The sequence below is a fragment of the Leptodactylus fuscus genome, chromosome 9 (assembly GCF_031893055.1).
Source record: "Leptodactylus fuscus isolate aLepFus1 chromosome 9, aLepFus1.hap2, whole genome shotgun sequence".
In the NCBI taxonomy this organism is placed as follows: Eukaryota; Metazoa; Chordata; class Amphibia; order Anura; family Leptodactylidae; genus Leptodactylus; species Leptodactylus fuscus.
In genome coordinates this window covers 52,013,128-52,157,306 of record NC_134273.1, presented here as the reverse complement: position 1 = coordinate 52,157,306, position 144,179 = coordinate 52,013,128, and the positions used below count along the sequence as shown (strand labels likewise).

General features: G+C 41.6%; 2 protein-coding genes across 2 annotated transcripts; both read left to right on the top strand.

Moving 5' to 3' along the window:
• Positions 1 to 64,522: 64,522 nt before the first annotated feature.
• On the top strand, positions 64,523 to 74,581 carry DUSP12 (dual specificity phosphatase 12). Its single transcript, XM_075287641.1, has 7 exons — positions 64,523 to 64,593; positions 66,539 to 66,821; positions 68,648 to 68,761; positions 69,279 to 69,397; positions 70,681 to 70,771; positions 71,481 to 71,658; positions 74,306 to 74,581. The coding sequence occupies exons 2-7, from the start codon at positions 66,568 to 66,570 to the stop codon at positions 74,450 to 74,452; spliced, it is 903 nt and encodes a 300-aa protein (XP_075143742.1). The 5' UTR covers positions 64,523 to 64,593; positions 66,539 to 66,567; the 3' UTR covers positions 74,453 to 74,581.
• A 6,725-nt stretch (positions 74,582 to 81,306) lies between these two features.
• ATF6 (activating transcription factor 6) lies at positions 81,307 to 143,209 on the top strand. Its single transcript, XM_075286700.1, has 16 exons — positions 81,307 to 81,480; positions 88,295 to 88,371; positions 90,139 to 90,226; positions 91,527 to 91,624; positions 94,288 to 94,414; positions 95,285 to 95,485; positions 98,391 to 98,605; positions 115,960 to 116,145; positions 117,180 to 117,271; positions 119,974 to 120,105; positions 122,446 to 122,562; positions 124,982 to 125,078; positions 126,375 to 126,436; positions 128,446 to 128,557; positions 137,324 to 137,408; positions 142,905 to 143,209. The coding sequence occupies exons 1-16, from the start codon at positions 81,390 to 81,392 to the stop codon at positions 143,111 to 143,113; spliced, it is 1,989 nt and encodes a 662-aa protein (XP_075142801.1). The 5' UTR covers positions 81,307 to 81,389; the 3' UTR covers positions 143,114 to 143,209.
• Positions 143,210 to 144,179: the final 970 nt, after the last annotated feature.

Below are 144,179 nucleotides of genomic sequence, written 5' to 3'. Positions count from 1 at the left end.
CACCATTCACCGCAATTTTAAAAAGAGAACACAGAACCTTCTTCCATCTTGTTTGTTATTGTTGGAAACAATCACAGTACTCATTGAATTTAACTGATCAACTGACAGGAGACCCACCCAAGACCCAAGCCCTGGGGGAGCAGCTTCATCATTCTTAATCATAATTCCTGGGCAAAAATTGAGGGAGGTATCATAAGCAAATGGCAGTGTGACGAGGCTTAAGCTGCTCCCCACCCATCGTGACTACTTAGGTTCATTTGCATATCATTTATTATGCTTTCAAACATTTAGAACTTCACTTTGCTACAACAAAAATATTATATAGGTGCACTAACGTAAAGGGAATCACTTCAAACTGCCCAAGATGGCATCAGTTTAACCCTTTCTCGACATCTGCCGTACTAGTATGGTGGATGTTGGGTATTTAAACATGGTGGCCACTCTGGAGCCAGGAGGCCATTATAGCTGTCAGGCGTCTGCTGTTTTATACAGCAGACACCCAACGCTAATGTCTGCGATCAGTGCCCACACCAATTGCAGGCATTAATCCTTCTAGCACCTCAGTCAAAGCTGACCAAGGAGGCATTTTACTGTTGATGCATGGACACTGCCATTTTGCCAGGGATCACCAACACTCGGAGCAAGCTCCGTGGCCAGCCTCCCATTGGCATGACAGCCGATAGCTTTGTGAAGGCTCCCTGGCCTGTCTGTACTCTTTATTAATGTACTTAATATAATTGCCAGTATTTTGCAATGAATTGCAATGCATTAGCATTGTAATACATTGCATTAATGATCAGACCCTCTGGGATTAAAAAATAATTAAAAAAAAAAAGGTTAAAAAAAATCTTAATAAATTAAGTTTAAATCACCCCCCTTTCCCCAAAACACATATAAAAGTACTTAATTACTGTGAAACACCTACACATTAGGAATCCCTGTGTCTGAAAAAACCCAGTCTACAAATCTATAAAAATATTTTTCCCGTACAGAAAATCAAAAGTGCTAAACCACTGTTTTTTCATTGTTTTGCCTCTGATAAAAATTTCAATAGAAAGTGATCAAAGCAATAGCAACTCCCCAAAATGGTATAACTAAAAAGTACACCTGGTCCCACAAAAAAAGATGCTATATGCATCCCCATACACGGAAGTATAAAAAAGTTACGGGTGTCAAAATATGGTGACTTTTAGAAAAAAAAATTGGCACAGTTTTGGATTTTTGTTACGGGGTTAAAATATAAATAAAACCATATAAATTTGGTATGCTTTGAATCGTACCGAAACAACAGAATACAGGTAACATGTCATTTTAGCTACACAGTGAATGCCGTAAAAACGAAGCCCATAAGAAAGTTGCACAAATGCACTTTTTCTTCAAATCCACCCCATTCTGAATTTTTTTCCAACTTCTCAGTACATTGTACAAAATAATTAATGGCAGCATATGAAGAAAAATTAGATCTGCAAACATTAAGTTTATTAACAAATTATTAAGTAATAATTTATGGTTCTAAGAGCAGAGAAATAAAAAAGTTGTGGAGTTTGGGGGTGGGGGAGAGTCAAAAACCAAAAATGAAAAATGCCTGAACGGGGAAGGGGGTTAAGGAGGAACAAATATTTGCCAGGTTCCCTTTAAAGGGGCTCTATCATTGGGAAAAGTCATTTTTAGATAAGCACATCCTTGTATAGCCTTTAGAAAGGCTATTCCACACGTACCTTTTGTATGTAAATTGCCTCAGTAGATTTTGAATAAGTCCGTTTATATTCACATGTTAATGAGCTTCCACTGTGCACCGGAAGTGTCTGTGATTACAGTCTGCTCTTTGTGTATGTACAGCAGTGATGAAACATCAGCACAGCAGCCTACACATAGAGCAGACAGTGCACAGAGACACTTCCGGTGCATGGTAGAAGCTAATTAGCATATGAATAAAAACGGACTTTTTCAAAATGTACTGAGTCAATTTACATACTAAAGATAGGTGTGAAATAGCCTTTCTAAAGGCTATGCAAGGATGTGCTTAACTAAAAATGACAGAGCCCCTTTAAGGCACTTTCTACTCAGAAGAGATTGTTGTCCTGTGGTCCGATTCTAAGACATTTTGATATTCATCTATAATTGATTATTGAGGTAGACATCTCTAATGTGGGAGCAGTGGCTAAACATATGCAAGAAAATCCTTAGGGTCAACCAAGTTACATTCATGCGACTTCTTTATCTGGATGTTTTCTACAATTGAAGTGAACTATGAGGTGGGTAATGGTGAGTTTTGGGCAATTAAATTGCCTTTAGAAGAGTGGAGGCATTGGCTGAAGTGGACAAAGTTACTAGTTATTTATAAGAGAGGAGAGGTTTATTGGGAAATGCACCATTGTGCCTGAAATAAAACACCTAGGGTCTTACCATTTGGTCAGTTAAATGGATTTGGTTGTCCAGGATCCTAAGTCATTGATATCAGACTGGTGTCGGTGCCATTTGTGAACTGATCATAGCAGGTCCCTTTAACCCCTTAAACAGAACTGTTGCTGTTCCCATAGCTGTGCCCTCATTGAAAGACTCTGAAACCATTAAGCTATTGCCTTCCTATGTCATGCTTGTTGATCTTGTAAAACTTTTCAGACCCCAGAGTATAATAGTAGGAGGTCTTGGGTAGTTGTAAACATTTTTTTAAAAAAAATCATACTTACTTTGCATTTTGGGTCTCCTTGTGGCATCCAGTGCTCTTGTCTCTGCCTCCTTGGTGATGGCTGGCATTCGCACGGGCCTCGGTGGTGACCGGTAGTGGTCCAATCACAGGCCTCAGCAGTGCTCCAAACAACATAGCCAAAAGAATTAATGGAAGGTGAGTATGAGTGGTTTTTGTTTTATTTTTGTAACCTTCCTTGGACGTCCATCTTTCATGAAGAGACACCGGAGTATAAAGTGGTAGCCATTTTATTTCCCCATAGATGGAAAAAAAAACGTTAAAAAAAAATAACAATTTGGAATATTCAGGTCGAACCCAGCTTGGTACGAGTCATTTCACCCATCTCTAGTCTTTAATAATGTTATCCAATATAATCTCTGAGGCATAGCTACTTCTGACTTGTTTTATTACACATTTATTTTACAAAGAATTACACATTATTTCCCTGCAATTTTCCCAGTTTGTGACCCTGTCGTCTTTCCCTGCAGAGTGTCAATGATGTGATTTTTTTATTGTTCTCTGGCACTCACTTGGCTCTCTGTGTGGCAGCTTGTAGTTATTGTATAGTATATTGTCTATATTTCCTTTCTGGCACAAAGGTTTACCTTTAACCTTCCTTAAACAGTTATATAATTTGTTATAATACTAATTTAATATAGTCTCAAACAGTGCAGTGAAAATATATACATTAATGTATCCTTGTGTACCATTGGAAGCTATGGGTGACTGAAGACCTATAGATGGCAACCATCAAAAGGGGTTTTTTGCAGCCATCCAGAAAAAAAATGCTAAAGCTATACTGTTTTTAAACTGGGAGCCTATATGCAATGGTGTTGAAGGAGCTGTCCCATTATGAACATTTATCCTCTTTCCACAGGATAGGGAATAAGTGAAATATTGTGTGTGTGTGTGTGTGTGTGTGTGTGTGTGTAGGGGCGGGGGGGGGGGGGGGGCTGACTGCTGGGTTCCCCATTGATCGGTTCCCCAATGAGAGAATGGGAGACTAAAAGTGTTAATGAAGCACCAGTGCACTTGTATGGCCAGTGCTCTTATCACTTTTATGTGGTTACTTGGGCAGTCCCGACAAACCTATAGCAGTGGAGTACAGCTCATGCAAGAGCACGGGCGTTTCATTCACATGGCTAATACAGATACAATTCTGAATAATGCCCCCTTCTCCTAGGTGCAAATCAGAGAAAAAAATATTCCAACTGCAATGGAATCAGTGGAGTGGCACCAATTAAAAGATGCTAAGAACTGGAGTTGGTGGGGAGGTAAAAGGTCCATTTGAAGGCATCTGTCAGACATATGCATCAGCCCAGTGGGAAGAAGACCAGAAGGTTCAGAGTAGTTGCTGTAGTCACAGTGGTGAGGAGTGACACCAGATCCTCCAACGTTCCTAATAGTGCTGGTGCTGTGATGAGGGGGCTTGCAGGTTGTATCATGGTGGTAGTAGTGTCTCTCAGAGTGCACATCCTAGTAGTAAAGCCTTCCTGAGCCTTATGGGGGTTGGAGAACCCATAATGATAGGTTCAGAAATGAGACTCAGGAGACAGGGGTTGCAAACATAGTAGCTTATGGCAATCAGTATGAAGAGTGGGGTGGCACTACTCAGTGCAAGCAAGCTGTTCTATAGAGGCTAAGGGGTAAACTCCATACAATTCACTGGTGGTGCTCACAGCAAGCGAAAAAAGTCCATATACAATCCAAAAATAGAGGACAACTGGGCACTCAACATTAGAAGAATATGATAAAAATTCCAATCTTTATTTCAAAAATCCATGTTAAAAGGCATGCCTGAAGAGCTCTTCCTCCTCAGGCATGACTCCTCCCGTATGTATTTTATTCGTATTGTATCATATTCTTCTAATGGTGAGTACCCAGTTGTCCTCTATTTTTGGATAGTAGCTTATGGTTTTACTGATCAAGAACAGGGCAGAACAAAACAGCTTTTTCCAGATACTGGAGGTACAGGTCTTAGGAATTTACACTGGGACTGGAGCTGGTGTTAAGAAGTTACTCTCTCAGTGGCAGTCTGTGTCTCTCTTGTTGGGTAAGTCTACCTCTTTAAGAGTGTGCTGAATCCACTAAAACCACAAGTAACTTCCTTGAGAGAACTATACCTTGAGAGAACTAGCAGGCAGGGTCATTGCTATGATGTCCATATAAAGTTACCCTCCTAGACTTCTCTTGCACACATTATCTTGCACAAAAAATTACCAAAGATCATTCCCATCTCGTGACTGTAGAACAACATTCCAACTGCTCCTGTGCTGCTTGATAACCTAAGTGGGGAGCTCTAGCGCAGTATCCTCACTTCTCTCCTACTTCCTTCTCCTAGCTGAGACTACACTATTTCTTCCATCTAACTCAAGGAAAAAAGAGACAAGCTATCTCTTTCACCCATCAGAGACTCTTAAGTCATGGGATGCACTCCTGTGGGGGTCTATTCAACCACCGATTGCTTCACAGTTTTAATTTTTTCCTGTTGTTTTTCTTTGCAACAGAGAAAGGAGATACTATGGATGAGAGGGATGAGATGTGTTGCAGGAGGGGAGAGAAATTGTACATGAGAGGGGTGAGATGTATTGCTGGGGAAGGGATATACTGTAGATGAGAGGGGTGAGATGTGCTGCAAGGGAGGAGAGATACTATGGAGGAGAGAGAGGAGATGTGCTTCAGAAGAGGAGAGATACTGTGGATGACAGGGATGAGATGTGCTGCAGAAGAGGAGGGATACTTTGGATGAGAGAGATGGGAAGTGCTGCAGGAGAGAAGCAAGATCTGTGAGACATAGCGTAAGGCAAAGATAAATGATAAGGTGCTGTAAGAGGAGAGATGAGTGGTGCTTTGGGGGTTAACAGGGTTGTAATGCTGTAGGCAGGGCCATTTTTTTTGTGTGTGTTTTTCAAATTTAGTTTTTATTAAGAGAAACAAAGCAATTTTTCACAACATACATACAAAAAAGGAAACAAGAGCCAATTCAATGAGAGCTGCAAATGACAATACATGTGCTACCCCTTTAGGGAGTATGCTCAAGTCTTATCAGACAAGAGCGCAAGGCAAGAAATTACATACGTAGTATCATATATCATAGCAACAAAAAGAAGGCCCCTATAATAGGGGAAAACAGGGGAAAAAATCAAGAACACAACTAACTAAACATAGCTCAGACTGGGTATATTCAGAGGGAAGGTGAAAAGGTCCTTCCACTCCTGTCTGGTCCAGCAGCACCCCAGGGCTTGTTCCAGCAGAAGTCCTAGTCACATATAACCACTGAGACCGATCAGTGACATCAGCAGCCTAAGGAAAGGAACCAGGATGTCACTCACATAAGTCACCTGTGAGGTCCCGATTCTTGACTTCTGCCAGAATAAGCCCCTGGGCGCTGCTGGACCAGACAGCTGTGGGAAACACCAGGGACAGGTGAGTATGTTTTTTTTTTCTTATTTTTCACTTTTCCCAACCTCCTTGCAGAAAACTGTAATTCCTGGACAACCGCTATAACATCTCAATATACTGAGGCCTGGTTCACGTCTGCGTTCGGGCCATTCCGTTCCCCTATCCGTATGAAATATGGGGAGAGAAAAGTCCAAGCAGCAAGCAAGTCATGGGGTCCGCAGGTTTCTTAGATAACCGTTTTTTTAATCTGGATAGGTTTCCATTCGCGGGCCCCAAGCGAAGTCCCCAAATTAAAACCTGTACGCAGATGTGAATCGGGCCTAAACATCACATTATAAAATACAATTCTAGTATATATATGCTGTATAAGCTTACACATATACCCATACCTCCCAACCGTCCCGATTTCTGCGGGAAATTCACGATTCCGGTGATGTGTCCCGCTGTCCCGGTTGGAGGAAGGTATGTCCCGATTTCAACTAAGATCTGCGACGCAGATCTGAGTTGAACACATACGCGGCTGAAGCAAGGAGCTGACACAGGTCAGCTCCTTGCTTCGCCGCTGCCGCCGGCTACTGGCTTGTGGACGCGATGTGATGACGTCACATCGCGTCTACAACTGTGCACCAGTGAGAGAGAGAGGCGCGCAGAGTGCAGCGGGGTAACGAGGAGAAGGTAAGTGTAATGTGGAGGTGGAACGTGAAACTGGGGGCAGATGAAGGAGAGGACGGCATGACACTGGGGGCAGAGATGTGGGGACATGAATCTGGGGGCAGAGATGGAGGGGACATGAATCTGGGGACAGAGATAGGGGGAGGATTATACTGTGTGGGGGCAGAGATGGAGGGGACATGAATCTGGGGACAGAGATGGAGGGGACATGAAACTGGGGGCAGAGATGGAGGGGGGACATGAAACTGGGGGCAGATGAAGGGTGTATATGAAACTGGGGGAGAGATAGAGGGGGACATATAATTTACGGGTGACTGTAGGAGGATTATACCGTGTGCGGGCACATGAAAAATTAATGAGAATGGGCGGAGTCAACACAAAAGTGGGTGGGGCTAAATTTGCCACGACGCGCTACGCGCCGCACATTTTGTCCCTCTTTCGGTTCTTCAAAAGTTGGGAGGTATGCATATACCCATCTATTCACACACATACATTCATATACAATATACACACACACATACCTGTCTGCAAACATACAGGACTCACACAGTATATAAGACACACACTGTAAACAAATATATACATCTATACATATTTTACCCAAAAATATACATTTACATGTTGCTGAATGGCTGGGTGCACAGGACATGGGAGGAAACATGTGCAGCTCTGTCTGGCAGTAGAGAAAGCTGTTACATTACACAGGACTTCTCCCCTCACACTCTGATGAGATGGATGAGTCACTACTGGGAGGGGGAGGGGTGACACAGGAAGCTGCTAAGTGTGGGAAGCTTTTACAAGAAGTGATTGTCAGCCCCTGCAACTACCAAAGTTGCTGCTAATGGTTAGTTCTAACAGTAGGGAAAGTATGGGACCCCTAAGGGTGTGGGGGCCCTGGGCACTCCCCCCGAGTATAAGCTATTTCCATATCTCCACTGCAGAACCAAATTCACCCCTCCCTTAATGCACCATTATATGTGCCCCTGCATTGGGGGAGGGGGAAATTTGGTTCTGCAGTGGACATATGGAGATAGCTTATGCTTGAGGGAGTGTTGGGGAAAAGTTAGGAAAAGTGAAAAACTGAAGAATGTAAGTGGACTGCAGATTTGGTAGCCAGAAATGCAGGATTTTTCTGTCTACTTGAAAAATCGAACATGGTTGTAAATAGACACTTAAGGACACACCCAGACACTAAAGGACATGACATAATATCCTATTTAAATTAATGGAAATTTTAAACGGACACACCAAGTGTCCGTTGCTAAAATCTTGCCCGGACATTAGCTACGGACACTAGCTGTCAGACACTAGCTGTCGGACACCTACAGTAGTGTGAACTCAGCCTAACCAGAAAAAAATACATCTATAAACCTTGGCAATTCAAGACTGAGATGTGTAGTGATTCCAGTAGGTATGTCACAGCAAAATCCACCCAATTCCGAGTGTTTTCTTGCTCCAAAGGAACACAATATGTGAGTTGTACTGCGAAGAGGTCTACTGAGGGTTTGGAACTCAAAGACCCACACAAACCTGCAGCCCAGCCCTGCTCAGGTGCTTTACTCCAGTGAACGCATAGATGCAAATGAAATACACAGAATGACATCAGTACTGCATATACTGCATATACAGTTAGGGCCAGAAATATTTGGACAGTGACACAATTTTCGCGAGTTGGGCTCTGCATGCCACCACATTGGTTTTGAAATGAAACCTCTACAACAGAATTCAAGTGCAGATTGTAACGTTTAATTTGAAGGGTTGAACAAAAATATCTGATAGAAAATGTAGGAATTGTACACATTTCTTTACAAACACTCCACATTTTAGGAGCTCAAAAGTAATTGGACAAATAAACATAACCCAAACAAAATATTTTTATTTTCAATATTTTGTTGCGAATCCTTTGGAGGCAGTCACTGCCTTAAGTCTGGAACCCATGGACATCACCAAACGCTGGGTTTCCTCCTTCTTAATGCTTTGCCAGGCCTTTACAGCCGCAGCCTTCAGGTCTTGCTTGTTTGTGGGTCTTTCCACCTTAAGTCTGGATTTGAGCAAGTGAAATGCATGCTCAATTGGGTTAAGATCTGGTGATTGACTTGGCCATTGCAGAATGTTCCACTTTTTTGCACTCATGAACTCCTGGGTAGCTTTGACTGTATGCTTGGGGTCATTGTCCATCTGTACTATGAAGCGCCGTCCGATCAACTTGGCAGCATTTGGCTGAATCTGGGCTGAAAGTATATCCCGGTACACTTCAGAATTCATCCGGCTACTCTTGTCTGCTGTTATGTCATCAATATACACAAGTGACCCAGTGCCATTGAAAGCCATGCATGCCCATGCCATCACGTTGCCTCCACCATGTTTTACAGAGGATGTGGTGTGCCTTGGATCATGTGCCGTTCCCTTTCTTCTCCAAACTTTTTTCTTCCCATCATTCTGGTACAGGTTGATCTTTGTCTCATCTGTCCATAGAATACTTTTCCAGAACTGAGCTGGCTTCTTGAGGTGTTTTTCAGCAAATTTAACTCTGGCCTGTCTATTTTTGGAATTGATAAATGGTTTGCATCTAGATGTGAACCCTTTGTATTTACTTTCATGGAGTCTTCTCTTTACTGTTGACTTAGAGACAGATACACCTACTTCACTGAGAGTGTTCTGGACTTCAGTTGATGTTGTGAACGGGTTCTTCTTGACCAAAGAAAGTATGCGGCGATCATCCACCACTGTTGTCATCCGTGGACGCCCAGGCCTTTTTGAGTTCCCAAGCTCACCAGTCAATTCCTTTTTTCTTAGAATGTACCCGACTGTTGATTTTGCTACTCCAAGCATGTCTGCTATCTCTCTGATGGATTTTTTCTTTTTTTTCAGCCTCAGGATGTTCTGCTTCACCTCAATTGAGAGTTCCTTTGACCGCATGTTGTCTGGTCACAGCAACAGCTTCCAAATGCAAAACCACACACCTGGAATCAACCCCAGACCTTTTAACTACTTCATTGATTACAGGTTTACGAGGGAGACGCCTTCAGAGTTAATTGCAGCCCTTAGAGTCCATTGTCCAATTACTTTTGGTCCCTTGAAAAAGAGGAGGCTATGCATTACAGAGCTATGATTCCTAAACCCTTTCTCCGATTTGGATGTGGAAACTCTCATATTGCAGCTGGGAGTGTGCATTTTCAGCCCATATTATATATATAATTGTATTTCTGAACATGTTTTAGTAAACAGCTAAAATAACAAAACTTGTGTCACTGTCCAAATATTTCTGGCCCTAACTGTATACATTCTTTAACCATTTCAGGGTATTATGCCATTCATCTATGTCAGGTTTAGGGCCCCTTCACACAGAGTTTACGCTCCGTTCATTCAGACACATATACACGAGGGCTTCAAAACACATCCCATTCACTTCAATGGGAGTGCGTGTTAAGCTGGCTTTACGCGCGCTCCCATTGAAGTGAAAGGGATGTGTTTTGAAGCGCTCGTGTATACGTGTCTGAATGAACGGAGCGTAAACTCTGTGTGAAGGGGCCCTTAGATACAATTTAAGGAGGGATACTATTTGAGACAACCCTATTTAATTTCCTTAAGATTGTTGATATGCCGTTGCATTTATATCATCCCCTGCAATTTTTTAAAGGTGTATACACTCTAAATTGAATTATTAGGAATAAGTCTTGTGTTTTTCTTTTTAACACAGGATCTTATCCCTTGTCAAGCTGTTAGAAGTAAAGTTGTTGGAAAATTGATGCCCTTACAGTTCCTATGCCTGACTGCAGTCAGTTTTGGTAAGATGTTTTTCTATAACAATCTTCAGACAGAACAATAATGTGAAAATCTTTTTGAGTAAATAAATAAATAATAATAATAATAAAAGAATAAATCATAGAATAAGTGTAATCTTTTTATTTTTTGTTTTAAAGTAATGACATAAATCAGTGGGGAACAAAAGGAGTGGGGGCTGGAGAAGTAGTAGGATCAGAGGATCAGGGGAGGGGAACAAAAGAAGACATTGTTGAAAAGTGCAGAACGAGCTCATCAAAATGTTCCCAGTGGCCATAGTAGGAGTCCATCTTCATTAAGCCATGGGCAAAAACTTTAGGTCTTGACATGCTTGGACAAGGGGACCAGGAAAAAACTTAAGGAGTAGGGAGGTAGTAACTCTGTACAGGAAAAGAGAGGAAAAGAAAAAAAAAAGGGGGGGTATCATTTACTAAATTGGTGTCCCTTTCGCAGTCCTGGGGCTAATGGAGAAGGTCCATAAAATGGACTGAAGTAGAAAAGATAGCCCAGGAGAACTCAGCAATGCATATACAGTGGGGTGGGAACGCAGCAAATGCCAGTGGATTCTGGCGATCCATGGGAGACCTGGGAATGAAGACTGGCAAAACCACTGCTCAATCATGACCCAATCGTTAGCTCAGCTGTTCTACAACAGTCAACTACCCTCAATAAGTGGTTTGTTCGGTAATATAGAGTAATATCAGGTAGTGTAGTCTTGGGGAGGAGAGCAGTCTATGCTGTAGGCGATTGGATTTTCTTTCCACCTAAAGAATAGGAAAAGTTTGTTCACCTTGTTGACAAATGTCAAAGGCACAAAGATCGAGAGGACTTGCATCGGATAAAGAAAACAAGGTAAAACCTTCATCTTTAAGGACTTAAGGGCTTAAGAGTTTACGCGAGCGTATTTTAACACAATACTCGTGTATAGAATACACGTGTAACAATAACACACCCATTGCCTTCAATGAAATATTTTACACATGTAAAAAACACGTCACGTTTTTTGACACATTGGGTGGGAGCTGGCACTTACACCTGTGTCCTCTACTCTCCCTTTACCTGTATATACTATTATGGGTAAGGCATTATATCTTATATATGGACTTTTATGATTTGTAGGACTTTATGTATACATGCATACTTACCCTTTGGCATGGTTATTGTGCAACTCTGCTAGTGCAATTTCTATGTATACGTATATTTCATGTTGTTTATGGGCTATAGTATGGTACCACATGTATACTACTTTACTAAGAGTTGAATCCCCATGCTATATACTTATGTGATTGTTATAGGGAGTTACCGTATTTTTCGGACTATAAGACACACTTTTTTCCCCCAAAATTTGGGGGGAAAAGAAGGGTGCGTGTTATTGTCCGAATGTGCCGGGCCCTGAGACATCGCTGCGCTCCTCTGCCCTGCAAGAAGCCAGCAGTGGCAGGGGCGATGCTATTCCGCTCCTCCGTCCCCCCGCCGCTGGCTTCATGCAGGGCAGAGGAGCGTAGCGATGTCTCAGGCCCTGGCACCTGTGCCGGCGTCTATCCCTCGCCGGCATCCACCTCTCTAGTACAGCGGATACCGGGTCCATACCAACCGGCCCCATACCTGTAAAGTTGCAGGCCGGCTCTTCGTGGCGATATCGCAGGAGCCGACCTGTTCGGGTGACAGCCGGGAGCCTAATGAAGGCTCCCAGGCCTGTCACGGCTATATTAGTATTGTGGCTGGGTCTATGACCAGCCGTAATACTTATACAGAATGTCCCATAGACAGCAATACAGTTGTATTGCCGTCTATGGGACTGGCAATCAAGTGACTGCAGGCTCAAGCCCCCGGGGGAGGGAATAAAATAGTAAAAAAAAAAAAAAAAACTTTAAAAATATATAATAAAACAATGAAATAAATAAAAGTTCTAAATCACCTCCTTTCCCTAGAATATATATAACAGTAGAAAATCATATGTCAAACACATACACATTAGGTATTCCTGTGTCCGAAAATGCCCGGTCTACTAATAGTTTTCCTGTACGGTGAACATCAAAATCACAAGTGCTAAACCGCCGGGTTTTTTTTTCAATACAAGGTGATCTAAGCAATAGATATTCCCCAAAATGGCCTTGCAGCTGTTGCAAAACTACAACTCCCATATATTAAATATTTTACAATTTTTTGCTTCAAATTTTTTTTCCCCTATTTTCCTCCTCTAAAACCTAGGTGCCCTTATAGTCCAGTGCGTCTTATAGTCCGAAAAATACGGTATGTGGACAGGGCTGTGCGACTCCATTATCGTGTATGAGTACTGCATCCTTCTTTCCCTTTTGTATGTGATTTTACTTACTGTTCATTAATAAATATTACTATTGTAAACTGAATTTGTGTCATAGTATCAGTGACATTTATGCTGAGTGTCTGTTGTACTATTGTTTGGTTGTTTTTGTCTCTATAGTGCATTGAGTACAGACACGTCCCCCTTTTTGAGTACCGAATATTGATGTGGGATTTCACTATGTAGTCACTTTCTATATCCCTCTGTTGCTATGTTGTTCGTATTGTTACATATAAAGCTGCTTTGTATGGAGTGAGAGGCAGCAGTCCTGTGTAAGTTATAGTTTCAGTCTGACATGGTAACTTCCATAGGACTGCTGCCTCCCCTCCATGTAAAGCAGTCCTGTGCAAAATATTTTACATGGAGGAGCTATGGGATTTCACTATGTAGTTATTATTTCTATATCCCTCTGTTGCTATGTTGTTTGTATTGTTATTCACGTGTATTGCAGTGTATAGCACTAAACCAGTGATCAGATCATTCTCATTACATCAGAAGTAACCCCCAGAGTGACCCCCCAATTATATGGGCTACTGGGGAACTACTAGGGGATCTGCTGCCCTATTTATTTTCCACACAATGTGTATAGCAGGAGGTTTAGGTACTGTATGCTTCAGATCCACTGCAGATCTAATACTCATGGTCTATGCTAACAAAAAGCCATATTACACAGTGGATAAATTCTATAACTTTGATTTTTTGGCCATGTCTACCAAAGTGTAATCTAGGCAGAATGAATTTGGTTCTGTGTAAAACTTTTAGGGAACTGGAATATCTTATTTAGAAGGAACAGCTATAAAAAAATTGCTATGTAACTTGTAGGTAAAGTTACATTTTACATGAATATCTAAAAATAATTTTATTTTTATTTTCTTATCATATTCCCATTTTTTTTATTGTCATTTGCCTAGGGATTTATCTTGCCAAAAGAGAGCAGTCTATTTGTAAATGACTTTTTCCACTATAATGTTTAATAGTGCAAAACAGGATGCCAGTAATGATGTGCAAAATGGAATCTTACCATAGTTGTCTTAATAGTTTTTTGTTGGGAAACATAACACAAGCCAAGTAAAACCCAGCCTGGGAACTAGTGAGGTGCCCATGGTCTGTGCCTGAGATGCCTCAACTCAATTTGATAAGATCTGGATTCAACTTGACCTTTTCAGGAGCTTTTGATTCAGTTGAGTCAGAAACATTAGTGATTTATTTCAGAGAAATCTCCTAAAATGTCTCCCACCACTTGATAAAACAGCTACTACATAACAGGGCAATCAGAATGTAACAAAACTTTCTGAAAACTTTGGGGTTTCTCGCCGTATTTGTTCCATTAATAAATCTCGTAATATATTTTACTAAGAAATTTTTGCTCCTTTCTGTGAAATCCTGCACCTCTTTATTTTTCCATTCTTCTATACGGAGAGCTTTTCCTGCGTCTAACTACATCTCAGTACAGGCTTGGACTTTGTTGCTGTGTACAATGTAGAGAAAACGGCGGTCACTTCAAACACTTATATCTCGAACATTGTAAAACTTGCTTTGGTGTCATATGAAAGAGGAGATTCTTCTTCTGAATAAAAGGCTGAAGGGTCTACACTTTAGGACAGATCCAGGGAGTGATAGGAGGCATCTGGGTCTGTCCTGTTACCCTGAGTCCGGTGAGACTGTATCGTGTTGGTTTCTTCGTGTGGCTGTTAGTAAGCAACACAAATAGTTTGTGTTTACTGTTTAGTTAGTTGCTCTGATGAGCAGGATTTTGTTTTGTTCTTCCTGAAGTTAAGGCTGTATTTTATTTTGCCAATTTTGTGCCTGAAGTCAAGGTTTATTAATTTTCCAGGATTTTTTCTACATAAACCTATTTCCTTCACATTTTGTGTCCCTGTCTTCGACTGGTTGGGTCCACACCCATGCTGCTACTGAGCTACCTTCCCCACAACCTGTATTTATGATGTTATTAACTGGTGGATCTCATTGATTGTATATTAGTTGCGATATTGTATCCATCTCTTTAAAACAGTTTCAATGTATTTAACATATTTATTCATTCATCAGATAAAATCATCCATCAAACCTATCTGTATACTTCCACCCCTTCCCTTTCCCTTAAAATACATCCTGTGTACCCCATTTTTAACTGTCCTTAGCATCCTTTGGGATCTCCCTATTGTGTGTAACCCAGTCCTCCTTTTTCTTTATAGGAATATCCTACACCATCGCTAGTGTACTACGTTAACTGCGTAGCGCATCTACGTTAAGTTCACAGTTTGTGCATGCGCAGATGATCACTAAACACACTGAATAGATGAGATATTTGTTTTAGTGTGATTACAGCAAATCACTGTCTGTGCATGCACAATAGTTAATACAGGTCACTGAACTAGTCAGCGTCCTGCATCCCTGGGCTTCGTTATCCAACAATGTAGGAGGTTAAATCATCTCATTTTGGAGGTAATAAAGACAGCATCTGAGTCCTAAGGTAGTTTAATAATAATAATAATGCTCATATGATTTTATTGTATGTTTGGTAATGATTGAAGCCTCTGCCCTTTGTGGATGTTTCTTTATGTCATGTCCCTATATAAAGCAACAATGTTTATTGTTTGCCTGCTATACACTTGATAAAGGGGTTGTACCCCAAAACATTGTAGACATTGTGTTTGTGTGCAATGCAATAAAGATAATTTTCATTGGACAAGTGCAGATTATTAATTTATTTTTTTTATTTTTTTTTGGGGGGGGAACCTTTCTTTCACACTTTATGATTCACTGCTTCTGATCATGGCCTCCTGAGTTCCCCCCTCCACCGTTCTTTCACCTTTGTTCTCTCCCTTGTCTTTTGACTCCACTGTTGGTTGATATTCTCTACTGGTTGAGCTGTATTGTTTTCCCTCATGTCTGGGAGTGTGATAATATTATCATATTGTTAATTTTCCTATGCAAAATTTCTTCAATAAAAATGACAGTGTATAAGATTATTATGTCTGATAAATATGATATATGACAGTGATCACTTAAGGACAATACAGTGAAGTTAATAAGAGTACTACCAAATAGCCCTGACCTCAATTTCATAGAAAATTTATAGGAAAAGCCTGTGCAAGCAAGGAGGCGTACAAATCCGACTTAGTTACATCAGTTATGTTAGAAACAATAGGTCTCCAACTTACTGTGATAAGCTTGGGAAAGGGTACCCAAAATGTGTGACACAGCCATGCTACCGAATATGAATCATGTGCATGTACAGTAGTTCTGAGCCACTGAGAATATGATGATAGCAATTAAAGCTAAAGTAAATCATTGTCTCTCGTATTATTCTGATATTTCACATACTTGAACTATAGTAGTGTTCCTAAATGACCTAAAAGAGGGAATGTGCTCTAGGATTAATTTAAGGAATTGGGGAAAAACACATTTTAACGAATGTGGCTAAGAAGGCGTGGAATCATTTACAGAAGGCATGTAGGAAATATTTTGGCTAATTTTATGGGACAAAAACATTACGTCAGTCAAACATTTTAGTTAGCCTTTACTAAAAAGCTGCATTCTTTAAAATTTTGGTCATTTGTTAAAATAGTCTTTGTCAAAAGGCATAAAACAATTCCCAAGATTTTGTACCTAGTTAGTGAGACAAAGAGGGAGAAGGTCTATAGACAACACCAGATGCTGGTAAGCAAGCAGATGCAAGTCTAAGGCCGGCTTCACACAGGTGCAATTGCTCTATGAGATAAGGGCCGAACTTTGGCTGTATTTCCCAGTCTGTACCCTGAAGCAGGACCTAGACTCTAAGTCACATAGTCATCTATGATTCTTGGAGTTTCTGCTTCCCTGTGGCTTTACTGTCTATGTACAAAAAAACATGATTACAGCATAAGGCTCACATGGCGGAAACTGAAGAGAAATTCCTCTTCATTTTCCACCACTATATTCGGCTGCAGGAATGCCATAACCTAATGCAGGTCATTGGCATTTCTTCGTGGCTTTTCTCTGATGATCAGGCCCAGATGAATGGGCTTAATAGGCGGGGACTCCAGACCAGTCTTGCTGCGATCTGAAAACAATGGGAGGCAGATTTGGGACAGAATCTGTTCTCAAATCAGTGACAGATTTCTCTGTGTCAACGTACCCTCATTCTGAGTGTCTGAGTCCAAAGCTGAAAAAAAAGCCTCCCATTGACTAGCAGAAAAAGGAACCCATTGAAGTCAATGGGAGGCTTCTTTTTTTTAGCGCTAAAATTCCACACCAAATTCCTTTGTGTAAATGGACCCTAAGGGTTCAGTGCAGGAAATAAAACTGACCTTGGATTCCCCTGTGTGAAGATTTAGTGCCATAAAGGTATACGCTGTCACTAAGGACTTATGCTGCTTTCAGACCATATGCGGTAAATTTAGCCAATTCGCCCAACAGAGGTCAAACACTCCTTTTTTGACACATGGAATATTGCAGAATACTGAACTGATTCACCCAACTACATCCAGCTAATAAAAAAGTAAGGAATACCTTTTTTCAATTTTTTTTTATAACATAAGAGCCTGTGCATGATGAACGAATGAATGAATGAATTTTTTAAATCAGTTGAACATATCCACTATTAGCTTTTCCAGCTCATGCATTAAAATTGATCATATAAGCTTGGTTTGAAAGCAGTCTGACATTGCAATCTGCCTATGACAGAAGGTCCAGGATAAATCAAAGAAGACAGCAGGAGGCATGCTGGTCCAAATTCAAGGGTAAAGTGTAGTCAACCCAAACCGCATTGTATGTTGAATTTAACTTGGACCATCACTCCTCCTGCCGTTTTCTTTGATCACCACCTGTGGTCTGGCGTAAGAGGTTTGGCTGCTGCTGTTGGAGTCCATCTACACCAGAGGGGATTCTGCCATTCACTGGAGAACCCCAACTATATGTCTTCATAGTGGTTGTGAGCTACATGTCACAACCACAAAAGGTGAGCCTTCCCTTGTTATGATCTAACATTATTTGCTAAATCCAACACAATATCACACTTAGTGCTTTGCGCTGAATTTTTTTCTCTTCTCTGTATTATGACAGAAGTTGTCAGCTGTCAATTTTGTAAGAAATCCATAAATCCATGTATTTGTTTACAAGAATTGTAACTTAAATTTTTTTATTTAAGTGTATGTAAAAGTTAATATGTAAATGATTTAGAAGTTGATAACACACAATCTTTAATTTTTTTTAAAAGGATTTTTTAAAGTTGCAGAAGTATCTGGATGGACTTATCATTACAGCAACAAAACCCTAACATGGAATGAATCGCACGATTGGTGTAGAAGAAATTTCACTGACATGGTTGCAATACAAAACAAAGAGGAAATCTCTTTTTTAACTCAATATCTGCCTAGAGATGGTCCTCACTATTGGATAGGGTTACGGAAAAAAAACAATATTTGGGTTTGGATTGGAACCAACATATCACTTACAAAGAATGAAACCAATTGGGCATTTGGAGAGCCAAATAACAAAATGAAAAACCAAGACTGTGTAGAGATTTATATAAAAAGAAAAAAAGAGGACGGGAAGTGGAACGATGAACAATGCAATAAGAAAAAAAGGCCACTGTGTTATTTAGGTAAATGTCAATGCAGTAATTCTCAAGTGACAATTATTACTGATGCTGTATTTTGGGGAAACCCTAACTGGAAAAAAAATAAGAAGTATGAAGTACATTTTTCAGATCTTCTAGAGCTTTATGAAGGTTTCTTCATTAATAATACTATTGTCACGTGGACGGTAAGTTATCAGCCCAGCCAGATATCACAGCTGTCGGCCAGTGCCTATAATTAATTATGACCAACAATGTTATTGCAACATGATGTGTGGCACAGAGGGCCCATTGAAAGCTCAAGAGGGGACCATAAGCAGGAGCGGGGATTCAATAAGTGACTACAGCCAGTTCTCCCAGGTTTTGCTGATCTAGTTGTTAAAAGAAACAGACTAGTAGAAGCAGGGAGAAGTGGCGCCCTGATCTGGTTCTCCTACTGGTAGAGCAGGAAGCCACAGGCCTCCTGCTCTACCACTCCCGACTTGTAGGCCATATGCCTGTGTCTATGAGTAAATATGGACAATCAGACATGTCCCCAATGTACTTGCAGGCTTATTTGTGTATCATATCATATCCATAAAAAGATTATCAATTTATGGCCACAAAGTATGTTCCTCTTAAAGCTCCTTCATGGCACTATTATTGGCTAGGGAGGCATTTTGAACCTTTAAGACTTCCTTTAAATAAGTATAATTTTACCATGGATCACATTAGATCTTCATGCTTGGTTTGAAGGAAAAGTGCTATGCTCTTAAAAACATTTTCATTGCAGAAAAAAACTGAGGTGTTTTTTAGTCAAACCTAGGCTTGGTTAGAGAACAAATGGAAAATATAAAAGGAAACTCTTATACTTCTCCCCTCTGTTCAGTCCCTATGTGCAATGTACTTTAATACAAAGATATTGCAGTACATTGAGCAGGGGAGCAAGAGATCCCAGGTTAAAGTCCCCATGTGAGACAGGATAAAAAAAAAAAGGTTAAAAATGTAAAAGAATGTACAACAAAATAAATAAATAGTAAAAAAAAAAAAAATACCCAGATATCTTGGAAGTCAGTGCAGTGTCACCTTTCTAGCAATATATAATACTGCCAATCTCCAAGGACATATAAGGTCCTCTTTAAATAACATTTCGGGTACCCATACTAACTGCACTTATTGCTCAGGAATGGTGGGAGCTAGGGAAAAAATTCTAGCTGCCTTTTAATGGATGATAAGAACTAGAATTGGTGGAGGTGGTGAAAGGTCCTCTTTAACCTGTTCCATCACTAAATAGGATTTCTATAACCTTAGACTCTACCACTGTAATCACACGTATGTACTGCAACTCTGATGTGACAGTTGACTGGAGGTGTAACCCTTACAAGCCTCATTTACAGTGGGGAAAATACGTATTTGATACACTGACAATTTTGCAAGTTTTCCCATCTACAAAGAATGGAGAGGTCTGTAAATTTTATCATAGGTACACTTCAACTGTGAGAGACAAAATCTAAAACCAAAATCCAAAAAGTCACATGGTATGATTTTTAAATAAATAAATTGCATTTTAATACATGAAATAAGGATTTGATCATCTACCAACCATCAAGAATACTGCTCTCACAGACCTGTTAGTTTTTCCTACTCTGCATTGATTACTTGTATTAATTGCACCTGTATAAAAGACACCTGTCTACACCCTCAATCAATCACACTACAACCACTCCACCATGGCCAAGACCACACAGCTGTCTATGGACACCAGGGACATCTATGCTTTCATGGATTAAAATACTGCAGGGCACGCAAGGTCCCCCTTTCACGCCAGCAAATGTCCAGGCCGTTTGAAATTTGCCAATAACCATCTGGATGAACCAGAGTAGGCATGGGAGAAGGTCATGTGATCAGTTGAGACCAATATAAAACTTTTTGGTATCAAATCCACTCACCGTGTTTGGAGGAAGAAGAAGGATGAATACAACCCCAAGAACTACCACCATCCCAACTGTGAAGCCTGGGGTTGAAACATCATACTTTGGGGGTGCTTTTCTGCAAAGAGGACAGGATGACTGCACCATATTGAAGGAAGGATGAATAGCGCCATGTATTGTGAGATTTTGGCCTACAAACTCCTTCCTGCAATAAGGGCATTGAAGATGGTTCATGGCTGGGTCTTTCAGCATGGCAACACAACCAGGGAAACTAAGGAGTGTCTCTGTAAGAAGCATTTCAAGGTCCTGGAGTGGCCTAGCCAGTCTTCAGACCTGAACCCAATTGAAAATCTCTGGGAAGAGCTGAAGCTCAAAGTAGCTCAGCGTTATCCCCAAAAACTGAAAGATTTAGAGAAGATCTAGAGAAGATCTTTAGAGAAGAGTGGGGCAAAATTCCTGCTACAGTGTGTGCAAACTTGGTCAAGAACTACAAGAAATGTCTGACCTCTGTAATTGCAAACAAAGGTTTCTGTACCAAATATTAAGTTGTTTTTCTATTGTATCAAATACTTATTTCATACAATAAAATTCACATTAATTATTGAAAAATCATACAATAGGATGTTCAGGGTTTTTGGGGTATTTTATATTCTGTCTCTCACAGTTGAAATGTCCCTAGAATAAAAATTACAGACCTCTCCATTCTTTGTAGGCGGCAAAATCACCAGTGTGTCAAATACTTATTCTCCACACTTTATGTTATTCTGTTTCATTCAAAAAGTCTCATGCATCCATGATACTCTTTTCCCATTAATCTCTTTTCTGTGATTTAGGCTGAAGCTCCATCCTGCATAAACGCAGCGCTTTTGTATCTCAATAAAATATAATACAGTTTCATTGTTTATTACTTTTCCTTACAGCCAGTTGCAATGTTTCTTCTTGCAATAAACATGGAAATTGTATAGAAACTATACAAAACTATACCTGCGAATGTTGGCCAGGCTTCTATGGAGAACACTGTGAAAATGGTAATAATCTAATGACTTTCCAACTTCATAGCTATAATAACTTCTGTCTAAATTGTAGCACCAATCATTTTGTTTTATTCATAGTATTATTGGACTGGATATTTGTAATGAATGTTTTTGAACAGCTGGGGTGCTGAAGGTTGCTGTTTCCTGGTCTGAATCTTTGACAGGGTTAATAAACCATAATGAATTCCTTTAAATATCAGCTGTTAAAGGATTTCACTGGACTAAAATACTGATAACCTGTTCTTAAGTATAAGTCATCAATATCAGATCAGGGGGTCTGACACTCAGGATCCCTCATAGATCAGGTGTAAAGTACTTAGGCTCCACTACTGATTTTTCATCAGTCATAGTGGGTTTTACTGATTTCTGTAGCAAAGGCTGAAAAGCCACATCCTTCAGGTTGTCCAGAACCTTTCAAGTACATCTAAAAATTAGTGAAAACCCTTTCACCACCTGCACCCATTCAAGCTCTTATCATCTGTTAATAGGCACCAATCCACTGATGCCAGAGCAGTTGGAATTCTCTAGCTGCCAACATTTTCGAGCAACAAACACGGTTAGTTTTGATGCCTCGTGTGCTATTTCATGGAGTTGTCTAGGATATATAGTTTTAAGCAAGGAGACCGGGGAAGGTGTTAAAAAAAAAAAAAAAAAACCACACTCACCTGTCCCCGATACTCCAGAGTCTCCTATCGCGGTCCGATCCTTCTGCTCCTGAAGCCAATCAGCAGCCTGTGCCGTGTAAGGAAAGGACAAGAGATGTCACTGGTGATGTATATGAATGATGTCCTGATTCCTTTCCTTAGGCCTCTGTGGTCTCGTGAGGTGAGGACTTCTGCCAGAAGAAGCACCAGGGCAGCGCTGGACCAGACAGCGGCAGGGGACACTGGAGCATCATGGTCAGTTGAGTACAGGTTTTGTTTTTAAAGGGGCTCTATCAGCAAAATCATGCTGCTAGAGCCCCACATATGCGTGCATAGCCTTTAAAAAGGCTGTTCAGGCACCGTAAAAGTTATATTAAACTACCGCCCCCCCTTTTAAAATAAAACCCTAAAAAAGAATGTTATCTACTTACGCATCGTGCACTGTGAGCGGGCATTCAGGGTGTGTCTTCTTTTTCATCCACGCCTCTTCTTCCTCCGATGTCCTCTGGTCCCGTCTTCCTCCGGCGCCGGTCCGCCTCCAGGTAGAGACAGTCAGTGTCAGAGCTCAGAATCACATTCCCTTGCCTGCCCCTGCCTGACACCACCAATCTGATAGTACAAAGCCTAAAAATACCATATCAGGCACCAAAGCTAAGAGCATTGATTGCTTGGGAATGGTGAGGCTAGAGAAAAAAAATTCCAACTGTGTCAGAATCAGTGGAACAGCACCTATTAATTGATGTACAAAGCTGGACTTGTTGAAGGTGGTGAAAGGTCATCTTTAAAATCTCTTGCCTGTTTAATAGGTTTTACTTTTTAGTAAATATTAGTGATTATGTATTGTTTTTGTCTGGAATAATATTTATCGCTCTTTTGTAGTTATATCTTGTAGGTCTCTACTTAGTCCATCACACGGGCACATGATTTGCTCTGATATATTTGGAATGTTCCAGTATAACTCGGTTTGCAACTTCACTTGTAGAGAAGGATTTGAACTGGCAGGAACAAGTTCCCTATCCTGTGAGAACTCAGGAAATTGGTCTGAGTCTGTCCCCACATGTAAAGGTGAATATGTTGTTATGATGTGACATATTAGGATGTTATACACACCTATGTTACCCGGTATGTCATAGGTATGTTGGGAAATGTAGTCCACAACCAGTTTGTTTTTGTTCGTTTTTTAAAGTTATAAAATGTAACCTAGTAGTGCAAATACCACACTTCATAGATTGGCAAAAGCCATATTAAAGAGGACCTTTCACCAATTTGGGTACAGGCAGTTCCATATACTGCTGGAAATCTGACAATGCGCTGAATTCAGCGCACTGCCGGCTTTCCCGATCTGTGCCCTGGGTAAAGAGCTACCGGTCCCGGTACCGTAGCTCTTTACAGTCAGAAGGGCGTTCCTGACAGTCAGTCAGGTACGTCCTTCTCCACAGCAGCGCCCATCGCGCTGTACAGTGTGAGTGTGGAGGAACGCCCCCTCCCTCTGCTCACAGTGCTCGTCCATAGACTAGTATTATCAGGAGGGGAGGGGGGAGTTCCTCCCCGCTCACACAGCACAGCATGATAGGCGCTGTTGTGAAGAAGGGCGTCCCTAACTTACTGTCAGAAACGCTCTTCTGACTGTAAAGAACTACAGTACCGGGAGCAATAGCTCTTTACCCAGGGCACAGATCGAGAAAGCCGACAGATCGGGAAAGCTGTAAGCTGAAAACTAATGGGGAATCCTGTACTGGATTCCCCATTAGTAAGCAATCAGGGTGAGGGTGAAGATGCCAACAGAGAGGGCTCTGAGTACACCCATGGGCATGCATGCAATAGGATACTGAATTAAACATTTATGGCTCTTTTGCAGCTGTATCCTGTAAGTCTCTACAAAGTCCATCACACGGGCACATAAATTGCTCTGACAAATTTGGAAAATTCCAGTATCACTCTGTTTGCAACTTCAGTTGCAAAGAAGGATTTGAACTCATCGGATCAAGTTCCTTATCCTGTGAGAAATCAGGAGACTGGTCCGCATCTATACCCAGATGTAAAGGTGAATATATGTTATTAAGATATTGTAACTTTCCAGATGGTCTCAATGGTAGCCATGAGGGGTAAAACAATCAGGCTCTTTTATCTGCTCTGTTTACAGCTAAGTGCTAAGAGTTGTAGTAATAACTGAAGCAAGGGAACACAGTGAGCATCTGATGTTGAGAAAATAAGGCTTCTTATAGTTTGTCCGTAATATATACACATTATATGACTGTATTGATAAAGGATATCAAGGTCTATTACATTTCTCAAATGCTAGCCTTTATATAAACCAAAGTACTTACCATTATGTCAAGGCAATAATAAAAGGAAGGCAACCCAGGCATTGGTGGGTCTGTTCATACCTCTAGCATTACCCCATCTCTAAGGCAATGTACATGTCTTATGCTTGATTATATATTGTAAGAAAATATTTTCTTTATTGAAGATGCAATTTGTGTCAAATATCTAAAAATTATTCCCATTACAATGTTGTTGTTTTTTTTTTAAATGTTCTGATATAAATTGCTAAGTACATATTATATTGTGCACAATCCAAGATATTATTGAATGGCAAAACTTCATTTTTTTTTATTTTTTTTTGGTCACACGTGTTGCTTGTATGACCTTTTAGGGTCCAGAATAAGGTGATGTAAATTGTTCTGTTGTATTTGTGGAATACATGTACAAATCCATTTACAATATCACTTGTAAAGAAGGATTTGAACTCAGAGGATCATTATCATGCAGCTGGTGTAAGATATAGATGGTTGCAAATGGATGCACAATTATACATTGATGCTAATGTTAACCCTCTTTTAGACCTTGATGACTAAACAATTTTTTGAATTTTTACCATGATTACATGCCATTCCCTACAGTTTTTTTTTTCCATCAATGTAACTGTAAGAGGGCATATTTTTTTGTGGGACAGGTGGTAGTTGTGGGGAAGTTAGCTTGGTAGAAGCAGTGGTTCGGACCCAAACATTCAAGACACACAAAAGCCTTAACTTCAGGCAAAAACAAAATAAAAACCTGCTCGTCTGAGCAACTAACTAAAACAAACTAGAAACCTAACTATACGAGTGGCTTACTTCCAACCACACGAACAAAACAGGCGCAGTATTGTCTCACCGGACCCAGGGTTACAGGACAGAACCTTACACCTCCTTTCACCTCATGGAACTGCACTGCAATGCAGTATCTGCAACCTTTTTCTGGCCCAGTAATGAGTGAAGGATCTACACCTGGGCTGAGGCCTACTCCAGATCTGCCCTGAACCACACATGTCAGAAACTTGGGGCTGATAGATCTGGACTCCAGCACTTTGCCCATCGCCTTCTCACATAGTGTATAATGGCACTATTTAGGAGAAGATGAACTTTTATTAACTCTTTCTGGGAGGGAATAGAAAAAAAACTGCATTTTTTCCATTGCCTTTTTATGCTATAAATTTTGTGCAGTTCACTGTGATTTAAATAACCTGGTAAATAAATAACCTTTATTCACTGAGTTGATGCCATTAAATTGATACCAAATTTGTATTTTTTAAATGTTTTTTTTTAATTGCTTTTTATAATGCTTTTCAGTGGCTGACAGATAAAAAAAAAAAAAAAAAAAAGCAATTCAGGCGTCATTTTTTTTACACCATTACCCAGCGCTGTGGATATAATAACATTGCAGTTGTATTGCTTAGTAGAGATGAGCGAACACCGTTCGATCAAAGGTATATATCAGGCCGTTTGGAGTATTCGTCCCCAATTGTATACCACGTGGCATAAGCAGTAAAAATTCGTATCCCCTCCCACCTTTCCTGGCATGTTTTTTGCACCAATAACGGTGCAGGGGAGGTGGGATAGGAACTACGACAACGGAGGCATTGAAAAAAATTGAAAAAAACCCATTGGCTGCCGAAAACATGTGACTTCCCATTTATAAGAACGGCCGCCGCCATATTCGCCAGATTTGCGGTCAGAGATATGGAGAGAAACATATCTGCTGAGGGCTAGATAGGCTTTAGCTTCTAGTAGGCAGGGAAAAACTGAAGAAAAACAACAGCTCTTTTCAGAGCTATACACTGCAGGGAGAGGTCGAGCTTTCCACGTGCTTTCCCCCCAAACACCTAATGGGGATACCGAGCAATTCAGCGCAGCTACATACGTTCAACACAGCTTTGCAGCCGCTGTCCCCCCAAAACAGGGAGACGGAACAATTCAGTTGCAGCTATATACGTTCTAAGCTTTCCAAGCCGTGTCCCCCCTAACACCTAACAGGGAGACAGAGCAATTCAGTCCAGCGATATATATAGCAAGAAGTAAGTGCAGTGGATTCCTATTTTTCTGGGGGCGACACCCCTGAGAAAAGCTGGTTTGCACGTATATAGCAACAAGTAACTGTTCTGTATCCCTGTTTTCCACCGTCTGTGGAAAGCTGGACTCCTGTCCCTGCAGTGTATAGCTCTGAGAAGAGCTGTTGTTGTTCTTCAGTTTTTCCCTGCCTATCTGAAGCTAATGCCTATCTAGCATATCTAGCCTCATTTGGAAGGCAAGCACTGGGCTCAGTGGCAGAGAGCAAATGCAGGACAATCGTCATCCGGCATTGCCGCCACTGCTTCTCCCACTGTTGCTAGTGCTGGAGTCCAGACCAGCAGCCAGGAAACCTCCCCTTTTCCTGCCTCAGCTCCTTCTCCTGCCTTAGTTCCTTCTCCTGTACCATCATGCACCTCTTCACAGCAACCCACTATCTCCCAGACTTTTGAGCGCAGGCAAAAAAATACAGCGCTACCCACCCGCATGCACAAGCCTTAAACGCGCACATCTCCAAACTCCTGGCCCAGGAGATGTTGCCGTTCTGGCTTGTGGAAACTCAGGCCTTTCGTGACCTGATGGCAAGTGCGGCACCTCGCTATGCCGTCCCTAGCCATCACTACTTCTCCCGCTGTGCTGTCCCTGCCTTGCACCATCATGTGTCACGCAACACCAGGCGGGCCCTAAGTTCCGCGATTTGCACAAAGGTCCACTTGACCACCAACACGTAGACAGGTGCATGCGGACAGGGTCGCTACATTTCACTGACGGCACACTGGGTGAATGTAGTTGAGGCTGGGACCGGGTCACAATCTGGGGCGGTCTACCTCATTTCCCCACCCAACATCCCTGGCAGGGGCTCTGAACCACCACCCTCCTCCTCCATCACATCGACCCCAGCTACCAGCTGGAAACGCTGCAGCACTGGCGTGGAGAGACGTCAGAAGGCCGTTCTGAAGCTCATAAACTTTGGAGACAGACAGCACACTGCCTCCGAGGTGAGGGATGCCCTCCTCGATGAGACGGCAACATGGTTTTCGCCGCTGTACCTGGGCCCAGGCATGGTCGTGTGTGATAACAGCCGGAACCTGGTAACGGCTCTGGAACTTGCCAACCTCCAACACGTTCCATGCCTGGCCAACGTGTTCAATTTAGTGGTGCAATGTTTTTTTAAAAAACGTACCCAAATTTACCCGAGCTACTGGTGAAAGTGCAGCGCTTGTGTGCCCACTTTCGCAAGTCTACAGTAGCCGCTGCTAGCCTCCGAAGCCTCCAGCAACGCCACCCTCTGCCAAAACACAGGCTGATGTGCGACGTCCCCACACGCTGGAACTCGACGTACCACATGTTGAGTAGAGTGTGTAAGCAGCAGAGACCCTTGATGGAGTACCATCTCCAAAACCCAAGGGTTAATCAGAGTCAGCTCCCGCAGTTTCTGCACCATGAGTGGCCATGGATGGCAGACTTATGTGAGATCTTGCGTGTCTTTGAGGAGTCAACCATGAGGTTCAGCTGTGACGACTCAATCGTTAGTGTCTCCCGCTCCTGTATGTGATGCAAGAATCCCTCATCGCCATCAGGGATAACGCATTGGACGCTGAGGAGTCGGGCATAGGAGAACAACCATCCCAGCAGGATAGTCAGGGCACACTCCTGTCCACTTCACAGCGTATATTGAGGGATGACGAAGTGGTAGATCTCATTGTCACACAGGAGGCTAGCAGGGAAGTTCAGTGTGTCCCATTGCTGCAGCGCGGATGGGGCGAAATGGAGGAGGAGGAAGAGGAGGAAATGGAGAGTGACCATTCCGCTGGGCGCAGCCAAGTCATGCCAAGTAACACTCTGGCACACATGGTTGAATACATGTTGGAGAGCTCTTCAACTAACAAATGCATTGTCAAAATCCTTGAGAGCAATGACTACTGGATTTTTGCAATCGTCGACCCCCAGTATAAAAATAATGTTTCTAATTTTATTCCGGTAGAGGGGAGGGCCAGTTGCATGAGTCATTGCCACAAGGAACTGGTGCAGAATATGATGGAGATGTTTCCATCAACTCTCGTTGGTGGCACACAGGAGAGTTCCTCAAACAGGCGAACAACTGGCATCCGGTCCACACCCAGCAGGGGCACACTCTGCAAGGTCTGGGACACGTTAATGGCACCCACTCGCCAAACTACTGCCACTGAGGGGCCTAGTGTCACCAGGAGGGACAAGTATAGGCGCATGTTGTGGAAGTACCTGGCCGACCCCAGCCCTGTCCTTTCCGATCCCTCTGCGCCCTATACTTATTGGGTCTCCAAGTTGGATTTGTGGCTGGAACTTGCGCTGTACGCGTTGGAGGTCCTTTCTTGCCCTGTCGCCAGCGTGCTTTCGGAAAGGATCTTTAGCGCAGCTGGTGGCATTATTACGGATAAGCGCAGCCGGCTGTCAGCTGACAGTGCTGACTGGCTGACGCTGATCAAATTGAACAGCCACTGAATAGACCCATCATTTTCATGTCCACCTGTGTCAAGCACCCCAACATGAAGTTTCATGTGTGTGCTCACCCTCTACAATTCCTCCTCAGCATTGCACAATTATGCTCTTACTAGGCTCAATCCACCCTGATTCCCCCCAACTCTGCTGGTTAGAGTCTCAATCCGCCCTGATTCCCCCCAACTCTGCTGGTTAGAGTTTCAATCCACCCTGATTCCCCTGTGATGTTGTTATAAGTATGTTCTGTATGTTCTGTTCTGCTTACTTATTCTGCTTTGTCTGCCTAGCAACAGTGAGGTAGTAAGGGAGGAGGAGCTGAGCTTAGGGGGAGGAGTTGTTAGACAGGGAGCCATGATGGAGCATGGAATAAAGTGTTCTGATCTACAAGAGTAACCATCTCATAGTGGACTTATTCCAGAAGACCTGCATCCTCACTACAACACTACAATTGGCGACGAGGATTAAGAATAATCAGCTAAAGGTATTTCACTGCTACAGGAAACTGTGTACAAGACTGCAATCCTAGCACCAGCCATGGCCTGCTTACCCTCCTTTGCTGTATTTGATGTGCACCAGCCCCAAGCAAACTTGGCAGCATGCTGGAATAAATGGCTGAAACGCTTTGAGATATTCCTGCAAGCAATAAACATTACTGACAATGCAAGAAAGAAAGCCATGTTGTTACACTATGCAGGGGAGCAAGTCTATGATATCTTCACAACTCTGCCCAATACAGGGGAGGACAGTGACTATGATCTATGCAAAGCAGCACTAACTAAGCATTTCTCTCCATACATAAATGCAGCTTTTGAAATTTTCAAGTTTAGACAGTCAAAACAGTCAGCAACAGAAACCATTGATGAATATCATGTCCGCTTAAGACAACTTGCAGCTTACTGTGAATTTTCTGATATAGACAAGGAAATTCTGATGCAAATCATACAAGGTTGTGTGTCCTCTAAGTTAAGGAGACAAGCACTCAGAGATCCCACCATGACTTTAGCAAAGCTACTGGACGTTGCACGTATTCATGATGCAGCAGAGAATCAAGCTAAACTTATAGAGAACACAGACTGTATACTAGAGCAGCCATCTTCTGTAGCAAAGCTCACTCAGAAGCCACATGTGCCTCACACACAGGCTGCAACCTGCTACAACTGTGGAGGTCCTTATCCTCATCAGAAACCATGCCCAGCAAAGGGAGTAACTTGTCATAACTGTGGGAAACAAAATCACTTTGCAAAAGTCTGCAGATCAAAATCACAATCTTCTCTCTCTGCTAAACAAGCCTTGCCACAGAAAGTTGAGGCAGTGCAGTCAGTGTCCCCTGCGGATGAGCCCAGCAGCACCTGCTTATTCTCAGTGACTGAGGGGTCTCGCAATGTGCATGCAATGTCTAATCCCAAACAAGTCATCTTAATACATGGCAATCCGGTGGAGACACTGGTAGACACAGGGGCGTCTGTCAATGTTATTAGTCATGCCACTTATAGCCAGCTAAAGAACAAACCTGCTTTGCAAGGCACTAACCTGAAGATATATCCTTATGGTTCAGCTACTGCATTACCCCTATGTGGCAAATTTCAGGCATTACTAACGGCTGAAGGGAAATCCATCACGGACACTTTCTATGTAGTGGAGTGTTCTGCAGACACTCTTCTCAGCTGCAATAGTGCGGTATCTCTGGGCCTAGTGAAACTGGCAAACAGCGTAACACACTCTTCTGTCCAAACTATTATGCAGAAATATCCTCAACTCTTTCAAGGCATAGGAAAGCTGAAAGACTTTCAAGTGAAATTACACATTGACCAGTCAGTCCAGCCATCAGTTCAACCTCACAGGCGCATCCCATTCCATGTCCGCAAGCTAGTGGAGAAAGAGCTACAAGACCTTGAGACAGATGATGTTATTGAACGTGTCGAGGGCCCAACTCCCTGGGTCTCACCAATTGTTGTTGCGCCTAAACCTAAGCAGCCTGGTAAAATCAGGTTATGTGTGGATATGCGACATGCCAATCGAGCCATTCAAAGAGAAAGGCACATTACACCTACCATTGATGATATTCTCACAGATCTAAATGGTGCAAAAGTATTCTCAAAAATTGATCTAAAATCTGGTTATCATCAGCTTGAATTGCATCCAGACTCCAGATATATCACAACTTTTAGCACTCATGTCGGTCTAAGAAGGTTCAAGAGGCTGAACTTTGGCATTTCATCGGCTGCAGAAATCTTTCAGAATGTTATCAGGCAGGTTCTTTCAGGAATACCTGGAGTCCTCAATGTTAGTGATGACATCCTTATCTTTGGCACAACCCAAGAGGAACATGACAATCACCTAGAACAAGTCTTTCAGAGACTGCAAACCTGCAATTTAACTGTTAATCCATCAAAATGCGAGTTCAACAAGACGTCATTGAATTTTTTTGGCTACATTTTTTCTGAAAATGGTGTTTCTGCAGACCCTGAGAAAGTAGCAGCCATAACCTCTGCTAGCCAGCCACAAAATGTCTCAGATGTTCGAAGTTTTCTTGGTCTGGTTACATACTGTGGACGATTCATACCTGATCTGGCTACTGTTTCTGAACCCCTACGACAACTCACTAAAAAGGATACTCCTTGGTCATGGACAGTTGAACATCAATCAGCTTTTGATACACTTAAGTCCAGTCTTTCTAGTGACGCGGTCATGGCCTATTTTGACCCACTAAAGTCTACTGAGCTCATTGTGGATGCCAGTCCTGTAGGCCTTGGTGCAATTTTAACTCAGGTGTCCAAAACTGGCAGTATCTCCACAGTCTCCTATGCGAGCAAGGCTTTAACAGAAACGGAACAGCGCTATTCTCAAACTGAGAGGGAAGCTCTCGCAGTTGTATGGGGATGCCTTCATTTTCATCTTTACCTCTTTGGTCGTCCATTCACAGTGGTCAGTGATCATAAACCACTCATTCCAATCTTCAATAAACATTCATCAAAGCCACCCCCACGACTTGAACGCTGGCTACTACGCCTGCAGAACTATCGCTTTCACTTGAGATATGAGGCAGGAGCTGGGAACCCTGCAGACTATTTTTCAAGACACCCTTCACCACAGTCTACCAAAGACGACTTGCCTGCCACTGTCTTAGCTGAGGAGCATGTAAATTTCATTGTTACTCACTCTGTGCCAAGAGCAATGACCCTCGAAGAAATTAAACATGCGGTGGATTCTGATCCCCAACTTCAGTTGGTAATTGACACTGTTCGGTCTAAGAACTGGAACTCTTTTCTAGCTGAGACTCGTATTCAACCGCAGGGCCAAACAGCATATTTGCAGGCCTTCTTTAATGCAAGACACTCTCTTTCTGTATCTGACTCAAACATACTACTACGTGACAACCGCCTGGTCATTCCTCAGAAACTTCAGAGTAGAGTGGTCGATCTGGCCCATGAGGCCCATCAAGGTATAGTTAAAACAAAGCAATTACTCAGGGAGAAAGTATGGTTTCCTGGACTAGATAAACAAGTGGAAGCACTTATTGCCACATGTATACCTTGCCAAGCAACTACGGTGGACCATAGCCGAGCACCAGTACAAATGACACCTCTGCCAGACAATCCATGGACTGCTGTGAGTGTTGATTTCTGCACTTTGCCAGATCATTCCTATTTACTGGTTGTCATAGATGATTTTTCTAGGTTTCCAGTCATTGAACCCGTTTCCACCACCTCTGCAAGAGCTGTCATACCAAAACTGGACAAAATCTTTTCTGCATATGGCATACCTGAAACAGTGAAGACTGACAATGGGCCACCTTTCAATAGTGCAGATTTTCAGTCTTTTGCAACTTATCTTGGTTTTAACCACAGGAAAATAACTCCTTACTGGCCTCAAGCCAATGGTGAAGTGGAGCGCTTCATGCAATCAATCAACAAAACTCTTCGGATTGCTACCATGGAACACAAGGATTTGCAGCAAGAATTGTACAGATTCCTTAGACAGTACAGAGCCACCCCGCACTCTACTACAAGAACTCCGCCAGCGACTGCGCTTTTCGGCAGGCCTTTGCGCATTAAGCTTCCAAACATCCCAGTAGTTCACGTCCAGACTCCATTGGTCCTCAATGATTCCCTTGCCAAAGGCAGGATGAAAAGATATGCAGATAAGAGAAGTTGTCGCTTCAAACAGCTGGATGTGGGAGACTGGGTCCTTGTTAAAAGGCTGAGACCCAGTGACAAGTTATCATCCCCTTATCATCCAGAACCCTTTCAAGTCACACACGTCAAAGGTACCATGGTTACTGCTCAACGCCAGGGTCATCAAGTGACACGAAATGTCTCCCATTTTAAAAAGCTTCGTGACTACAATCCAGGAGCAAGTGCAAAGGAGACAGATGATGAGGAAATTTCACCAGGTACAACTGGTTCAGCAACACCAACAAGAGATACCGAAAATTCACAGACTGTTTCTGATAACGAGATGTCTCAACGCTACCCGACAAGGATAAGTCGAAGGCCACCAACGCACCTCAGGGACTATGTTCTGCAGTAAAATTTTCTTTTCAGTTCGGACCTTTTATTTATTGTTCATTTATAATGTTTGCATTTTATTTTTTTTTTATAAGAAGGGGAGAGATGTGATGTTGTTATAAGTATGTTCTGTATGTTCTGTTCTGCTTACTTATTCTGCTTTGTCTGCCTAGCAACAGTGAGGTAGTAATGGAGGAGGAGCTGAGCTTAGGGGGAGGAGTTGTTAGACAGGGAGCCATGATGGAGCATGGAATAAAGTGTTCTGATCTACAAGAGTAACCATCTCATAGTGGACTTATTCCAGAAGACCTGCATCCTCACTACAACACTACATCCCCCAAACTCTGCTGGTTATAGGCTCTACTCACTCTAAGGGCCTAAAACTCTGCTGGTAAGAGGCTGAAGTCACCTAAAGGGCCTTAATTTCTGCTGGTAGCTCAGTTTAAGGGTCTCTAACTTAATTTTTTTTTTTTTTTTTAATGTAGATTGTGAGCCCCACATAGAGCTCACAATGTACATTTTTCCCTATCAGTAAGTCTTTGGAATATGGGATGGAAATTCATGCAAACACGGGGAGAACATACAAACCCCATGCAGATGGTTTTCTGCCCTTGGTGGGATTTGAACACCAGGTCTCCAGCGCTGCAAGGCTGCAGTGCTAACCACTGAGCCACTGTGTGGCCCCCTGTAACTTAATTTTGAAGGGCTCACGTTAAGGGCCATAAAAGTGAATTTTGGAAGGTCTTACCACATCACACACACATCCACAATGACAGTTCAGGGTGGGTACTGTTGGATTTCCCATTGCCTTTTCCATCTGTGGTTGTCATGGGCAACGTGATTTAAAGGGGTGCTTGTTAAGGTTTCATTAGAGTAAAATTTGGGCTTCTGTCCATACAATTGGGGAGTAAAGAAGGTTTCCAGGTATTTTCCCACTTTGATAGAGGTTTTTTGAGTGTGGAAAGTGTGTAGTTGATAGGCTGTGATAGTGGGGTAAAACTGTGACTTGGGCATGTTAGATGCCCCCAGACATGCTTCCCCTGCTGTCCCAGTTGCATTGCAGAGGTGTTGTCATCATTTGCTGAGGTGTCATAGTGGACTTGGTGACCCTCCTGAGTCGAATGGTGGGTTCCCCTGAAACGAAGCATTTTTCCCCATAGACTATAATGGGGTTCGATATTCAATCGAATAGTCGAATATTGAGCGGCTATTCGAAACGAATAATGAATATTTTACTGTTCGCTCATCTCTATGGCTTAGGTCCTTACAGCAATGCTATTGATAGTGACACCTAAGGGATTAAAAACTGGGCATTAGGAGTAGGTGCTCAACTGTGATTCATCGGAGATCTTTTTTTTTTTTTTTTTTTTTGGAAAACCAAAAAGTGTAGTAGGATGCGCTGCTCTATTCATTCAAAAAAATTGTCCAAATTAAGTAAAAAAAGAGCAGGTATTTCTTAAAGGGGATAAACGTAAATTCTACCTATAAACTAAACTCCCCCCCCCCACCTAACTTCTAATTTACATCAATAAAAAAAAAAAAATTATAATTACCTATATCCCTGGGGTAGTAATTTGACCGACCCAGGGACACTTTCTGATAATGCAGTGATGTTTCGTTTCACTGTTTTGAAACAGAACATCACCAATACTCCTCCCCATCCTCATAAATACTTACGTTTCTTCTTGTGTTTGGAACGGGTCTTACTCTCTTCTTCTCTTCCAGCGCCTGCGCAGTCTGGAGACGAGTTCAAGACATGCGCAGTAGAGATGGCAATCCATCTCTACTGCACATGCCTCACATTTCATTCCAGTCTATGCACAGCGTCTCCAGGCTGCACACACTGAAGAGGTGAAGAGGAGCCGTCTTCCACATTGGAAGTTAGGTAAGTATGATGCTATGGGACTGGGGGGCTATCAATGGGCAGGATAGCTAGCTTAGCATAGCTAGGGAGTGAGGTGGGTTTAGTAGTGGGAGGGATAGCTTAGTGTAGTTTAGCTAGGAAGACAGGGAGGGGGGGTGTAACACAGTGAGAGAGAGGCAGGGCAGTGCCAGGGAGGTAGCGTGGACACAGGAAGTTACATAGTTGAAAGATACACATGTAAACAAATGCAAAAGATACCACAGACACCTAGAAATCACTCAAAACACTGCTAAAAGTATGTGGGTGCACTTTTAACCCATTAATAATACTAACAGACCTATTAAAAATATATTTTTTTTGCCCAGAAAACCCCTTTAACATTAAAGTCTATATGTCTGATGACAGATGCATTTTTATAGCTGCTTCATTTATAAAAAGGTATTTGTCAGATGGAATGCATGAACATGATGTGAATGTACCCTTAGACAGAGTAAAACATCAGTTTCTGGTGCAGCAATTCTTTCTTAAATTCTTTCGCACTGTTATCAAATATTAATGATTATGATTGTTTTTGCTGCAATAATATTGAATTAGACATTCATCACTCTTTTGCAGCTGTACAATGTAATTCTCTACATAATCCATCACATGGACAAATGAACTGCTCTGATATATTTGGAACATTTCAGTATAACACTGTTTGCAACTTTAGTTGTGAAGAAGGATTTCAGCTTGAAGGATCAAGATTCCTATCCTGCCAGAACACAGGAAATTGGTCTGCATCTGCCCCCACATGTAAAGGTGAATAATATCTGTGTAGTTACAATGTAGTAGTTTCCCAGTCAGCTGAATGGCATCCCTGAGGGATGAGGAATTATAACTATTCTATTTTTACTTTAAAAGAGGAACATTACACATAGAAAAGAACAATAACAAGTTAACTTGTCTACAGAGTGTGCGACCCGTGAAACAATCATGAAAACAAATACAGACCTTCAGTTCCTCTAGAGCCCTTCTACTTTCGGGAAGAACACAACTGATTGTGTGAGGGACAAAACTTAAGCTTTCCTGAATATCTAATATTATAGAGGTCATATACAAGTGGTAAAATTATTAATGATTTGACAATATTATAATTAATACTACAATGCAGCATTTCACAAACTTTTTGAGTCGAGGAGCACTATTCAGGACAGAAATTCTGTAGGGAGCACTTAACATATTTTACCTAAAACCTAAATAGGTGCCAAAGATAACGAGCGATATTAATGATGGGGGGGGGGGTTTCTAACAAATTGATATTAGATATTACATTTTCTATTAACTTTATTCAAATTTTTTTCTTTTTCAGTCACAGTTAAAAAATAAAGAACGACATATAATGAAAAACAAAAATCCTGAAAACACAGGTCCTATTTCTCCAATAACGCCTCCTAGATCTGAATAAATTAAATATTCTCATTGAATACTTTGTTCTGTACAAAGTTGAATGTGATGACAACAAAATCACACAAAAATTGAATCAATGGATCCATCATCAATGGAAATCAAATTTATTAACCAATGGAGGCCTGGTTTGGAGTCACCTCCAAAATTAAAGTGGAAAAACACACTATAGGCTGATCCAACTTTGATGTGATGTCCTTAAAACATGTCAAAATGAGGCTGAGTAGTGTGTGTGGCCTCCATGTGCCTGTAGGACCTCCCTACAATGCCTGGACATGCTCCTGATGAGGTTCCGGATGGTCTCCTGAGGGATCTCCTCCCAGACCTGGACTAAAGCATCTGCCAACTCCTGGACAGTCTTTGGTGCAACCTGACGTTGGTGGATGGAACAAGATATGATGTCTCAGATGTGCTCAATCGGATTCAGATCTGGGGAACAGACGGGCCAGTCCATAGCTTCATTGCCTTCATCCTGCAGGAACTGCTGACACACTCCAGCCACATGAGGTCTGGCATTGTCCTGCATTAGGAGGAACCCAGGGCCAACCTCATATGGTCTCACAAGGGGTCTGAGGATCTCATCTTGGTACCTAATGGCAGTCAGGCTACCTCTGACGAGCACATGGAGGGCTGTGCAGCCCTCCAAAGAAATGCCACGCCACACTTTTACTGACCCACAGCCAAACTGGTCATGCTGAAGGATGTTGCAGGCAGCAGATCGCTCTCCACGGAGTCTCCAGACATGACAGTGTCCATATGCTTGTGAAACCATATGCTGGTCCGGTTGGCCCTGAGTTCCTCCTAATGCAGGACAATGCCGGACCTCATGTGGCTGGAGTGGACACACGAACACCCAAACCACACAACCCATGCCCACTCCCACCCCCAACCATTCTTTGCTTTGGCAATACCAAATGTTTTTTCTTCAGTTATGTTATTAAAGCCCCATTGTATTTTGTATCTTGAGTGTGTCAGCATTTCCTGTAAGATGAAGGCATTGAAGCTATGGACTGACCTGCCCATTCACCAGACCTGAATCCGATCGAGCACATCTGAGACATCATGTCTCGCTCCATCCACCAACATCACGTTGCACCACAGACCTTCCAGGAGTTGGCAGATGCTTTAGTCCAGGTCTGGGAGGAGATCCTTCAGGAGACCATCTGCAACCTCATCAGGAGCATGCCCAGGTGTTGTAGGGAGGTCATACAGGGACGTGGATGTCACACACACTACTGAGCCTCATTTTGACATGTTTTAAGGACATTACATCAAAGTCGGATCAGCCTGTAGTGTGTTTTTCCACTTTTTTTTTTTTTTTTTTTTGGGGGGGGGACTCCAAACAAGGCCTCCATTGATGATTTTTGTTTGGTTTGTTCTCATCACATTCAACTTTGTACAGAACAAAGTATTCAATGAGAAGATTTCATTCATTCAGATCTAGGATGTGTTAGAGCGTTTCCTTTATTTTTTTGAGCATATGTATTTCTGCATCAATTATCTCTTCAACACTGCAATTGAAAAGTCGTATCACCCAAATCTGGTTCTGGATAATCACAACAGCCATATTTTAACTTTTTAACATAATATTTGAACATACCTGTTCGATGTTGAAGCTGCTGTTCCTACTGGAGGGTCTGTGTCAGTGGTATTAACTTCTTTTTTGAAGGATCCAGTCTTAAACCAGCGATCCATTGCTGAACAACCAAGTGCCGTCCGACCGTGAAGCATTAATCCGCCGGCCTTGTATATTTGCCGAACAGACTGTAGTGCCGCACCGGTAGAATATTAGGAATATATGTGAACCAGTATTTTAATTTTGAAACCCTTCACATTTAACTATTTTTTATTGTTAACCGTTTATTATCACCATATCGTGGAGCACCTGTAGATGGTTCGCGGAGCATAGTTTGGGAAACACTGCTATAATGAATAAAAGTATAGAATGTACTAACACAAATTTTCTTTCTTGCTCTTAGCTATATCTTGCTCAACTCTACACAATCCATTAAATGGTCATATCAACTGTTCCGATGTGTTTGGAGAATACAGCTTTAAATCTGTTTGTGAATTCACATGTAAAGATGGATTTCAATTGAGCAGAACAAACTCTTTATTGTGCCAAAATTCAGGAGAATGGTCAGAATCTATTCCGCTATGTATTGGTAAGATTTTGTTAATAATTTTAGTGTTTTGTTTTTTATTTTTTTAAGAATAGAGATACACCAACCAACAGCCAGCCCCCCTCATAGATCAGCTGTTTGGGATGTATGTGATTCTCATACTATGAAGCAAGAAGCAGATGGCTTGATGCCAATGCAAGCTGAGATGTAGTAATGCAGCCAGACCACTGTCAGATGTATGGAGGCATTTGCCTTCCCATAGGGCTGATCTGTGCAGGGGCCGGTCATTGGCACCCCACGATCAGGTATTTCTGGCTTATTCTAAGGATAGAAGATTGAAAAAGACTCCTGGAAAACTCCTTTACCTAGGAGTCAAGGAAAAAAAAAAAAAACTGCCTAAAAAGTCAGCCTGTTATTCCCATTTTTTTTACGTAGTTTATAAATTCAGCACCTCCTTTGGACAATGCAAAATTAGAATGTGCTACTCTGTCAATGGATCTGCCCTATTTCACATTTCATTTCAGGAATCAGAAAAGCTAGGCATAGTCCTGGCCACATGTCAATTCACTCTTGCATTTGATTCAAGCTATTTTACAGTCCAGAACATGATAATCCAAATTGGCAGTTTGCTATTTTTAAACATGCCGGGAAAAAGAAAATCTAATTTGTCACAAAATTCTAAAACAACGAGAGCTATGAAGGCAGCCAGAAGTCAACAGAGTTCTCCTCAAGTGGAGCTGAGGAGGATTGAGCAAGCTAGGCGTCAAGCGACTCTTAGAGCAGCCGAAACGTCGGAGCAGGCGAATCATCAACGCCAACAACACGCTCATTATATGGCATCCCAGCGACCTGCTGAGATGCCGGAACAATCACAGACACGGTGTGAGGAACAAGTTCAGCGGCAGGCCAGCTTGAGAGCTGCAGAAATGCCGGAGCAGGTGGATCATCGACTGCTCCAATTTGCTGAATATAGGCGGATCAGACAACATGCAGACGGAGTCGCAGGCAGAGGCTAATACACATTATATGACTGTATTGATAAAGGATATCAAGGCCTCCTTACATTTCTTCCTTACAAATGCTAGCCTTTAACTCAAAGGTTCTCAAACTTATTACTTCCACTCCTGGCTTTGGCTGAAAAAAAACTAAACAAAATCTGCAAACGAAACAACTGTGTTTCCTCAACATGGAGCCTTAACCTAAAAATGTTCTGTTCATACTATAAGGCTAAGACTCCATGTAGTGAATCAATCTCTGATTTTAACCCCTTCCCGACATCCGCCGTAATAGTATGACGCTGCCGGGAAGGACTTCCCGCAAACCACTGTACTAGTACGGCGGCTGCATGGTGCGCACATAGAAACTGTGTGCGCACCATGCACTGCGGGTGTCAGCCGTAACATGACCGCCGGCATCTTTGGGGTTTCAGTATACTATGGTGCCGATTTCGGGGGGGTGCCGATGTTCGTAGGGGGCAGCCCGGGGTCTGATCAGTGACCCCGGGTCTACCCCATCACTTACCTCCTCCACGTACCTGGTTGATCCTGCCCAAAAGGAAGCTGTCAGCCCTGTGCGTCTGCACAAAAAAAAAACGTAGAAAAACGCACAAAATAATGATTATTCACCACCTTTCCCTTACAAAATGTTCAATAAAAAGTAATCACATGTTCAGATGAAAACCAAAATGGTACCAATAAAAATCAGAGGTCATCCGGGGCCACACGGTGGCTCAGTGGGTAGCACTGCAGCCTTGCAGCACTGGAGTCCTGGTGTTCAAATCCCACCAAGGGCAGAAAACCATCTGGAGTTTGTATGTTCTCCCCGTGTTTGCATGGATTTCCATCCCATATTCCAAAAAAAAAAAAAGACATACTGATAGGGAAAATGTACATTGTGAGCTCTATGTGGGGCTCACAATCTACATTTAAAAAAAAGGGGGCCACACGGTGGCTCAGTGGTTAGCACTGCAGCCTTGCAGCGCTGGAGTCCTGGTGTTCAAATCCCACCAAGGACAAAAAACCATCTGCAAGGAGTTTGTATGTTCTCCCTGTGTTTGCATGGATTTCCATCCCATATTCCAAAAAAGACATACTGATAGGGAAAAATGTACATTGTGAGCTCTATGTGGGGCTCACAATGTACATTAAAAAAAAAAAAAAAAAATCAGAGGTCATCCCGCAAAAAATAAGCCCTCAACCAGCTCTGTCTAGCGAAAAATAAAAATGTTATGCCTTTCAGAAGATGGCGATGCAAAAATAATTGATTTTTTTCCCTAAATTGAATTTTATTCTGCACAAATAGCAACACATTAAAAATTCATATAAATGAGGTATCGCTGTAACCGTACAGACCCGCAGAATAAAGGTAACATGTTACTTATGCTGTACGCTGCACGGGGAAAAAAATAAATGCGAAAAAGCAATGCCAGAATTGATGTTTCCTTTTACATCCCACCCAGAAAGAGTTAATAAAATGTAGTCAATAAGTTACAGGCCCCAAAATGGTGGCATGGAAAAGTACATCTAATACCGCAAACACCGAGCCCTCATATGGCCACATTGCCAGAAAATAAAAATAAAAATCTAGCTTGTACAATGTGAAGACAAAAACCCCAAAAGTCACCAAATCATTAGGACATAAGTGGCTGCGACGAGAAGGAAATGTGTAAGCTGTGCGGGCGTTTTCAGGGGACGCCCCATATTTAGAGCTTATGAGAGATAATACACCAGCGCTGATCCCCCAGAATGCTCCTCTTCCCCGTCCGCGTCATAGGAGCTAGTGGGAAAATAGAATGGGATTTGGTGTACCCAATTTACTCCGCACAGCTTACATATTCACTTCGGGGTTACTAATGCTCACTACATCACTTGATAAATTCTTTGAGGGGTGCGGTTTTCAAAATGGGGTCACTTTCTAGAGGTTTCCACTGTTTTGACTCCTCAAGGGCTTTGTAAAAATCGACATGGTTCCCGAAACTGATCACAGCCAGATCTGCCCTCTAAAAGCTCCTTGGCGCGCCTTCCCTTCTGCGTCTCGCTGTGCGTCCATATATTAGTTTACACCCACAAGTGGGGTACTATGGTAGTCTGGAGAACTTGCCTAACAAATTGTGGGATTCGTTTTCTCCTTTAACCCCTTGTGAATGTGCAAATTCTAGGGCTAAACGAAAATATTAGTAAAGTAAAATCAAATTTGAAAATTTCACCTCCATTTTTTATTAATTCCTGTTAAGCACTTATAGGGTTAAAATACTAGGTATATGTTGTTTTGGCTTATTTAAGGGGTGCAGTTTTGAAAATGGGGTGATTTATGGGGGGGTTTTAATACAAAGGTCTTTCAAAACCCCTTCATAACTGGATTAGTCCCTTAAAAAATAGGTTTTGGAAATTTCTTGAAAATTTTGAATATTGTTGTTTCACTTGTAAACCTTCTAATGTCCGTAAAAAATAAAAGGGTGACTAAAATTTGATGCCGACATAAAGCAGAGATCTGGGACATGAGATTTATGATATAATTTTGGCGGTCTGACTATCTGTGTGCAATGCACATCATTTCAAACTTTATAAAATGCATATTTTTCAAAATTTCCACCAAATTTCCTATTTTTTCATAAATAAACACAAAACATATCAACCAAAATTTACTACTAACATGAAGTACAATGTGTTACAAAAAAACTGTCTCAAAATCACTTTGGTAAGTTAAAGCGTTCCAAAGTTATTGCCACATAAAGTAACACATGTTAGTTTTGAAAAATCGAGTTTGGTCAGGAAGTCAAAAAGTGCCGTCAGCGGGAAGGGGTTAAAGAAAAAAAAAAGGAAGGAAAAAACATTTTTGCCTCCCTCAATTTAAATCTAGGGGGAAAATGCAGTATATTCACATGTAAAATTAATGTTTTTTCTGCAATGTGTGGATTAAATTAAATAAATAATTAATAACAATAAATTAATAAATAATATTTTGCTGTAAAGCACAGTGTTTTTACCTTTGATGTCTCAAAAACCAATAAGGGCCCTTAGCCTAAAGCAGCTCAATGCACACCATTAGTCAGTACTGTGATAGTCAGGAAACTAACACCAGATATTTGGTAGTTTACCCATTACCTAGAGTTTTGTGGTTTTGAATTGGGCAAAATCTCATTAATAGATTGATGAAATCTAGTATTTTTTTTTTTTTTTTTATGTAGATTGTAAGCCCACACAGAGCTCACAATGTACATTTTTCCCTATCAGTATGCCTTTGGAATATGGGATGGAAATCCATGCAAACACGGGGAGAACATACAAACTCCTTGTAGATGGTTTTCTTTTTGTCCTTGGCGGGATTTGAACACCAAGACTCCAGCGCTGCAAGGCTGCAGTGCAAACCACTGAGCCACCGTGTGGCCCCTTGAAATCTAGTATTTGTGACCTTAATTATTATCTTTTATCACATTGCAGCTCTGATTGCTTCCTCGGAAAAACAAAAACAGACCTACACAGAAGCTTCCGTTCTTTCAAGTTTAGGGCTGATACTTTCAGGGTTATCAATGGCTTATGGAATACGTCGCTATCGTAAGAAAAGTGAGTGAATTTTAAAAATGGTCTTTAAAATTTATATATGACTTTATATATGACTATTCAGTTTCCTTAGTTGTGGTGTGATTTATTCTAATAGCTTGCTATGCTCCATTGTGGTGACATGGTACTGAAAGCTTTTATAAGGGGCTATGGCACTCATTAAAGATGTGTGGGGATGTGACAAAATTACCAGATTTTCTTTACATGATGAGGCCCCTTGCATACAATTATCCTCAGTGTACAGGCGTGCAATGGAGGGCACAGGGATAGTTATTGTGTGCCGTCTGTACAGGGTTGAACCTAGCCTCTTTGCTGCCTAAGGTGGACTATAGAAAGACAACCCCCCTTCCCCCCCCCCAAAAAAAAAAAAATAGTTTACATGCTACTAGCTATACATGCTGCTATCGTCATACAATAAACATACACAATACACAAAGTTATAAAACAGTTTTTAAGAACTCTTCTTACTGCTTCAGTGTTAAAGATCAACAACATGGCATTAACAATGAAATTAACTTCACACATCTTCTGCTTGATGGATGAACGAGCCCACGTGACCCCAATCTTTTTAATAGGAGCACCACCAAGCGACATGCCCATATTCAACCTGACTGCGGCCAGGCTGAATTCCCACCCATTGGGGGGGGGGGGACAATTATCAGGTCCAATGGGGGTCTCAGAAGACATCCCCCCATCAATGAGGTATTTATCCTCCATCATTTAGTTGAATATAGTGCAGTAACATTTTGTGACTTACAGGAGATGTCTCTGACTAATCCTTTACGTTTTACTTCATTTCCCTTTGGACCGCCATGACCACTTCTTCCAGATGTGACTTGCCTCTGTAAAGTTTGCAACAAAGACAACTTTGGCTCCCCACTTTTCAAGGCAACCAACCCACATTGTCCTCCCCTTCCCAAAGCCCCATCCTGTTGCTACCCAATTATAAAATATATAATGAATAATGAATAATACTCCCAAGTGCATTTTTATTGTAATAATGTCCTTGTATACCCTGTATAAATAAACCCCTAATTAAAAGGTTTTCCAGGTCATTAATAAAATAATCAGTGGGGCTCAAAAACTCTGGACTTCCACTGATCTGTTGTTTGAATGAACCGTGGTATTTAAGTGCCGTGACCGCTTCTTTGTTTACATAGTGTCATTCATCTCCTCGTGGCCATGAAATGTAACTACAGCCTCGTCCTAAACACGTCTATGTGACAAGGCTGGAATTCCATCTCACGGTCACTATAAACAGCGTGTGATATAAACAGGCGTCATAGCCCCTTCAAACTGCTGATTAGGAAGGAGGAGGGGGGTCCACTGATCTCTTATTGATGATCTGTCCTAAGGATAGATCATCAATAAAAATGAGCTGAAAAGTCCCTTTATTACAGCCTAAATGCCACCTTAAAGGGGTTGCCCAGGATAACCACTTTCTTAATATGAGGCTGGCGAAGGTTCTCCGGTGTCTTCCAGCGTGTTCCAGTCCTGCTGAGCCGGTATTTTCTTCCACCAGAAGAAAACACCAGCGCAGCACAACCAGACCACTATGGGAGACATTGCACCACAAGGGACAGGTGAGAAGGTTTTTTTTTTTTGCAAACTCTTTCCCCAGTCTCATATTAAAAAAGTAGTTATCCTGGACAAGCCCTTTAATTAATTGCCACCTTATATTATGCCCCTGATATAAATACTACTCCCCTAATGACATATATAATAAATCTTAATATATATATATATATATATATATATATATATACACAGTATATATATATATATATATATATATAATGCCTCCTGTATATAATTGATATCCCCTAAAGAAAGCTTTTCTAAATGTCTAATCCTATGTACATATAATGCTCCCTAATGACCCCTTATATAAATAACCCCCCCCCCCTTGTATTAATAATACCCTTATTTAAACAACACCTCTTAAGTTCATAAAACCCCGTATATAATATGCCATTTCCTAACAACCCCTTATTTGTTTCCGCAACTAGCAAAGACTGGGCCCCCCAGCAAACTTTTGACTTGGGACCCCCACAGCATAGAACCCCCTTTCCTAACTCCCACACAGTATAATGCCCTATTTACTATAATGTTCCACACCAGCCTCCAAACATGGTATTACGCCCCACAGCATCCCCTGCACACAGTATTACACCCCACAGCGGCTCCTGCATGCGGTATTACGCCCCATAATGGCCCACCCTTGAACTATTATTATACTCTGGAGTCTTTTCAGATCCCAGAGTATAATGATCAGAGATTCGTGGAGGTGACAAATATAAAAAAAAACAAAAAACACTGTTACTGACCTATCCTGGGCTCTGGCGCACTCTCTTCAGCTTTTGGCCTTCTTCAGCATCGGTACAGACGTCACTTGGGCCAGGCCAGTGTCGCAAAGAATAATGACGTTGCCTGGCCCATGTGATGTCTGGGACATCACCATAAAGTCCTGAAGCCTGCTGGGAGTAAGGGGACATTGGATACTCCAGCAGGTAATGAGCTATTTATAAAAAAAAAAAAAGTTATCCTCACCTACCTGCAATCCCTTGATGGAGCCGCCGCTTCTTCTTCACCGGCGCATAAGACATCTGTGTCTCAGCGCAGGAGGTGCGATGACATGATAGCATCTCCATCTGTAATGAAGATAATTATCTTACTGGTACCTATGTATATAGATGAGTTATGCATACTCTTCTGGTCCTCTGTTGTATCATGTGACCAGCAATTACAATCTTCAACTGACACATAACTATTTTTCTGTAATGTATGGATGGAATTCGCTAGTAGGGATTGTAAAATGCTGTGGCCAAACCACATCATTTATGCCATGTACAACACTGGACTAAAGCAACCTTTTCATAAATGAATACCACAGGTAAATACAAGAAACTGTGTAATATAGAATATTAAAGAAATCTGTTTCTTTCTCCACTTACTAAGTGGTTTCCCTCCTCCTTATCTTCACTCACTATTTTTGTGTACAGAGTTTTTCTCTGCATTCCCTGCCACACAGAATGGAGAAGGGAGGGAGAAGCTTTTAAGACATGTATGGTCTTATTCTTTGTAGTGGTAGACTCTTATCTTGAAGTATAGCCGTATTAAAAGAGTTCCCTGTCTGACAGTACAGAAGAGTTAAGCAGCTTCTGTTATCTTCTTCAGCAGCTTTCTTCCATCTTCATAGACTTCTATGTAAAAGCAGCTCAGTCTTAAACATGTTATATTAGAAAAGTTTCTTATATTTACATGTAATATTTATTAATGAAAAGTTGTTTTATAATTTGAGGTATGCATTAAGTGATGATGTATACTAGTGAGATGGGAAGAACCCATTTAATCTACTTCTTTTAAATCATACATTTACTTCAACTTTCTTATTTTTCCTTTATGAACAGAAAATACAGCACTCCTGAAAACAGACAAGTAAGTACCTATTTTTCACGTAAAGAGTTCTAAATGAAAGACTTCCCCCAATAATCACACAACGTATTGACATCATCAGATCAATGAAAATGTGATAACAAATAAAGTGCGACTCTTGACTGGTCACTAACTTTTCAATAACACAAACCACTCAAAAATAATTGTAATCGCCTTTACAACTTAACAAAACAAAAATTGTGGCTCAGTCTAAAACCCACTATCCAGGACGTACGTATAAAAAAATTAACTTTATTATTGCATTAAAGAGGAACTATTATTTAGAAATCATGTTTTTACATAGTGATATGCATGAATAGCCTTTAAAAAGGCTATTCAGGTGCAGCTAGTAGATTTTGAAAAGACCCCCCTGTTTTTTTTTACATATCAGAAAAATCGATATGTAAATGAACCTCTCCATGCACCCTGCGCATTCCCCAAGCCATTGTGCACCCCTTCTGCATCATACTTTGGTAACGCCCCCTCCTTTGCTTGTGCTCCAAGATGCCCTCCTCCTTAGTTGTTGATGGTGATGCATGTTACCTGCTATAATACAATACTTGTTATAGTTATCCTTCACTCAGTGAAGGTGAAGGAATCAGATTCTAGATTTACTCCAAAAAATCCAAAGCAGGATTTTTTAAGGAGGAGTCCGCTTGGGGACCTCCCTAACGGAAACCTATACACATTAAAAAGCGGTTAGCTAAGAAACCACACGGACCCCAGAGACTATAATGGGGTCCGTGTAGTTTCCACACAAAACATGTGGAAAGAAAAATGCTGCTTACAGTACTTTTCTCTCTACATGATTTGTGCAGACACCGAGCGGAAGCCACACGGACCCCATTAAATGAGGTCTATGAGGTTCGGGTGGTTTCTTAGCTAACCGCTTTTTAGTGAGTATAGGTTTTCGTTCGGGGGGTCCCCAAGCGGATTCCTCGGACGGAACTGAACGCAGATGTGAACCAGGCCTTAGGTGTGAATACATTGTATTGGTCTAAGCAAAGTAATACTCATTTGTCTTTTTTTCAGAAATGATGTTAACACATTTGAAAATCCTGCATTTGAAGGTTTGTATTCTGCTAGGATCCATATTTAAAGGGATTGTCATCAATATTAACTCCTTTAACCACTATAAAATGAAAAGTATTGCAGCATTCAAATACATCTTGAGCTTTCAATACCATTTAAGGCTAAGGCCCCACAAGGCATACCACAGCAAAAATGTGATGCGGGAAAAACCGCAGCGGCAACGCATCGCAGTTCTATAAGCAGCGCTTTAGACAGAAATGCTCGGAGAGGTTTCCTCTGTTTCAATTATACCTATGGGGAAACAGTAGGTGTTTTCGTAGGTATAATGCTGCTATTTCCAAGACTGCGCTGGTTTTGGAAATAGTTGCATGTCCGCAGCACGGTTTTTACCGCAATGTGGGCAAGGGATTTGCTAGAAATCCCTTCCACTTTGCTCTGACTGTAAAACACCAAGGTGGCGTAGTGGCAATCAGAGCCCACTCTGTGTCCACCCACCTGTAGAACAAATTATACTGTGTGGGGACCCCTCACTAATTTATATCACGCAGTATCTGTTTTATAGCAGGCATGATATTAGTACAGGCTGTAATAACATTACACGGTCACTATAAAACAGATACAGTGTGATGTAAATAGTGAACATTCATTGTTCAAAAGTACCAAATGAGTGGGGCCACACAGTGGCTCAGTGGTTAGCACTGCAGCCTTGCAGCGCTGGAGTCCTGGTGTTTAAATCCCACCAAAGGCATAAAAGCAGGGTGTTTGTATGTTCTCCCTGTGTTTGCATGGATTTCCATCCCATATTCCAAAGACATATTGATAGGGAAAAATGTACATTGTGAGCTCTATGTGAGGCTCACAATCTACATTAAAAAAAAAAAAGTACCAAATGCAAATTTCTACCTTTCAGTACAAAGTTGTTTTGAATCATTGAAAGCTCTATAAAGCCCCATTCACACTACCATATTTTGTGGATCCATAATTGTCCACAATTGTAGATCTGCACAGTATTAAACGTATGTAGCTTGCCTTGTTCTTTAACATACTGCCACAAATTGGTCTGTAGGCTCGTGCTTTGGAAACGTTTTGCAGTCCCAGTAAAGTGAATAAGATTTTATTTAAAGGGGCTCTATCAGCAAAATTTTGCTGTATGAGCCCTACATATGCGTGAATAGCCTTTAAAAAGGCTATTCAGGCACCGCTAATCTTATTTTAAACCCTGCTCCTGTTTTAAAATAAAACTACCTTTGCATGAACAGGGGACGGTCGTGCCCGATCTGACGTCATCTTCGGTCCCGCCTTCCTCTTCTTTCTTCTTCCAGCGAAGTCCTCCTGTCTTGGCTCTTCTCTGCTTTCATCTTCTGTTCTTCCGGAGTGAAGACGCTCGTGATCGTACTGCGCATTCTCGCGTAGTTCTAAGGGATACTTAGAACTACAACAAAAATGGTGCCGGAGGGAGCGCTACTGTGCATCCGGGGGATTTGAATGCAACCCACCGGAAGAACAGAAGATGAAGGCGGAGAAAAGCCAGGACAGGAGGACGTCGCTGGAAGAAGAAAGAAGAGGAAGGCAGGATCAAAGATGACGTCGGATCATGCACAACCGCCCCCTGTGCATTCAAAGGTATGATTTACATATATGTTTTTATAGTTTTATTTTAAAACAGGAGCGGGGTTTAAAATAAGATTAGCGGTGCCTGAATAGCCTTTTTAAAGGCTATTCACACATATGTGGGGCTCATACAGCAAAATGTTGTCCTTGCATTTATAAACAACTGCACAAAGCAGGGAGCCGGCTGTTACTACTGCTGGAGCTACTCTAGAGAAGGTAGGGCCTGTTAGTTACCACCCCTGCCTTCCAGATCGCTATGTACACAGAATTCAATGAGAGCTGTATACACAGCTATGGTAGATGCCATAATACAGCTCCCCTCTAACCCAACAGTCACATGATCTATCAGGGATCAGAGACTGTTAGAGCTGCTGAGCCTTAGAGGGACCAGATGAGCTTAGCAGTAATGTGCAGGAGGCTGTATTCTTCAGCCCCAGTAACTGGGAAAATCAGCCTTCCCCACCAAAAAAATAGCGTTCAGATGCCCCCAAAGATCTACAACCAATCGACTGGACTGATCTTCACCAAATTTGGCACACAGATACAGTACAACAGGTGTCTGGAAAGGTTTTAGGTCGGGTCTCTCGGACGTACCATTCCTGAGATACAGTATTCCCAAAACAATGACCTGCATTAGCCAATACAAACCTGCAAGTCTTTCACTTATATTCCAACTGCCATACACACAGTCACTCCACATGCACACAGCATTACTCCAGATTTCCATAACTGATATTCAACACTGATATCCAGAATGAGATACAAGCATCAGAGGATTAGATACACAGCTCAGCACACACCATCACACATGAGAGCTTTACTCCAAGTCTCCATAACAACCCAGTCATCTTTCTTTACTGCTGTAAGTCAACTTTAAAGGGGCCGGGCGCTGTGGATGACACTGCTGCACAAATTCACATTCACAAAGCTTTACTCCAGGTATCCATAACAACTGATCGCAGGTTTTTCAAACTGAGATACACAAGATCACAACACTTATGGACACACACACAAACGACATACAAAATACTCCAGTGCAAAACTGGACAATTCTCATGGTGCCACTACACACAAAAAAAAAAAAAATTAATATACTTGTGCAAAGCTGGGTCCGCCTGCCAGTACAAAATAAAAATTACCACAAAACGGACAGGAAAAACTATTTGAATTTTTTTTTTTTAGTTCTTTGTGCTATTAAAAAAAAAAATTGTGAAAAACAGGCATGTTTCTTGGATATGAAAAAGAAATAAAAAAAAGTGCTAAAATACAAAGAACATAAAAAATTGATAAAAATGTTATAGCCTCAAAAGCAAAAACACGAAAAAACAACAACAAAAAAAACGTTTCTGGTCCTGAAACAGAGGAATTGGCCCGGAGAATGAAGTGGTTAATCTCATCCCACACTTTGGGAAAACATAGCATCTTCATATCCACGTGTATTAAAAAAAAAAAACAACATGTTAATTTTACCCCAAACAAAATGCTGCAGGGGAGGTAAAAGTAGTGTAAAGAACAAGGATTGAGTTATTGTTGTTTATCCGCAACTAGAGATGAGCAAACACTGTTCGGATCAGCAGATCCAAACAGCACGCTCCCATAGAAATGAATGGAAGCACCTGTGACGCCGGCCGGCCGCCGGCAAAGTCAGCGTCACAGGTGTTTCCATTCATTTCTATGGGAGCGTGCTGTTTGGATCGGCTGATCCGAACAGTGTTTGCTCATCTCTATCCGCAACGTATCTGCCTAAGCAAGAATTTTTTTTAAATTTCCATTGTTATTTTGTTTGCTTCTAGATAATGACAGTCCGTCTAACCCATGACTGCCGCCACCATTACCAGTGAGACACTACACTACTGTGGATGCAAAAGGAATCCTTCTCATATGCAATATGCTCAATGTATATTAATTTAAAAGGTTTATCCAGCTTCCAAATTATCTGCAAATACATCTACAGCAGTGCTAAATACTCCTTGTTTCCTTTTGAAGCCTTTTCTTGGCTTTATTTGAGTTAAGACTCTTTGAATTATTGTTATTAACATGCAGTGAATCTGTGAACAAACTACATTTCCCATGATGCTTCTCCCTGCTCTCCTCTTAAATGAAATCACATGTAATAAATCACTCCCACATCTGAGGTCACATGATGCTGGGATCTTTCGCTTGTAAACTCACTACCGTCTTCCTCCTGTGAACAGCAAACTTTTTCTAGGTGCCACTTTGGAATAGCCTTTCTTAAGGCTATTCTTCTCCTACCTTTCGTTGTCTTCTCCAAACCGCCGTTTGCGTACAATCCCGTTTTTTCTCGGTATGCAAATTAGATCTCTTGCAGCACTGGGGGTGGCCCCCAGCGCTCAAACAGCACTGGGGGCATCCCCAATGCTGCGAGAGAACTATCTCCAGCACTGCCTCCATCTTCGTTAGCAGCGTCCTCTTCAGCCTCTTCTTCCGGTGGTGGCTTGTAACTTGTAGGCCTCAGGCCTTGGGCAGAGCAGACTGCGCATGCCCACAGGCCACGAGAAAATGACCGCTTGCACAGTATTGCTGCAAGAGAGCTAATTTGCATACCGAGAAAAACTGGGATTGTAGGCGAATGGCGGTGCGGAAAAGATGAAGTAAGGTAGGAGAAGAATAGCCTTTCTTAAGGCTATTCCAATGTGGTACCTAGAAAAAATTGTGTCTGAGTGATAGGATCCCTTTAAGTAAAATAAAGCCAAGTAAAGGCTGTACAAGGAAATAGGGAGTATTTAACACTGCTGTGCATGTATATGCAGATAATTTTTGGAAGCTGGATATCCCCTTTAAGGTTACCTTTTTTTGTATAGTTTATTGACATTTTTTATTTTAATATTCAGTGTAAATTATGATAAAGTTCAATGCACATACAGTATATTAAATTCATTAAATAATGTGGATGTTGAGAGTTTTCTTTGTACCCAGATAAGCTAAATTAACAATGATTAATATCTTGTTTCAGGTTTCTACTTTTGTTGAAATGGAACCCCTATATATTTTTTACAGTATGTGTGCTTGGAGGATTAGCTTACATGATAGGAGCATTAAAGCAGATGGATATTGCAATCCTGGCAGCCCCACAGACATGAACGGAGTATGATCACGCAAACACATTGGAACTTTCATACCCCCAATATCAGGGCAACTTACACAACATGTAGACAATTTAAAATATAACTCAGAAAACACATTGAATCAGATAGACCTAATGATAATAACCCTGCTATGCCAAAAAGTGGCATTTTGGCACATTCTTGGCACTTGTGGTAGTATCGGCTCCTGCTCTCCACATTTTTAGACAGTGGGCAGAGTAAAGTGGGGAAGGACAGGGGACAGATTGTCCGAATAACTGTAACTCAGATGTACGTCTTGCACCTTTCAGGTATTTAACTAAAACTGGTCTAAGAAACGTTAGTCTTAATAAAGTACTCCAATAAGTTTTTGTTGATTTTTTTTGTTGTTGAAATTTTTTTCTATATTTTTAAAACCAAAGCCTTCAGTGGATTTAGCATTAAGATGAAGTATAAGTCTAACCTTTATATTTTCTTTTCCTGTTGAATCAACTCCTGGCTTTGGCTCAAGAATTGCAGCACTCTACACCAAATAAGCTACAGAAACTCAACGGAGGAGATTTACTAAACAAAACACGACAAACTTCTGGCATAATTTGAACAAAAAAAAAAATCGAAGGCTGGGGCCCCACAGGACGAAATCGCAATGTTTTACAGTAGGGGCAAAGCGAATCCCATGCCCACTTTGCGGTAAAAACCGTGGGCAGACATGCCGTGATTTTCGAAACCGACATGGTTTTGGAAATCACAGCATGTCAATTATACCTATGAAAATGCCAGCGGTTTCCTGATAGGTATAATTGTAACAGAAAGCGTGCGGAGGAAAACCGTGAACTTCCTGTTTAAAGTGCTGCGGGAAGAACCACGATGTGTTGCCACTGCGGTTTTGTCACAAACGGAATATTTGTAAATAATTTGTGTGTTTTTCTGCTGGGGTTTGGAGGGGGATTGATCTGCTGTTCTGTGGTCATCTGGTGGTTTTCTTACCATTGGGCTGTCTGTTGGTGCATTAAGTATCAGCCTTTAGAACATACTTGAGGTTCTTTGGATTGAGCCTCAGGTGTTGGTCAGACCATCATCATATCGGACGCTTCTGGGGCCTATATAAGGAGGAGGGCTGGCTTCACTAGTTGCTGGTTTTCGTTGTAACCAACTAGAATTTGTGGCCGAGGGAGGAGGAGTGGTTTTGGAACTTCAGCTGACATGGAAGCGGTGTGAGTGTTGCCTTGTATGTGAGTCTGGTTTTCCCCTCCACACTTCTACTCTACCCTGTCCTTCAGTTCTGTTTGCCTGGCACTATCTTGTTATTTGTGAGGTTTGGGTTCCAGTTTGTTTTGCCCCAGTCCTGTGTTAACACTTTCCTCACTCTTCCACTATCCCTCTCCTCATTCTCTACATTGCGTATTGTGTTGTGCTGCGTATCTGTTGTCCAGCACATCCCATCCTGTTCGTTTTGTCTGCAGCTGCACCTTGGTTTCTGTAGGGGTGACCACCTTAGTATCCCAGACCCTAGCTCTCTTTTAGCTCTCCCCCTATCTTTCAGCTAGGTCTTCGTGTTAGAGAGCCAGGAGTTGTCAGGGTCAAGGCTAGCTTGGGAACAGCTGACCACCACCCGCAGGCAGGGCCTAGCCAGCCGCCGTAGTGTCAGGGAAAGTCACCTACCCCTGTTCCCTTAGCAGTGCATTCTGCAATCCGGATTCTGTGTCTGGGCTTAGACACGAACGTAACAGGTTTTTCCCACAGCGCTTTATTGCAGTGAGACGGGTTGAGGTCCCATGATGTTGAAACGAAAGTTTTTTTGTTGCAGATTTTGCTGTAGTTTTTTGAGCCAAAGCCAGGGATGGATTGAGCAGAAGGGAGAAGTATAAGAACTTCTTATATATTTTCTATTCCTTTTGTAGTCATTCTTGACTTTGGCTCAAAAAAAAAAAAAAGCAGCTAAATCTGCAACAAAAAAAAAGCTGTTTTTTTGCCACGTTGTAGAAACGCAGCTTTTTTGTTGCAGATTTTGCTGGGGGGTTTTTGAGCCAAATAATGGCTACAAAAGGAAATATAACTTCTTAACTTCTACCTTCTGCTCAATCCACCTCTGATTTTGGCTCAAAAAAACGCAACAAATTCCGCACCAAAAAAAGCTGTGTTTCTGTAGTGTGAAGCATAATGCCTAACATACATTGTGCTACATTTATCAAATGTTTTAAATACTTTTTTTTTAAAAAAAGAGCCACACCGAGTGGATCCTCGTGCATTAAATAACACACTGGGCCACTTAGGTGGGACAAATGCCTCCTCACCTGATGGCAGATGGCACAATACACTAGAAGCACGTAATGCCCTGATGGTAAGGACCAAAGGCAGCAGCTGTAGACGTCACACAGACGTGAAAATATAGGAAAAGTATGAACCAATCTCGTCACAGGATTCGACCAAAAGGAAAACAGCGCTCACCTGTACCTAATGAGGAATAATCCTTTATTGACATACATAACGCATTTCTGGCTGAAAAGCCCTTTCTCAAGTGTACAAATTTCTTCAATAAAACATACAAATATCCCAAATCATAAAACTGCACAGGTCAAACGATAATCCAGAATAGACAATAATTCAGGAAATAGAGCAATTATGCACTTCGAATCAAGATTAATACTTAATGAAACATATAAAAACATATATAATAACATATACATAATTCAAAAAGAGGAATACCAATGTACTAAAATGGTACCACTGCAGCAATACTGAGAGACGTCAGTGAGAGGTGTATATATACACACATAAACCTATATGTGAGTCTATTTAGTCATACCTATTTTTGGGGAATCATATATACAAACACACATCTCCCATCGACTGTGGGCAGAAAAAATGGAGGCGTGCTCATTGGCTAACTGGGTGTTCATTCAATGAATAAGTCACTGTGTCAGCAGAGAAGGGAGAACAGGGAATGCTAGAATAATGTTCCTGTGACCCAAGTGTGCTGGGGTATGTATGCTAACGAATAAATAAAAAAATAAATGAATGCTCCTGTCAATCAACAATGCTGTTGTGAAGCCCCAAGAGCTGGGGGTCATATATAAATAAGTAGAAAAAAGATCAGACATTTCTGTGACTTACCAGATGCATGGCGCCACCGTGGATGGGCTTGAGAGAGGGCTTTTCAGCCAGAAACGCGTTGTGTGTGTCAATAAAGGATTATTCATCATTACCAACCGGTGGTTTTCCTTTTGGCCAAATCCTGTGATGAGGCTGGTTCATACGTTTCCTTAAAAAATTTTTTGACTTGTATGTAACATCATATGCCAAAAACTTGCCAAGTTTTAGAACAATTTTCTGGTGTAAACTAATCCAGAGGTGTAATGTTAGACAAGATAGCCTAATAATGCAACAGATTTGATAACACTTTGATAAATCTGGCACAATTTATGACGGTCTAGTTTACATTGTGTAACTTTTAGACCGTATTAGTATATGGGTTATTGTTGTTAGACAATCAAAAACCCTTTTACTTTTCCCTGCTCATTCATTTCCTGTAACAGAAGCTCTGTTTTTCTGTTTACAAGCCCCCAGCTGACGTAAACAGTGACGTCCAATTTTTTTTCACTGCTGATGTCAAGCTGGGGGTCCTGTAAACATAAGTCTGTGCCTTTGGTCACAGGAAATGAAGGATCGGGGAAATAGAATTTTTTTTAGGTTATTGGCACCCTCAGCAGCACTATTACATCTTAAAAAATAAGGCAAACCTAACTGGCATAGTAGAAATGTGGTTGTCAAAACTGCAAATAACCCCTTCCCAACATCCGCAGTCAGCAGTAGCAGGAGCTGGCCCAGTTTGCCATGGGAGTTTTATCTTATCCAGCCTCAAGCGTAATGACCGAGAGGGTGTTCAGTACTACTGGTGGCGCTCTAATGCCTAGAATGACCAATCTGGCTATTGCTAGTGTGGAAAAAATTACTTTCATCAAACAATCAAGAAGTGAGGATTTCCACACATCTCTGGCCGATGCTTCCAAATGGAGCTGCCACTGTCTCCTTGTATGATGTTCCATGTACTGTAAGGCTGATGCAGCCTGCTACTCCTAAATAGCCGGGCATCATCTCATGCAGCCTGGTTCAACACATTATTCCTTGCCGTACTCATGTTGCCACAGCTACCACTACAGCCAGACATGTCTTGTGGCCTGGCCCGTCACATTCCACTATATCACACTGCTGGACTGCCTTCCAATCCATCACAGCTAACACACCTTGAGCGTGTGTATTTTTGAGTGTTGAATTGTTGAAGCAGAAGCTAACTGTGCCTCCACTCTATGCAACCCTAACCCACCTGGTTAGGTGTGAGTAAAGCAGTTAGTGCTTTATACTGGCAGTCATAGGAGGCAGCGCCAACTATTGGATCCACAACATACTAGGCAGAATCTGACACATCTGCGTTCTCCTCCCCGTACTGCAGGTTTCCGTTTCCTGCACAAAACAGGGCAGGAGACGGAAACCTGCTGGCATCTTTCCAAACCCATTCATTTGAATGGGTGAGAAAGCTGTCCAGCCGTGAGCGGCGGTGAGCGTTTTATGCTCTCCGCCACGAAACCGGGTTTTATAATCCGGACACAGAGTCGGACATGCAGTACTCTGTGTCCGGATTTTAAAAAACGGTTTCGCGGCGGAGAGCATAAAACGCTCACCGCCGCTCACGGCCGGACCCGGTCTGTGGTTTCCGTCTTCTGGCATGCAGAAGACGGAAACCACAGAACGGAGACCCTGAACGCTGGTGTGAACCTAGCGTAACTAGTGTGTGATACTCCTACACCCTGCCTTGCACACTAGAAGTAGCCGTGGGCCCAACTACCGTATTTTCGGACTATAATGTGCACTGGACTATAAGGCGCATTACCCATGTGCGCCTTATAGTCCTGTCTAGGTTCATATATAAGGCGCACCGGACTATAAGGCGCAGCGCTGTCCGGTGCGCCTTATACATGATTGAAAGCGACGGCACGCAGACTTTGCCGGCGGCCACTTAACCCCCTGCGTGCCAGCCGCTTCTATTCATTTCAATGGCACGCTTCCATTGAAATGAATGGAATCGCTCGGTACGCGAGGAGTTAAGCGGCGGCCGGCGGCAAAGTCTGCGTGCCGCTTCCATACATTGCAATGGGAGCGTGCTATTCGAATAGTATTTGCTCATCTTTAACTTCACTTGTAAGAAGTTCATCATCCATATATAAGGCACACCAGACTATAAGGCACACTTTTCGATTTCTGAGGAAATCGTAGGATTTTATGTGCGCCTTATAGTCTGGAAAATATGGTAACTTGCCTGAGTGGGCGCAGACACAGCCGGAGAAATAACTCACCTACCAGTGAAACATAAACTCCTGACTAGTTTCACATTTATGAAGGAGAGACAGAAAAAGCCTCCCACATGTGTGGACTAACGGTGAATACGAGGAACACAAAGTATAGTGCAGAAAATAAATGTGAAACACAGAAAACTGACACTATTCAAAGGGATAGGATAAACAGAACTTAGTATCACACACAAAAACCCTACAAAAATCCAAACCCCTAAAAAGAAAATTAAGCTAGGGTTCACTGCACCCGAACAACTAAGTTTGGATAAGGGAGCTCAATACTTAACAAAATATCAGGATAGTGTGAACAGGCAGCTAAGGAAGCTGAATGGGCCAGGACTCAGATGCAGATGGAATAGCAAGCTTCAGACAGACAGGAACTGAATACTAAGACCGGTAGGAGCAGAAGTATTCAGAAGGCCAATTGGATAACAGAACTCGGAACCGCCCAAAACCTGAATGGAGTCCTAGCACAGCAGAGAAACTTAAAGGGGCTCTATCAGCAAAATCATGCTGATAGAGCCCCACATAGTGCCATGCGTGGCACCGTAAAAGTTATATTAAACTACCCCCCCCCCGTTTTAAAATAAAACCCTAAAAAAGAATATGATCTACTTATGCATCGTGCACGGGGGTTTGGGCATTCAGGGTGTGTCTTCTTCTTCATCCACGCCTCCTCTTCCTCCGATGTCCTTGGGTCCCGTCCTCCTCCGGCGCTCGCGAACTGACATTGATATTTAAAAAATGGCCTGGGCGCATGCGCAGTAGCATGCGGCTTCTACTACGGCTACTGCGAATGCGCACAGGCCATTTTTTTATCACTGTCAGTTCGCGAGCGCCGGAGGAGGACGGGACCCGAGGACATCGGAGGAAGAGGAGGCATGGATGAAGAAGACGGCGCACCCTGAATGCCCGCCCAGCGTGCACGATGCGTAAGTAGATCATATTCTTTTTTAGGGTTTTATTTTAAAACGGGGAGTAGTTTAATATAACTTTTACGGTGCCTGAATAGACTTTTTAAAGGCTATTCACACATATGTGGGGCTTTATCAGCATGATTTTGCTGATAGAGCCCCTTTAACTCCATCAGAGGCCAAGACACACTACAGCAATGATCAGCAGTGCAGCACATTGCACGATCCATGTAAGAGTGCAACTGCAGAGACCGCATGCCCAGTGTGAATATTCCCCTACCACACATCGGACGATTCACGTGCAGAATGTTGTTCAGGCACTCCACACCTGAACCTAACAGGCTGAGACAGCGACCAGGTCATAACAATTATGCCCCATAGTGGCCCCTGCACACAGTATTATGCCTCATAGTGCCCCCTGCACATACTATTATGTCCCATAGTGGCCCCTGCACACAGTATTATGCCCCATAATGGCCACTGCACATACTAATATGCCCCATTGTGGCCCCTGCACACAGTATTATGCCCCACAGTGGCCCCTGCACACAATATTATGCCCCATAATGAACACCCATGAACAATTATTATACTCTGGGGTCTTTTTTTCAGACCCCAGAGTATAATAATCAAAGACCCAAGGGGGGGGATACAAACATAAAAAAACACTGTCACTTACCTATCCCCGACTCCGCTGCAGTCCCCGCTGGTGTTGGTCATCTTCAATGACGTCCAAACGTCTCATGACCCGGGACGCAGGTCCTGGTCAAGTGGCATCAGGGACGTCACACAACTAGGCCCGATGCCTGTATGGAGCACGAAGTGGTAAGTAAATGTGTTTTTTATGTTCCCTTACCTTTCCCGGGCTCTCCGATCATTATATTCGAGGGTCAGAATAGACCCCCCAAGTATAATAATAGTATTTGTGGGGCCCGTGGCGTCACTTTCTGATCCCGGCCCCTGCCAGAATCGGTAAGTAAATAGGGCCAGTAACTCCAGTTGGTAACGGCCTATTAAGAAAAAAAAAACAAATGCAGTGGTAGCGGCTGTCGCCAGGCCCCTAATATCCCGGGCCCTGTGGCAGCCGCTACCCTGGTAGTTACGCCACTGAGTGTGAGGTATAAAAGAGCTGTGTTTGCTTTATAGTAGAGTTGTGTATAGATGAGCTGTTTTTGTATGTAGGACAGCTGTTTATGGTAATGCTCTGTAGCAAAGCTGTGTATGTGCATACTGTGTGTACTAATGAGCCTTGTGCACATAATGTGACAGAGCAAAAAATAAAAACTTAAAATCATTATAAAAATTGGCTTTGGCTTGACTGCCAAATACCATTTTGAGCAGCCCCTCAATATTATGATATTGTCTTCATATCATGAGGTGATAATGTAATTTGGACTCGACAGTCTATAGTGATTGGGATTTCCCTGAATGTGAACCCGATGTGGAAATTAGAACCACATGGGCATACTGTTTATATGTGTAGATTATGATTCCTATTGGGAACTGATATGAGTAATGATGCAGAATAGACAAACTATAGACACTAATGCATGTTAGCACACCACAAGTAAATTGTATTTATGTTGCAGTCTGTTTTTAGAAGTTTGAACTGTGATCCCTAATGGGGTAAGGGACTGATATAAGTACTGACAATCCTTACAGTGCTTCAGAATAGCTTGCTAAAATAAATTATTACTGGTCTGTATGTGAATCAATGAGAGTTAAAGGGATTCTACCATTAAAAAACTTTTTTTTCTAGGTAACACGTCGGAATAGCCTTTAGAAAGGCTATTCGTCTCCTACCTTTGGAAGTGCTCTCCGCCGCGCCGTTCGTTCGAAATACCGGTTTGTACTGGTATGCTAATTAGTTCTCTCGCAGCGATGGGGGTGGGCCCCAGAGCAGGAGATGCGATGGAGGCGTCCCCATTGCTGCTCGAAAACCGACTCCAGCGCCGCCTCTGTCTTCTTCTGCATCTGCCCCTTCCTTCTTCGGCTTGACGTTGGACGCCTGCGCAGTACACTTTGTTCGGCGAACTTTGCCGAACGTACTGCGTTATGCCCGCGGCCATAGTGCCGACACCGCAATTTTGCGCATGCGCAGTACGTTCGGCGAAGTTCGCCGAACAAAGCGTACTGCGCAGGCGTCCGATGCATAAGAAGACAGAGGCGGCGCTGGAGTCGGTTTTCGAGCAGCAATGGGGACGCCTCCATCGTATCTCCTGCGCTGGGGCCCGCCCCCATCGCTGCGAGAGAACTAATTAGCATACCGGTACAAACCGGTATTTTGAACAAACGGCGCGGCGGAGATCACTTCCAAAGGTAGGAGATGAATAGCCTTTCTAAAGGCTATTCCGACATGTTACCTAGAAAAAAAAGTTTTTTAATGATAGAATCCCTTTAAAGGGGTATTCCCACCTCACATACTCATCAGTCTTTACTGCTGTAAAATCTTCTTTCTTCCTGGTTTCTTGCATCATTTTGGTGGGCGGGGTTTCACATGCAACCTGCCATTTAGCTCCGCCCCCAAATTCCTGTGTAGCTCCGCCCACCCATATTGGACTATGAAGTACAGGCAGCAGCAACTCCATTATGTGTTACATACAGATACTGCCTGTCTCTGCCATAAAGAACACAATTGAATTAGCTAGCCTGATAACTGGGAGAACAGAAGAAATGAAAGCAGCTCCTCTCCCCTATCTGAAAGCAGGACCTAGGTCACGTGGTGTAGACACAGGAATAGCTAGATACACAGGCTCGCTCCCATGCACTTAGCCCCTCCTCCCTCCCCCCTCAGAGCAGCAGATACATCATTTGACTCATGAGCAGCTAAGTCAGGGCTGTGGCCACAAAGAATTGAATAAAGTAAGATAGTGGACAAACAAAGCAGTTTTGCTGAAGCAGTGTATTTAGGAAAAGTCTTACATCCACATTAACAAGCAGTATAGATAGAATCCTTGTGATGGGACAACCCCTTTAAATCTTGTATGTGATTTATTTACAACTAGCTTCTGCCTGAATGTGTGAGTAATAAAAAAATGAATGGGAATGGCCTTTGTGTTAACCCAGGTTAAAAACTATCAATGTGCTAAATTTCATCCTAATCCTTTCAGCCATTTTGGCATAAAAGAGTAACAAATCCACAAACTTTCACATTTACAATATTAGGGTGCATTCACACTGACTAAACGCTAGCTTATTTTGTAGAGTAAAATTACACTTGTAAATTTTGCTATCCCACTGACTTCAATGACATTTTACAGGCGTATTTTTACACTTGTAAAAAAATATCATTGAAGTCAATGGGATAGCAAAATTTGCAAGTGTAATTTTGCTCTACAAAATAAGCTAGCGTTTACTCAGTGTGAATGCACCCTTAGTGGGATAGGATACAGCACAGAGAATATATCTTTAGTAATGGAGACATCTTGTGGTCTTTGCATGTTACTACAACTGGGATCCTTTTGAAAGGACATACAAATAAGGATTCAGAGGAACTCCAGTGATATTATTCGACTTTCAGGCCAAAGAGCTGTTGTCATTTTTGGTCCATCCCAGCTTCCAAAGCCGTAGGTTGTTACACTATCTTCCAGGTTTTTTTTTTGTTGTCCATTACTTGAGTACTTTTTTTTATACTATTCTGATCCGATACATCTGAAATGTAGTTTTTTAGTTGCAAAGGAATCTGTTGAATGACAACAACAGAAAGACAGTATTGCAGAACAGTGATATGTCAAACTGTCCAAGGTGAGAATAGTACATATAAAGCATCATATATAAACAGAACATCTTATCAGAAATAAGAGATTCAATAGGATATGAATAAAAGGGTAAATAACCAATAATAAACATAAGAAGGAGGGGAAAAAAAGGAAGAGAAAGGAATCCAATGGCCAGCAACTTGATTAGGGGTAATGTAAACTCTCCATTAAATGTCACCTGTTTTAGCCAAGTAGGAAGTGTGGCGCTGCCTTTAAACTATTAAAACCGAGAAATCGTCGGGTCCAGACAGTAATCCAGAGGACGCAGATGAGTTGAATACACAGGTGAGTGAAGCAGGAGCTGTCACAGCTCTGCTCCCTGCTTCACCGCTGCGCTCCGGCTTCTTTAGATGTAGGTGCGATGTGATGATATCATTCACATTGCGCCTACAACTCTGTGAGTGAGACTGCAGACAAAGCTGCGGGGGAGAGAGGGAAGGGTGAGTAGCACTGTTTTTATTTTAATCCTTGAGGGAAAATTGAGGGGGAATATAATGAAGGGGGCCCATGAAACTAGGGGCAGATGAAGGGGGGGGGGGGGGTGAAGACATGAAACTAGGGGCAGAGATGTAGGGGGGCATGAAACTGGGGCAGAGATGGAGGGGGGTCATGAACCTGGGGGCAGAGGTGGAGGGAGGACATGAAACTGGGGGCAGAGGTGGAGGGACATTCACGATTTGGGTGACATGTCCCGCGGTCCCGGTTGGAGGGAGGTATGTCCCGATTTCAACTCAGATCTGCGTCCAGAGGACGCAGATCTGAGTTGAACACATATGCAGCTGAAGCAAGGAGCTGACACAGGTCAGCTCCTCGCTTCGCCGCTGCCCGCCTCTCTCACTGACACATGCGGCTGAAGGAAGGAGCTGACAGGTCAGCTCCTCGCTTTGCCGCTGCGTCTCTCTCGCTGACACATATGCGGCTGAAGCGAGGAGCTGACCTGTGTCAGCTCCTCGCTTTGCCGCTGCCGCCGGCTCCTGGCTTGTAGACGATCGCGTCTACAAGCCAGGAGCCGGCGGCAGCATGTGTCAGCAAGAGAGGCGGGCAGCGGCGAAGCGAGGAGCTGACCTTTGTCAGCTCCTTCCTTCAGCCGCATGTGTCAGAGAGGCACGCAGAGAGCGTCAAGAGAGCGGAGGAGAAGGTAAGTTTAATGTGGAGGCGGAACGTGAATCTGGGGGCAGATGAAGGAGAGGACGGCATGACACTGGGGGCAGAGATGGAGAGGACGGCATGACACTGGGGGCAGAGATGGAGAGGACGGCATGACACTGGGGGCAGAGATGGAGAGGACGACATGAATCTGGGGGCAGAGATGGGGGACATGAATCTGGGGGCAGAGATGGAGGGGGGACATGAATCTGGGGGCAGAGATGGAGGGGGGACATGAATCTGGGGGCAGAGATGTGGAGACATGAATCTGGGGGCAGAGATGGGAGACATGAATCTGGGGGCAGAGATGGAGGGGGGACATGAATCTGGGGGGACATGAATCTGGGGGCAGAGATGGAGGGACATGAATCTGGGACAGAGACGGAGGGCACATGAATCTGGGGGCAGAGATGGAGGGGACATGAATCTGGGGGCAGAGATGGAAGGGGGACATGAAACTGGGGGCAGATGAAGGGTGTATATGAAACTTGGGGAGAGATAGAGGGGGGACATATAATTTACGGGTGACTGTAGGAGGATTATACTGTGTGCGGGCACATGGAAAATTAACGAGTGGGCGGAGTCAACGCAAAAAAAGGGCGGGGCTAAACTTGCCGCGGCGCGCTGCACATTTTGGCCCTCTTTCAGTTCTTGTCACTCTCCATTCAATCCCCTCCAAGGTGCAGTCCCATGTAAAGTACTACTCCTGCACCTGCATCCCTGTCCACCATGCGGCGCTGTGTCACTATCTCACTACACGTGCACTCCTCCCGCTTCCTGTATTCGGCAGAGAACTGTAATCCAGGAGACTCCGCCCCTTCCCGCGGACGTCACACCAGCATGACCGTCTCCTCCTAGGCTACGCTGTCCGGGCTGCGACGCTTTAGTGCTGGTTGTGACCATGTGATTGTGCTTGTTGTTTTGTCGCTGTGCTCCGCTGTGGGTGAGTCTATAGCGTACAGTCAGTCACAGACCCAGAGATACAATGAGGCTTCCACATACTCGGCTGCAGTAGCAGAGCGGAGTACATGTGCTGTGCACTTCTGTATATATAGAGCTGAGGCTTTACCAGCACAGCAGAGCATTCTTCATGATGGTCATGGATGTGGCTCTGGTTCCGCTCAGTGCATATGGGCTGCTGTTTGGTCTGATGGGGGTGTCTGTGGTTAGACCTCCAGCAATACAATTTCTCATATCAACTACTATTTCTATTACTCATAAGAAAAACCTGAAGTTCCTCCAGTGAAATCCTTAGGCTAAAGCCCTATGTGGCGAATTATAGCCAGAAAATTGCTGCAGAAATGTGGCTGAAACATGTTGTGACTTTATCTGCAGGTTTTTTTCACATAAAGTCCATAGAGTTTTCTTCTGCGGGCTTTCTGCCCCTATTATACCTATATAGACCCCTCCAGCGTTCCCTACGTATAATTGATAAGCTGCCATTTTAAAAAATGCAGCATTTCTACTGTGGATTTTCTTTCTGCAATGTGTGGAAGGGATAAGCCAGAATCCTGTGCACTTTGCAGGAACTGTAAAACGTAGCGGGTTTTTTTGTCACTGCGTTTTCATAATTCCAGAATGCTACCTTTTTTGCAATGTGGGGCCCCAGCCTAAGGGCTAGTTCACACATAGTTATTAGGTCCAGATTTTGACGTGGGAAGCTGTGTCAGAAACTGGACCAAAATGCGCCTGCCGCGGCTAGCTGTGACTGTGGCTAGCTTCCAACAGTCGCGGTTTTCCGCTCCGGACTAGGCCCAAATGAATGGGCCTAGTCCGGAGGGATTGTCTTGACACGGACGCCGCGGCGGTTTCCGCGTCGATAGGACACGACGCTTCTTTTTTTTTTTTTTTCACAAACGGTAAAATACCGCTTGCAGAAAAATGAAATGACCGGCTCCCATTGATTTCAATGGGAGGTGGTTTTTTAACCTGAATTTTGATGCGATCTTTAATGTGGTGTGGTCTTTAATGCATGACTGATCCACAAGATAGGTTGTCAGTTTATCATCTGTGGGGTCCCCACACCATGATCCTATTCCAGTGGCATCCCAACACTGTAAACTGCAGCAGTGGATGGAGAGCTATTGGAGTCTGGGGAACAGCAGGATGTTTTAATAGATTAGGGGACCCTGTTCAAACTTTTTTGTAAGTGGGTTTACCCCCCCCCCCTCCCACACATACATAATTTAATTTTCCACTGACACCCCCACTTAAGGCCCTCTGCCTCTTCTCCAATATTACATAAAGAAAATACATAACCCTGTTCCCACAGACCTGCAGGCTCCGACAGTAATAATGTCTGAGGTTCAGAACTCATCACACCACCCTGCTACTAACATCATCAGCCGAAAGCTAATCACTCCATGCTCCATCATTTTATTAATCTCTGTGTCCTTAGGACAGAGAGAAAGTTGACATTGCTACTTGCTGCCCAGGAGATCAGGACAGCACCCAAAATGCAGGACTGTCCCAATTGATCTTGGCTATCTAACGGGGCAGCCAATATCATAGGGTCCATTTCGGATGCACCATTTGCCCTATGGTTAAAGTGGTCCTGGACATCAGAAATACACTACCAGCCTGAGAAGGATCATGTGACTAAATACTTGTATTCTTCAAGAGTTACGTACAAGTCTGCAGTATCCATTGTTGTAATTAGAGATGAGCGAACACTGTTCGGATCAGCCGATCCGAACAGCACGCTCCCATAGAAATGAATGGAAGCACCTGGCAGCGTGCTGTTCGGAACGGCTGTTCCAAACAGTGTTCGCTTATCTCTCGTTGTAATGTACTCTTATTCCTTGTGAAAATTTATAAACACATTCCTATCTGAGTGATTATGAAATCTTTCTATTGCATTTTTACAATTTTTTTTTTTTTCTTCACAGGATAATCTCATCTAAATTGTAACTAGAAGATGATTTGTGTTGTGCCAGGGCTGTATATTGGCAGCGCCAGTGATGCTACAGATGTGCCGTCCTTGCAAAGTGCTGGCATTACTCATATACTGACTGTAGACAGCACAGATCAGGACATACAACATTCCTGCCACAAGTTGTTTATTCATCTCCTGGATGACTCCAGTGCAGACCTTCTCAGTTGTTTGCCTGAATGTTTACAGTTTTTAAAAGATGCTCATGGAAAGCCAGGATCAAGTGTGTTGGTGCACTGGTAAGTTGCGGGAAATGTGTCTATGTCTGTAATCCCGTAGTAGCGTGGGACAGTATGTTGCTGGAAGGCATGGAGTTCTAGCATCCGAGCACCTCTCCCAGAATGATATTCAGGCTGATAAATCTGGTGAACACAGGGACCGGGTTTCATGGCTGAAATTTTGTTGTGTGACTGTGGAGTTAGGATAGTCAGAGGACTGACAACTGGGGTCCTGGCTGATTAGCTGCTTGAGGAGTCTTTAGTGTTTAGGTTAGTGCGTACTGTACTTGGTATTGCAACTGTGACTTCAAGGGATGTGACATAACCTGTGAAGTGGAAACTACGGCAGAGTGTGTCATTGCCACTTCAACATTCTGATTCTTGGAAGGAGTTTAGGTGATCAGTTTAATAGTTCCTTAAAATCCCTTTAAAGGGATTCTATCATTAAAACTTTTTTTTTTTTTTTGTGGATAAGACGTCGGAATAGCCTTTAGAAAGACTATTCGTCTCCTACCTTTAGATGTGGTCTCCGCCGCGCCGTTACTCAGAAATACCGGTTTTTACCGGTATGCAAATGAGTTTTCCCGCAGCGATGGGGGCGGGCCCCAGCACTCAAACTGCAATTAGGGCGTCCTCACCACTGCCAGAGAAGTGTCTCCAAGCGCCGCCTCCTTCTTCGTCCGCCGCGTCATGTTCAATGTCTTCTTCTGACGCAGGATCGTAACTGCTCAAGCGCACAAGCCACTGGAAAATGGCCGCTAAGAATACTGTGCAAGCGGCCATTTTCCCGTGACCTTCGCAGTCTGCTCTGCTCTGCTAGAAGTTATGAGCCTGCGCCAGAAGACATTGAAGATGATGCGGCGGACGAAGAAGGAGGCGGCGCTTGGAGACACTTCTCTGTCAGCGGTGGGGATGCCCTCATTGCTGTTTGAGCGCTGGGGCCCGTCCCCATCGCTACGGGAGAACTCATTTGCATACCGGTAAAAACCGGTATTTCTAAGGAACGGCGCGGCGGAGACCACGTCTAAAGGTAAGAGACGAATAGCCTTTCTAAAGGCTATTCTGACGTCTTATCCACAAAAAAAAAATGTTTTCATTGTAGAATTCCTTTAATAAGTTATGCTACAAGCAGTCCCCCTGATATTATAATGCCATAACAGTGCACTCATCATCAGGACATTGATGATATTTAACCCCCTCACCTTAGTGTCATACTATTATATCAGTGCATTAATGCTCAGCACAGTATGACGCTGTTATGTACCAGGCACAGGTGCTGAACAATTTGGTGCTTTTCTTTTAATAAACTCTGTCCACCCATTCAAAGACATGGATTTTTGAAGATTATATTAATGTAGCAATGATTCTCCAAGTGGGCAGTAACCTTATGTTTTTCTATGGGAAAATAAAAGGGTTCCGCCCACGTGGAGAATCACAGCTAGTTTATATGTATTCTATCTACCAGGGGCCGAATCTTTTGAATGGGTAGATGGATCACCAAATAGATCAGTTGGTTCTTGTTGTGCCCCTGATCAGTGTTATTTAGCATTTTCTACTTTGTGGCAGATCCTCTTTAACCACTTAGATGCCTTGATCAATGGCGATACGTCATGTTCCACTATTTTATCCAGTTGGAAATCTTACATATTATAAGCTAAAGGTGGAAATGATATAGAATGGATCCGTGAATTGAAACATAATAAAGCTGCTATGTCTGTTATGTATTCTGCGAAAATGGAAGACATATCAGTGTGAACAGAGCCTTAGCCACTGGTGACAATGATCTTTTTTGTGCATGGTCTATAATCTTTTCAGTACTAACAGCTTATCTCCTGTTCTTTTTACAGCCATGCTGGAGTCAGCCGTAGTGCAGCTGTGATAGCAGCTTACATGATGAACACCACAAAATGTACATTTCAAGAGGCTTACCTTGGACTACAGGACAAAAAATCTGATATTAAGTAAGTTCTACAAAAGATTTCATGAGATAAATCAACATATTGAACCTTAGATAAGGTTAACCTGTATTCACAATGAAATGTCTCTGAATACAGAGTTTGGTAACTTGCTGGTAGTAGTTACCATTTAGGTAGGGGGAAGGGGATTGGTTTGTTTTTTTTTGTTGAAAATGTTTGCCCATGACATGCCATTGGCACTGAATTTCAAAGTAACCTACCAGAAACTTATGAGTTTATTATACATAAAGCGTCTAAATATTTTTTTTCTTGTTTCCTGTTGCTTATATATGTTTGGACTGTAGAAGGAAAATCCACGCCTCCATGTGTTTGTTGTTTTGTTGTTTTTTTTTTTGTTTTTTTGTTTTTGTTTTTTTGTATTTTAAACCCCTGGTGCTGAAAAGCAACAGAACTAACAACTGAGCCACTATGCTGCTTTTGGTTGTTTAGATGCAGACAATGTACAACAACATAGGCCTATAAGCCTTTGGTTTGCATAACTCTTTAAGTTTTTTTCTTTTAGAATCAATGAGGAGTTTGTTAACCAGCTAGCGGTATTTGAAGAAATGGGTTGCGATGTGGATATTAGCAGTGCAAGTTACAAACAGTATCGCTTACAGAAACTGACACAGAAATACCCTGGTAAAGTAGAGAAGGGATTTGCTTTTTTATTTATTTTTAGAATGTATTTTATTTACAACATTTGCTTTAAAAAAAGAGAATATTTATGGTAATGTTTACGTCAGGACATACTAGGATTACTTCATTGCACAGATCTCTGCTTGCTGTGATTCATTGTTTATTTCCAGTTCATGGTCATGTGATGGGCAATCCGTGGTCATGTGATGTACACACAGGTGCACAGATCTTTATAGTCACAGCAATGTAATTAGAGAACTGTCTAACGAGATGTGTTCATCACATGACCATATGAAAAAAATACACTGAAGTTAGGCTGAGCTCATATTGTGCAGACATGGTGTGGCAGCATACTGTGATGTCATGGTTTTACATCAGATCTGTGCGGGTTTTAACCACTTCTGTATAGGGTCAATTTGTGGTCCAGGATCAGACACATTTTCAGGTTTTTTTTTTTTTTTTTTGTATGTTCCGTTTCGAGGGCTATGTCATTTTTATCATTTGGGTTATTCAACTAATTATTAAAAATTTGAATAAAAAGTAATCAAAGCAATAGACATTTCATAAAGTAGTATAACTAAAATTTACACCTGAGCAAGCAAAAAAAGAAGCGTTCATCCTCATTCATAGAAATATTAAGAAGTTACAGGTGTCAGAATATGGCAGTACCCAAGAATTTTTTTTGCAAAGTTTTGATCGTTTTAAGGGATTAAACTGTAAATAAAACTGTATCAATTTGCTATCCACTGAATCGTAGTGAAACAGACTACAGGTGACATGTCGTTTTAGCTGCACACTGTACTCTGTAAAAACAAAGCCTATAAAAGCATCGCAAACTTACTTTTTCTCCAATTCCATCCAATTCTGAACTTTTTTTCTCTAGCTTCCCAGTACATTGTACAGAATAATAAATGATACCATTATAAAGAGCAATTTGTCCTGCAAATATTAAGACCTCATATGGCTGTGTGAACTGAAAAATAAAAAGTTATGAGATTTGGTCAGGAAGGGCTTAAATGACGTTTAAAAAAAATGTCAACATAAAGCAGAGCTATTGTAAGTATTTATTAACTAATTCAGGTGGTCTGTCTGAAAAGCAGAGGATTTAAGATTTTGAAAATTGGGAATGTTTCAAAATTTCCTCTGGACTTCCTATGAAATTCACCTACTCTTTGTCACATTGGGTATTGGTAACATTAGTGCTAAAATGTTGCAAATGCAAACCAAGCTTTATAAATGGTTAAACATCGTGACCGGTTTACTGTATTTCTCTGATTTTCACTTAGAGTTAAAGAAAATGCCGCAGGAAGTATTTGCCTCAGATCCAGCCTCTATGGGTCAAAGTAAAGATGTGTTATACAGATGCAGGAAATGCAGGTTTGTGGTTTTTTGTTTTTCTTTAAAAAAAAATAATAGAAGAGAATATATTGCCCCAAACTCTTAAGCATCTGTCCCTTTATAGCCAAAGCAGTCACAAATGATCACATGTATTACATGCGCTCTTATTTATTTTAATAGTTGGCATGTAACTATATTTAAATGCTTTCTTTACACAGAACAAATATTACAATAATTATCCACTAACTATTATTAGTACTACGAGTATTCTGATCAACATAAACAGAATACAAAAACTGGAGAGTTCTCTCGCAGCTTTGGGGATGCCCCCCAGTGCTGCGAGAGAACTTATTTGCATACCAGTGAAAACCGGATTATATACCCAACAGCGGCACGGAGAAGACATCTAAAGATAGGAGAAGAATAGCCTTTCTTAAGGCTATCCCTACGTGTCAACCAGAAAAAAAATTGTGTTTTAATGATAGGATCCCTTTAAAGTGTAATTTTTTTAATCAAATGTAAAAATGATCAGGAAGGATTTTCAAAAGTAAGCTCAACAACCTTGTCAGGTCTAAGATCTACTTAATGTTTGCAGTTTGTATTGTGAAATCTAGTGGAAAATCCTGTTTTAATTCTTTTTTTTTCCCCTTCATTATATAAATTTTAATGTTGATTATATGTATAGTAATTTTGTTGAAGAGTGTTAATCATATGTGTGTATTGTGTCTGTCTTTTTCTGATCATCCAGGCGTTCTTTGTTCAAGGCCGGAAGTGTCTTGAATCATGCATTAGGTGATGGACCTTCAGCATTTGCACATAAAAAACTGACACAGTTGCAAGTTTCAGATCCTAAAAAGTGCACTTCTTATTTTGTGGAGCCAGTGCGGTGGATGGAGGATGCTCTTTTGGGTGTACTGGATGGACAGGTAAAGGTTGAATCTTAAAAAATTTAAATGGATGTGATAGTTTGCAGTGAAGCTAGGCAAAGGCTTATTTATACCAGGAACTTTATAAAAAAAACTTGTGGAAGTATTTATGCATGCCCTAATTCGGCTTCTTTCCCTATTGGGACTTGCCATGCATATAAAAACTTTCAACTAGAGGTTTTTGTGAACGAGTAGCTCACTAGCTCATGGATAGGTTGGTTTTGCACATTAGAGAGGATCTTTCATGTCATCAGGCACATGTGGTTTTATAGACCACTAGAAAGCAGCTTTCCCATTATGTGCCCCGTGACTGGAGATATCCTTGCCATTATAACGGCAACGATCTCAGCTTACTATACTACTCTATAGATGAGTTTTTCCATTATCACTAATTGCATCCTAGGCTCAGCGGAAATGAGCCCCCTTAGGGTATGTTCACACAGAGTTTTTTTTTTTGCAGGCGGATTTTGTTGTGGAATCCGCCTCAAAATCCACCTACAAAAAAGGGTCCCATTCATTTGAATGCAAGCCGCTCGCTTTTCTTTCCGCTAGCGGGAAAAAAAAGCAACATGCCCCTTCTTCCCGTGGATTCCGTGGCGGAGACAGCCACAGAGCGAGCCTCACTCCAAATTAGGCCCATTCATTCGGGCCTAATCAGGAGCGGGATGCCGCGACGGAATGCCGATGCACTGCGACATACCCTTAGTTTTTGGGTTTCATAGCAACTGCTGTCCTGATAGTTATGCCTGTTCTGTTAACCATCTTTCCCATATCTAATTTCTACATTCTTAGATCAATAATAAGATGGAGTTGATGGATTACATTTGATCTTAAGGAAAGGGGGGGTTCACACAAGAATTTGACATGACATTCCTGAAACAGAAATTTTCTACTTCAGAAATTCAAAGATCTTTTTTTTTTCTGTATGTCAAAAACAGATTAGGATTTTGACACTGAAATTTGTAGAAGAGTGTCACTGGATCTTGCCTTTATTGAGCAGAACCAAATTATAAATTTCCATGTCAAATTTCATGTCGACGGAAGAGGTGTATTTACCGTCTACCATTTATTTAAATATGAGTTGACAGGTGAAATCCGCCTGAAGAATGAGTAGGATGCTTACTTTTCCCACTAACTGAAAAAAGAAGCTTAGCAGAAAAATCAGCTTCTGCCTCCTGTTGAAATGAATAGGAGGCAGATTTCACAATTAACTTCTTATATGTGAACACCCCTAAAACTAACCCCTAGTGCAATGGTTTGTTCAAGTGTAGCTGTATGTACAATAGTTTGCACTAAGCACCATATATGTATGAGATAGAATGGTGCAGCCAGTGGAGTATATTATAGTTGCAATGTCTAGTATTGGAAACCTCTCCAGTCCCTGTTTAGTCTTTTCGCATAAAACGCAATTAAAGCCTGAATTATACAAGAAGAATATTACACTAAACATATATTCCAAATATGCAGTGTAAATATTCAGCAGCTAGCTGTGTGCTAGTATTTGGGGCAGTCTTTCACTGACAAAGCCTCGGGGTTGGGTACTGACATTAGGGCCAGACTGCCATCGGGACCAGAGGCTAGGATGTACATTTAGACCTGGTATACCCACTTTGTTGCTGTAAGGCTAAGTTCACTCTGCCATTTTTAGAATTACAGTGAATGGTGATTGATTCAAACAGAGGGTTCTCTACACCTTTCATTCTGTCAGCTTTTCAGTCATTGCACTTATGACTTATCTGGAAAACTGACAGAAAGAAGGTAGCATGAGCGTAGCCTAATTCTGCGCCTGCTGAATCCCAGCAGCACAGCAGTTCTTAGCCCTACAGGTAACTAATAGAGATGAGCGAACAGTGAAATGTTCGATTCGAGTAGCTGCTCAATACTCGACTGTTCGATCGAACTCCATTATAGTCTATGGGGAATAAATACTCGTTTAGGGGGAAACCAATGTTCAACTAAGGAGAGTCACCAAGTCCACTATGACACCCCAGGAAATGATGCCAACACCTCTGGAATGCAACTGGGACAGCAGGGGAAGCATGTCTGGGTGCATCTAACATGCCCAAGTCACTGTATTATGTCGGGATCCCTGTTAGCTTGCAATATGTGCGAGCTGACTTTTTCACATAGGAATGTATTGACCAGCGTTGATTGGCCGAATGCCATACAGACTACAGCATTCGGCCAATAAACGCTGGTTCTATCGGAGGCTCGTCTGTGAAGAGGTGGAGTCTAAGATCAGACCAGAATGGAGACTGCTGTGGACCGCTCTTAGACTTCGCCTCCACCTGGTGTTCGACTCGAATCGAACATCTCGAACAGCCTGATATTCGATCGAACATGTACTCGAGCGAACGCTGTTCGCTCATCTCTAGTAACTAACATTCTGTGGTATGGGCACGGTTATTGTGGTCTGTACTGTTAGGCACAGACATCTCCAGCCCCAGAGCACATATCGGCTTTCTAGTGGTAAATAAAACTGCATATGTGTGAGGACACGAGAGGTCTTTTTTAAGCCCTTAAGGGGTTGTTCAAATGACCTGTTCATTTATTGAAAATGCATTTCTCCTTTTTCACTATAAACATTTTTACATTTTTGGGTCGTACTAGTTAATGTTTGATGTATATAATCTTGTAATGCTTACAGCTTCTGTGTCCCAAGTGTAATGCCAAACTGGGCTCCTTCAACTGGTATGGAGAACAATGTTCATGTGGTCGATGGGTCACTCCAGCATTCCAAGTACATAAGAACAGGGTGGACGAAGTGAAGCCTTTGTCAATCCATGGAACATGAGGAAAGTTACACAGACTGACTCTGATGTGTATGGCTAAATAAAACAAAGTTTGTTTTTATTATGTAAATTATCTGTAAAGTTTGCTTACCAGCTCATAGTTCCCACTGTTAATAAAGCATAACATTATATGCTTAACAAGCTAATTGTTTTTTTTCTTTACATCATGTATACATTTTACCCTTCTCTTTGTTGTGGATCAGAGAGCAAGGTCTTCTATATGTGGTGAATAGTTTGTTAACCCTGTTCTCTGATAAGCAGGAGCTAATAGAGGACTGTGCTAAAGTTTATGGACACTACTGTTGCAGCAGCAAAAACTAGCCAGCAGGACGTCCCAAAGCAGATCTGACATCTGAGACCATCAGACCCAGTCATATTACACATAGAAAGTAAACTTTGTAAAGCTGACAGAAGGGGAAAAACAAAGTGCACTTATCTGTGTAACCAGAAAGCACACCGCGTTTTTGGAAAAGTTAAAAAAAAAAAAAAAAAAAAAAAAAAAACCTTGACACACTACCCTGCATGCTTTATATGTTGCAGTTTGTGTCCCACTTACCACACATATATAAAACTATTCAGTTTGTTCGACTTAATTTTCTATCAAAGTTCACCCTAAAAAATGTAGAACAAAGTGGGGCTGACAAATAGAAAATTCAATTCATTTTGACAGAAAAGTAAAGCTCTTTACACAGTGCTGCAATGAATACAGTTTTTAAGGTTTTATCTGATATTCAACCAAATTGGGGCAAAAACAAAGGATGGTGTTAAATTAGCAGTACTTACCATTCAGCTCTTTTCTTACTGCTTCCCAACCACTGGCCTCAGCAGAATACCCAAACATGGTACCTGTTCCACAGAGCAGAACTTCAAGAGAGAACGAAAGACCGCTGAATGTCAAGCCCAGCAGGCTCCTGAGTGCCAGGCAGGGAGAATACCAGCTGGAGTTAACCTGAAGTTCTAGTGCACAGAACCAGGAGTCCAGTGAGGCAACAACATTTAAAACCTGTCCAAAGCATTTGCCTGGTGTGGGAAAAAAATAGGGAGCTGGCATGTTCTTAGAAAAAATTTGCAGAGTAAATGGACTTTGTATTTAAGACCAGAGTTAAGAGACAATGATCTGGAAGTGTTTGCGACTCTTCCTCCAAGGCAAGGATTTGGGACTATGACACCATTAAGCAAGTGTTAATTTAGAAATATAACTTCACCCTGGAGGTATATTACAAAAGATTCAGGACTCTACAACATGAACTCACCGACAGCTACTCATATGAGGTAGATGGCATGAGAAACAACTTTCAGCAGTGACTAAAAAATTATCTTTTTCTACCATTGACGATCCCGAGAACCTGATGTCCAGGTATCAGTTGTTGCATGTCTAATCCATGGAAGTGCAGCACTTTGTAATGAACTGGGAACCCAAGGATGCAGCCCAAGCAAAACAATGTCTTTGAAGCCATTCACAAACCAACAGCAACTACCAACATCATCTCCCCTTTCAGACTGCTGATCTAGGCTTTATCCAGCCTCCATGCCTGCTCATGATTTTGCGCAGATGTTTTGTGTGCAACAAAGAGATTGCACAGTACCATTTGCCCTGATCTTATTCCCCGTGCCCAAGCCACTTGTTTCTACACCAGCTTTTTTTGGATTATGGTCATGACAGGTGGGTAGCAACACTGTTGCAAAACTGGGGCAGTACTGGTACAGTATAGTATATTTAGTTACATAACTTAAGGTGTATAAAGTGCGGTATAGTTTACACCCGTTGTTGGAAACCTCTGTGGCATATTTTGCTAGCACGGGACCTGCAGGTATTAAGAGAAGAGTGAGCATCCTTTAGTACTCTGTTACTGCAATAACATAGAGCTCACCAATGTACAGAACAAGGACCCTGCCTGCTATAGTGGTGTGCTCCTGCTGTGTGCATCATGCAAAGGAGAGAAGTCCAGTTAGCAAAGTGAAAGTAAAAAATAACAGGTACATGTTTGGATTACTATTCCTGTTAATGCAGGCATTTGGGGTTATTAATTTAGTTTTAGCAACTGTGTGTACCTCACATTAATAGCTTCACATAATATATGATACATATATAGGGAGGTACTAATAAAGGACCTCAATGATGAATATAGTTAATTATTACCTCCATGTCTCTCACATATCAGTAATTCTTATGTGAATCGCTATTAATGTGAGATGAGGCACATGGAGTTGCTAAACTGTAATGCACCTGACTATGCTTTTTAGGGCGGAGGCCGCCTCAGTTTCCGGACCAAAAAACGGGTAGCTGCGACTTGATGCCGCTGCAGTGCACGGGCATCCAGTTGCGCACTCCGCTCTGGATTAGGCCCAATGAATGAGCCTAGTCGGAAGGAGGATGTGTCTTCAGGTGGATTCATGAGGCAAATCCGCCTGAAGAATGAGCATGTCTCAAACGGCTCCTGGGAAAAAGAACTCACCGGCTCCCATTGATTTCAATGGGAGCCATCTTTTTGATCAGAATGTTGAGGCGAATTTGGCCTCAAAATCCTGACCAAAAAACTGTGTGAACTCAGCCTAAGGCTGTGGCCCCATGTTGTAGAAACTCTGCATTTTTGTTGCAGATTTTGCTGTTTTTTGGGGGGGTTTTTTGAGCCAAAGCCAAGAATGGCTACAAAAGGAATGGGAAATATCTAGGAAGCTTCTTATAAATCTCCCTTCTGCTCAATCCACTCCTTGCTTTGGCTCAGAAAAATGCAGCAAATTCTGCAACCAAAAATAAAAGCTGCGTTTCTACAACGTAGGGGCTCAGACTTGGGTCCCAAGGGATGTCCCACAGTAAAAAGCACTGGTTTGCACCGGTTTTGGAAATCGAAGCATGTCCACACCACGGTTTTTACTGCAAAGTGGGCATGGGATTCCCTAGAATTCCATCCACTTTGCCCTGAATGTAAAATGCTGCGATTTTTCTCATGGGCAAATTGCGGTGCGTACGTCCCATGGGGCCCCGGCCTCACGGTGTTTCTTTTCGGGTGGTGACACACTGAGTACCTACATGCGATTATGGGGATAACGTCCATCCTTAGGGAGAGACCACCTTTTCAGGTGTGTGGAGACTTATACAGCCATAGTTGCTCCACTGCAAGGGAACATGGGAGGAATATGCAAATTTGTCTCCCAAATTGTAAACAGGGAGACAGTGCCTCTGTTATGCTGCCCTCTATGGGAAGCACCCTGAACATCATGCCTGTAGAGGGCAGCATAACAGAGGCACTGTCTACGTAGATGTGGTTATAGCCAAATGCAGTCCCTGGGCGCCAGCGCTGTAACTTTTGTTGTAAGTGTGACACCCATTAATTTCTGGCTATTGTTTTGCCGTTACTGCACGGCAAGGAATTACATGTGGCTGAAATTAGTCTGCGTTTCACTTACAGAAAAGTTGAAGGGATTCTACCATTAAAGCAACTTTTTTTCTAATTACCACGTCGGAATATCCTTAAGAAAGGCTATTCGTCTCCTACCTTTAGATGTGGTCTCCGTCGCGCCATTCCTTAGAAATACTGGTACGCTAATGAGTTGTCAGCAGCAATGAGGGCGTCCCTCTTCTTCATCTGCCTCCTCCACTTGTCTGTCGTATTCTTTCTTCATCATGTCTGATGCCTGTGCAGTCGGCTGCAATTGCGCGCATGCGCAGTACGCTCCTCACATCTTTGCCGAACAGAGTGTACTGCGTATGCTCAGTAAGGTCCGTACAGCCCTCTGACATGCGAGTGAACTCATCCAGGCGTCGGAGGGCTGTACGGACCTTACTGAGAATGCGCAGTACACTCTGTTCGGCGAAGATGTGAGGAGCGTACTGCGCATGTGCGCAATTGCAGCCGACTGGACAGGCGTCAGACATGACGAAGAAAGAAGACGACAGACAAGGGGAGGAGGCAGATGAAGAAGAAGGACACCCCCATTGCTGCCGAGACCTCATTAGCATACCGGTAAGTACCGGTATTTCTAAGCAACGGCGCGACGGAGCGGAGACCACATCTAAAGGTAGGAGACGAATAGCCCTTCTTAAGGCTATTCCGACGTGGTAATTAGAAAAAAAAGTTGCTTTAATGGTAGAATCCCTTTAAAGTACTGGGGACTGGATGCAGTATCCAGGTACATAGCGTGTCACTATCCTACAGGTGTTACCTCATTCTGCTCCTTGTCACATACATTTACCACTAATTATACATCACACATATACTTACATTGCTTCTAATGGAAAAGTACAAGTGTAAGAAGGCAAATAGTGGTAAACGCACGTGACTAGGAAGCACAGTATGGCAGCACCCTATGCTCCAGTTTGTGGAATATGACTTTAGTATAGAGGTTGTCATCCTTACAATTATTGCATGGCACTCCGAGGACCTCATCTTTGATTTTTTTTTATTTTATTTAATTCTGCACGCCGAACAAAAAGGTTGCCTGCCCCCGGTATACACAGGTACATAACATAAGGTGTATACAGTGTAATATAGTTTAGTATACACGGTTAAGTAGTGTAAGTTGTATACATAGCAGTATAATATACACAATTACATAATGTGTATACAGTACCGTATAATGTACACTGTTACATAATGTGTATACAGTACCGTATAATGTACACTGTTACATAAGGTGTATACAGTACAGTATAATGTACACGGTTACATAAGGTGTATACGGTACAGTATAATGTACACGCTTACATAAGGTGTATACGGTACAGTATAATGTACACGCTTACATAAGGTGTATACGGTACAGTATAATGTACACGGTTACATTAGGTGTATACAGTACAGTATAATGTACACGGTTACATAAGGTATATACAGTACAGTATAATATACACGGTTACATAAGGTATATATAGTACAGTATAATATACACGGTTACATAAGTTATATACAGTACAGTATAATATACACGGTTACATAAGGTATATACAGTACAGTATAATATACATGGTTACATAAGGTATATACCAGGCATGTCAAACATGCGGCCCTTTACAGGCATATCTGCGGCCCGCACAAAAGTCTCAAGCTTTGTCTCTAAAGTTTAGAGACAAAGTTTGAAACTTTTGTGCGGGCCGCAGAGGTGCAATACTCACGCGGCTACACGCTGCTGTGTAGACGTGATGACGTCACATCGCGTCTACGACTGTTAGCGTGAGAGAGAGAGTGCGGCGGGGGAGCGAGGACTTGGAGTCGTCGGACAAGGTAAGGCAGTTCTATATACTGCCGGAAAGCTGACAGTGCGCTGAGTTCAGCGCACTGTCGGCTTTCCCGATGTGGGCCCAGTGTGAAGAGCTTACGGTCCGGTACCGTAGCTCTTCTATGGTCAGAAGGGCGTTTCTGACACTCAGTCAGAGACGTCCTTCTTCACAGCATAGCCAATCGCGCTGTGCTGTGAGAGCCGGGAGGAACTCCCCCCTCCCTCCCTGATAATACTCGTCTATGGACGAGTACTGCGAGCAGAGGGAGGGGGTGTTCCTCCCGGCTCTCACAGCACAGCGCGATTGGCTGTGCTGTGAAGAAGGTCCTCTTTAATGTGTGTGCACATAGAGGTGGAACGTGAAACAGAGGGCAGATGAAGGAGGGAATGGCATGATACTGGGGGCAGAGATGGAGAGGACGGCATGACACTGGGGGCAGAGATGGAGGGGGACATGAATCTGGGGGCAGAGATGGGGGACATGAATCTGGGGGCAGAGATGGAGGGGGGACATGAATCTGGGGGCAGAGATGGAGGGGATATGAATCTGGGGACAGAGATGGAGGGGACATGAATCTGGGGGCAGAGATGGGGGAGGGACATGAATCTGGGGGCAGAGATGGGGGGGACATGAATCTGGGGACAGAGATGGAGGGGACATGAATCTGGGGGCAGAGATGGGGGAGGGACATTAATCTGGGGGCAGAGATGGGGGGGGCATGAATATGGGGGCAGAGATGGGGGGGACATGAATATGGGGGCAGAGATGGGGGGGAACATGAATATGGGGCAGAGATGGGGGGGACATGAATCTGGGGGGCAGAGATGGGGGATATGAATCTGGGGGGCAGAGATGGGGGATATGAATCTGGGGGGCAGAGATGGAAGGGACATGAAACTGGGGGCAGATGAAGGGTGTATATGTAAACAGATAATTTTCTTTTATGAAACTAATCTTCTCAGAGAACAAGGCTGACTGATCACCACTTATCTAAAAAAGATTGAAAAAAATTATAGCAAATAAATATTTAGTTTTTAATTGCTGTATTTTTGTTAAATATATTAGTTGCTGTTACATATTACTACTTCATATCTTGTTTTCATGACTGCTGTTAAAATACGTGTGTGACATTAGCTGCTGTGTGCGGTCCTCGCTATAACCTCTTGTTACTCATGTGGCCCTCGGGGTACCCCGAGTTTGACATGCCTGGTATATACAGTACAGTATAATATACACGGTTACATAAGGTGTATACAGTACAGTATAATGTGCATGGTTACATAAGGTGTATACAGTACAGTATAATGTACACGGTTACATAAGGTATATACAGCACAGTATAATATACACGGTTACATAAGGTGTATACAGTACAGTATAATGTACACGGTTACATAAGGTATATACAGTACAGTATAATATACACGGTTACATAAGGTATATACAGCACAGTATAATATACACGGTTACATAAGGTGTATACAGTACAGTATAATGTACAGTTACATAATGTGTATATATTGCAGTATAACGTCACTTGAGTACACCTCGCCCACAGACACAGTCTCTCAGTAAGCAGCAAGTTGAAACCTAAATGGTTACTTGTTGGCGCATGCGCGCCCAGACTTGTGTTGTCTCTACACGGCACCCGTACATCGTCATTTTGTGTTGCTTGGAGAAGACAGACGTGTATTTAGAAGTCAGTGCGGAAATAAGAAGACATGACCACCGAGGTTCAGAACAGGATGTTTAGTGGAGTCCAGGGCCCCGGGCCGGGCGGCGGAGCCCCTACGATTAATGGACTAGACTGGGGTAAGCACAACCATAGCTGTCATTGTCGGTGTCTCCCCCATACGGACGTAGAGGGGTTCGTGTAGTGTGAGGTGATCTGTGCGGCATTGCCACTGTATACACCGGTGTCTGTATAGTATGTACATATGGTAACTAGGTTTAGTTTACATCATTATGAGCGATTGTGTGAGGTAATAGCCACCATCGGTGATGTCATCCTATCACGTCATGCGCGGTAGCCGAATGTAGAGGACCCGCTCTCTTTCCGTCATGTCAGTGAAGTAGTGTGTATTATAGAACTTTCTACAAGTGGCTTATGGCGGAGCCGGGCTGTGTGTGATACCCATATCTGTACCAGCTGGCCCCAGTCATGTGCAGTGTGAGCCATGCTTGTTGTAAACTCATTGAACCTTCATATGTGGCTGAATGTTGACTCCCTGCTGTGGTTTCGTCATGGCCCCCACCCTGCTCTATAGACCTCACAGCTGGCATGTGACCCCTTTAGCTGGGCTCACCTGCTCCACTGACTGCTGTATATTATAGGTGTCCGCACACAATGAAGGGTGTTTTTTTTCCCCCACACTTAATTTGGTGACTGATATGTGGAGTAAATTAAACGTTACTTGCCCTTCACATGCGTATCACCCGCAGCGGCAGCAGCTTCTGCTTATGGTGACGTCCCTATCACTGCTGAGGCCGGCCACATATGCTGGTTGTGCAGAGGTCTGTTACTGACTGCAGATATATCATCACACATGAACTTGAACAGTCTAAAAAATAAATAGACACATTAGCGTCAGTCAGTGTCCGTTTTGTTTTTTAATTTTTTGTTTCTGCTTTCTGAGCATGCCAGAAAAAAAAACATTAGTAATGGACGCCCGTCCATTACTGTCCAGTACTCATACACATTGATATTAAAAGAAAAAATAATGGATGCTTGACGTCCGTCATAAAACCATTATTTTCCATGGACACACAAAATAATTTGGTATAAATGGAGACTAACAGCTGTTAACAGACAACAGATAAATTCCTATTCAGATCAATAGGATTTTTTACGGTTTTGTGACAGTTCTGCTATTGTCCTTTGTCAAAATCTTACAATGGACACTAGCAGTGCACACTACTGATGGTGACCAATGGTAGTGGGAATGACCCCTTAGTGAAATAATTTTACAGCATCTTGTATTTAATAATATACTAAAATTACATGTTGGGGGAGCCAACAGGTCCTCTTTAATTCAACCTTGGCATTGTATCTAAAGTATAACACATAGAACTGTTTTCAGTTAACCATTCGATCAGACTTGACCAGAATGGTGTTGCTTTCAGTGTTGAGATCCGATATTGAGTTGTAGCTGCCATATTCAACGTAAGCTACAGCACAGATCTGAGCAGAATGTAAGGGGTTTCCAAGGCAAATAGTATTGATGATCTGTCCTAAGGAAAGGTCAACCAGATCTGTGGAGGTCCAATGCCCGGGATCCTTTGATCAGCTGTTCTCAACAACTATGGTATACAGAACACAGCTAAAAGCAGATATCTCTGTTCATCATGTAGTGGCTGTAGGTTACTACAATTCAGCAGAAGTAAGTCAACATGGAGACTATAATGAGAACAGCGGTATCTTGCTTTGGACACAGGATGTTACTATTCACATATGCGATTGGCATCCTGTGTCTTTTCCTATGTTGTCTGGAAAAGGATAAGAGCAAAGGATATTAAGCGACTGATGCAGATGGAGTCCCCTCTGGTGTCCGTCTCCACATGTTAAAAAAAAAAAAAAAAAATGATGGCTGCTTTCTTCCATTATGTTTGTTACTTTTCTGATGGAAGAAACAGTTGTTCATGCTGAACTTTTTATACCGTGATAGAAGTAATTAAACATGACAAAGGAAAGCTTCCATTATGTTTTGTTTTTTGTTTTTTTTTACATTAGAGTCAATGGGAACATCTGCATCAGTCACTCGACTGCCTATGACATATAAAAGCAGCATATGCGTGTATAACCATAGTGTGAACATCGCCATGTTTCCCAAGAGATTATCAGTTGATAACACAGGATTGGGAGCAGCTGCAGTTATATATAAATATCCTAATCCTGACTGTGGTTTCAATTTATGTTATCTCTGGAAGTAATACAGATAGAGCTACAGCCTTAGTGTCATAGAACTACAGAAGCATGTTTCTATGTTTTATAAAGCAGTTTACACCTCTCAATAGAAAAGCAAGGGTAAAGATAAAGAAATGCTTGGAATGGGACACTGAAGTATCACAATACTTCTGCAAGGTTAAGGGGATATCGTCGCTCCTTAGGGAGAGACCACCATGTAGGTGTGTGGAGTCTTATTAAGCCGTATGCGCTCCACTGTGAGGGATCATGGGAAGAATATGCAAATCTGTCTTCCAGGATGTAAATAGGAAGACAGTGCCTAAGTCATGCAGCCCACTAGGGGGCGCTCCCTTTAACTTCATGCCCGACCTTTCCAGAGGCCTTTGCTGCAATGATGTGGGATTTTACCAGGTACAGTCTCTCAGCCGAGGACAGTTGTTTCGATCTATTTGGATCTCTTCAGCCCAGTGTAGAGAAGACTGACTTAGCTGCAGATCAGATAATATGCACATGCTTGTAGAGAATGACTCAGTGTTATCTGTGTGTTTTATATAGTGAGATAACAGACACTACTTTATCAGCAAACTGTAATTAGCTGAAGCCTGGTTCACATCTGTGTTCGGTAATCCGTTTGGGGAGTCTGCACAGGGACCCTCCGAATAGACTACAGAACGCATTGGCGAGCTTATAAAAGCACATAGACCCCATAGACTATGATAGGGTTTGTGTGCCTTCCAGAACTTGTGGACAGAAAAGTATTTCACAATCTATTTTCCTCTCCGCATGACTCGTTCGGAGGCCATGTGGAAAGCCATGTGCTTTCACTGCTCACCCCTTGTAAGGGAGCCTACACAGGGAGTAAACGCGCATGTATTTTTGCAAAATACACGTGTAAAAATAAGACTCCCATTGACTTCGATATTTTTTACACGTGTAAAAATACACCTGTAAAATGTCATTGAAGTCAATGGGAGTCTTATTTTTACACATGTATTTTGCAAAAATACACGCGCGTTTACTCCGTGTGAAGGCTCCCTTAATGCGTTTTGTAGTCCATTTGGGGGGGTCCCTGTGCGGACTTCCCGAATGGATTACGGAACGCAGATGTGTTCCAGACATGAACTGATTGTCCTGCAGGGTGATGTCACTTGTCCACATATCACAGGTCTGTGGTTATGGTAATACTGTATAAACAATAGCAGGCGAACAAAGCAGCATTTCTAAAGCAATATATTTAGGAAAAGTCTTCAATTTACATAAGCTACCAGTATAGATAGGATCCTTGAGATGGGACCCCCTGTAAGATCAGAAAAACTGTTTGGAAACGGTTTGTTTAAAAACCTATTCATTTCAATGGGTTTTCAAAACCCACAGGTGTGTTTTGAGCCTTTCCGCCATGTAGCCGCCTTTTTGAATGGAGGCCAAAGTCAGACTTGTGGGACTTTGTGTCCTTATAAAAATAAATAAATAAAGATACACAATGGATAAAAAAAAAAAAAAGTTTTTGAAGTTAACATTGAGGTCTATTGAAGGCAGATTAGAAATGGATTACAATGGATAGTCATCTGTTTGTGTCCATTTTGCAATCCAAATTTCCCTCTGCGCACGCTAAAAATGAAGTAGGGGAAAAAAACTGATCAAAAACTGTCAGCAAACTGTTTTTTTTTTTGTTTTTTTTTTTATGGACATCCATTGACTATCCGTCTTAAAAGACAGAGGCTAGGTTCACATCTGCGCTTTTGGGGTGCTTGGAGACACCCCCAACGGACACTTAATCTGCATTAAAAAAAATGGTTTCCTTAGGAAATACTCAATCACTGACCAACCACTGACCTTGTGAAAGCAGCCTAAATCCATAACTGGATAAGGGGGAAGGTGCGAGGAGCTAAGATCCCAGAGCGAACCACTTATGTAATGAACATTAAACAAGTGTTGAACTAAATCTTTTTCTCACGACTAAATATAACTACAATGTGCCGTGTCAAGTAAATTCTACAATTCAGTGTATGTGAGAAAATAGTAATATTAATTGATGGATCACTCCGTAGATCGGGAGTGGCTTTTACCTCGTTGTCTCTTGTTGGGTTCAGTGTAACAGAGATAATAAAACAGTTATTAAATGGTGATAGCATTTTTCACCAAACCAAGCGGGCCCTTTTGAATTTGCAGAGAAGACACCCAAAGCTTCATAGGCCTTTTCTTTTAGGTACCAGTGCTTGTGTTGTTGCTGGCCAATACTTAGCCAGGCAAGCAAGCAATGAACGGTTTGCCATTGCCAATAGTGCAATGAGACCAGCTTGTTAGGAGGTCTAGTGAATTGAGAATGTGGGTGTGCTGAAATGGGGCAGCCTAGTTTTTTGCATTCCTGCTGATCCTGGTATGATATGGTTTTGGCATCCTGCTTAGCAAAACAGACCTGGTTGGAAAGGAGGGAAAAGTGTTCAATCCAAAGTAGTAAAACAAATATTGGCAACACTGTCAAAATGCTGAAATTCTTCTTCTGCTACTACTATTCTGAATACAGAAGTAGAAATTGCTGCATAGGGATTTTCCCCACTAACAACGCAAACAAAGAAGCGCTCTGGGTGATTTCCCTATGTACCTCAAATATATTCAGCCAGTACTGCCTTAGGGCTCCTTCACACGAGGCAAGAGGGGGTGGATTTTGATGCTGAATCCACCTCAAAATCCGCCCCCTCACAATAGAGTTCTATGTAGACTGCTAGCGTCCTTTTTTCCGTGAGCGGTTTGTTCCCGCTCACAGAAAAAAGAAGCGAGCTGCCCTTTCTTCAGGCGGATTCCGTGGTTGATTCAGCCACGGCGTCCGCCTCACGATAGCACCCTCCAGACTAGGTCCATTCATTTGGGCCTACTCCGGAGTTTCCCGCGTCAAAATCAGGACCAAAATACGCGGTCCCTAGCCCCATGTGAACTAGCCCTTATTTAGTTATTCCTTTCTGTTCTTCGTGAGACAGAAACTACTGTCACTGGGTAAGATCAGCTCAGGGATAGCAATGCCAGCTATGATAAATCATGTTGTGAGCTAGAACCGAGGTGGAGCAATAGAAACAGTAACTGCTGTCACGAACTACTGAAGAGCAGACAGTTCCTGTCACATAGTAATATTGAAGGAGGTTCACAGCTCAGCCTTCATAGTTATATACTTATTGCCTCTTAGATCATTTAGGACTAGTGTTAAGCGAATAGTATTCGTCCAATACCTCGCCGGCATAGGAATGCGTGTAATCGGCCGAACACCAAGGGGTTAAACATTTCGAAGATTCGATGCGTTTTACCCCTTGGTGTTCGGCCGATTACACGCATTTCTATGCCGGCGAGGTATTCGACGAATACTATTCTCTCAACCCCATTTAGGACAATATACAGATAAGGGTTATTGCTAGTGACTACAGCAAATAGCTATAGTATAGTTTGAAATGGCTATGCTGATGCATCATGGGAATAACAGCAGAACTAAGAGACATATAAAAACTAAGACTGTGTCTCATCAGGAACTGAGTGGAGGCTAGATTAAGGAGATATGAGTGTAACATACATGAAAGAAGCCTGGAGTATGGCAGATAAGGGGGACAGGGATGGTTAAAATGTGTTTTTGCTGGAGTGCTACTTTATCTCTCATCCGCATGATATAGACGATAATTGTCTGATCACTGGGGTTCCAGTAACTACTGTCTATCTCCCCCGTATAAATTAAAGGGATTATACCACTAAACCTTTTTTTTTTTTTTTTTTTTTTTTGATAAGATGTGGCCTCTGCTGCTCTGTTCCTTAGAAATACCGTTTTTACCGGTATGCAAATGAGTTATCTCGCAGCGATGGGGGCGTCCCCACAGCTGCCAGAGAAGTGTCTCCTGCGACGCCTCCTTCTTCGTCAGCAGCATCTTCTTCCACCGCAGGCTCGTAACTTCTAGGCCTCGGGCCTTGGGCAGAGCAGGCGCACAGGCCATGGGAAAATGGCCGCTTGCAGAGTATTGTTAGCGGCCAATTTCCCCTGGCCTGTGCGCCTTCGCAGTCTGCTCTTCCCGAGGCCTAGAAGTTACGAGCCTGCATCGGAAGAAGTCACTGAAGATGACGCTGCTGACGAAGAAGGAGGTGTCGCTGGAAACACTTCTCTGGCAGGGGTGGGGACGCCCCCATCGCTGTTTGAGCGCTGGGGCCCGCCCCCATCGCTGCGAGAGAACTCATTTGCATACTGGTAAAAAAACGGTATTTCCAAGGAACGGCGCAGCAGAGACCACATCTAAAGGTAAGAGATGAATAGCCTTTCTAAAGGCTATTCCGACGTCTTAACCACAAAAAAAAAAAAAGGTTTAGCGGTAGAATCCCTTTAAGTATAAGTGTATATGTAAGACCATGGATTCATTCATTTCTGTGGTACTTGCATTGACAGCAGACCACCCCTAGAAGTGAATGGGGCATTGGTCAAGACCAGCCTAATGGGGTGCAGTGGGTTTCCGCCCGAAAAATTGAGAGAAAAGTCCTGCAAGCGGTTTCGGGGATGGATACCTGGAACGGAATTTGAACGATGGTGTCAACCCAGCTTTAGTTGTTTACTGTTAAAACTCATTTAAATGGGTCTAACTATATCCACAAGCATAATTGTATTAGTCTCTTTGTTTTAGAATATAATGAAGGTCTCCTGTCTGATTGTTATGGCTGGAGTGTGAACGTATAATGTATTTGTTTATTTTTTCCTAACAGATTCTTCATTGTTTGATGAACTGAGCAACTTAGTAGATGTGGATGACTTGTTTGAAGATGGGGAGTGCAGTGGTTATGTAAGTAAAAGGATATTTTGTATTACTTCATGTTGCAATGTTTTCAGTTTACAATATTTTTTCTTGTGCCATCATAACTTTAAACTAGCCAGACTAGATGTGGGCATTGAAGTAAATGGGAGTGCCGGATATAGTTGAGTTCTTTACTTGGGATGTCTCCAGCACTCCCATTGAATTGAATGGCAGTACTGTTTACCATCAGGCATGTGCAAATTCAGCCTGGCTGCAGTCTGGCTAATTGTGCTGCGGGAGAAAGATCCCTCTTTATTAACTTTGTGCTATAACTCCCTTTAACCCTTTCTCTGAAGGCATCCTCCAAGGGTGACACTTTTTTTTTAGCTGTGGACATATCTAATATGTCCCTACTAGAGATGACCGAACACTATTCGAAACAGCCGTTTTGAATAGCACGCTCCCATAGAAATGAATGGACGTAGCCGGCACGCGGGGGGGTTAAGCGATCGGCCGGTGGCAAAGTCTGCATGCCGGCCGCTTCCATTCATTTCTATGGGAGCGTGCTATTCAAAACGGCTGTTCTGAATAGTGCTTGCTCATCTCTAGTCCTTACTACTAATGCCGATATCTCAGGACCGGTTAGGGCTATGAAGATGATCTTGGATGATACCAAGATAGCATTATGTTGTTCCTTAGAGTTCCAGAGCATTCAGATCTCAATTCCAAACAGCATTTTTAACAGATCGCTCCAAATCTTTAATGGGGGCTATAATGGTGATTTTGGTATCATTTTATAGGTGAAATTCTCATCTTTAAAAATGACTCCAAGCTCATCTTCATAGCTTTAACATATCCTGAGATATGGAGCTCTAAAGTGTCCTCCCCCTCCAGCATCTTAGAGCTGCGTGTGCAAGAAAAGATGGGTAAGGAGCAGAGCTGACTGTACTCGTTCATAGATTAGTATTGGGGGGCGTACTTCCACTGTACAGTGTCATCGCTGGGCAGTATGGATTGCCTCCTCTGACAGTACAGGTCTATGGACGATTACTATTACTCACAGCCCAGCTAGACTGTCAGGAACGCCATTCTGACAGAGAGCAGAGATTGTTGCCGTTATAATGGCACCAATATCTCCATACCTGTGGCACATGCCAGGAAAGCTGGCAGTGCACTGTCAGTTTTCTAGCAGTATATAAATCCTCGTGCCTGAGGACATGTGAAAGGTCCTCTTTAAATTAAAATTGCATGAAGTTGCCCGTTTGTATACAGTACCAAGTGGCATTTTGACATTGCCGCATGTCAAAGAATGTATATAGGGACTGGGGATTAGTTTTTTGTTTTTTTTTTAATGTTGCAATTTAGATTTTATTTGTCCATATCTAAACTGTGAACATTGCTCTGGCTACTGGAGGATCTCCCCCCGCCCTTCCCCAGCAGCGAAAGGGTTAAAGGAATTGTCAGTTTTAGGAAATAAATGTTGTTTGGAAAATTTAAAGTTATACAATGTTGCAATATTGGTCATGAGATGAACACAGGTACAAGTCTCAGTACAAGACAGATATCTGATTACTGTGCTTTGATTGTAATGAGCCCTGCACTTGTGTGTCCATCACATGACCATGGATGGATTCCCCCCCCCCCCCCCCCCCACTGGAAGTAAGCAGAAATAAGGACTGCAGAGTGGACAATGGTCACCCCCAATCAAATTATTTTCTAACTTGCAGCAACACTGCATTTAGAGAGTCGTCCGGTTTTTTACTACCCGGGTACAGCATGGAAATAATTTGATGTTTTTATATATTGTTTTTGCAGGAAACCAACTTTGATAATCTTGATTTTACAATGGATCTCATGTCATGGAATTCTTATCCTTGGGATGTTCCTAATCAACAGTTTACCGGTATGTAATGTGGAATGAATATAGAATAAACCAGTAAACAGAAATTATTTGTCACCATGCCACCATGTGTGTGCACAGATTCACATATGAAACAGAGACCTTATTTCTTATCTTCTTCACTTCCACTTTTTTGGTACAGTGGTTTCTTTAGTAGAGAAAAAAATTCCCCAAATGTGACATTCAGAGAGCAGATTTCTTCTCCAACTGGTAAGAAATGGGTGATGATGCAAAAAAATGTAAAGTGTTCCACCCATTATTAACCCCCATTATTTCATTTGAGAGTTTTTTTTATTTGAGAGCTGGGAAGAGCCTACATCCTAAGTATTTGACAAAAACTAAGTTAGAAAAGGACATTACTTTTGCAAAAAGAATTTGTGACTTTTTAAACTCTGTACTTCCTTAGCCACTTTCCCAAAAAGGGGACATGATGAGGGTGTGTATCGGGCAGGATCAATTTATCATAATTTACTCCAGAAATCTGTTGTAAATGATGCAGGAAATGTACACAAGATGGCATACATCACCCCCCTCCCCCCCAGGTGCACAGCCTGGCAGAGGGTGCTCCTCATTTATGAGGCGGGGTGCTTCTTGTCATATGAGACATTTCCTCTGGCAGATCAGGGGCTATGAAGACTGACATTAGAAGTGCCAGCCCATATTTATCTGCCCCATTGTTTTTTGTTTTTTTTTTGTATTATTGCATATTGTGAAAATTAATTATATTCTGGTGTGAGGAAACATTTTTACTGGATGGGGGATAAATCTTTGTTCCTCTGAAGCCCCCATCCTGGGGACTCCCACCATTCACTAGATCAAAATAGTCACAGTTCCTCTTCACTCGTAGAAATGCTGTCATGAGCTTTTTGACTGTTGCTGTAGTCATGTATGTGTTCTGTCACTACATTCAATGTTTTTGGGAGTTGGGAGATAGCAGACACCCTGCAGCAGTGTCTGTGACTGGAGATCACTCAAATTAAATATTTAACCTCTCAGATTCCATGGTTATCCAAGATCATGGAAGCTATGGCACCAGACTTCCAGTTGTATGTTACTGCAAAGTCCTTGTGGCGCAGTGTGTCTATTTTACTGTACATTTGTTTAAATGAAAAAAATAAATAAATACAATGAAATCCTTCCAGTTATAGAATGACCAAATGAGGGAACAATAAAATTTGGTATGGACTTAAGACAAAATTGTTTTGGTCTGTAAGTGCCAATTGTTTAATTCTATATCATTCTTATGTACTGTTAACTGATTTAGTTTTTAAACTGTTTAATTTATTTCCTGCTTCTCTTCTAGGAGACATAAAACCAGAACCGTTATCGCCTGCGTCTTCCAGCTGTTCAGTACAGTCACCTCTGTCTGCTGACTCTCCACTCTCCTCACAATTTGTACCAGTAAGAAACTGAAATCTACAAACCCACATACTTCTAGTTTTGGACTACCAAATATGATACATATTGATCTGGTTAGCATATAATTCTGCAGTGTGAGTGGGGAGGAACGCCCCCTCCCTCTTCTCACAGTACTCGTCCATAGATGAGCATTATCAGGAAGGGAAGGGGGGGTTCCTCCCTGCTCTCACAGTACAGCGCGATAGGCGCTGCTGTGAAGAAGGACATACCTGACTGTCAGGAACACCCTTCTAACTGTAAAGTGCTACGGTACCGGTACTGCTGTACACATTCAGCAGTATGCCTGCCGCATATGTAACAACCGCCTATAAGGAAAGTGGCCACAGCATCTCATTTATATCAATGGCAATATAAATAGGGTAGCTGATGTATAAGTGCAGCCCCAATATAAGCCATATTTGTCTATGGATGCTGCCAACCTGATCTCAAGCGGAGGATAATGCCACTAACACAATATACTAAACCGCAAGATAAGAATGTTGTATCTCGCTGACAGTATCTAGCCAACCACTATACAGCGAACATGTCAGGTAGCCAAATTTAGAACACACCAGTAGTATATAGTTAGCCACAAGGTAGCGATTTTAGCCTCAAGTATATCACACCAGCAGTGCAAAGTTTGACCGCTAGGTAGCGAGTCTGTGTCTCTTCTCTACGCGTTTCCCCCTCAATCACGAGAGTTCCTTAGGAGACATAAAACTACTCTAAACAAATAATACAGCGTTCCCCACGCCCTGATGGTGGACATGGGTACTCAGAGAATTCAGCCCAGTAATACTAGTGAAGAACTGCACTCCTAAAAATTTTAGAGAAAAAACAACATGGCACTAGAGATGGATATGACCACATGAGATTCTTTTGCCTACTTGTGACATGGTCTATATTAACCATTCAATATTACTCCTACCATATATTGCACCATTATGTACCAAAAAGAGGAACATACTAAACCAGAAACTGGTTTAGTATTTTCCTAAAATTTTAACTTGGACAACCCCTGTAATTACAAAGTAAGTCTATTATATTCATCCATGTTATTCCTTAATGTAACATTGTGTTTCTTTAGAGCAAAAACATTGACTACCACTAGATGGAGCCTGGGGACTTAATAAATACCATATTGTTGTTTCAGTTTCATGAATAAGTTGTTCTTTAGGCTGCTATACTACCTTTAGTGCCAGCTTCTGGCAGCCAGATTTAATTACTTAAAGAGGTTTTCTGGGCAACAAAAATTTGGTTTTGGGTTTTTTTTAGAAAAAGGTCTGTTAGTGCTTTTTATGGGTTAATAAATGTGAGTGATTTCTTTGTTTCTCTGGGAACTCCTGGCATCTTCTATGTTTGTTTCGATGGTGTATCTTCCACACTAGCTCCCTCTCACCTCACTCTTCCTCCCTTCCTTACACCCCCTCCCTGTATTTCTAGCTTTTCCGCCCACTACTAGCCTTTCCCATCTAATCCAGCCCATCCCCCACCCCATCATCACCTTGCTTCCTTCCACACTTCCTCCTGCAGGATGGATCCTCCCTTTTTTCTGACTGCTGGCGCTGCAGCCGACAATCTACCTCAGCAACTCTGAGCAACTCCCACGCCTGCGCAGTAGAGCTGGATTGCCAGTTACAGAGCAGCGCAGGGACTATTATGTGCAAAGGCAGTCAGAAAAGAGGGAGGAGCTGTCCTGCAGGAGGATGTCTGGAAGGAAGAGAGGTAAGTATAATGGGGTGGATGGGGGAGGGGAGAATTAGTGACACTCCTTTTCCCTAAATGGAGAAACGGAACCACATTGGTAACCAGAAAATGTCCCTGGGGCGGTCACATGACCTACGGGTAAGTATGCAGTATGCATTAGGCTCTATGCAGCCTGCAAAAGAAATGACGATTTTTGCAATGTATTAGCATTGTAATGCATTGCATTAGTGATCAGACCCCCTGGGGTTCAAGACCCCTAGGGGGTCTAATAAATGCAAAAAAAATTAAAAATAAATAAATAAAATATTAAAAATTCAGATCACCCCCCTTTCCCTAGAACACATATAAAACTAATACTGTTAATACCATGAAACACATATAAGTTAGGTATCCCTGTGTCCGAAACCGCCCTCTATACAAATCTATAAAAATAGTTCTCCTGTACGGTAGACGCCTTAGCGGGAAAAAAAAGTTGTCTAACTGCCCCTTCCCTGAGACTATTTCCCCCCCCCCCTCCCAACTTGGAATTCAGCCTGACTACAGCCAGGCTGAATATAGGGTATCTGCAGTGCTCCTATTCCGTCAGGAAGGGGTTTTTAGGAGCACTGCAGATACCCTATATTCAGCCAGGCTGAATTCCTAGTGGTTGGGAAAAACCCAGTCCTCAAGCTCAGGGACGGGGCAGACAGACAACCAAAACACCCCCTCCCCTTCCCCAGCATCTACTGCACCTAAAAACTCCGGCCATTTTAATTTTTTTAAATTCTCCAGTAGCTGCTGCATCCTCCCCCCCCCCCATGGCTTATACTCGAGTCAATAAGTTTTCCCAGTTTTTTTTGTGGTAAAATTAGGGGCCTCGGCTTATATTTGGGTTGGCTTATACTCTAGTATGTACAGTACTTTCTTCTCCTGGGCGTCCGGCAGTGTCCTAATGGACATTTTGTTTCCATTTACCACAGGAAGAGATTGATATTTCCTCCAGCTCCCAGATGTCTCCTGTTTCATTATACACAGAAGCATCAAGAAGTCCCAGATCCCCAGGTCAACCAGAAGAGAAGCCAACAATCACCATACCATTTAGTACGGGTATGTACGTGGAATATATGATTGTAAATTCCTCAAGTGAACAATAAAAGTTTATGTAATAAATAAATACATAAATAAATTCTGAAGTGGCCTTCTATGAGCACTGACCTAGATCCATCTTTGGAAGATGCTGAAACATGCCGTCAGGAAAAGGCATGTTTTCTCATGAAGAGTGGGCCAAAATACCTGCTGAGAGGTGCAGAAGTCTCGTTGACAGTTACAGGAATCATTGGATTGCAGTGATTGTCTCAAAAAGTTGTGCAACAAAATATTAAGTTAAGAGAACCATCATTTCTGTCCAGGCCTGTATCATGAGTTTTATTTTTATTTTTCTTAGAATTTTTATTTCTTATTACTTTTGTCATTCAAGTTATTTCTGTGACCATTGTGGGTTTTTCTTTCATTAAACGAGGGGTACCAACAATTTTGTCCGTGTGTGTGTGTACACACTGCTTTTCCAGTAAAAGGACATTTTCCATCTATACAGACCGAGTTGGTTTTTTTTTCTATCGGGAACCCTTTTGGCTGGAGATGGGTTTCTGCTGTGCAATTTATAGGATGATACCCTGATTTGCTGGTACTGCTACAATTGTTTATTTTTATATATATAATCTCAATGCTGAACATTGCTTTCACCAGATCGATCTAAATATGTAAACTAAATAATGTCTGTAATTTTTTCATATATAATAGAGGAATTACAAAAATGTGAGGCGTGTACTACTCACTTGTGAGATACCGTGTGTATATGTATGTATGTGTATATAATATATGTATGTTTAACTGAAGCCTGAACACCCCTCATTTAATTTTAGTTGTGTAGTTAAATCAATAAATGTATTTCTTCTATATTTTATACTTTAATTACAGGTAACTCTTCTACTAAACTGAGAAAACTTGCTCCAGTTGTGCCTAAACCATCCATACAACCGAAAATTATCCTGGTCCCTACCTCTACAGACATCCAGTCATCCTCAGGAATTGCCCCAAAGCCAGTTCTTCTTCAGCCGCTTACAACATTGTTGCCGAAGCCACAGCCTCTAATCACAATTCAGCCGACGCCACAAGCTGGTAAGCAAAGATTAAACAAATTTTAACCATTTCCTAAATTAGCTCATACACGTTTAGCAGTAATTAAAGCTTCAGGCAATAAATGTATGGCATGGTGATGGTGCCAGTCCTGGAGCTTAGCTTTTGCCTTCAGCAGTGGCTATCAGCAGGCACACTGCTGCATGAATCAAGGTTTAGAGATGACTGTGATTTCCGACACTTTAGTACTTGTTCGTACTTTGCAAAATGAAGAGGAATTTGTGGCACATCTCCTCCTCAGATTCCTCTTCATATTCTGTCCCTGTGATGGAATGCCAAAGCAAAGCTTCCGCAGCCAGACTGAGCAGGAGGACGATTTTTCTTTGACTTCTACTTCATTCTCTGTCTCTGCTCAGAGCGTTGCTAGGGAAATCTTTAGAACCTGTTTTCTGTTAAAAGGAAGTAAAATAGGTTAAGAAAGTATATTACAAAAATGTTCACCCAAGGACACCTTGAAGCTAATCGGTGACCAATATATATTTGATTTGGTTTATGTTTTTATTCTGACAATTGGAAACTTTATTCTGCTGGTTCTTATGTTTTACTGTTGTCTCGGACACTTTCACTGCCCTATGCTAGATGGCATATGGCAAAAACGCCAGGCAACATCTTAGACCTCTGGGTATCTTCATGAAATTTTGCCTCAGAATAAAAATGTAAAAACAATGTTTGTATTTAAACCCTAACCTAAGCAGATCCCTAGACAAACTGTCAGCATGGACAGATATTCACAAAATCATCAAAACTCAAGAGTGAGAGAGTGAGCACCTGCATGGTACATATAACCATACACATGTATGTCCTAGAGTTGCCAAGCAGCCTGATAAAGTGGATGAGGGATGAGTAGATGTGCAACTGTCATTTTCTTTAGTGGATATAAAAAAAACTTCCAATAAATGACAGAGACCATATATTAAGTGTAATTGGTAATGCAAATGATAACGTGAACAAAAGAGGCTCTATGTTTTGTTTTTTTGGTTTTTTTACTTATTACTAGTTCCATTTCCTCCTGGATAATTTAGAATAGAAGAGAGGGAGCCTGCAGAGGGTTAAACTTGTTAAAAAAATATATGTATTACCGTATTTTTCGGACTATAAGACGCAAATTTGGGGGGAAAAGAAGGGTGCGTCTTATAGTCTGAATGTGGCGCCTGGCACCCGCCGTAATAGAGAGGCGGATGTCGGCAAGGGATAGACGCCGGGGCCTGAGACATCGCTGCGCTCCTCTGCCCTGCATGAAGCCAGGGCAGAGGAGCGCAGCGATGTCTCAGGCCCTGGCACCTGTGATGGCGTCTATCCCTCGCCGGCACCCGCCTCTCTAGTACAGCAGATGCCGGGTCAGTATCGGTGGCCCCTTCTCCCCCGGGGCCGGTCCCCACCGGCCCTGTACCTGTGAAGTTGCAGGCCGGCTCCTGCGCGGCGATATCGCAGGAGCCGACCTGTTCGGGTGACAGCCGGGAGCCTAATGAGGCTCCCAGGCCTGTCACTGCTGTATTAGTATTGCGGCTGGTCTCTATGACCAGCCGTAATACTAATAGACAGAATGTCCCATAGACGGCAATACAGTGTATTGCCGTCTATGGGACTTGCAATCAAGTGACCGCAGGTTCAAGCCCCCGGGGGGGAATAAAATAGTTAAAAAAAACAAAAAAAAAAAAACTTTAAAAATATGAAATAAATAAAAGTTCTAAATCACCTCCTGTCCCTAGAATATATATATATATATATATATATATATATATATATGTAGAAAATCATAGATCATAAACCACCGTTTTTTTTTTTCAATACAAGGTGATCTAAGCAATATATAGTCTCCAAAATGGTTTAACTAAAAAGTACTTCTGGCCCCGCAAAAAAAAAACACTCTATGCGTCCCCGTACAGCTGCAGGGTCACCTGTCAATGTGGCCTTGCAGCTGTTGCAAAACTACAACTCCCATATATTAAATATTTTACAATTTTTTGCTTCCAAATTTTTTTTCCCTATTTTCCTCCTCTAAAACCTGGGTGCGTCTTATAGTCCGAAAAATACGGTATGTTGTTCCTAAAAAGTTATCCAGAAGTATAGGTACACTTTAACATAATGAAATATTACATACACTCTGGGTAGAGATAATCTAAGCAGTTAAAAGGGATGTCTCTGGTAAATTGATCTTTAGAATCTAAGCTACCCCCCACCTACCTTTTAATTAATGTACCAAAATATATATTTATTATATTTACTTAGATCGCCGGGGGAGTAGTAATCAATACTTAACCCCCCTTCCTTCCCCCCCAATCATAGATGCTTGTCTTCCTGTCTGGATATTCTGGCCACGGGACATCACTTCTGGGTGGCCGGAACTTCCTCTTCTTGATGTCTGTCAATTGCCCACAACTGCACAATAGAGCCAGAGTGCCAGCTGATGTCCATGCCGGCACTCCGGCTCTATTGCTTAGGCTTGGGTGGCTGTCAGACAGGGAGGTGCCGGCCACACAGAACAAGTGAAGTCCTGGGCCCAGAAGGTCGTGCCCCAAAGACAGGTAAGTATGATGGGAGAGAGAGGTAAGTTAGGAAGGGCTAGCTAGGGAAACAGGGAGGTTGGTGTGAGTGAGAGAAAGTGGTGGAAAGAATGAGCTCTCAGTGAAGTGCAAGGCATCATGGTAGTTCTAGGAAAACAGAACAGGAAGCAACCCAAGTAAACAAAGGCAGAAGTTGCCAGGAACTCTGAGAGAAACCCATAAATCTATCAAACACTGCTAAAGGTATTTGTTTGAACTTATTAAGCTATTAATAGCACTAACATACCTTTATTGAAAAAAAAAATATTTTTTGCCTAGAAAACCCCTTTAACATGTGTATTGCATGATTGCCATATTTTATCGAATCTTTTTATTTTGCACAGGTCAACAAGTTGTTGTAACCCCTTCAGGTGTTGTACAGTTTCCTGCCTCCGGGATAGTTGCTTCACAGCCTGTACTCACTGTAAGTGGTGCACCATCTCCTCTCTCAAGTCCATCCATAAACCTGCTGTCCCACCCTACAGCTCACAATGGGAAAACTTCACCTGTCAAACCACTTTCACAGACGTCCCTTCAGACGACGGAATGTGCAGCTGATGTAAGTAGAGAGCAAAGATCTCTCTTTGTGTCCTTCATTTTTTACATTGTTGGCCAAAATTGTGGATACTTTTTGAAATCTTTGTTTTTCAACTTTGCATGGTTATGTTCTGTTTCACTGGATACCAAATTCAGTACAAAAACACAATTCAAATATCTGTAGTATAAAAAAAAAAAGGTGATTGAGTTGAAGTTGTGATACCAATGACTCTTTTCTGCAAGATGGAGGTAAGTGTCAGATCACGATGTTGTTGTATTATGTGAATTTACTCTTTCCTCTGCTGAAATTGCTGGGACAGTGACTAAATCTGTAGTATGATAGTTCAGTCTCATAAGCAAGTTATTTGAATAATAGGTCTGGGTAAAAATCTCTATTTTTTTTTCATTATTCTAATCTTGATTTTCTTATGTTTTCCTTACAAAAACTCTGTTATGGCCCTAAACTTCCTGATAGGAATAGCTTTTGATGTAAAGGGGTATACATCATTGTTAACTGAATCTAAAACCCGGGTTCCTACCGGAATCTGCGTCATATATGCGTCCTAGCCATGAAACGCTGTCTGTGTGTTGGACAGATTTTCTGACCTGCACCTTATGTCCTAGTGGGACTCTTAGCAACACGGTGATCTATGCTGCTAGGAGTGTCTGCTTAGCAGCGACTACAGTATAAGTTGCAGGCTGGTGAATCCAGCGAACACAAAAGACTGAGTTTCATGGCTGAAACTGGGTCATGTTAATTTGACCTAAGGAGTTGGCCTTCTCTCACCCCACAGTATTTTTACTTGAAGAAGAGAAAGATTTACATTCCCCCTGATGTTAATTAAAGCGGCTGAAGGGCAGATTGTGCTGCTCATCTTAATGGCTCTTTCACATGAGCAAGTTTTCTGTCCGTGGAAAAACGTGAGTCCTGTCCGTGGGGGATACAAAAACAGATGGCAAACGAACCTGTTACAGTGAATGTAAATCTTTTCCTTCTACAGGTATAAATACTGGGCAGGATGGGAGAAGACCATCTCCTTAGATTGCATTCACACAACCAAGTTTCTTCTGTGAACCTCTGTCTGTGTGTTGGCCAGGTTTAATGGCCTGCACCTTATGCTGGGAAAGGGACTCCTAGCAATACAGTCCCTTTCTCATTGAAGTCATTAGGTGACACAGATCACACCCCTGTTTTCTGTTTGAGTCTTGACCCCAGGTCTCTTCTTAGAATTTCACAAAAAAGAAAAGGAGAAACACCAAGTGGCACATAGTGTAACACAGCGTAACGAGGATGAAACTATGGTGTAAGAACGCTTAATTGGCCTCTTACCTTGAGGGGTTGTGATTAGTCACAACAACCAAATAACTTCAAATATAAACCCAATTAAGGTGGCAGCGACCTTGTTCTTACATCAGTGGTAGCTGACTTGAACCGATATGGGTACGTCGGGGTCAAAAACCCGTGGGAGGGACAGCGAGTGTGTGCGCTTCAGCATGAAATGCGTCATACTCCGTGGTATTGGAAACTGAGATATCTTTTGGCTCCCGGTCCTAGTAGCAGCAGCTATTTATCTTATGCACTGGAGAAAGGGACATTTCCTGAAACGTGGAGTGCTCAATACCAGAATGAAGATATATCTGTTTCCAATACCACAGAGTTTGTCATATTGCATGTTCAAGCACACGCACTGTCCTACCCTTCCCATGGGTTTTTGACTTTGATGTTCTCATATCTTCTTGGAATTTGTAAATGGTGGCTATGCTTTTGTGTTGTTTGTTTTTAAATTCTATATACTTCTGCTACTGGTACAAACCAATTATTCTACCACTTGTGGAGAGGGCATAGCCCACAAAGGAGGAACCAACACATCTTCTAAACCTAATGTCAGCCCCCTAATGGCTAGGCCTATGCCGAGGTTTTTGTGTTCCCCAATGAAACCAACAAGAAAGGGATTTTATGGCAAGTACAAAAACTCGTTTTTTTAAGAATGCTATAAGTTGTAAACAAACAGAAGTTTAAAAAAAATAAAATCAGTATCTTCCCCTCAGTCCTTTCAGTCCCTGAAATCACTAGGGAGATGTCGATTATTCCCCAGAGGTATGATTTGTAAGAGGACAGTGTGACTAGGCTGAAGCTGCCCCCCACCCCTTGTGACTACTGAGATCATTTACATGGGACTTTTTATGCTTTCAAGCATTTATAACTTTACTTTGCTGTAACAGAGTAGAGAGAACCAATGTAAAGGGAAATACGGCACATGGTGGCGCCAGTTTTTATCTCTAACTCCCACTCACGTCTATGAAGGTTAAGCAAATTGTGTAGCTCAGAGCTATTCTGTTTCATACCGCCCAACCATCGTGGACTTTACGGTCAGTGAGGTTGTGGTCCGATAAGAACAGATGGAGTGGAACCTGTGTGGATTCATGTCCGAGATGGAGGCGGGCCCAGGGGTTAGATCCACATCTATCAGACGACTAGATTTTCTTCCCAGGCTCAGAACATGTTGGTTCTTCTAGTTCTGTCTTCCGCCCCCTTGTCTATTACTGCTGTTGGGGCAAATCTGATAGCCTTATTGCCAGCATGGAGGATGTAATCCTCCCCACAGAGGGGCCTACACCTTTGTTGCACTTTGCCCTCTGCCCTGAATATTTTTGATATACAGTAAGTAGACAATGAATGTCCGTGCATTAAACTGTAACTATATTGTAACTGCTGGAAAATGTGATGTGACAACGTGCCAGCAAGTTACATTCCATTAATATGTGACTATGTGGCACTGCTTATAAAAAGCTTTTAAAACCCCATACTGTTCCAAACACTTCTCACTTTGAAGTGCCAAAATGGTTTGTGCCTGGAGTGAGGATATTAAACTAGAGCCTGTAACAGACACATGGTTTGGATAAGCTCATGCATGACTTGGTTTTTAGTTTGTGCATGATGAAAGCTTTGGCTTCTATGTAAAGTCTATCTCTAGTCACAATTAAGTTACAATGGGTTGAATCAGTACATAACATGACAGTAAAAGATTTCCTTTCATTCTTACTCAAAGAACCACCTAAAAGCTATAAATCGCATATAAGTCATTGGGTTGTCCTCTTCTATCCGGTTGTTATGTATTTATTAATTCTCTGTCATTTCCAAAAGCGACGACAGAAAATGCATGCTGTCCAAGTTCTCACAACACTGTTTGTCAGCCAGCTTCCCGTACTCTCAAATAGGCAATCTGTCTTTGTCAGGAATTTTGGGAATCTTGGTGAACTGCCATGTGAGTGCTATTTGTTGTCTTTAGGGATCCACTTTGGCTGAAATGAAAATTAAAGGACCTAAAACTATGGACAACCAAGAATGTCCAATATGTGATAGAGGTTTAGGACCGGCTTTACACCAGAAAGCTTTCATGCAAAAGTCACCAATTCTGGTGTAAGCCTCCTTTCCATAAAATTTACAACTTTGGGTTTCTCATGCAGGGAGAAGCAAAACTCAACACATTTGTTTAAAGATCTAAACATTTTAGAATATTTGTGGTATCTTACTCCATTGCAGTTTGGACTAGTGTCTTTGGACTAAACTCCCCCCTTCCTTTCCCACTGTGTACCTTTTTAGAGTGAGTTAACAAACCATTTTTTTCTGACACAATTAACATCCTCGGTAAAAAAAAAAAGTAACAAGTCACACTCTATTATCATTATGTAATTCGTATACATGTCATAGCTTGTAATGGGGGGATCAGACCGGTGGGGAAATTAAAAGGAGAGTATATGACTTATTTTAACCTATATGCAGCTCACAGTCGAACAATAAAATAAATTATTGAATTCCCCATTAAAAAGCAATTCTTCCTAGAAATGTATTTATGATTTTCATTTAGTTTTGTCCTGATACACATTCAGTACTGAATATACAGCTTCAGACTGTGTAGTGACAAGCTCCATTGACCAGGAGTCAGTCTTTCTTTCTTTTTCTTTCTTTCTTTCTTTCTTTCTTTCTTTCTTTCTTTCTTTCTTTCTTTCTTTCTTTCTTTCTTTCTTTCTTTCTTTCTTTCTTTCTTTCTTTCTTTCTTTCTTTCTTTCTTTCTTTCTTTCTCGTTATTTTCTGTTTACATATAGCGCCATCATTTACCGCAGCACTTTAAAGACATTGTCCGTCACTGTCCCATATAGGGCTCACAACCTGCATTCCTTATTTGTAATGTCTTTGGAGTGTGGGAGGAAACCCAAGCAAACACGGAGAGAACATATAAACTCCATGCAGATGTTGTCCTTGGCAGGATAGGATTTGAACCCAGGACTCCAGCGCTGCAAGGCTGCAGTGGTTAAACACTGAGCCACTGCACTACCCAAGGAGTATGGTGTCTTCCAGCCGTTACTTTTTAAAGAGCTTGTCTAAACATATATTACGGTTTGCGTTATGAAAAGTTAGACAATTTCCCGATTTATCTGTTTGAATTCCTTATGGATTTCTATATCTCTGTTTGCTGTCATTGTTTTGTTTCCTTCTAGTGATAAACAATTGATGGGCAGTCCATGGTCATGTGATGGACACAGGTGCAGAGTTCGTTACAGAGATCTGATTGCTGTGCACCTGTGTTTCCATCACATGACCATGGACTGCCCATCACCCGACTATCACTAGAATAAACAAAACAATGACAGCAAGCAGTGGTTGTGAAAACCATGAGGAATTGATACAAAAAGTAAATGGTTCTACCATAAATTGTACTTTTCAGCATACAGTCTAGTTGCGATCAGTGTCTATGTTGTGAGCATGTCTTATTGTCACTGGTTTGGAATGTGACCTTATACCCCTGTACCACTTGTTACAAAGCTAAAATTGAAGAGAAACAAAATTAGCCCTATCTAAAACACTTGCCTATTGATGACCTATTCTTAGGATAAGTTATCAATATGTGATCGGTGGGTATCAGACACCCAGGACCTCCACATATTAGATGTTTGAAGAGGCTGCAGTGCCACACGACCTTTAAAAGGGTTGTGTCGCTATGGACACTTATTCCCTATTCACAGGATAGGGGATAAGTGTCTGAACACTTGGTACCCAATCTCCGGGTCTCTCAGTGATCAGGAGGACTAGGGACCGAAAGTCCCCCAAGGCCTCGTTGTGAACGGAGCACCAGTGCACTTGCCTGACCAGTGCTCTATTCACTTCTATGGTGCTGTGTGCACTGATGAATATTATAGTCTCTGCAGCCCCATGGAAGTGAATGGGGCACACTGGCGCTTAAGTCACATTTTCAGTCTCCTGTCCTGTGGATAGGGAATAAGTGTTCATAATGGAACAAGCCTTTTAAGCCATATACAGTGCTGTGTTCAGTGAAGAGATGGCAGTACTCTGGTGGGCAGAGCTCTCACTCTAGTTGTTTGTTAATTTCTTTGTCACATTTTACTGTCAAGTACTGTCTGTTCATGTACTCTCTGACTTGTAGCTGCAGAATATGTTGGCGCTATAGAAATAGTTATTATTACCAGCTGATCTCTGGAGGTCCCAGTTGTCAGACTGCCATTGATGATTTATCCTAAGGCTAGGTAGACAATATGCAAGTTCAAGAAAACCTCTTTAAGGCTGAGGCCGTACGTTGCAGAAACACAACTCTTTTTGTTGCAGATTTTGTTGAGTGTTTTTGAGCCAAAGCCAGGAGTGGATTGAGCAATGGTAGACTTAGGGCTAGTTTACACGGAGTTAACGCGTGCGCATTCTGGCACGTATACACGTGTCAGAATGTGAGCGCTCAAAACGGATCACATTCATTTCATGTGTCGTTATGGGCGTATAACGCACGTAATTTTGCGGCCGTAACGACACATTGAAATGAATGTGATCTGTTTTGAGTGCTCACATTCTGACACGTGTATACGTGCCAGAATGCGCGCGCGTTAACTCCGTGTGAACTAGCCCTTATAAGAACTTCCTATATATTTCCCATTCCTTTTGTAGCCATTCTTGGATTTGGCTCAAAAACCACAGCACAACCTGGAACAAAAAAAGCTGCATTTCTGTAACGTGGGGCCTCAGCCTAAAAGCGTACCTGAGTTTTCATGAAAACTTGCTGGACAGTCTGTTCTATGACTGTATAAACCTATATACATGATATCCTATCATTTTTTCTACTGCTAATAGTCTCATTATGTTTGCACAGTTTTCATTTTTTTCTCATGTATAATAAGAAGCAGACTGCTCTCCTTCTCATATTCATTGCTGATAATGTTTTACCATATTGCCGGGAATAACTATACAGTAGCAAACAAATACAGGAGAAAAGCTTACCATAATATAGGGGATCCAAGAGAACCGAACTGTAAATGCAGGGCAAATACTTGCAACCAAGCAGAAAACTTTTCTTACTTTGAGGAATCTGCAAATATTACAGCTTACAGTCAGCAACAGTTTGCATGTATCTAGGAACGGCCTTTCTTAGTAACAAAGGAGTGAACAGTAAATTAACTAGGAGGGAGACACCTAGTGGCAGTAACTTTTAGAGAATTTTTAATTTATTTTTTTTCAGACACAAAGCAGCCACATATTTAAATTCCATTATATTTTGGTCCAGAATCACGTGCTCTGTGAAATGAGAAAGTTGTTTATAAAGTTAGTAACCATTTAACGTTAAAACCCCACATTATGGAACTGCAACATTTTTGACTAGTGCGGAAACACAGGAGAAAAAATATGCTGCTTTTTACAGTAATGATAACTTGCATTTTGTTTATTTTTTAACTGCGTTTTGCTACATGGGATCTTAAAGGAGGAGTTCAGTATAAAAACTAATCCCTACATTACTCTAAACAACCTCCCCTTGCCTACTTTCTATATAATATCATATATATAAAATGTATATTTACCCATATTCCTGGAGCGCCAGGGATATTTATTGATTATCGGTGACAATCAGTTTCCCCGCTTCTAGAACGACTACCTTCCCCCCCTCCCCTGCACAGTAGAGGTGGATCGACAGCTGCAGAGACCAGTGTAGCATTGGGACAATAGCATGCATCGGCAGAATCAGAAAAGAAGAATGGGCCGTCCCACAGGATGGTCGGGGGTTGACCTGAGTAGGTAGGGAATGGCTAGTAGTTGGGAGGAAGAGGGAAGGAGTGAAGTGAGAGGGAGCTACAGTGAAAGTTACATAGCAGGAAGCTGAACCAGATAAACTAATGTAGAAGGTACCAGAAGCTCCCAGTGACACCCAGACATCACTCAAAACACTGCTAAAGATATATGGGTGTATTTATTAACCCATTATTAATACTAACAGACCTTTTAAAAAATAATAAATTTTTGCCCAGAAAACCCCTTTAGGCTGAAGATTTTGTTGCGGTTTTTTGAGCCAAAGTCAGGGGTGGCTACAAAAGGAATAAGAGATATACAGGAAGTTCTAAAACTTATCCCTTCTGCTCAATCTACTCCTGGCTTTGGCTTTAAAAACCGCAACAAAATCTGCAACAAAAAAAGCTGCATTTCCACAACATGGGGCCTTAGCCTTAAGGTGACAAAAATAGGTGGGATTGTTATATGCAGCTGCAGTACTAATCCCCAATGAGACTTATTACAAGATAAGCGCTTACAAATTTTCTCTATACATCATCTGTTGTGCAGTCTTCTTGATCTAAAGAGTTAATGCTTCCCTTGTACAGCACTAACCTCATTCTCCTGATGTGGAAACATGTTGGCTCAAGACAGAGTGGAAATTGTGAGGCGTTTCTTGAAGAATTCTTTATTATTCCTGTGGGCTGTGTGCCTTATATTATAATGCTGTTCTTCTGGGGTCATATAATTATACAAGAAATCTTAGATTTATAACTATCTAGTAAAATTCACGACGTAGCTCTTTCGTTTATATGAAATGTGGAATCCTTATTCTATCCTTCCTCTGTTTAAACAGGGTATGTTAAAACTGTATTACAATTGTAGTTCATTGCAATGATATTGTGGCAAAAAATGCGACTGGACCACTCTGCATAAGTATCCCATAAAGGTGGCTGTAAAGCTTCGACTATCAGTTGCCAGCTGGACCTCCCAATGCGCTCGGGCACATACACTATTTGTTAGTGTATGTGGAGTAAACCTCTGGAGGCAACTTATTCCCAGAGATGATAAAAGGTCTAGGCGTTGAAATTAAAGGGGATCTAGGCTTGGGAAAAGTCATTTTCAACTAAGCACATACTTGCATAGCCTTTAGAAAGGCTGTTTCACACCTTCCTTTTGTATGTAAATTGGCTCAGTGGTTTTTGAATGAGCCCGTTTTTATTTATATGCTAATAAGCTTCCAGCCAGCACAGGAAGTTCCCAGCAGCACTCGTCTATTATCTCCTATGTGTGTGTGCAAGCAGGAAGTCATCAGCAGCAGCTGTACACATACATAGGAAAGAATAGCATAGAGGATGCACAATGAGACTTCCGGGGTGCACCAAGAAGCTAATTAGCATATGAATAAAAACGGGCTCATTCAAAAACCACTGAAGCGATTTACATACAAAAGGTAGGTGTGGAATAGCCCTTCTAGAGACTATGCAAGGATGTGCTTATCTAAAAATGACTTTTCCCAATGATCCTTCTTTCTTCCTACATCATGAGTTGGGGAGAAGTGGAAGCATACCTCCAGCTTTAAACAACTTTACATAACTCAATAGGACAGGTTAATATATGAAACTATATAATACATCTTTTTAAAGAAATATCTTATCTTTTCTTCTCCACTTAAGTTACATTCTCCATATTCGTCTATTAAGAGGGGAGGGGCATTTAAAAAAAAAAAATCAAATAATTGCTGCTTCCACGCTCCACTATTCTAAGCAATTTTACATCCCTCATTCCGCTTGAAAATTGTGGAGACAAAAGTCCTACAAGCAAGACTTTTCATTCTTATTGGAAGTGAAATTTGCTTGGTTGTTCAGTGAGACAACTGTCAGATATGAATGACAGTGTGGAGATTTGGTCTGCCATAGTTTCTCGTTTATTTCTGTGATTAGGTCGGCAGAAGCCTTCCTGGACTAATGTGTAGTCATTATAGAAAAATTTGGAAAAAGGACAAGTTGTGGATCTCTAGCCATGCTATGGGTTACTGGTAGGTGGAAGGCAAGAACACAGGGCAATATGATTGCTAAGGACCCTTGTACACAATGAAGTTCTGTCTCTAGAAAATGGTGTGGATCGTAGTACCCGGACTGAACTTTATGTTTATGGAATTAAGTGCATCATAACTAGTTTTTACACAGGAAGCTCCCAAATGGCCCCGTAACTACTGAACTGACAGCATTCGGGAACTCTGTGTGTCATAACTGAAACTCCTGCAGTAGCTTCTATGCTCATGGCCAAGTACAGTCTGGATATAACGTACCAATCTCCACGGACTAGCTTTGTATGTATAGCATGCTTTTTGCATTTAGGAAATACTGAAATTTGAATTGAAAATTTGCCATTCACTTTGCCATTGTGGTCACTAGATGTCCTCATCTACAAAGAAAGACTTAATAGAATCTACCAAGTAATGTTCCAGAATGGATGTAAAACATAGTTCCTAGAAAATATTTATTTGGGTGACATTTAAAAGGGCTGATCAGCACCAGATCAATCTGGATCTGACACTGGACTCAGCACTGATCATCTGAAGCAACTGCCATAAGCCATATATGTTATATTACTGGAAGCAGCTGTGCTCCTAATTCAAGTGAATGGAAGCAGGGCTGCAGTTCCCCTGTGCCACCACTAGAGTCTACAGAGCTTGCTAAACTGTATACAGCTTCCGGTCTATATACTGTAGATGTCAATCTTGGAACTGCAGGCCCAATAATGTGCCTTTCGATGGGGTGTCCAATGGACCATTCTGATGAAAACAAAGCTAGTCCTGTCCTGCTCTTTGTTATCAGAATGGATTGGATCAGAAGCCTCCATAGACATGAATGCATAAAGGAATGCACTCGGATATAACTCCGAGTGTGATCTGAGTACACTCTGTAATGGACATCAAGTCTAATGATGCAGGACCCTTTTTTAAAATTTCAGGGAGCAGCAGACATTTCTGTTCTCCCCTCTTAGTATGCCACAAATTTAAGAATCACTACAAGGATTAGACAAGCCTCTTTCTCTAGATCTACCCTTAAGGTACTGGATGCCAGCCCTTAGCCACTTGTTCCAGATCAAACTTTCAGGTAATCCATGGGTGATTAGATTTGTCACGACCGTGTCCAGATGCCCCTGATATCAGTCTCATTACACATACTGGGATTTATTTGTGGTGTTGGATGGCCTATCTAGAGGTTTATCATTAGACCAGATCCTGCTCTATTAACTAAAGTGGTGATATCAGGAAATTGAGGATTCTTCCCTCCCATTTTGACAACTGAGAAATTATTCTAAAAAAAAATCATTCATTGTCTGGATATGCAAAGATGCAATAAGAAGTGGAGGAAAATTAATTAAGGATTAAACAATTAAGCACAAAATAGGATTAAAGAGGACCTTTCATGGTTTGGGGCACAGTTCTATATACTGCTGGAAAGCCGACAGTGCGCTGAATTCAGTACAATGTCGGCTTTCACGATCTGTGCTCCGGGTGAAGAGCTAGCGGTGCTGGTACCGTAGCTCTTCACAGTCAGAAGGGCATTTTTGACACTCTGTCAGGAACGTCCTTCTGTACAAGCAGCGCCAATAGCGCTGTACAGTGTGAGCGGGGAGGAACGCCCCCTCCCTCTGATCACAGTATTCGTCCATAGACAAGTATTATCAGGAGGGGAGGGGGGCGTTCCTCCCCAGTCTCAGAGCACAGCGCTATTGGCGCTGCTTGTACAGAAGGACGTTCCTGACAGAGTGTCAAAAACGCCCTTCTGACTGTGAAGAGCTACGGTACCAGCACCGCTAGCTCTTCACCCGGAGCACAGATCGTGAAAGCCAAGAGTGCGCTGAACTCAGCGCACTGTCAACTTTTCCGCAGTATATACAGTCATGGCCAAAAGTTTTGAGAATGACACAAATATTATATTTTCACATGCTCTGCTGCCCTCTGGTTTTTATGTGTGTTTGTCAGATGTTTTTATCACATACAGAAATATAATTGCAATCATATTAAGAGTAACAAAAGCTTATGTTGACAGTTAGAATGAGTTAATGCAGCAAGTCAATATTTGCAGTGTTGTCCCTTCTTCTTCAGGACCTCTGCAATTCTCCCTGGCATGCTCTCAATCAACTTCTGGACCAAATCCTGACTGATAGCAGTCCATTCTTGCACAATCAATGCTTGCATTTTGTCAGAATTTGTAGGTTTTTGTTTGTCCACCCGTCTCTTGATGATTGACCACAAGTTATCAATGGGATTAAGATCTGGGGAGTTTCCAGGCCATGGACCCAAAATCTCTCTGCTTTGTTCCCTGAGCCATTTAGTTATCACCTTTGCTTTATGGCAAGGTGCTCCATCATGCTGGAAAAGGCATTGTTGATCGCCAAACTGCTCTTGGACGGTTGGGAGAAGTTGATCTTGGAGGACATTCTGGTACCATTCTTTATTCATGGCTGTGTTTTTAGGCAAGTCTGTGAGAGAGCCGATTCCCTTGGCTGAGAAGCAACTCCACACATGAATGGTTTCAGGATGCATTACAGTTGGCATGAGACAAGACTGGTGGTAGCGCTCACCTCGTCTTCTCCGAATAAGCTGTTTTCCAGATGTCCCAAACAATCGAAAAGGGGATTCATGAGAGAAAATGACTTTACCCCAGTCCTCAGCAGTCCACTCCCTGTACCTTTTGCAGAATATCAGTCTGTCCCTGATGTTTTTTCTGGAGACAAGTGGCTTCTTTGCTGCCCTCCTTGAGACCAGGCCTTGCTCCAAGAGTCTCCGCCTCACAGTGCGTGCAGATGCACTCACACCTGCCTGCTGCCATTCCTGAGCAAGCTCTGCACTGCTGGTAGCCCGATCCCGCAGCTGAAACACTTTTAAGAGACAGTCCTGGCGCTTGCTGGTCTTTCTTGGGCGCCCTGGAGCCTTTTTGCCAACAATGGAACCTCTCTCCTTGAAGTTCTTGATGATGCGATAGATTGTTGACTGAGGTGCAATCTTTCTACCTGCGATACTCTTCCCTGTTAGGCCATTTTTGTGCAATGATGACTGCACGTGTTTCTTTAGAGAGAACCATGGTTAACAGAAGAGAAACAATGATGCCAAGCACCAGCCTCCTTTTAAAGTGTCCAGTGGTGTCATTCTTAATCATGACAGATTGATCTCCAGCCCTGTCCTCATCAACACCCACACCTGTGTTAATGGAGCAATCACTGAAACGATGTTAGCTGGTCCTTTTAAGGCAGGGCTGCAATGATGTTGAAATGTGTTTTGGGGGATAAAGTTCATTTTCTAGGCAAATATTGACTTTGCAAGTAATTGCTGTTAAGCTGATCACTCTTTATAACATTCTGGAGTATATGCAAATTGCCATTAGAAAAACTGAAGCAGTAGACTTTGTAAAAATTAATATTTGTATCATTCTCAAAACTTTTGGCCATGACTGTAGAACTGCCTGTGCCCCAAACCATGAAAGGTGTATAGTTTTTATAAACTAGTTACTTTATGAAGTCCAGTTATTTTATATAAAAGTACAGGACATAGAATGTCTTACTCTGCTTTTTGATCAGTCTCCTTCAGTGAGTTTATAAGAATGTCAATAACTGTGTTTGCAATTTACTGACTGAAATCCACTTCAAGAGAAATCCGCTTCTGAAATATACCGTATATATAAGCCGACTTTTTCAGCAGTTTTTATGCTGAAAAAGCCCCCTTCAGCTTATACTCGAGTCAGGGTCCATGGAGCACTGAAACTTGAAGTACCTGCATAAATTAAAAGAAGAGGGAGGTCCTTAGTGCTACTGCTCTGTGATTGGCTTGTTATGTAAGGTCACATGACCGTGATGTCATCAAAGGTCCTGTAGAAACTAGAATGTAATATCTGAGGATAAGTCAGTGGCCAGGATTCATTCTGTCTTATAGCAGATGTCTGTCGTATTGAGGAGAGGAAGCTACAGTAACGTGAAAGTAACACACAGGTACCTGCTACTATTCCTAGTAATGTCAGGCATTTTGGGTTAAGTTAGTTTCAGTAACTCCATGTGCCTCACATTAATAGCAGTTAACCCCATCATGTCCCTCGTATTAACCCCTGTGTATCCCATATAAGGGTTACTAATATGTGAGACACATGGGGGTACTAATGAAGGACCCTAATTATGAAGATACCTAATTATTATCTCCATATGTCCCACAAATCAGTAACTCTTATGTGAGGCACACACGGAGTTAATGTGAGGGACATAATGGGATTAACTGCAATTACTATGATCCCCATGGAGTTTCTAAGCTGTAATGCACATGACCAGACTTTTTATCTGCAATGGTGGATTTCCCCCCTCGGCTTATACTCAAGTCAATACGTTTTGTCAGTCTTTTTGTGGTAAAATTAGGGGTCTTGGCTTATATTCGGGTCGGCTTATACTCGAGTATATACGGTATTTGGTGCATTTCTTGTATAGTTTTTTAGCATCAGCTAGTAAATGCATGCAAAAATACATACCGGTAAAACCCACTTCTAAAACTCTTTGAATTGAGCTCAAAATACAAGAAAAAAACAAATGTTTTTGGTGTGCATTTTACGGCCCTCCCAATGACTTCAATGGAACCATGAAAAAAAAATCTGTCTCAGATATGACTGAGAGAAGAATCAGACTGTATTCACACAGTGTACCTAGTGCCTTTCAATTTAAAAGAACAAACACCTGTCTGATCCCATTCTAGTCAATGGAGTCCGTCCAGCACTATTGATCTCCTGATGGATTTGAATGACGGAGATAGTGGTGCAAATGTGAACATAGCATTAAACATGGTGTACATTTTGAATATGTGGTATAAAAATATGTCTTGAAGACAATAACACAAATGTCCTGTTGATATTAATGGGATGTTGTTTGCAAGTGTATTTGAGCCTATTAAGGCATGTCAAACAGATGTTTTACATGATGATATTCATCTCGTGTGAACAAACCTCTACTTCCACTAAGGTACAGAAAGTATTTTGTTGGATTTAATATTTTAATATTCATTGTTTTATGATGTGGCATCTTGAGTTTGGCTTAGTAATTTGTTCCATGTGCAAAATCTATACTCTATTTATATTCATTCTAAGCATTGAAGTATGGAAAATACATCAGAATACCTTCTCTATAAGGCAGAAAATAGTTGGCAGTGTACCTGACATATTGTGCCAGTTGAATAAGCGTCCAAAGTAGTGTTCTTACAACTGAATGTGATTCCAGATGAGAGGTGCGGTTCACTTTTTCCTATACATTAGTACAGTCCACTCCCATCCTAGCGCATGAGAAAACAAAGGTGACATACTGCTACATCCACTCCTATGATATTATATTTAATGTGTCACCTGACCTTACACTTTAGTCACAGACTGCAGTATGATGGCTCACTATGGATGTATATTATGGGGTGAGTGTTAGTTTGTATGTAAATTAAATCTAATAAAGATTCTTTAAATGGAACCAACCATCAAAGAATTTCCTAACTTTTAAACTCTCTTCTTAAAAGTCTTTAAAAACAGCAAATTTTTTAAAATTTATTTTTATTGAATAAAATATAAAAATAGCAGTTTTTACACTTGCATGTACTCCCAGCTTAATATGGGTTAGGGTAACGCGATGCTCCCCACCACAGTTTTCACTGGGTGTCCGTTCAGCAATATTTATTTCACACTGCAATTCCTTTCAGAAACACTTACCATAATTTTTGTTAAAATTTGGTAAGAAGGATATGTGTCAGCATTGTTGAGGTGAAGTCCGAGTCGTAAAAATTAAGTTACCAACTCCGACTCCAGCTTCAAATTAAAGTAATTCATTATTTGGACTTTTATTGTACAGTTATTGATGATGTATAATTAGATGTGTATTTACTTTCTTAAGAATTTAGTCACTGCATAAGAGGAGCTTTGCAGTTTCTGAGTAAGGCTGCGGGAAAATAGAGGAGTGGGAGTTGGAGATTTGTCCTGCTAAGGGGGCATTCACACTACCGTGAAACCTGCATGTCGGGTTTTGCTGTCTGCTTGAAAAGTCGGACATCTTTAGGAACGGACAGTTAAGGACAGGCCCGGAGTGCAAAACAACGCACCCGATCGCCATTTAAATGAATGAAAAATGTCACAGACACAGCTAGTGTCCGCTGCTAATGTCCATGCAAGATTTTGAACGGACACTACCTGTCGGACAATGAGGCAAATGAATGAAATGATAACAATACTCACTTGTACCATGCCTGCTGCAATGACAACACATACATCAGCCATGTTGCAACTGTGGACAAGCACTGGTCTCAGCCGTGACACAAGTATGAGCTCAGCGATTGTCACCTCATCATTGCAGGACTGACAGTGATGGGAGTGATGCCATTGGAGCAATTGAAATGTTTTTCAATATTGCCATTTCCGGCTGTTTTTACATAATTTTTTTATTTAAAAAAAAAAACCAAGCAAGGCAAAACATGGTTACCCGCAGATTTTTAGCAATTTTTTTTTTTTTTTGTATCCTCAATGTTTCTATTACCTTCATTTTTCCGGAGTTGGTTATTATATCTATCTATATCTACAGAAATTCATTATTTGCTTGCTTTTTAAGGCTGTTGTATTACCTTGGTTTTCATGAGAAAAGTAAAAGATTAACCAATTAAAAATCTTCCAAAATGTTTCTGTTTTACTCCATCGTGGTGTTTATCATCTAGATTTAGACTTAGAGGCTCTTAGCTACTCCTCCTCATTGTCCTCTGACCTCAGGGGCCCATTTTCTGGCGCCGTATTGACATTCACGCTGTTCTGCTTTTATGTATGGCTGGTTTCATAAAGGAGGGTAGCGGTTTACCATTACCATCTACTTTGCATTGATGCCTTTCCTGTTTCACTTTGTCTTCATGGCAAATGCAATATTTTCTAATGTTGCGAATAATTTTACAATAGGCTTAAAGTTTAGCTTGGGACCACAATAGGTGACCATGACAGGAGAAACCACTCCAGATTTACACAAACCTCCTTGCCTCCACAAGGGGCTGCACTGCGAGGAGATCAAAATATATACACGCAAGAATTTAAGAAGACCAAAACAACATAAAACTGTAATGTATAACACATCTGAAACAACTTGAACTAATATTAACTTAAACTTTTTTCGAGGTGAGTCATGCAAGTCCTTATGCCTGGACATCTGGTCTTTATTACTGACCATACTTGTTAACCTTCTCTGCTCCATGGTTGTCTAGCTCTACAGTAATACAGTATAATGGACTAATGCGCTGAATGTTAGTCTGTTACTCTTCATTATGTGTTGTGGATGAAGCTTCCATGATGTTCCCCCATTACATATTGGCAGAATTGTTTAGCATGTACTTGAGAATTTGTAAAGAGGCTCTCTGACCACTGCATTCACTATGAAATAATAATTCTTCAGCATCTTTTCCTTTAAACTTTGTACCATTTCTTTTGGAGAGTTAAGGTGTTGTAGGGATTGGTAACACCCAGTTGGCAATTTATTTTTTCCTAGGAGGTTTAACAGAGGATCGGGACAACACAAAATTCTTAAGAATTGCAAAAATGTTATTTCATGGGCAATAAAGTATTTACTGAAATAGCCATGTCAAGGGAACAGACAGGTCTATGTTAAGGTCAATAGTCTCCTGTATTTAGAGCTCTATAAGTGATGGCTTGTGAGTTTTTGAGAGCAAGGTCATCATGTCTGGAATGGGTGAAGAATCGTAAATCCTTAAATAGGCTTCAGCGCAAAGAGACATGACATGATGGCCTGTTGTGTCCACCAACAGTTTGTTTTCAGCCGAGATAGGTGATTCTAGTAGATTTTGGATCTTATTTTGGCGAAAGGTGAAGATTACCTCATAAACAGAAATTTTTATAATCTGTGATGTGAAGAATGTCTTTTTACCATCAGCAAAACCTTTCATGTTTGTGACTTTCCACACATCTACAATCCTTGTATATTTAAGCAGGCCATGCTTTTTTTTTCTTCCCCCCCCCCCAGTGCAGCTGTCAACAACTATGTTGTCAGTAATAAACTATGCTGCCAGTCCCCACATTCTCAATAATACTACTGTGTCTCACTTTACTGTGACATTTTAGTTAGAACACATCTGAGTGACCTGCGGATCATGACCTGTGAAATGTGTATTCAATTCTGTTCTACCTAAAAGAGATTAAGAAAACAAGGGTGCTTTAACCTGTGCTTTCCATTTTAGAAAAGTTAGTAATCTCAGATAATGTAATCCCTTCTTTACACTATTTTACATACAGCTCAGTAACTTCATTCTAATATGTTGTTCACAGATGAACGTGATACGAAGGCAACAAAGAATGATTAAAAACCGCGAATCGGCATTCCAGTCTAGAAGGAAGAAAAAGGAATATATGCAGGGTTTAGAAATGCGGCTGAGAGCGGCCTTATCTGAAAATGAAAAACTCAAGAAGGAAAACGGGTCCTTGCAGAAACTTCTGGAGGAAGTTGTTTCTGAGGTAATAATAAGAATTAAAGGGGTATTTCCACGTTGCATACTCACCAGTCTTCGCTGCTGTAAAATCTTCTTTCTTCCTGCTTTGTTGCGTCATTGGTGGGCGGGGTTACTATGCAAAGCCAGCGGAGAGATGACGTCGCTTCTATGCTGCTGGCCCTGCGTGCGCGCTCCCGATGCAGCTAGGCATCGGATGTACAGCAAATAGATGGTGAGACCAGTCAGTTCCCCAGCCTTCACAATGCCAATACAGAGCCGGCATCCTCTGTAATAGAAAGGCGGATGCCGGGGAGGGTTAGACGCCTGCACAGGTGCCTGCGACATCACTACGCTCCTGCCCTGCATGAAGCCAGCAGCGGCAGAAGCGATGCTGCTATTCCGCTCCGCTATTCCTACACCTTTTTACATGCAATTAACAATTTCAGGGAAGCCAAAGCTCACATATTTCTTAAAATGCTCTTTCTGAGGAAATGTTACATCTATTTGACTAAAGATATGATGGGGTTCAACATAATATATCATGCAATGAGTTTTGGCTGGTTCTCGTGTCGCTTCCTTGTGAAGTCTACCTTTTACTGAAATACTGGGATTTTTCTGGCTCACTAAAGAAGAAACAACCCCATAAACCTGTATATACAATACAGATCAGAAAAATCAACAGGTTACCAAAAAATGGTATATTTCACTTGTGGTTTTAATGATTAAACTAAAAATGGCAACACTTTTCTTTTAATGGTATCTTTCCACTGGTAAAATGATGAATTTAGTGTCACTGGTTAAAATTTTCTTCACTACTGCCATGCTAGTAGGGCCGTACCAGTTGTACTGATACATTGGGCTCTGCTTTAAGTCTTTCAAATGAGCCCCTGTGACTTTCTGATATCCATTTATGTATTTTATATACCGTAATAGTTATTTCTTTGTGGTCTTATGGAATGATCTGATTATAAGAATAAAATTTTTTTTAAAAAACTGACATTTTTAAAAACTAGTACAAAGGGTAAGAATATTCTCATATTAAGATTTGTCTCCCTGCAGAATCAGAAGCTTAAAGTCACTGCTCCTAAAAGAAGAGCTGTCTGTCTTATGATGTTTGCTGCATTTCTCATTATTAACTTTAACCCACTAAGGTAAGTAAAGAAGCCTAGACCAAGCCAGGTCTAGATGACCGTTTGTAGAACTTGAAGATACTTTCAAGGATGGTTATATTGATGACTAGAAATGAGCAAATCTGTTTTAGGTCAAAGCAAATTCAACCTGAATTTTCTGACCCGAGCCTGAAACTTTTAGAGTCTGTTACCCATGAAACACCCACTGCAGCAACTAAAACAGTTACCCACCTTGTCTCTCCTCTCCTGGGCATCTTTGTGGCATCCAGTCTGATGTTTCTTCCAACATCTGTCTGTCACCACAGACCTCAGAGGTCACATGGAGTGCTCCAAAGCCATGACGCCAGACCAAAGCATCATGATGTTGGCGCACTCCACGTGACGCAATTAAAGGCCTCAGCAGTAACCCTTTGCATGGAGAAGCCAGAAGAGGTTTTTGACGGACTGTTGGGTGATGCAAGGATGCCCAGGAGAGGTGAGGCAAATTGAGTATAACTGTTCATGTTGCTGTTCCTTAGGTTAGGTTATCAATATAAGGAAGCTGCGGGAAGGCACTGATGCACTCTGGCTGCTGAGCTCTGCTAGACATTAGTCAGTAAGATAGCTTTTTTGGCACTATTATACCTACTCTGTACAGTTGAAGGGATCTCACTGAGAAAATAAATCAGTTACCGTACTAGCAATCAGCAGTCGCATCCACTCTCTATAGACTTCTGTGTGTGAGGCTGTATACTGATGACAATCTAACGAATAAAAACCTCACTGAAGGAAAGGAGAGAAAAAAACCTGATCAGTGAAGAAAGAAGGATTTTTCTTAAGATATATTTAATTCAATGAAGCATTTCATAGGTCTAAATAAACTTGTTTAAAACCTAACTTTTATTGAAAGCCGATAAAAAAAATAAAAATAAAAAAACAAAAAAAGTGTTTTGGTGCCCAAAGTAACATGTCAAAAAGAAACTAAGTGTGATAAAAACACAGTAATGAGTGGTGGCTCTTATATTGTTTTTCCTTTGAACTAGTTCTCCTAAATTATACAGCAGGCAACCTATTAGAATCAGCTCAGTGTATAGCAATCCAGGTACAGCTGTCCCTAAGAGGCCCCCCAGGCATTTCGCCCAGGTACGAGGCTAAACAAGCTATCTGATATATGCTGGAGGCTAGGCTATTGCCCTGAAAAGTAGCATTACCTATTACCCTTACACGTTTCGCCTATCTAAAAGGATCACCAGAGGTCAGATACTGCTGATAATAAAAATTAAAGTGTAAGACACACAGTGTGTCTGATTTATTTATTTATTTATTTTTATCTGCAGTATCTGACCTCTGATAAACCTGATGGAAAATACCTTTTTTTTTTTCCAATAAACCGTCAATTTAGTCCAAAATTACAAATTGCAAGAGGATAAAGGAGAAAATGCTCCCAAAGTTTGTTACACAATTTCTCCTGAATGCAGCAATACCCAATATGCGGTTATATTCTGCTGTATGGGAACATGGTGGTGCTTGGAATGGAAAGAACGCTATTTGGTTTTGGAGGGCAGATTTTGCTGCAATAGTTTTGAAATGCCATGTTGCATTTGCAGAGTCCTAAAGTACCAATACGATGGAAACCCCTCAAAATTCACTCTATTTTAGGAACTACACCTCTCAAGGAGTTTATCAAGGGATTTTATCATGGTGAGCCTAAAAGTGCTTCCTCAAAATTAATGTACAAAGTGAAAATTAACATTTTTAAAGAAATATGCCATAGGCTGACTTCCTACATCTCGGCAGGATCAACCAGGTATCTGAGGGCTAAAAGCAGTCTGGGGTCACTGGCAAGATCCCAGGCTGCAGAAGATACATATGGGCACATTAGGCATTGCGGAACCTCTTTGACTGCAGCATCCAAGGAGTTAAAATCTCTGATCGGAGCTGAGCTCTGACTGAAGGTTAATGAGCAGGCTCTTAGCTGTCAGATACAGCTAACGCTCGATGCTGCCCGCGGGTCGCCGGCAGCTATTATCAGGGAAAGTTTGTTACTGCAGTAAACTTTAGAAAGCTGAAACCAGTGTTTTCCCAGCACGATGTGGACTCCAATGTTGATTAGTAAAACTTAACTTTTATTTTGTATTTGCATACAGTTGATTAAAAAGTACAATGGTGGCGGTGGGGTCGGTAGACCTTAGCCTACGCGTTTCGGAGCAGGAGGCTCCTTATTCATGGCATAAAAAACGCTTGGTTTTGCATATTCGATTGGGCTGTATGTTGGCTTCTCATTTGCAGTAAACTTTCCCTGATATTGTGGCTACTTGATCATGTCCCCGTGGACACCAGCAGCTATTAGCGCTGTGTTCATGGAGTTCCTGACCCTTGGGGAGACTGAATCCCCAATGAAGCAGGGTCCATTTACAAACGTAGGCTCAGCACAAAGCACAGTAAGAGCCGACGTTTATATACAGTGGGTGGTCATGAAGCAGTTAAACCACTTTATTTAGACCTATGAAATACTCAGTGAATTGTTTTGACGATTAAGTCGACCCATCCTTGCTCAGTGATTTAACATATATTTACAAAGGTTCTTCTTATAGTCTCCTAGTAGTTATTTGTGAAAAGTTGATTTATAATTGGAGGTGTGTTTTTAAGTCTCTTAGTATCCTCAATGGCTTGTATCTGAATGTTGAATGATGAACATTTTTCTCTTCTTAAAAGTAATGTTTTATATTTTACTCTTTCTATAGTGTTTTGGAGTCTAACCCAGGTCCCTTTGATGTGGAAGTGAGTCCTGTTCGCCAAAGCAGTAGACATTTGCTTGAATTTACACCTGATAAAATCAATGTAAAGGACAAAGACTCTTCATCACAGGATATAAGGTAATTTAGGTTGTGTTTTTTTAAAAAAAAAATAAATACAATTTTTTCAAAACCTATTTAAAGGGACTTTATCAACTGAAAAATTGCCCTTTGTTTATCCCTTTCACTGCCAGGGCCCTCCGGAAATTTTGCAGTTTTGAGATAGACAAAGCCTAAAATGCAACATTAAAAAAAATCATGCTAACTCCCCCATAAATTTATATTTTCTAAAAGGGATTCTACCATTAAACTACCTTTTTTTTCTAATGAACACATCGGAATAGCCTTAAGAAAGGCTATTCGTCTCCTACTTTTAGACGTGGTCTCTGCCGCGCCGTTCCGTAGAAATACCGGTTTTAACCGGTATGCAAATGAGCTCTCCGCAGCAATGAGGGCGGGCCCCAGCGCTGAAAGGCCGATGAGCGCATCCCCATTGCTGCCCGAGAGCTCTTTCCTGCGCCGCCTCCTTCTTCTGCAGCAACTCCGCCTCTTCTGGCTTCTCTTGCTCTTGTAGTTCTATACAAGAGCATAGAGAGGCCACCCCAAAATGGCCACCCCAAAATGGCCGCCAGCCATTTTTGGGTAGCCGCTCTTGCAGTTCAATACAGGAGCCAGCCGGCGGCCGTTTTGGGGTGGCCTCTCTATGCTCTTGTATAGAACTACAAGGGCAAGAGAAGCCAGAAGAGGCTGAGTTGCTGCAGAAGAAGGAGGCGGCGCAGGAAAGAGCTCTCGGGCAGCTTAAGGCTATTCCGACATGTTCATTAGAAAAAAAGGTAGTTTAATGGTAGAATCCCTTTAAAGTAGATAACTACAGCATTGTCAAAATGCCACTTAGTTTTGTATACAAAAAGGTACCTTTATGTAGTTTTGATTTAGAATGTATGTTTTATAAAAAAAAAAAAAAAAAAATTGTAAATAAATCTATATTAGTTGCTAACAGTGGAAACCAAACAAAAAGTTATATAAACCAAACCTCCTAAAAAAAATAAAAGTTCAACATGTGCAAAGTTCATTCATATACCTAAGGCCTACACCTGCATACACATATTTTCACAAAATCAGTAGAACTGGAAGGATCAAAAATGAGCGTGTAAGCTAGAAATGTTTTTTGGGTTTTTTTTTTAAAAAAAATAATTAAAAAGTATCATCCAATAAAATGTAAGACTTACAAACTGTGAAAAGGAAGTGCACTCCTAAACGCTTTAGATTTTTTTTTAAATGGTCACATCCTGAAAATTACATGTCTCAATGGGTTATCAATAGCTATGTCCACCTTCAGGTAACTTTGTGACAAACACAAATCATTTTTTGAAAAAATGCACTAATGCATATATGTGCATCTATTTCTAATTCCTATTCAATCGTACATTCACACGCAAAACTCATATAAAATAATAGATCAAGGTGAACACAATTTATATATACTACAAATTTCAACTACAACAAGAGATTGTACTCTCAAAATTACTAATACAGCAGACAAGTAATATTTTGCTGTTATTCACATAAATATAACCTGCATAGCAAGCTGTGACTGTGATACTAAAATCTAACTTTATTGAGATTGTACAGAATACCATATGTAAAACACAACTTAATATTTCATATTTACACCTTCATGCAACTTTGCAGCAAACAGAGATTACAAGCAAAAATTTGCACAATTCAAATTTGCCACAAAAGCACATGCTCAGGCAATCCCTTTCTGCAAACAAAATGTACTTTCCAAAAAACTCTTTAAGATGTGAAGAGTTCATATATAGCACACACATATAAATTTACAGGTGCAGGTGCTAAAGGGGCTCTGTTTTGAGGTAAAGGTATGCCTGAATAGCCTTTAAAAAGGCTATTCAGATGCTGTTAGTCGTTTTTAAAAAGACCCCCCCCCCCTGTTTGTTTATTTATTTTTTAGTTACCTTTGAAATGGTTATGTAAATCACTCTCTTTGTGCATGGTCGGTATTCCGTGCACCTCCCAGCGTCATCTTGCCTTTGCTGCATAACCCCTCCTACTCCTTCTTCTTCACCACCTCCAGCATTGTCCTTCCCGGCGGTTTCTATTGAAATTTTGCGCGTGCGCAGCAGCACTCCCTCCAGAGTGTTACTGTACACGCTCCAGCTCATAATGTTCTCTATAGGAAAATGGCGCTGCTAAATCTTCCCCAATCTGTATTACTGCAAGACTATATATTTGTAATATTTTCCCATACATTAAGCCTTTTCAGTTCTTCTTCACCTTATGCACTAATGATATTTTGTGATTTATAACACACTTAATGAACTGCGGGTGAATAATTGTGTTTCTTCACTTCTTTATGCTTTCTTTTTATCCATTCATGTTATTCTCTCCTATGCTTCCTAGACATGAACATCACATCTCAACTGAAAAGGCATTGATGGTTGTGAAAGAAGAGCCACTGATTTACATTCCTCCTGCTCCTCCTTGCCGACCGCATGTCAACCAGACAGAATCCCTCAGGTCAGCAGAAATCCCATTTCCATTTACAAGATAAACCTATAATAGTCCCACCATGGGGAAATTCAGTGTGTTACAACAGCATGGATAACACAGTAATACAGAGCTCCCAACTGTCCCTGATCTGGAGGGACAGTCCCGATTTTAGACTGCTGTGCTGCCGTCCCGGACAACTTACAGCTTGAAATGAAAGAAATTTTCTGAGAGAAGTCCTCAGTAGTTGATGCCTTTTTTAATGGCTAACTCAAAAAGTTTTTTGATGACATATCGAGCTTTCGGGACTATAGAGGTCCCTTCATCAGGATGGTATAACACAAGGTAGGCATATATATACAGAGAAATGGAGTGTTAGATGCAAAATAGATGGAAAACAGAACATAAACAGTTTTTAAAAAAACACATATATATCAGTTCGCAGGAAAGTTCTCTGGGTTTATGGCTTCTTTGATCAGTGACGTGGTGTCTAGTGGTTATAAAAGGCCATAAAACCCTGGGCCCTGTTTAAACCTTGTTGGAGAGTGCGAAAGGTCTTCATAAGTTTAAATTCCCATATGAGGCGATCTTTTCTGTCTCTGAAATTCCCCCTTGGTACCAGGATCTTCATATCCTGGGTCGTATTATGATTTTGATTACAGAAGTGTTCTGGCACCGGGAGGTCCATTCTTTGCTCTCTAATCGTATGTCTGTGTGAGTTCATCCTCATCCTAAGTGACTGTCCTGTCTCACCTACATACAGGCCCTCAGGACAGCTTGTCTCACTATGCCCCGAAGTGTTATCCTCATTAACAAACTTTGCCAGATCACCATCAGGTAAAGCTAAATATGTGGCCGCCCACATTTTGTCCCTCTTTCTCCACTTTAAAAGTTGGGAGGTATGGTAATGGTTTACAAGAAAAGAACACATACAAGCTCAGAATATAAGATAGAAAAGATACTAGGAGTCATAGCAACTTTAAAAAAAAAAGTCTGGCACACAGCCCCGGACTCTCAAATACTGAGGTCGGTTTGTGAGGTAGTCTGGGATCCAGTTGGACAGGTGATGGTCCACTCCAACAAGGTCCAGCTTGTCCCTCAGTAGCCCTGGCTGAATGATGTTAAAAGCACTGAAGAAATCGGAGAACATTATTCTCACAGTGTTCCCTGGTTTCTCCAAGTGAGAGAGAGCTCTGTGAAGAAGGTGGGTGATGGCGTCATCTACCCCAATGTCCGGCAAACTGGAGGGGGTCCATAGCAGAACACACTAGGGGGCGTAGGTGTGTCAGGACCAGGACATTTTATGCATGAAAATATGAATTATAGAATCAAGCCATGTTACTTTCTGAAGTGTGTGTATGTTATTTCTGTACTGAAATTATATCTGGATGTGACTATTGTAAAATATTAAGGACAAATTAAATAAACCTTTAATGTATTACATTAAGCTAAACCTTCACTTCAACAGTCTCTTACATTAGTTGGTTAGTGTTTGTAAAGCCATGTGTGCCATTTTGTTTCAGTATCTTAATTCTGCCGCAGTAAGAAACTTGCATTTCCAAGTCTTTCCCTCAGTGACTGGGAATTCACTGAACTATTCTTGGATCATCCTTGTGATTTATAGACTGTTCAAATAAGCCAGATCTCTTGTGTTTGTATAGACAAAAGCAGAGCACTGAGTTGTAGCCAAACTGTACTCAAAAAGCTTTTCTCTCCGTGGCAGTCTGAATTTGTCCGCCTTTTCCGTTGTTCTTTTACTGAGTTATGATTGACTTATTGGAGGGGGGAGGGGAGTTTCTTAGAGTTTTTCCATTGCATACATCTGTTGCTAAGCAGGAACATACATGATTTTGTCACTTATTATGTCCATGATGACAGCAGGTTTCATTTGCAATTTACAGCATGTTTTTGACAAAGATTGATAACCTATGTTAGATTGTTATGAACATTTTGTATTTGTGATTTTATAATCTGAAAATTACCTTACCTCACTGTAGTAATAAAATATATGGCATAAGTCATTCCAGAGTACATAGGAATATAATTGACTTTGTGTATATTTGCTCATATTCAAAGCTTAGTGAACCTTTGTTTGGAGAAATGCATATGAAATATTTGACATGGAGTATGAGTCATTTGAAGCAGAGCCAGGTCTGGAAAGGAGTGAATTTATAACAGAGAACAGGCAAATAGGTAGCAGACTGCTAAAACAGGATAGCATAAACCACATCTGATTGATACCATACATCTCTCCTTGATTTGTGAAAGGATTGTAACTAAAAGGCTTTCCCGCTACCCTCTGGGATTGAGATGATGCAATTGGCAGTAGATGTGGACACACTAGATAATATAATGCATTGTGTAGAAATTCAGTATTTTCATTTTTTCCATCCTTTTAAAGATAGAAAGATACCTTATGTCCACTAACAAATTGTTTGTTTCCTATTAGGTTAAACCAAGAACTCCGTGGCTGGGTCCATAGACATGAGGTTGAACGGACAAAGTCTAGGCGAACACTGAGCACTCAAAAAGCAAGGGCCATGCAGGTGAGGTGAAATAAAACTTGCTGCCAGCATCTTTAGGGCCCCTTCACACAACGTATACGCTCACTGATTCTGAAAGTGTAACACGTTCCGAATCAGCGGCGTTAAAACAGATCTCATTGAAAGCAATAGGGAAAAGAGCAGCCCATTCATTGCTATGGGGAGCGCAGGTATGCTGGCTCCCATAGAAAGCAATGGGATCTGTTTTAACGCCGCTGATTCAGAACGTGTTACACTTTCAGAATCAGTGAGCGTATACTCCGTGTGAAGGGGCCTTTACTTGACTGACTGGTATTTCTTAGTTGTTATCTTAGTGTTGTCTGCTTTGCCTTTCTACCTTTGTTATATCTACATGACTGACTAACAGAAGAAATGCAAAATTGATATTACAAACCACAAAAAGGAAAAAGAATGCACTTAATCAAAAAATTGAAAAAAATATGTAATGTCGTCTTTATTGACCAAGAATGAATAAGACAACCCACTTTTAATAATTAAAAGTACAAAGCCATACATACATTTTTCCAAGGGGGCAGGCATATAATAGATAATAATAAACCAAGTTTCTCAAGGGAAGTAAAGAAACCATAATGATGAAATGACAAACCATAATAGGTATCCCACAATAACACAAAAGTAACACTAATATGCAAATCAATTACTACATCATGAGAAATGACAAAAAAAATTAAACTAAAGGTCAGAAAGCTGAGTACACACCCCACACGTATCGCCCCCACATGTGGCTTCCTTAAGATGTGTTAGTGTCACTTTTATGTTATTGTGAGATACTTATTGTTTGTCGTTTCATAATCATTGTTTCTATACTTCTCTTTGGGTAATTTGTTTTACTATTCTTTCTTATGTTGTCAATTTTCCGTTGTCACTGTGCGGGTTTTGCTCTATTATGTGCAAGCCCCTTTGGGAAAATGATTTTAACAAGTGGGGTGTTTTATTCATTCCTGGTTAATAAAGACATTTCACATTTTTACTTTTTTGTTTGGGCTCATTCTTTTTCTTTTTTTTGTAGTTTGAGATGTAGTTTATGTGTGCCATATAATGTATTGGTTATAGCCTGATTTTTTTGGTGTTAAGAAAAACTAAAGTTACATTAAAGTCTACTTTCAATTTTTCCATGAATTAATAATAAGAAACGTAATGTATTTTATTTAAGAAAAAAGTCCCCTTTCCCACTTTTCTCACCCTTTTCCTTCACTGCTTTAATCTGTCCCGCCACTGCTCATATTCATGCAAAGAAAACATTTTATTTTATTTTTTTAAATCTACTTTACATTACAGAAATCGGTTGGAAAAGATGGCACACAACTAGTAACAATGCAATTCACAGAGACCAGCTTAAAGTAAGTACATTTCATGAAGACTGCTTTGTGTTGTGTAAAGGGGTTGTCCAGGGAGTTTAAAGTGACTTACCTGATTTGATGGATGTTGATGATGGATCTCTGAGGTTCTGGCCTGTTGACAACCCCTGGGTTTTGTGACCAGAAGCAGCACTCTGGCCCCTGCGATACCAGCCAGCACCCATAGCACGGATAATTAACCTGTAAATTGAAGTGAGTGGAACACTAGATTATCAAAGCCTTCACTGAAATATATCTCACTAATCTAAAAATGACTAAAACCTAACTTGTAATGGCAAAGCTGATAAAACATAAACAATCTAATTGTGCTCAAGAGTGTCTTAAAACATAGTAAGTAGAGATAAGCGAGTAGTATTCGATCAAATACCTCCCCTGCATAGTTATTAGTGTAAAAAAGCACCAGGGAAGGTGGGAGGGGCATCAAATTTTTACTGCGTTTACCGCTTGGTATTTGACTGATTACACCAATAACTATGCAGGGGAAGTATTCAATCGAACACTACTCGCTCATCTCTAATAGTAACAGTACAGACCTGTCTGGTTCAGGATATTATGTTAGTGAACCAGACTGGTATATGATGTATATAGGGCAACAGTCAGGTCAGCCCATAATAGTAATAGAATTCACCAGTAGCATCCAGCCTAGTTCCCAGGGCTTTACAGTCAAGCCATAGGGGAAGCCTTGTCAGGACTGCTAATATTAGGTGGTTCAGCTGGCCATTATCCCTAGCAAGGAGACCCTTTCTCAAGATCATCAGGGGAGATCTAAATAACAAAAAAGATAAGTGAGTACACAATGTATAAGTACATAGAGACTAAAATAGGCATATAAGTTATCTAGATGTTTTAAAGACCATAGTTTCTGGGCTCTGGAAAGCTGGGTGTGTTTAAAGTGATACCATCTATGTTGTACTGATCAAAGATTCTTTTCACCTCTATACAAATAATAACTAGAATGATAACAGCAATTTACTCCATGACTATAGAGAGATAGATCACAATTCCTCTCTCTCTTCACAAGATGGAACCATCTTAAATAGATCACCATGGGCATTAGCATCCCAATCCCAGGAACTGGATTCACTGAACACACCAGATACACTCAGAGACGCACAACCCAAATAACCATACTGGATATTCTGAATCCAGGAAAGTTAGATGAATTTAAAGATACAAAGACAATGTATATACAGTATGTATATATATACATCTATATGTCCAAAATCTAGACCGTAGATTATAATATGTATTACTGATGAATAAGTATATACACCCTTGAGTTTAATGCTATGTAGTACTATTAAATGTAAGAGGATTAAATGTTTCAGCCTCGCCCAATATATTAATGCCCAAATAGAGTTTAAGTGCAGAAGGGATCAGTTCTGAATCCAAATGATCAGATCAAATTAGGCAACAAAACCAGCAAGACTTAGGGCTCGTTCACATCTGCGCCCGGTCTCCATTCTGCAGATTTCTGTTTCCTGCACAAAACTGAGCAGGAGACGGAAACCTGCAGGACTCTTTCATACCCATTCATTTGAATGGGTTTGAAAGATGTCCGGCCGTGAGTGCCGGTGAGCGTTTTATGCTCTCCGCCGCAAAACTATTTTATTAAAATCGGACACAGAGTCGGACATGCAGTACTCTGTGTCCAGTTTAAAAAAAAAAAAAAAAGGTTTCGCGGTGGAGAGCATAAAACTCTCACCGGCACTCACAGCCGGACCCGGTCTGACAGCTTTCCATCTTCTGCATGCAGAAGACGGAAAGCTGAGAACGGACTCCGGGCACTAATGTGAACCTAGTGTAAGAAACATATGCATAAAACACATACATATATGTATGAGTATATGTATCTCATATTCAGATAAAACTTATAATTAAAGGTTATTATTCAGACCTTGTAGAGATGAGCAATTCATTCTAACCTGTTTAGCTTCCTGATAAGTGGTTTACTGATCAAACATTTACTCTTTCATTCTTTGATTTCCTAGGAATCCTGTAAATGAGTTGCAGGTTTATTATTCCTCACCAAGAAGCTATCAAGATTTTTTGGAAGCTATCCGTAGAAGAGGTGATACGTTTTATATTGTGTCTTTTCGTAGGGTAAGTATGAAATAAAGAAAATAAATGACAAAAGTATTTTCTTTAAGTAGAGTTGCATATTTTACACTAGATTCACACTAGTGTTCAGGTTTTCGTCCTTCGGGTCTGGGACCTAAAAAAACAGAATCCTTATCTGCTTAAAAAGTGGTTACGCGTGGACCCCATAGACTATAATAGGGTATATTGGTTTTCCACCTGATTTCAGTATAAAATTGGCAGAGAGATAAGTCTTGCTGTTAATCATTTCTCTTTTTGGAAGTTTTGAGTAATGGACAGCCACTGCAACAAGTACAGCATATGAACATATGCATTACTAACCCGTGTAAAGCCCAGACCAATGTAAACAATGAAGAGTCTATGTCCAAGCAATATCACCCTTCAACTCACTGTGATCTAATATTGATGATCTATTCTAAAGATGAAACCTGGATTACTTGTTTAATGCCCTCGATAACCCTTTAATGTAGTGAATGGTTTTCAGAATGTAAATCTATGTATAGGCATAAATCTAACACTTCTGTTAGCAGATACTTCCATTGCAAACATTCTTTTTATTCACACACTTAAGCATGTGGGATCATTTATTCTAAAACTGTTAGATCCCAAAGATTGTAAATGAAATTTCCAATTGCTATTTTCCAATTACAGTGTTACATGTTCATGTAAGATCACTAAAGTGTTTTCCTACAATCAACATTGTAAAACATTTTAATGAGGAAATGCCCAGAGTGCGTCTTTATTTTCTTCTGATTCAATTTGTTCTGGGCGTGGGGAACTCTCACGTTGAGAGAAAATTGTCTCAGAAAATCTGTGTTATGGTAGGAATGACACAGTTTATATTATTGCCATTTTGTGCAATTTTGTTTTCTCTCACACACACACACACACACACACACACACACACACACACACACACACACGTACACACGTTTATTTAGTTAAAATGGCAAAATAAATAAACCTTCAGGTTAAGTACCAGAAATAATCAGAATAAAATACAACCTTAACTTCAGGCAAAACAAAACTCCTGCTCGTCCGAGCTCTAACTAATACAACATAATGCTAACTGTGCGTGTGGCTTACTTCCGGCCACATGATCAAACAAAACACAAGTCCCAGTATGGTCTCCCGAAAACTCAGCTCTCCAGGAAAGACCCTAGCACCTCCACTCACTCCCAGGATCTGCCCTGAAGTGTAGGTTGCTGGGGCTGAGGCCTACTCAAGACCCACACTGGGCAACACATCGGTCAAGAATTTAGGGGAGATATATCGTGACTCCAGCACCCTGCCTGTCACCTTCTCACGATATATATGTCTCCACACGAATCAATCAAAACAACACTGTACCGTAACACAATGCTCTCAGTGTAAGGGCAGACCCAGCCACTTCCTCTCCTCCCAGGATCTGCCCTGAAGTGCAGGCTCTGCAGCCTTTTATGGCCCAGTAGAGAACCTATGAACCACACCCAGGCTGCAGTTTATTCAAGATCCGCCCTGGACCACACATATGTCAGGAATCTGGGGGAGATATACCATGACTCCAGCACTCTGCCTCTCACCTTCTTACAATATATATTTACATTCAAATAGATCCACCAATCTCAGCAGGAGAGAAGAGGCTTGTAGTGGTCCCTCATGGGACACATGGGAGTCTCCGCTGCCAGCAACAGCTGAGTTCCCAATCCCCAGCCATGCACCCTGCTAGCCAGAAGCCCCAGGAGCAGGGACGTGACTGTACATCCTGGTGCGCTAATAAAGCTCTCTCTGGGACGTACAGTTACGTCGTGGTGCGCCTAGGGGATAAATAAAATGTCACAGCAGGTGGTTGCAGTACTCTTTGTATGTTTGAGGTGAATAGTCCTTAACCATAGCAGACTACATTATCACAAGTCTGTTTTATGCCATTGCACCAATCACATACAGAATGCATTATCTGTGGATTGCATTAGAGCTACTAATATAGCTGCAGTGGTAATGGAAACCCACCATACAGGCCTTGTACCCAATCTATAATCAGGCGTTTGTCAATCCTTGGCTTATGTAAGGCTGGTTTACGTAGTGCTACACTATGCCCCGTACTAAAGGGATGAATTAAAAAACAAGCTCCACTCCAGACATTTAAGTCTGTACACATCCCAAAGTCTTCTAATTCCCCTCCAAGCTTTCTTACCTCCATTGTTTATTGTGTACTATGCTAAGCTATGGTATTGCTTCTGACCTTCCTCCTTTTATCTTCTACACCTGTTATTTCATGTGTTATTTGATCCGTCAGTGTTTGCGCATTGAAGTTGTCTGCACCAGTGATCTGAATGATGGTAGGGGTTTAGCGATGCTGACACACAGGGCAGAATCTCATGTGCAGGATTTTTGAAGTCTGTGTTGCTAGAGGCAGTTTTGCCATTATTTGTGATACATTTATCAAAGTATTCCCTCACCTTGATAAATGTGCTGCCTCTTTAATAATGGATTGATGATTTTCCAGTCTTTTCACCATCTGCCTATTGGATTAAGAGTGCACAAAAATGTTATTGGTTTTTAAAAAAATTGCAATTCATAAATGTGCCCAAATCTTGGCCAAGCAGCAAGTCGCACTCACTATTCACTACACTGTTACAAAATAACTTGCGTGGTGCAAGGCTCGGTTGACACTAACTCCATTTTTCTGCTCCATCATAGGGAGCTCTGTCGGCATCCATCATTTTGTTGTTTTTCGGTACATTGTTTTGATCCTATAATGGATCAGAACACTGGACAAAATGCCACTGTTGTGAACATAGCCTAATTAACGTTTCACAGAAGATTAGTTTTGAAGTTAAGGTGACAGAATAAAGGCCCTTTTTTATTCTTTAAATCCCTAGTTTTGCATCCTATAGGATATGCTATATGATGTAAATACATTTTTGTGTGTGATTTAATACCAAATTCTAAATTGTTGTGTATTTCTTTTAGTAATTGATTTACTGCTCTCCATGTGGTAAACATTCCTTGTACAATAGAGACCTTCTGCTGGTAGAAGCTGATATATAGTGGATGGATCTCTTCATGGTTATAACTCTAGATGAAGTAATACAGAACTATTCTTTCTACGTCACTCCTGCTAGTGTGAGTGACAGATTTAGGGCTGTAAACAGAGTAAATTACTGGACTGCTTATTCTACCTTTTAAGGAGCAGATGAAGAAATATTTCAGCTGTTGAGGGTTTAGTTATATCTAACAGGCTGCATTACTTCAATATGTACAATAAGGTAAGACTATCCCCGAGAGGTTTTTTGTTTTTTTCCATTTTGTTGAAAAAGAAGTTCGGTAGTTTCTAAACATATGGAGGAAATAGATTAAGAATAGAGATGAGCGAACAGTGTTCTATCGAACACATGTTCGATCGGATATCAGGGTGTTCGCCATGTTCGAATCGAATCGAACACCACGTGGTAAAGTGCGCCAAAATTTGATTCCCCTCCCACCTTCCCTGGCGCCTTTTTTGCACCAATAACAGCGCAGGGGAGGTGGGACAGGAACTACGACACTGGGGGCATTGAAAAAAATTGGAAAAAGTAATTGGCTGCCGAAATCAGGTGACCTCCATTTTAGACGAATAGTGGATTTCAAATCCGGGTCATATGAGAATGTGAACTTTGTGACTATGAGACAGGGATAGCTGTACAGGCAGGGATAGCTAGGGATAACCTTTATTTAGGGGGGAATGTTATTAAAAATAACTTTTTGGGGCTCTATCGGGTGTGTAATTGTGATTTTTGTGAGATAAACTTTTTCCCATAGGGATGCATTGGCCAGCGCTGATTGGCCGAATTCCGTACTCTGGCCAATCAGTGCTGGCCAATGCATTCTATTAGCTTGATGAAGCAGAGTGTGCACAAGGGTTCAAGCGCACCCTCGGCTCTGATGTAGCAGAGCCGAGGCTGCACAAGGGTTCAAGCGCACCCTCGGCTCTGATGTAGGAGAGCCGAGGGTGCACTTGAACCCTTGTGCACCCTCAGCTCTGCTACATCAGAGCCGAGGGTGCGCTTGAACCCTTGTGCACACTCTGCTTCATCAAGCTAATAGAATGCATTGGCCAGCGCTGATTGGCCAATGTATTCTATTAGCCTGATGAAGTAGAGCTGAATGTGTGTGCTAAGCACACACATTCAGCTCTACTTCATCGGGCTAATAGAATGCATTGGCCAGCGCTGATTGGCCAGAGTACGGAACTCGACCAATCAGCGCTGGCTCTGCTGGAGGAGGCGGAGTCTAAGATCGCTCCACACCAGTCTCCATTCAGGTCCGACCTTAGACTCCGCCTCCTCCGGCAGAGCCAGCGCTGATTGGCCGAAGGCTGGCCAATGCATTCCTATGCGAATGCAGAGACTTAGCAGTGCTGAGTCAGTTTTGCTCAACTACACATCTGATGCACACTCGGCACTGCTACATCAGATGTAGCAATCTGATGTAGCAGAGCCGAGGGTGCACTAGAACCCCTGTGCAAACTCAGTTCACGCTAATAGAATGCATTGGCCAGCGCTGATTGGCCAATGCATTCTATTAGCCCGATGAAGTAGAGCTGAATGTGTGTGCTAAGCACACACATTCAGCACTGCTTCATCACGCCAATACAATGCATTAGCCAGTGCTGATTGGCCAGAGTACGGAATTCGGCCAATCAGCGCTGGCTCTGCTGGAGGAGGCGGAGTCTAAGATCGCTCCACACCAGTCTCCATTCAGGTCCGACCTTAGACTCCGCCTCCTCCAGCAGAGCCAGCGCTGATTGGCCGAATTCCGTACTCTGGCCAATCAGCACTGGCTAATGCATTGTATTGGCTTGATGAAGCAGTGCTGAATGTGTGTGCTTAGCACACACATTCAGCTCTACTTCATCGGGCTAATAGAATGCATTGGCCAATCAGCGCTGGCCAATGCATTCTATTAGCGTGAACTGAGTTTGCACAGGGGTTCTAGTGCACCCTCGGCTCTGCTACATCAGATTGCTACATCTGATGTAGCAGTGCCGAGTGTGCATCAGATGTGTAGTTGAGCAAAACTGACTCAGCACTGCTAAGTCTGCATTCGCATAGGAATGCATTGGCCAGCCTTCGGCCAATCAGCGCTGGCTCTGCCGGAGGAGGCGGAGTCTAAGGTCGGACCTGAATGGAGACTGGTGTGGAGCGATCTTAGACTCCGCCTCCTCCAGCAGAGCCAGCGCTGATTGGCCGAATTCCGTACTCTGGCCAATCAGCACTGGCTAATGCATTGTATTGGCTTGATGAAGCAGTGCTGAATGTGTGTGCTTAGCACACACATTCAGCTCTACTTCATCGGGCTAATAGAATGCATTGGCCAGCGCTGATTGGCCGAATTCCGTACTCTGGCCAATCAGCACTGGCTAATGCATTGTATTGGCTTGATGAAGCAGTGCTGAATGTGTGTGCTTAGCACACACATTCAGCTCTACTTCATCGGGCTAATAGAATGCATTGGCCAATCAGCGCTGGCCAATGCATTCTATTAGCGTGAACTGAGTTTGCACAGGGGTTCTAGTGCACCCTCGGCTCTGCTACATCAGATTGCTACATCTGATGTAGCAGTGCCGAGTGTGCATCAGATGTGTAGTTGAGCAAAACTGACTCAGCACTGCTAAGTCTGCATTCGCATAGGAATGCATTGGCCAGCCTTCGGCCAATCAGCGCTGGCTCTGCCGGAGGAGGCGGAGTCTAAGGTCGGACCTGAATGGAGACTGATGTGGAGCTATCTTAGACTCCGCCTCCTCCAGCAGAGCCAGCGCTGATTGGTCGAGTTCCGTACTCTGGCCAATCAGCACTGGCCAATGCATTTCTATGGGGAAAAGTTAGCTTGCGAAAATCGCAAACTGACAGGGATTTCCATGAAATAAAGTGACTTTTATGCCCCCAGACATGCTTCCCCTGCTGTCCCAGTGTCATTCCAGGGTGTTGGTATCATTTCCTGGGGTGTCATAGTGGACTTGGTGACCCTCCAGACACGAATTTGGGTTTCCCCCTTAACGAGTTTATGTTCCCCATAGACTATAATGGGGTTTGAAACCCATTCGAACACTCGAACAGTGAGCGGCTGTTCGAATCGAATTTCGAACCTCGAACATTTTAGTGTTCGCTCATCTCTAATTAAGAAAGAAAAGTAAGAGAATGATAATAGATGAGAAACTTGAATAATGAAGAGAAGCTGGTCATATGTAAGACTGTCAAACTGAGATGGTCCTGTATAGCGTATATGTATAGCGGCCTTCGGACTCCCCGCTGATAGCAGATTTACCCTCTCTATTGCACAAGGGCACACGTTTGTGAGGAACTTTGAACAAATAGATGTTACCAAATACAGTATGTGTCACAACCTTCAAAATTTAGAAGGTAAAGGCAGCATCGACCCACATCTAGTTAGCGCAGCTTTTCATGGTGTGACGGAGGAGGTGTAGTACAGTATTAATGGATACATGAAGTCACAAATTCTGTAATGTTCCATAAGCCAACAAATCTTTGTGCATGCTGCTTTTGAGTCTAGAAATCTATGAATGCCATTAGTCCCCATGTCCACAATGCAATTTTCATGTAATTTTTTAACTCTTGTTAAAGAAGTTAGTAATTTCTCATCATTTCTGGAATTCTCCAGATCTTTGTAGTGTAGCAATGGTCATGATTCTAGAAATTGTCCAAAAAGAGGGATTAAAGGGAGTCTACCATTAAAACCTCTTTTTTTTGTGGATAAGATGTCGGAATAGCCTTTAGAAAGGCTATTCGTCTCTTACCGTTACATGTGATCTCCGCCGCGCCGTTCCTTAGAAATACCGTTTTGTACCGGTAAGTAAATTAGTTCTCTGGCAGCGATGGGGGCAGGCCCCAGCGCTGAAAATGCAATGGGGGCGTCCCCACTGCTGCTCGAAAACACGATAGAGCGAGGCCTCTATCTTCGACTGGATCCTCCCCTTCTCTGTCGTCTTCCTCCTGCGTCACCTCAGACGCCTGCGCAGTTGGCTCTGCCAGTGAGACACTAGTAGAGCCAACTGCGCATGCCGGCCAGCGGCCATTTTTGGGAGGCCGCTCTTGCTCTAGTAGTTCAACGCAGGAGCGGCCTCTCAAAAATGGCCGCCGGCCGGCACTCGGCTCTGCTGGTGTCTCACTGGCAGAGCCAACTGCGCAGGCGTCGAAGGTGACGCAGGAGGAAGACGACAGAGAAGGGGAGGATCCAGCTGAAGATAGAGGCGTCGCAGGATCGTGTTCTCGAGCAGCAGTGGGGATGCCTCCATCACATTTTCAGCGCTGGGGCCGCCCCCATCGCTGCCAGAGAACTAATTTGCATACCGGTAAAAAACTGTATTTCTAAGGAACGGCGCGGTGGAGATCACATCTAAAGGTAAGAGACGAATAGCCTTTCTAAAGGCTATTCTGACGTCTTATCCACAAAAAAAAAAAAAAAAAGTTTTAATGGTAGAATCCCTTTAACAGTGTGATTCCCCCCCCCCAATTGCGTTAGAAATTCTTTCCACCAAGTGTTATGTGTTTTTACTGTTTCCTGGAATTTGGGGTTTTACAGCGTCCTTTGTATGGTTTTCTACATATACTTTTTAGAGGACATCCATTTTAGCAAACATATTGGGTAATACTGCAAACATTGCTCACAGATGGGGGATCTTCTGCTATGTGGCTAAATATACCAGTCTGTTGGTGTACAGAAAAAGACCTTGGGTTACTTCTGGAGAAGAATCTCTCTGGAAGCTGTTGTTTCACCATTTGGACCACTTTTTCTTTAATTTTTTTTTAATATTTAAATACCAGGTGCCTTTTTGAGACCCTTGTTCAAAGTCTGTATATTTTACTTTTCTGTAATCTATCAGTGTTGGTTTGCTTTTCAGCATAACTATAAAGCACAGCAAGGGAGAGTATTACTCCTGCTTTACCCTAACAAATTCCTTTCCCTCTACATTTTTTTTTATTTTTTTTATTCATCATTGGATTGCAATGTTTTTATAGCATTATGGGTTTTTGGTTTTTTTCCGTTTTCCTTAATATTTCATGTCACTGTGTTTTAAAAAAAAAAAATCTGATTTATGACAGTTTTCACACTGCCACTTAGGGTAAGTTCACACGTTCACAGTCCCGCGCGGGTTTTGACACAGAGAGAGACGCGGCAAGCCACGTCTCTCTCTGGTCAAAACCCGCCTGCCGCGACAATCGCGGTTGCGGCTTTCCCCTCCTATGTCGGCTCAAATGAATGAGCCGACACAGGAGGGTGCTGCCGCTAGGCGGAAGCCGCGGCCCAGCGCGCCGCGGTTTCCACCTGAAGATAGGATATGTCGCTTCTTTTCTCTGCTAGCAGCAGCCCGCCCCTAGTGGGGAAAAAAAAGAAGCCCGGCGGTCTGCATAGACCACCATTGTAAAGGGGCGGATTTTGAAGCGAAATCAGCTGTTAAAATCCGCCCCTTTGCCCACATGTGAACGAGCCCTTAGTCCTTACACATTTTTTTCTTGTGTAGAATTCACTTTTCCGCTGGTGCTGCTTATATAAGGAGTATGGTCTGCACTCATGTCAATATCTTCATATGGCAGGATTCCAGCAAAAAAAATTCCCTTAAAAAATCCATTGCTAATACAGCAGATATAAATGCTTCTGCTAGGCTTTCATGGGTTACATTATGTTATAACTTATGTTGTCAGTAACATAACTTCTTAAACAATAAAACCACCTCTGAACGTTGCTTTTGTTTTGTCTATGGCAATTTAGATTTTGCACTTTTTCTTACAGGACCACTTGCTGTTGCCAGCTACTAACAGAAATAAGACCAGCAGGCCAAAGATGTCAATTATTTTGCCATCAACTAATGTAAATGGTAAGTAAAGCATCACTCTATGAATAAAATAAATGTACATAAAGATGTCCTAAAGGACCCTAACCAAGTAGACAAGGCAATAAACCTTGTGCTCAAATATGGTGTGAACCAAACCTTACTATAGAATGCGAATACAGGAATCTGTCCCATTGGCCGTATGAATCAGAAAGGAATTTTTCCACTCTGGTAGAGAAAGTTGAACGCCATGAACTCTCGATGGACCTTTTTAATTTAAAAAAGAAAAAAAAGTGTAATCACCCAAACTATTAAACCATTGGAAACTTCTCCAAGTGATTGTTGTCTTCAGTTGCTATGTTTCCTGCACAGATGTATAATAATGCATGGCAGTTTGCTAGGTTTCCATCGTTTTAAAAGCTCTATGATGTCTAGCTCTCTCAAATTATCCATGTAGCCATGTCAACATAATTTCTAAAATATGGAAAAGTTTCCTATAATCGCTAAAGTGACTGGATGTTCGATTCTTGGACATTCAAAAAGAACAATTACCGTATATACTCGAGTATAAGCCGACCCGAATATAAGCCGACCCCCCTAATTTTACCACAAAAAACTGGGAAAACTTATTGACTCAAGTATAAGCCAAGGGGGGAATGCAGCAGCTACTGGAAAATTTCAAAAATTAAAATGGTCGTAGTTTTTGGGTGCAGTAGATGCTGGGGAAGGGGAGGGGGTGTTTTGGTTGTCTGTCTGCCCCTTCCCTGAGCCTGAGGACTGTTTTTTTTTTCCCCCACTTGGAATTCAGTCTGGCTGAATATAGGTTATCTGCAGTGCTCCTATTAACCCCTTCCTGATGGAACAGGAGCACTGCAGATACCCTATATTCAGTAGACTGGGCACTTTCAGACACAGGGATACCTAATGTATATGTGTTTCACTGTCATTTTCTACTTTTACATGTATTCTAGGGAAAGGAGGGATTAAGAACTTTTATTTATTTATTTTTTTTAAATTTTTGCACTATTTTATTGGAGATTCTATACATTGACATTGTGGCTGGTTATAAACCCCACTCACCCTCCTAAAAAAAAAAAAATTTTTTGCTGACTCGAGTATAAGCCGAGGGGGGCTTTTTCAGCTCAAAAACTGGGCTGAAAAATTCGTCTTATACTCGAGTATATACGGTAAGTTATACTAAAGGGGGGGGCAGATTAACCCTTGTAGGCCTGTGAGAATGTAATATAGTAGCTATAAATGGAGTAGCTAGCAATAGAGAAAAATTAAGTGAAAACTTCTACCTTGCCCTTTGTTAGAGAACACTCATCTCAAATTTATGGTTTTTTTGCAATATTTGGGCATGAGGACTAATCCAGTGATACCAAATAGATACAGGCATGTTAATGATGAAATCAGTGTTGTAATCTGTATTATTTCAGCATTTTTTGATGTTTTATGTTTCAGTTCTTCAAGCTGTACAAAAATAGATTTTCAGGTTTTGGGTTTTTTTTCCAAAAAAGAAGCAAAACAAAAATAACTATTAAAATACAAAATAATGCCCACCAAATTTCAACATGACTGTGGAGTATTTTATTTGTGTTTTTGGTAGTTTTGTTTAAATCTAAAATCTGTTTCAAAGTTTCTTTTTTTTTTTTTTTTTTTTTTTTTTTTTTTTTTTTAATTGAAAAATCTAAAACCTGTTTTTGGACAGTTTTACTTAAACATAAAAGTATTCCTCAGCAGAATGCTATAAGCGAGCCTCCGGCTCAGAGTAAATATTTCACCACAGCTGTGGAGTCAGTAAGCCAAACCACCAACTTCAACTACTCTTAATTTCCACAACCCAGCTTCTACTTCAACCAAGGTCAGACAAAAAAAAAGTGCCTTTTAATTCACAAAAAAAAACAGTTGTTGAATTCCTATAACAGTAAATATACAAAAGAAACTATATATCTAATTGTACAATATTGCTAATGGACTAATAGAATTTAGAAGAGTCATTTTATTTATCCAACTCAACACCACATTGGCCCTGACTCTGGTTCTCACTCCACAGCCTGGAATTTCACAATGAAAGGAATGCAGAGTCAAAATACTTAGTGCCCTGCTTTTATTTCAAGTTTTTTGGTGTGGTCACTCCAGTTACCAGTTCCCTCTTCATTTCTGTAAATTAATCAATAGCTAAATGCTCTATTGGGGGGGGGGAATTTATGAAAATGTTGCCGTGTGTATGGAAAAATGCACCTGGTTAGCCTGTAAACAAAAATTGTTGCAATCTCATTCTACTGAATTTGGTGGCGTAGAAAGCGGAATAACCCATCAGCATACAAGCCTTGTCGATGCAAGTGTATCACTATGGTAAATTTGTGGCAAAGAAAAACTGACTATAAAAATTCCCTTCTTGATAAATGTTGGTAGTCTTGGGCTAATGCCCCATGTTTGCAGAAACCCAGTGATTTTTGAGCCAGAATCAGGAATGGCTTGAAAAGGAATGAAAAATATATAAAAAAGTGCTTTGACTTTTCCTTTCTGTTAAATCCATTCCTGACTTTGGCTCATAAAAACACAGCAAAATATATAACAAAAAATGCTGTGTTTCTGCACCATGGGGCCTTAACCTTAAGCCAGTTGCACACAACTTGTGTGCTAACCAGCTGCCGTGAATGTCACCTGTGTGTCACCCTGCATTGGCTTTGCTTCTGCTGCCACTTTCATTTAATGAATAGGAGCCATGGAAGCCCCATAATCGGGCAGGAATAGGACCTGTTCCATATTTTGTAGCTTGGACCATCAGCCCGCACATGTGACCATGTCATCCACGGTCATGTGTAGGGGCCTGTAGCAATGAATGGGTCAGTGTGCTATCCCAGAAAACCTGGCTAGCACACTGACCAGTCAAACAGTCATCTACAAGGGGTCTTAGGCTGAAGACCCACATTGTGAAAACGTTGCGTTTTACAGTGCCTGCAAAGTGAATGGGATTCTGGGTAATCACATCCACACATTGCAGAAAAAATCTGCAATGGAAAAGCTGTCAATTAAATCTCTGGTAACCTTGGTATTTCCCATATAGATAGAAAAGAGGCAGAAAACTCTCCAAAAACACTGCGGGAAAAAAACGGGATGCGTTTCTACCATGTTTTTCTCCTAAGGGTTTTGGTTTTTTTTGTTTTGTTTGTTTGTTTGTTTTTACATGTATATGGTTTATTCAAGGGGGGGGGGGAATGTAAGTTTATTTGGTAGAGCTCATCCATGAAGACTGCTCAGAATAGGATCATGTTTAGCATTTTGTTTTATAGAAAGCTCTTTCCTCTTAGATTTTTTACACCAGATGGGTCACATTTCAGATTATTTTAGGGTTTGTAATTTTTACAATTTAAAGGAATTAAAAATGATGATTCGACTAACAGGTTCTAGTCGTCCTTTCTGATTATATTGTCCAGTATTTGCAGCAAATCTATCCATTGGAACAGCAGATGAAGCAACATGTGGAGAGTACAGTTGCAGTTTTGTACGACTCTTGTCTGGAATGTTAGCATCTTGTTACAGTCCTAGACTGTCTAAAATCTGACTTCTAGTCATTACCATTATTACCCCTTGGGAGCAGAAGGAGCCACATTCTTCTTCTGCCGGGCTGATTGCTACACTTTCTTAAATGAGTCCTGAGAAATTGACCCTTGGAAGGGATTTGCTTCAGTCTTGCTTTGAACTATGCAGACTACAGTTGAATTTCGATTACCATTCCTAGAATGTGTGTCATAAGTAAAACTTCCCATCGCCATTTTTACAGCCAGAAAGTTAATTTCTTGTATCTCAAAAATATTTTAGTGAGTCTGTAATAAAACATAACCAGGTTTTTTATATTCTTACAGTGGAGCATTGTTTTCAGGAAAAGTTAGTGTACGAGGAAAAATCTAATCCTAAATGGCATGGCCTCCAACTCTGAAGTCCAACTGAAACCTAGCCCACATTTCTTGTGAAACCTGGGCCCATATTCCACTGAACTGAAAAATGGCACACACAGTGAATGCTTTCTGTTCTCGAAACGGAATAGGTCGAATAAACCAAAAACGCTGCTTTTAAGAGCATATGCTGCATTCTAGTGTATCACTTGTATGAGGTATAGTTTTTTGCATTTTTACATTTTATAGAAATTGAATCACTATATTTTTTGTGAATTAGAGGAGCCGTATGGCTTCTGTCTGAACAAGACGGAGCGGTGACAGGAGTCAGAGTCAGGCTGTGCAATTGTCTAAGTCGTTCGGTTGGCTGCCGACTCCACAGTTCTGATTAAAACATCCATTGTTTACATTGATGCGTGCACAGAGTTCTGCCAAAAGTTGTATAGTAAAAAAAAAAATATATATAACTATATTTATTGGCTTATTCATTTTGAGGCCTGACTTGTTTAATTGCAGCATAAAGTTTGGCGCTTCATGTATAGGATTGTTTAGGCTGGTCGTGGGCCCCAGTTTCTATGATGTGGTCGTGTCAGTAGGTTTGTGTTTAAATAACCGCGACTTTGGTTTCTTTTGTTTTCATACTTGTATTTAGAATGTTTTCAAGCATCCAGTTTTGAGTGTCTCTTGCAGTTTTTATCATGGCATGTCTGCTTTGGGTGAGAAAAGAGTTGCTTTGTGATATTTAGATATTAATGTAGGGTCCCACAACTGTACGGGCATAAAGGTAGGCATTATTCTAATCCAAGTAAACATTTGTTTAAATACCATTCTAGTTTTTTTTCCTTAATTTTTTTTTTCTTTAATATATTTATTTCTGGAAGTCTGTCAGTAGTTTTGACCCTTCAAACTGCTGACTGCACTGTATAGAGGATGGGAGATAGCCATGTGAGGGTATTGGGTATGTAGCTTGCATTACAGAAATCCAAATTTGAATGTATTTGGTTGCACAGGAGATGACCACTTTAGGTCCAGTACCTTGGGCTTTCAGCACTAAACTTTACCCAACTCCTCCACTGAATGAGACCTCTAGTGTCAGAATGAATAGAGTACAAAGCAGACACCTTGGGATTGCCTCCAAACTCTTACTCTGGGAGTACTAAGACAAGTACACTATGTAGAGCAGCAATTCCCAATGAAGTACCATGGAACCCCTCCAAGGTTACTGCAACAAACTGGGGGGAAAGAGTGTCCTCATATCTTCTTTCAACTATGTCTGTCGCCTTTAACTGAGGGCCATATGTTGTATGCATCCAAGTCAGACATTTACTATAATAAGCTTCTCACGTCATCATGTGGATCCTGCAGTAATTTATGGTTCTAGGAAAAATGCGGCAGTCTTCTTATCCCTATAGATTTGTATATTCTCCATTTGTCTGTAAAACATACAGTGCATGAAGTGGTGTTAACGTCTTGAGTTCTTAAGGGAAAAAAACATGTTTTGTGCCTTGATTGTGGCCAGAACTAATGCAAACTTTATACGTGACATGAGTGCATGTTCATTTAACTTTGCTGCAAGTGAAATGGATATTGCTTGGTTTTATTGCATTTAATATTTCAATTATTTTCTATCTCCTTTTAGATAATGTGATTAATGGACAGGAATATGAAGTCATGATGCAAATAGACTGTGAAGTCATGGACACACGGATTTTGCATGTAAAGTCTGCAACTATCCCTCCATTCCTCAGAGAACACCGTGAGAACCAAACCAGTTCTTATTACAATTCTGCTGCTTCAGGCCCCGAGCATGCCAATGTTGTAAGCACAATCTCTGAATCTCCACTGTAAGAAATGACTGGACTTCAAGCTTCTGGATGACTTCTCAAAGAATCTCATCAGTCTGCAAAGGCTGTAATGCTGATCGTGTGACTATGTGTGCAGTATTTTAGCTTTTATATATATATATATATATATATATATATATATATATATATATATATATAGGCAATAAATTATTTCTCGTTGCTGCATATATCCTACGTGTACAAGCCGACATTACTTATAGAAGGCATTTCTGCACAACCTCATAGAACAAACATGATCATCTGCAGTCTAATAGTCCATCATGTGCATGACAAGTATAGTAGATTATTGGATTTACTGCACTGATAGAATTCCAGATTGCTGGAAATTCTAAGATTCAATTTCATTCATTTTATTTCATGAATAATTTCTGCACTTGACTGTAAGAAATATCATATAAAAAGCAGTCACTATGTCAAACCTTTTTCTTTCTCTGAAATAATCAGAAGTTTTACAAACCTCACATTTGCAGTGAATGAGGGAACAGCGAATACATTTACATACATTTGGTATATCATGTCCATTAAATAATTGGCTATCCTGAAACATAATTTTCTTTAAATATTTGCTTATGTGACGACATGATAGTTTAAGTGCACATTCACACAAACGTACTTTTTCATGGCTGAGTGTATACTCGAGGGTAACCAGTCTTCATAGATACCTCATAGACTGAAGTCTGTTTGGAAATATGTAAAAATTGGTCCAGGAAAACCAAACATTTAATTGATCAGTAACATGGACCATTTAAAAAAATAGTCACATGAATAGAACCATTATTTTGTATCAGACCATCAGTTTCTAGTACACAGCTGGCAAAACCTGTTGTGTGAATAAGCACTAAAACCTTAGATCTCTTTGGTTTGTCATCAGTTTTCATCTATTTCTATTTGAGCATGGCAGGCCAATGACCAGGACGTAACAGTACTTATCATTGTACCGTATAACACGGTTTTGCTGCCTTCTGCCATTACCGTATATGCGTGCGTGTGTGGCTGTATCATTCACTGTGCGTGTCCTGCTGATAGTGTTTTTGCACTTTTAGTCATTA

What these genes read in the sequence shown, in the direction of transcription:
- DUSP12 (XM_075287641.1), top strand. Translation starts at nt 66,568, where the DNA reads ATGATTTGTGTTGTGCCAGGGCTGTATATTGGCAGCGCCAGTGATGCT. An exon ending in TCAAGTGTGTTGGTGCACTG is followed by an intron (nt 66,822 to 68,647) that starts GTAAGTTGCGGG and finishes TTCTTTTTACAG; the next exon opens with CCATGCTGGAGTCAGCCGTA. An exon ending in TGGGTGTACTGGATGGACAG is followed by an intron (nt 71,659 to 74,305) that starts GTAAAGGTTGAA and finishes TAATGCTTACAG; the next exon opens with CTTCTGTGTCCCAAGTGTAA.
- ATF6 (XM_075286700.1), top strand. Translation starts at nt 81,390, where the DNA reads ATGACCACCGAGGTTCAGAACAGGATGTTTAGTGGAGTCCAGGGCCCC. An exon ending in AACCAGACAGAATCCCTCAG is followed by an intron (nt 122,563 to 124,981) that starts GTCAGCAGAAAT and finishes GTTTCCTATTAG; the next exon opens with GTTAAACCAAGAACTCCGTG. An exon ending in TTCACAGAGACCAGCTTAAA is followed by an intron (nt 126,437 to 128,445) that starts GTAAGTACATTT and finishes TTGATTTCCTAG; the next exon opens with GAATCCTGTAAATGAGTTGC.